The sequence below is a fragment of the Staurois parvus genome, unplaced genomic scaffold (assembly GCF_062004578.1).
Source record: "Staurois parvus isolate SC_StPar_1 unplaced genomic scaffold, SC_StPar_1.0 ptg000108l, whole genome shotgun sequence".
NCBI lineage: Eukaryota > Metazoa > Chordata > Amphibia > Anura > Ranidae > Staurois > Staurois parvus.
The window spans coordinates 1053789-1197967 of record NW_028317904.1 but is presented as its reverse complement, the minus strand read 5'-3'; the positions used below and the strand labels follow the sequence as shown (position 1 = coordinate 1197967).

At 46.4% G+C, this 144179-nt stretch overlaps 1 protein-coding gene across 1 annotated transcript in view; it reads left to right on the top strand.

Annotated features, from left to right (window-relative positions):
* Window positions 1-135599: 135599 nt before the first annotated feature.
* MED25 (mediator complex subunit 25) overlaps window positions 135600-144179 on the top strand; it is a 113915-nt gene continuing 105335 nt past the window's right edge. The window contains exons 1-2 of the mRNA XM_089671590.1: window positions 135600-135801; window positions 139496-139645. Coding sequence (XP_089527716.1) covers window positions 139521-139645 — 125 coding nt within the window. The 5' untranslated portion in view covers window positions 135600-135801; window positions 139496-139520. The remainder of the gene's footprint in view (window positions 135802-139495; window positions 139646-144179) is intronic.

The window sequence follows — 144179 nt, the reverse complement described above, 5'->3', positions numbered from 1 at the left end:
TCTCCTTCTGCCCTCCCATTCTGGTTAGTACTAGCTAGTGCTGTATCTTCAATGTTCCGTTTGTCAGTGTTAATACTTCACAGTGACAGAAAGTCATTGTTTTTTCATACTTTCAAGACTGGAAAAAAAACCCTCTGTACCACAGTTAGCTGAAGTAAAATTGCATTGGATTCAACTGCTGTGTCCCATTGAAGAGTTATGCTACCTGTGGAAGGTGCAAAGTCAGCAGGTGGCCATACTGTCACGACAGACTGGAGTCTAAGGAGGTATATTAATGCGTAAAGCAGCATTTGAAACAAAACAAGAAACACTTTCTGTCATTGGAGGTCCATACGGCTCTAGGAGTCCTTATGATGTAGAAAAATTTAAACATTCAGCTAAAGATACTGGAAGTCTAGAGTTTACACCCTTCAGTGGCTCACATGACATAAAGTAGAAGCTCATTTGCTTATTAGGGAACTCAATAACCAAAATTCAGTTGGCTCTGAAATATTTTAAAACAATAGGTATATTTGCATTTATTCATTGGAGGATCATGTGAATGTAATTTGCTTTTTGTAGCCAAATTTGAAACTGCTTACTATCAGTATGGCATCTGTAGGTTGTCTCTGAGTTTGTGTGGACTTCTGCATACTTCCATTTCCTTCCAAAAACAAGCTGGTAGCTTATATGGCTTTCACCAAATATCAACCAAAGGGTATTGAGTACAGCAATCTCCTAGTGTAGAGTAGGCTGCTTGGTAAATTTAGTTAGCGCCATTGTAATCACAGGAACAAGGGGTTGATTAGTTAGGGTTTCTCAGTGTTTGTCACAATCTGGAGTCAGGCTTGAAGGCCAGTAGCTATAGTAGCAGTAAGGCACCCACCAACCAGCAAGATAGGTATGCCAACAGGCCACCCTGGCATATGGCACAGGCTCACCCGAGGTGCAGAGTCTAAGTACTAACCAGTATTCACCAGAGCTCCTGATGGTGGAAATGGGTTTAGCTGTGTGTTAGTACCAGATCCAGATCTCGGTCTTTAGGATTGTCCCACCAGGAGGTGAGCAAGCCAGGGTCTGAAAGTAGATGTAGCGTGTAGGTATAAGCAGAAGCGTAGTCAGTAAACAAGCCAAAGGACAGTAATCAATGGTTGCAGGCTGGGATCAAGCAATAGTGTAGTTGAGGAACAAGCCAAGGGTCGGTAACGAGTAGAAGTAAAGATATGAATGGCAGCAGGAGAGACAAGAGCGAGATACTGGCTGGAGGGAGCACAATAATCAGACAAACAGGAACTGCAGAGATCAAGAAGTTCATAGAATAGCAAGGAGTGCAAGGTTCAAGACAAAAAAGGTTCAAGGCAGGGTTGTTCAAGAAATTGTCCAGGGAGCTGTCCAGCATTTCAGGTGGCTGAGCAAGAAGAGTTACTACCAGATACAGCAGACATCCTAAGTCCAAATCTAGGTCCTGACAGTGTTTTACAGACTACTGCTGTTACTTCCCCCTGTCTTCTACAATCAAAGTGGGCAGAAGGACAGGGCATGCAGCCTGAATGGAACTCCAGCCAATCTTTGGGAAGGAGTGCCCAGCAGGTAGTGGAAAGCAATAAATATACAAATATAAATAGTCTGAGGCCTGAGCATCAGGGTAGTGTTTCTGGATGTAGTCCTGCACAAGGAAGACACGGAGGTCCCAGCAAGGCTTAGTTTGAGATAGAGTTGGGTCTGGAGACACTCACTGGAGAAAACCAGGAGGAAGTGGGTGGGGAAGCTGTACTATGATGGTGTAAGTCTACATCTCCGTCACTAGGAAGACACTGGTGGATATGGACAGAAGGCAACCGATGATCCTGTGGCTGAGTGAGTAGATGACCCCAGTGCTGAAGAGCAGTGATAGTGTGTACCTTAACTCTAGAAGGAGTACAGGTTACCATCAGCATTGAGATCCTGTGGAACATTCCTTGGTTTGCACTGTGCAGGCAGAGGTGAAGAGTCCTCAAATTGTTCAGTTCACTACAGTGCAGTTTACCGGGGTATCCCATGCTCCCTAACCCTATCCAAGTTCATTGTTCTGAATAAAAACCCCAAAAGGAACCCTTAGACTGTTTTTTGGAGCCAGTGGAAGAGTGCAGAAAATGCTGTGTGCCTGGCTGTGTGTGCACTAAGGAGAAATAAGACCAAATTCACCAGCAGTTCTTTAGGGGTGCGCTACATACGTTTATTACATCGTGAGCTCCTTTGTTGAATAGTGATTAACATGTATTTTTGTGGCACCAGTGGCACAGTTCAAGCGGTGCAATGTATGGTTAGATCCAGGTATCTGGTGCTGCAGACCAGCTGGCCACCCATGAGCATGCGGTCAGTACCCAGAGAGTAAAGAATGCACACGGAGACTGAGGATTGCAATAAAGTGTATTCACGTAAAATTCCAGCAAGGTGGAAACGGAGTCTGTGTAACACAGCTGAACTGGATTGGCAGCATTTACTGAGAGTTTGCAGAGCCTATCCAGAAACAACGTATGATGGCGATAACATCTGTCAGAGGAGGCGGCTGGAAGGCAGTCTGCCAACAAGGCACTTGGATGCAGAAGGACTCCTGGCTGGCGACACTGTAGAGCAGTCCTTATCTGTCCCTCCTCCAATGGAACCTTTCCTTGCATTAGAAATAATGCAACCTGACCAGCAGGTTCCTGTCTCTGTCCGCGACCTAGCCACTTCGTAAATGCGCGGCAACTAAAGGGGCGCGGTATTATATATTAGCGTTGTCCGCAGTAAAAATGGCTGCATAAGCCATCTAGGGCAGCAGAGTCCAATCGGACATCTGTTCTCCTGATGACACCTACACAGGCCTCAGAGGAACATGAGTTCCCCCTGTCCTCTGCTTTCTCTGCATGGTAGCACCAAATAGTGCCACCTGTGCAAGGAGGCCGAACTCCACCTACTTACACACCCTAAATATTTTTTTTTACACCTTGCAACTGTCAGGCAGGCAGAAGTGGCGCTGTAATGCCAGTATCATAGATTCCAGTTGCAGAAGACGAATGGGGGCACCCACATTTGAAGGGGCGCATTTTGGCATCTTCAACCCTAGGCACTGGATGGCATTGTCCTGGCACCGGGTCTAATGAACAAACCTTTAGGCCTCATTCACACCATGCGTTCATAAAAACTGGTGGAAAAAATGCACAGATTGCACTTGCAGAGACACAAGTTTACGTCAGTGTTCAACACTGCTGTCACGTCAATTTTATTTCTGTGCATAAATTCACTATATTGCCAAAAGTATTGGTTGGCCTGCCTTTATACACAAAGGAACTTAAATGGCATCCTGGGCTTAGTAGGGTTCAATAATGCGTTGGCCCACCCTTTGCAGCTCTAACAGCTTCAACTCTTCTGGGAAGGTTGTTCACAAGGTTTAGGAGGGTGTCTATGGAAATGTTTGACCATTCTTCCAGAAGCACATTTGTGAGGTCAGGCACTGATGTCGAATGAGAAGGCCTGGCTGGAAGTCTCGGCTATAATTCATCCCAAAGGTGTTCTATCGGGTTGAAGTCAGGACTCTGTGCAGGCCAATCAAGTTCCTTCACCCCAAACTCACTCATCCATGTCTTTATGGACCTTGCTTTGTGCACTGGTGCGCAGTCATGTTGGAACAGGAAGGGGCCATCACCAAACTGTTCCCACAAAGTTGTGAGCATGAAATTGTCCAAAATGTCTTGGTATGCTGATGCCTTAAGAGTTCCCTTCACTGGAACTAAGGGGCCAAGCCCAACCACTGAAAAACAACCCCACATTATCCCCCCTCCACCAAACTTTACACTTGGCACAATGCAGTCAGGCAAGTACTGTTCTCCTGGCAACCACCAAGCCCAGAGACATCCATCAGATTGCCAGACAGAAAAGCGTCATTCATCACTCCAGAGAACACGTCTCCACTGCTCTAGAGTCCAGTGGCGGTGTGCTTTAAACCACTGCATCCGACGCTTTGCATTGCACTTGGTGATGTAGGGCTTGGATGCAGCTGCTCAGCAATGGAAATCCATTCCATGAAGCTCTCTACATACTTTTGTTGTGCTAATCTGAAGGCCACACCAAGTTTGGAGGTCTTTAGCTATTGACTCTGCAGACAATTGGTGACTTCTGCGCACTGTGCGCTTCAGCATGCACTGACCCTGCTCTGTCATTTTATGTGGCCTACCACCTTTTGGCTGAGTTGCTGTTGTTCCCAGTTGCTTCCACTTTGTTATAATCCACTAACAGTTGAGCGTGGAATATTTAGTAGCCAGGAAATGTCACGGATGGACTTATTGCACAGGTGGCAACCTGTCACGGTACCACTCTTCAATTCACTGAGCTCCTGAGAGAGACCCATTCTTTCACAAATGTTTGTAGAAGCAGTCTGCATGCCTACGTGCCTGTGGCCATGGAGGTGATAGGAACACCTGAATCCAATGATTTGGAGGGGTTTCCCAATACTTTTGGCAATATAGTATATGTAATATAATTTCTCTGCGAGATCACAAGGAAAACAATTGTTTTCTATATGCCCTGTTCACACCTCAACATTGATGTTGCATCAGGAGTTTTCCTTGCAAAAAACTGTATACACGTTGCACATTCCTGCGTATAAAAAAATGTGCACATGATACCAGTGTTGTGGTGTGAACAGGGTACATAGAGAACAATTGTTTTCTTTGTGCTCATGCAGAACGCATGCAGAAAAACTGCACATGGTGTGAATGAGGCTTCAGTCATACAGTGTATATTAGTGTCATATAAATATAAAAAAAAAAAATGTTAGCAGTAATTCTGAAACCCAAGTCTGTCCACAATTCTGTATTTGAAATGCTATCATGAAAACATAGCACAGTAAACATTAAAAAAAAGTCATAAATCTTTTTCCCATACATTTTGCAATAATAACTATAACTCAGAATTGAATTCACTAAAAATACCACTAAAAAGCCCCAGTGTGCATGAGGTCTTTTTGTCCTCTATGATATAAATAAAGTTTTGGCTAAAGAAAAAAAATGTTACACCCAAGTACTTAACACCCCTTCAAAAAAAACTTTGAGCCCCCCCGCCACCAAATCCGCGCACATAGGAATATAAACACACATGTTGGGAGCGTAAAAAAACATTGCTTCACATGTAAGATATTGCCGCACACAGCGCAGTGAGAGCAATCATTCACAATTATCTCTAAGCTGATGACCTGTAAGGTGCTTTTAAAGCATCATCTATGAAAAATAGAGCAAAGTTTGCTGCCATTTCACACACACAACATTTTTAGGTCTGACATGTTGGGTATCTATTTACTCAACACAACCTCATCTCTAATTATAAAAAAAATGGTAATGTATTTGTACAAAGATGAGAAATGGTCAACGAGAGTGAGAGCCGTCCTACAGATCTTCAAGGAATGAAAACCCATATTTATTCAGCTTTGGATAGATCGGTGAGGGATTAGAACCTCTGTTGGGTTTCATTGTCTGTGTTCTCACAAGGCAGAGTCACGCTCTAGAATAGCCCTGGGGGGGGGGACCATTCTCTATGGGACTGAAAATGAGAGAAAATCCAAAATTTTGAGCAGTAATCAGATTAGCAATAGAGGGTAGTAATGGTACCGCTTGTCACTTGAACCAAAGCCAAATATGTTTTTCTTTGGTGTCTCATTGGGACAATTTCCCTTCACTTTCTGTCCAAGAGACACAACAGGCAGTGAGAAGATCTCTCCAAAGGGTGTCATTTGTCACTTGAAAAGGTGTATTCATTGGTAGGGGGGACACCTGTTGAAGTGATAAATGTCACCATTACTTTGGAAGGATTGTTCTCACTTCCTGTTGTGTCTCTTGGACAGGAAGTGAAGGAAAATTGCCCCAATGAGACCCAAAAGAGAAAAAAATGGCTTTGGAAACACTTTATGAGTTGCAGGTGTACTCTGAGCTTGCAAACGGGTCAGCCATCGAATCTTTAGGACACGATTACTCTCAGCACAACTGAAGGGTTCCATGCAGAGTGAACAATACCGGCTCCACAGGTTCCTCCTCCTTAATCACTTCTTCATTGGTCACATTGGTGTCTTCTCCATCACCAGGCACCTCTATGGTGGTGACCATTCTTGGAGCTCTGCAAGGAAGAATATACCAATAATGTTATATGCGAGGCAAGCTGACCATAATTCAGTTATCATGGAATCTCAATGCTGCTCATCACCTGCAGCCTCTTTCAGCCGCTTCCTGTCTACATGCACTAAATTCAACGTTGTCAAATAGTTGCTGTGGACTGAACCATGCCTGAGCTATGTGTGTCAGTATAACCACCGTGTGGTGGGCGCACCAAGCGTGAGACACGCTTCTAACTCCGGGTGCTGCATTAATGCTGAATTCGCATGACCGCAGCCCCGCCCCGTCCCGAACATTAGTGGGTGTGCACACCGGAGAGGGAGGAGGTCTCCTGTGCACTGGTGGGGTGGTCCCGCCCACACGCCAATTTCACCTAAGTGACGTAGTGTCTCCTCCTACAGCCTGCTGGGAGATCCATGTCACATGACAAGAGGCTGCAGGAGCCGGGACTCACAGGGGCCAGAAGGGCCGCAAGTCATCTGGGGCCCAAAGCCAGAAACCCAGCAGAAAAGACCGGCTCTCAATACCAAGGCGAAGCAGAACTCGGACCCCATCAGAGACTCCCCCCTTTTATCAGTGTCCCATCAGAACCCCCCTCCTTATATCAGTGTCCCCATCAGAGTCCTCCTTACATCAGTATCCCCATCAGAGTTTTCCTTATATCAGTGTCTACATCAGAGCCCCCCCCCCCTTAAATCACTGTCCCCATCAGACTAAACCTTATATCACTTTATATTCCCCATTCCCGCACTTATATCCGTATCCCCATCAGAGTCCTCATTACATCAGTAACCCCATCAGAGTACTCCTTACATCAGTGTCCCCATCAGAGTCCTCATTAAATCAGTAACACCATCAGAGTCCTCCTTATATCAGTGTCCCCATCAGAGTCCCCCATTATAGCAGTGACCCCATCAGAGTCCTCATTACATCAGTGACCCCATCAGAATCCTCCTTACATTAGTGCCATCAGAGTCCTCCTTACATTAGCGCCCCCATCAGAGTCCTCCTTACATTAGCGCCCCCATCAGAGTCCCCCTTATATCAGTTTCCCCATCAGAGTCTCTCCTTTATATCAGTGACCCCATCAGAATCCTCCTTACATCAGTGTCCCCATCATAGTCCCCCATTATACAGTATTATTATGATCCCCTTATATCAGTGACCCCATCAGAATCCTCCTTACATTAGTGCCCCCATCAGAGTCCTCCTTACATTAATGCCCCCATCAGAGTCCTCCTTATATTAGTGACCCCATCAGAGTAACCCCCCTTATATCAATGTCCTCATCAGAGTCCCCCTTATATCAGTGTCCCCACCAGAGTCCCTCCTTTATATCAATGACCCCATCAGAGTCCTCATTAAATCAGTGATACCATCAGAGTCCCCCCTTACATCAGTGACCCCATCCGAGACCCACCCTTTTATCAGTGTCCCCATCAGAGTCCTCCTTATATTAGCGAACCCATCCCATTCCCCCACTTTTCAGTATCCCCATCAGAGTCCTCATTACATCAGTAACCCCATCAGAGTATTCCTTATATCAGTGTCCCCATCAGAGCCCCCCCCCCCCTTATATCAGTGACCCCATCCAAGACCTACTCTTATATCAGTGCCCCCATCAGAGTCCCCATTATATCAGTGTCCCCATCAGAGTCCCTCCCTTATATCAGTGACCCCATCAGAGTCCTCATTACATCAATAACCCCATCAGAGTCCCCCTATAAACCAGTGTCCCCATCAGAGTCCTCCTTAAATTAGTGATACTATCAGAGTCCCCCCTTACATCAGTGTTCCCATCAGAGTCCCCCTTATATCAGTGACCCCATCAGAGTCCTTGTATCTATCCTCATCAGAATCCCTTTCCTCCATGTCAGACCTCTTCACATCAATGTCGCCATCAGTGACCCCCTATACAGCAAACATCCGGTGTCCCTGTAGCTGGGCAAACAGGAGGCAGAGACGAGCTTGGCAGGGGGGCGGGGTACAATTGGTTGCTAGGAATGTACCTTCCATAGCAACTAGTGAAGCAGCCCACCATTTTGAAAAAAGCTTTCCATTCATGCCATTCATGAAATATTACATGATGCAGATATATATTATACAATGAAAATATACACACATGTATACAAGATGTGCCCTCCGGACACCCCTCCAGCACACACCTCCAATCCAGCCTCAGAGCGCTCCCATGATGGACTGGATCCCGGCCATATAGCCACCAATACAAAGCCCTGCAACCCACTCCCCGCCCACCACGCTCTCCTATTGGTCCTTGGAGGGCAGGGTGGCCATGTGTTGTCTGTAGAATGTAGGCGGAGGTGGGGTGGTGAAGGGGGCGTTACCCAAGGTCTCTTGGAGGCGGGGTGAAAGGTGTTCAGTGAAGGTATGGGTATAGGGATGTGGGCAGTATCGGGGAAGGGAGTAGGTGGAGCAGGGGGTCTGACCAGGTCTTCGGTCCTGGTGTCTGATCCAAAAACAATATGGCCTTTCCAGTGACCCCCCCACTCCAGAGAGCTGACCTGGAAATAAACATGGCAGCCAACCTCTCACCTCTACCAATCAGATGTCATCCTCTCCTGTCTTTGTGTTTTCGGATTTCCCTTTCCTGGATGTATACATCTCTAGTCATAACCTGTTTTTATTGTGATAGCAATAAAGTTGAATGTAAAAAGAACGTTTAAAAAGTGCAAAAAATACATTTAAATGAAATACATTCAAATAAAAAAAAAAAATGTTTCTCAGATGTGCACAATTTAAATTACTTCCCACCCTGGCCAATCCTGCCATTTCTCTCAGACATGTAAAAATCATCATTTATTTGCTATAAAATTACTCAGAGCCTTCAAACATTATATATATTTTTTAGCAAAGACTCTAGAAAATAAAATGGTGGCTGTTGTCATTTTTTACCTCACACAGTATTTGCTCAGCAATATGTCAAACACAATTTTTTGGGGGGAAAAAATACACTTTTATGAATTTTATTGCAAAAAAACCCAGTGATTTTTAGATCACTGATTTATTATATATATATATATATATATATATATATAGTATTTTCCGGCGTATAAGACGACTTTTTACCCCTTGAAAATCTTCCCAAAAGTCAGGGGTCGTCTTATACGCCGGTAACGGCATGCTGACATTCCCAACAGAAGGGAAACTAAGTACAGGGCTGGGCAGGGGCTCCTGTCTCTTACCTGGCTCCGGTCCCACGACGATCCGGTCCAGGAAGCGCGGCTGCTCCTTCCTTCGGTTCATCCACTGGATGTTCGCGTGGCTGCTCGGCTCCGCCTCCTCACCGTGATTGGCCGCCAGAACTGTAGCTCAGAAAAGGCACACAGGCGGCCAATCACCGGCGAGGAGGCGGAGCTGAGCGGCCCCGCAAAAATCGAGTGGAGATGCAGGTAAGTGTGCCGTGCTTAGGTGCTGCTGCAACCACATATGCTGGCTGCAGCAGCACCGTACTGGAACAGGGGTCAGCAAGTGTCAGTGGGAGGAATAGTGCCCCATCGTTGGTGTCACTGATACCAATGCTGGGGCACTATTCCTCCCACTGACACCAACGATGGGGCACTATTCCTCCCAGTGACACCAACGATGGGGCACTATTCCTCCCACTGACACCAACGATGGGGCACTATTCCTCCCACTGACACCAACGATGGGGCACTATTCCTCCCCCCCCCCACTGACACCAACGATTGGGCACTATTCCTCCCCCCCCACCCCCCCACTGACACCAATGATGGGGCACTATTCCACCCCCCACTGACACCAATGATGGGGCACTATTCCACCCCCCACTGACACAATGATGGGACACTATTCCTCCCCCCGACACCAACGATGGGGCACTATTCCTCCCCCCCACTGACACCAATGATGGGATACTATTCCTCCCACTGACACCAAAGATGGGGCACTATTCCACTGACACCAATGATGGGGTGCTATTCCCCCCAATGATACTAATGATGGGACACTATTCCTCCCACTGATACCAACGATGGGGCACTATTCCTCCCACTGATACCAATGATGGGGCACTATTCCTCCCACTGATACCAATGATGGGGCACTATTCCTCCCACTGACACCAACGATGGGGCACTATTCCTCCCAGTGACACCAACGATGGGGCACTATTCCTCCCACTGACACCAACGATGGGGCACTATTCCTCCCACTGACACCAACGATGGGGCACTATTCCTCTCCCCCCACTGACACCAACGATTGGGCACTATTCCTCCCCCCCACCCCCCCACTGACACCAATGATGGGGCACTATTCCACCCCCCACTGACACCAATGATTGGGCACTATTCCACCCCCCACTGACACAATGATGGGACACTATTCCTCCCCCCCCCACTGACACCAACGATGGGGCACTATTCCTCCCTCCCCCCACTGACACCAATGATGGGATACTATTCCTCCCACTGACACCAAAGATGGGGCACTATTCCACTGACACCAATGATGGGGTGCTATTCCCCCCAATGATACTAATGATGGGACACTATTCCTCCCACTGATACCAACGATGGGGCACTATTCCTGCCACTGATACCAACGATGGGGCACTATTCCTCCCACTGATACCAATGATGGGGCACTATTCCTCCCACTGACACCAATGATGGGGCACTATTCCTCCCACTGACACCAATGATGGGGCACTATTCCTCCCACTGACACCAATGATGGGGCACTATTCCTCCCACTGATACCAATGATGGGGCACTATTCCTCCCACTGACACCAATGATGGGACACTATTCCTCCCACTGACACCAATGATGGGGCACTATTCCTGCCACTGATACTAATGATGGGGCACTATTCCTGCCACTGATACCAATGATGGGGCACTATTCCTGCCACTGATACCAATGATGGGGCACTATTCCTCCCACTGATACCAATGATGGGGCACTATTCCTCCCACTGATACCAATGATGGGGCACTATGCCTCCCACTGACACCAACGATGGGGCACTATTCCTCCCAGTGACACCAACGATGGGGCACTATTCCTCCCACTGACACCAACGATGGGGCACTACTCCTCCCCCCCCACTGACACCAACGATTGGGCACTATTCCTCCCCCCCACCGACACCAATGATGGGGCACTATTCCACCCCCCACTGACACCAATGATGGGGCACTATTCCACCCCCCACTGACACAATGATGGGACACTATTCCTCCCCCCCCCCCACTGACACCAACGATGGGGCACTATTCCTCCCCCCCCACTGACACCAATGATGGGATACTATTCCTCCCACTGACACCAAAGATGGGGCACTATTCCACTGACACCAATGATGGGGTGCTATTCCCCCCAATGATACTAATGATGGGACACTATTCCTCCCACTGATACCAACGATGGGGCACTATTCCTGCCACTGATACCAATGATGGGGCACTATTCCTCCCACTGATACCAATGATGGGGCACTATTCCTCCCACTGACACCAATGATGGGATACTATTCCTCCCACTGACACCAAAGATGGGGCACTATTCCACTGACACCAATGATGGGGTGCTATTCCCCCCAATGATACTAACGATGGGACACTATTCCTCCCACTGATACCAACGATGGGGCACTATTCCTGCCACTGATACCAATGATGGGGCACTATTCCTGCCACTGATACCAACGATGGGGCACTATTCCTGCCACTGATACCAACGATGGGGCACTATTCCTCCCACTGATACCAATGATGGGGCACTATTCCTCCCACTGACACCAATGATGGGGCACTATTCCTCCCACTGACACCAATGATGGGGCACTATTCCTCCCACTGACACCAATGATGGGGCACCATTCCTCCCACTGATACCAATGATGGGGCACTATTCCTCCCACTGACACCAATGATGGGACACTATTCCTCCCACTGACACCAATGATGGGGCACTATTCCTGCCACTGATACTAATGATGGGGCACTATTCCTGCCACTGATACCAATGATGGGGCACAATTCTTCCCACTGGTGTGCACTGGAAGAGGGGTAGTCTTATACGGCGAGTATAGCCCAAACACTACATTTTAAACAGGAAAAGTAGGGGGTCGTCTTATACGCCGGAAAATACGGTGTGTATATATATATATATATATTTATTGTATTTTTATTTATGTATATATTTAGGGTTTAGTGCTGCACCTTTTATTATTGATAATCAGCTCCAGGTTTTTTATTTTTTGCTAAAAAAAACAAAAACCACAATTTTTTTTTTAACGTTTATTCTTAATTTTTGTTATAAAATTTTGTAAATAAGTAATTTTTCTCCTTCACTGATGTGCGCCAATTAGGCTGCACTGATGGACACTGATGAGGAGGAACTGGTAGGTGGCACTGATGGGCATTGGCAGGCATCACTGATGGGCACTGAAAGGCTGCACTCATATATGGCACTGATAGGCGCCACTGACTGGCACTGATAGGCGGCACTGATAGGTAGCACTGACTGGCACTGATAGGTGGCACTGATAGGTAACACTGAGAGGCAGCTCAGATGGGCACTGATATGTGGCATTGATGTGCACTGGTAGGCACTATGTGGCTTTGATGTGGCACTGATGAGCACTGCCAGCTGGCATTGATGGACACTGACAGGTGGCACTGCTGGGGCTACACTGATCATCAGGGCACACTCATCATCAATGCTCTGATGATCAGTGTACATGTCCCCTCTGAGTAAAGCCGATTACCGGCTCTCCTCTCCTCTGTCAGCGTGACAGCTCGTGAGGAGAGAAATGCTGATAACCGGCATTTCCCTATTTACATGTGATCAGCTGTGATTGGACACAGCTGATCACATGACCGAGCCGACATCTTTGGCTCTTTACGTTGATCGGTGATCTTCTGTGTCCGAGGGACACAGCACATCGATCGCTGCGCTGCGCGCTCCCTGAGCCGCGCATGCGCGGTTAGAATGGGAGGACATCACATGACGTCCTCCCAGAACAAGAGAACCGCCTTTTGCCCGTCATTACCTTATATGGTGGGCTGGAGGCGGTTAAAAAAAAAATATATAAGGTTACTGTGCCTTTAAATTTTAAAGAGAGTTTGGGCGGGAAAACAAGTAGCACGTGACCTGGGAGAAAATTCCAGAAGGTCACATGACTAGTGAAAAGTTGTAGAAAGTGGGGCTCATTATATAAAGGCGCTTCATCGGCAGGAGATTGCCAACTGGTCCGTGTCAGCGCATGAGCTCCAGGGAACCTGCACCTGACCATGAAGACACCGATGAGGAGAGTATTGGAGCGAGCGGGCACCAGAGGAGGAGAAGAATGGCTCAAAAAATACCTATAGATGGCTGAAGAGGATGAGGAGCGGCAGGAGCAAGTGGAGGAGACAGCGGAAGACAAGCCTGAAGACTCAGCAGGATGTCGTGCAGCACAGGGGCTAAATGGTTAGCACTTCCGCCTGGCAGTACTAGGGTTGCTGGTTCAAATCCCAACCACAGCACCACCTGCATGGAGTTTGCATGTTCTCCCTGTGTGGGTTTCCTCCGGGTACTCTGGTTTCCTCTCACACTCCAAAGCCATGCTGGTAGGTTAATTGGCTCTAGTATGTGAATGTATGAATGTAAACCCTTAGATTGTACACCCCTTGAGGGTTATGGACTGATGTGAATGTACAATATATATGTGAAGTGCTGTGTAAATTGATGGCGCTATATAAGTACCTGAAATAAATGACTGTTGTTGGGACAGAGGGAGACCAGCAGCTAGGAGTCCCCAGAATCTCCAACAGAACCAGCGCGGCCCGCTGCTGTGTTCAAATCCTTCCCCGGGTCACCAGGAGGCCAGTCTGGAGCAGCAGGAAGAGGCGGCATCAAGTGTGGGACACAGCAGAGTAAATCCCTGTGAGAAGAGGAGGGGCTGTCCCCATCACCGCCCAGAAGGTCAGGTAGGAGGGCCCAACAGTCAGCTTCACATGAGGTGGCTGTGGAGGCAGCGGCTGCTGAAGAGGTTGCTAGGCAACTGACTCTGCTTTCCTTGGGGTGGGAAGGTCAGGTGACTGACACAGTGGAAGAGCCTGTGTGTGTTATCCCGGCCATAACCAGCGGGGGGAGAAATGGTCAGCACAGGGCTCCTATGGAACAAGCCATTGAGACAGAGTCATCTAGTGATGAGTTAACAGATTTATTGCATTTTGGATTCTTTTAAAAAAATGTATTTATTTATTTCAGGTACTTATATAGCGCCGTCAATTTACACAGCACTTTACATATATATTGTACATTCACATCAGTCCCTAACCCTCAAGGGGAGTACAATCTAAGCTAACTCACATTCATACATACACATACTAGGGCCAATTTGGACAGGAACCAATTCACCTACCAGCATGTCTTTGGAGTGTGGGAGGAAACCAGAGTACCCAGAAGAAACCCACACAGGCACAGGGAGAATATGCAAACTCCAGGCAGGTGGTGTCATGGCTGGGATTCGAACCAACAACCCAAGTACTGCCAGGCGGACGTGCTAACCATTTAGCCACTGTGCTGATTTATTTATTTCTTTCAGGTACTTATATAGTGCCCAGGGGCGGACTGACAACTCATGGGGCCCCCAGGCATTAGGGGATCATGGGGCCCTGTGTCCTTGCCCAAACTCAAAAAAGCCTATGAAAAAAGCACCTGGGGCATCTTATGGGGCTCCCTACTGACCCTGTGCCCTCGGGCATTGCCCTAGTTTCCAAATGGTCAGTCCACCCCTGATAGTGCCGTCAATTTACACAGCGCTTTACATATACATTGTACATTCACATCAGTCCCTAACCCTCAAGGGGCGTACAATCTAAAGTCCCTCACTTACATTCATACATACACATACTAGGGACAATTTAGACAGGAGCCAGTTAACCTACCAGCATGTCTTTGGAGTGTGGGAGGAAACCGGAGTACCAAGAGGAAACCCACACAGGCACAGGGAGAACATGCAAACTCCAGGCAGGTGGTGCTGTGGCTGGGATTCGAACCAACGACCCCAGTATTGCCAGACAAAAGTGCTAACCACTTAGCCACCATGCTGCCCGTATAGTTAACAATATTCCTGCTTCTGTTAATACTGATACTAATTATGCGGCTGTTTGGTCAAGTGCGTTAGGTAATTCCAATTCAAGGGATATTTTTCCCATCAATAATTCTATAGGAAAGTTTGTGAGCAATACTTTGCCTTTGGTACAATCTACAACACCTAATTCGTCTATTAATAATTTAGCAGTTCCTGAAACGTGTCTAAAGGAGGCATTGCCTTGTAAAATATCACCGCTAGGTTATCACCTCTCAGCTCAGATAAAAGAAAACATTTGGAAAGGGGAATTTATTATTATTATTATTATTATTATTATACAGAATTTATATAGAACCAACAGTTTGCTCAGCACTTTACAATATAACGGGAGACAATACAGCAACAATACAGTTCAATACAAGAGGGTTAGGAGGGCCCTGCTCCTTGGAGCTTACAATCTAGGAGGGAGGGGCTAGTTGTACAAAAGGTAGTAACTGTGGGGGATGGACTGGTTGGAAGAGTAGAAGATTCCATTATTAGCTGAGGGCAAGATAGGCTTCCCTGAAGATATAGGTTTTCAGAGATCACCTAAAAGTGAGCAGAGTAGGCGATAGTCTGATAAATTGGGGTAGAGAGTTCCAGAGGATGGAGGAAGCTCTGGAGAAGTCCTGGAGATGAGCATGGGAGGAGGAGACAAGGGAGCTAGAGCGTAAGAGGTCTTGTGAGGAGCACAGAGTACGGTTTGGGTGATATTTAGAGACAAGATTGGTGATGTGATTTGGGGCAGAGTTATAAATGGCTTTATACGTTCTTGTTAATGTTTTGAATTTTATCCGTTGGGCAATGGGAAGCCAGTGGAGGGATTGGCAGAAAGGGATGGCTGATACAGAATGGTTAGTAAGGTGGATGAGTCTGGCAGCAGCATTCATGATAGACTAAAGAGGGAATAGCCTGCGATGAGGTAGGCCAATGAGGAGGGAGTTACAATAGTCAAGGTGAGATATAACAAGGGAGTAAATAAGTTGCTTAGTGGTTTCCGAGGTTAGGAACGAGCGTATCTTGGAGATGTTGCGGAGGTGAAGTCTACAAGATTTGGACAGTGATTGGAATTGGGACTGAAAGGACAGATGGGGGTCTAGGATTACACCTAGTACCCTGACATGAGGGGAGGGACTGATGATTGTGTTATTGATCTTGATGGAGAAGTCAGAGGAGGGGGCACGGGCTGGAGGGAATAGTATGAGCTCAGTTCTGGAAAGATTGAGTTTGAGGAAGTGGAGTGACATCCATGCCGATATGTCACTTAGTGGGTTAGTAATGCGAGAGGAGACTGAAGGGGTAAGGTGAGGAGTAGAAAGATAGATTTGTGTGTCATGTGCATAGAGATGGTACTTAAAGCCATGGGAGTTTATCAAGTGACCAAGGGAGAAGGTGTAGATGGAGAAGAGTAGGGGCCCAAGGACGGAACCTTGAGGGACCCCTACAGAAAGTGGAAGTGAAGAGGAGGAGCCAGAGTTAGAAGTAATGCTGAAGGAGAGCTGCGATCGGTAGGAGGAGAACCAGGAGGGAGCAGAGTCTCTGAGGCCAAGAGAGTGGAGATTTTTGAGGAGGAGGGGATGGTCAACAGTATCAAAAGCCGCAGAGAGGTCTAGTAGTAAGAGTACGGAGTAGTGACCATTGGTTTTAACTGTTAGTAGATCATTAGTGAGTTTTAGTAGGGCAGTTTCAGTGGAGTGGAGTGAGCGAAACCCAGACTGTAAAGGGTCAAGAAGGTTGTTGTCAGTGAGGTAGGAGCTCAGGCGATTGTAGACTAAGCATTCTAGGAGTTTCGAGGTAAACGGGAGCAGAGAGAAGGGTCTTAAGTTGTTCAGGTTGGTGGGGTCCAGGGAGGGCTTTTTAAGTATGGGAGTGATGTGTGCATGCTTTAGAGGGGAGGGGAAGGCACCGTTAGAGAGGGAGAGATTGAAGATGTACGACTATGTCGTTTAAGTTTTCTGGTGTTGTCAGTTTGCAAAGGTTGTAATGGTCGGGGCCTGATGCTTCGTGTTGTTAGAGGAGCAAGTGAGTCTAATGTGGATGAAAGTGAACTGTAGACAGCAGTGGCCAGGTCAGGGCAGGACAGGGGAGAGATTTTGTCATAGAGTTGGTCAGTTGCAGAGTGGAAAGAAGCAGGGTTCAAGTTGTGAAGGTTGCTGCGGGTAATTGTTTGCTGCTGGAGGGATAGGTGTTTGAAGACAAGGACACTGTGAAGGTGGTGAGATTGTGATCAGAGAGAGGAAAGGGGGTGTTTGTGAGGTTTTAGGGAGTGCAAAGATGGGAGAAAACAAGGTCTAATGTATTCCCATCAGAGTGAGTGGAGGACTGTATGCACTGTGCTATTGCAAAAGATGAGGTTGTCAGGAATGGACTCACCACTGGTGGTGCTGGGGTTCACTTGCCGTGTGGGCTGCAGTACCAATGCTTGCCGGCGGGTGCTTTCAGCAGCCAGGATCTCACTCCTGCAATCTAGCCATCACCTGAGGCTGATTGCAGGAGGTATATTTAAGCAGATCCAGGCCTGCAATCAGCGCCTTGGTGTTTGTTTCCCATGTGCCCTGTTGTCCGGATCCTGTTTCCTGTCTCCTGCCTGCTCAACTCTCCTGCTTGACTGTGACTCTGCTAGAACTCCGCCTGCACTGACCCCAGCTATTCCTGACCATTCTCCTGCCTGCTCCTGTTGTACCTTTCTGCCCGATTGTTCTTGACCCGGCCTGCCTGACCACTCCACCTCTCCAGCCCTGACTGCACTTTTACATATTAGTATTAGTTTAAGGTTTGTTTTGTTTTGCACTGCGTTTGTTTATTTTGTGCAGCTCATAATAAATATTATGATTATTTCATCATTTCTGAAGCCTGCTATTTCCTTGTGTCAGTCCACACATCTCTGGTCATACCTGGATCCCTGACAGAGGTTATGCTGAAGAGTTGGGATGTAGCCGGGTTGTTGACATTAATAGGGATGTTAAAATCTCCGAGAATGATAGTGGGTAGTTCATAGGAGAGAAAGTAGGGTAGCCAGGACGGAGAAATCATCAAGAAAGCGGGACACCGGTCCAGGATCACTGTAATCCTCAGAGAAATGGGAGAAAACAGCCGGATGCAGTGAGTCTCGAAAGAAGAGAAGGATAGAGAGGGAGGGTCAGGGAGGACTTGAAAGGTGCTCAGTGGGGATAGAAGCAAACCAGCTCCACCACCTTTCCGACCACTGGGTCTGGTCTGAGGAGGCCTCAATAGGAAAGTGCTGCGGGAGAAGAAGAATCTGCTGCTTGAAGCCATGTTTCAGTGCGGATTCCACCAGGTTCCACCTCAAACTGTCCATTAATCAGCATCTAAGGCAATTATCAAACTAGTTCCCTGTTTAGGATCACTGCAGTTTTTTGATGGTCCAATGTACATTTTGTTTGGCACTGCCAGGCTCTGATGAAGGAGGGCCTGTTAAATCCCCAAAATGTGTTGGATTTTTTTTACACAAGAGTCAGAATGAAATTGAATCTGGACTTAACGGGCAGGCACAGTCACATTTCTATATGTGACTGCCCTCTTCTGAGTGCTCCCTCTAGCAGCTGATTTCAGCCAATGATTTTGGCTGAAGTCAGATGATCGGCTGTGTCCAATCACACACAGAGTTCTGTTTACAAAACACAGAATGTTGTGTACAGGGAGCAAAAAACATCCATATACTATAGTAAAAGCAGCACATATTACACACACTACACAAGAATAGGCACGCAATTAACCCCTCGATTGCACCTGGATGGTAACCCTTTCCCAGTCAGTGTCTTTAGTACAATGACAGTGTACAGTTTTAGCACTGATATCTGTATTAGTGTCACTAATGATGTCGCTGTCAGTTACTGTCCCTCCCAGCCAGCATCAGCTAGTGTCAGATTGCCTGCCACACTATCACAGTCCCACTATAAGGCGCTGATCACCTCCATTACCAGTATAGCATCATAGTTGTTTCAATTCCAGTATATTTAATATACTTTATAGACGCTATACCGTTCACAAACTAATGAATATACACTTTTTGGGATTTTTTTTTTTTTCATAGACTGAAAATGTAGCTGAATACATTTGGCCTACATTTTTTTGAATAAATTAGATTTTTTTATTTTTTTTTAATTGGATATGTTTTATAACAGAAAGTAGAAAACAGTTTTTTTTCCAAAATGTTCAGTCTTTTTTCGTTTATATAATAAAACAATTAAAAACCCAGTGGTGATCAAATAACACCAAAAATTATATAAAATTCTTTTGGTGTTGCATGACCGACCAATTAGTGAATGAAGGGGAGAGGACAGGGTTCTTGCACAACTTGCCAGCCAGCTTGCCAACCACCGAATTAACCTGTCTAACAGTATGCGTTTATAACAGGGGTTTAGTTAGCACACATTTGCAAATACATACGTAAGCCACAGAGCCACGGCACGGCACCCTGATAATCTGTGGTCCTAACGCTACAATTTCTGAGAGCCCCCATAGTAGAGGCACATGTATTTAATGGATAGATCAAGGGCAGGTGGACCTGAGGGAGCCCACCCTTCTTAAAGGCAAAGGAGTGCACAGGACCCTAGCATATAGAACAATGGCAGCCAGGACATCCTAGTGCACCCACATACCTAAACTCCAACATGCAAATAAAAAGATGGCCACCGCCCAAGTCTATAACTGGGTTATATAGCAAGGACACATAAACAGGCATTTTTTTTAATTGAATATGTTTTACAACAGAAAGTAGAAAACAGTTGTTTTCCAAATTGTTCAGTCTTTTTTTCGTTTATATAATAAAACAATTAAAAACCCAGTGGTGATCAAATACCACCAAAAATTATAAAAAATTCTTTTGGGTACAGTGTTGCATGACCGACCAATTACCAGTTGATGTAGTGTAGTACTGAATAGCAAAAAACGCCTGGTTATGAAGGGGGTAAAACCATTACAGAGGTCACATTTTTGTATTGTTTGTAAACACTGTAGTATATAAAATCAGTGCCAGAACAAAGACTTACAGTGTCCTGGGTGAAGATTTCAAACTGCTCTCCCCTACCCTAGATGTCTTCTGCAGCTGTGATCTATGATACTGGCACTGCAGCATAGTTTCTGCCTGTCTGAAAGTTACAAGGTGCAAAAGAAAAAAAAAAATCGCCCTCAGTGCGCCACTACCCAGTACGGACCGCAGCCCCTAAGTATGTCACAGGTGCAGACAATGGATCGTCTCACCTGCTCGGGCTCCTCCTGTCAGGCAAGGCTGCTGCCTTGTGGCAACCCCCCAACACATAAAGACACTGCTCTGAGGGCAGCTGCCCCTTCTGCCCTCCCAGTCCTGACCCTGCTTGAAAAAAATATTTTTATTCTTAACATTCGTGTGAATATCTTTGCTAGTGAGTAAAAACTGCACATCACATAGTGACACCGATGTTCTGTCTTCATTGCAGTGCCCCTATAGACACAAGTGTGAATGGGTCGCAGTGCCATGCGTGTATTAAGAAGGGAAATATGTGCACACCAATGGAATCCGCCACTTGCCTAGAATCCCAAGATCGAATTTTTTGGAGGTGTCTAAGGGAAGTGAGGAAGGCTTTTCAATTATTCATTGACTGCTATTTACACTTTTACCCAACCACACATGTATTATTATTATTATTATTATAATACAGAATGTATATAGCGCCAACACTTTGCTCAGCGCTTTACAATATAACGGGAGACAATACAGCAACAATACAGTTCAATACAAGAGGGTTAGGAGGGCCCTGCTCCTTGGAGCTTACAATGTATCCAGTGTTACATTGTTACATCTCTGAATTGCATTGAAAGGTTTATTAGGGTGAAGAAAGTATATGATGCCAAGTTATCTGTAATTAGATAACTTAACAGGCACAAAGAAAAAAGGCCATAAATTTAAAAAAAAAAGGAAAAAGAAAAGAAAAAACAAAGAAGAAAGGTAAATCAGAAAAGAAAAAATAGTAATGAATCCAACTTAATATTTTCTGTTGTGTTTCATAATGTTCTCCATTAGATTCCAGCCTGAATATTATCCAAAGAAGGGTTTAGATTTGCAGCCTGGAAAGTTTGGAAATAAATAGAAATGTTCGATTTGTTTCATTACGAAACAAAATTTGGACAAAATGTTTGTTATTCGGATGTATCACAATAGTAATGAATTTCAATGAATCTAAATTAATTGAAAACAAAAAACAAATGAATTCATATTCATTTGTTTCATTCAGAAGACACAATGATAGTTTGGGCCTTTAGTTAATGCTTGCAGCATCTGAAATAACGTAACAACATATCAAATAATCCAAAATTATGGTAATTTCGTTCCATTCATTCTTTTGGATTAATTTCATTTTAATTTTGCATTAACATTTTTCATTATTATATAAAATGCAATACATATGAAATGGGAACATATTGCAATAAATACAGTAAGGTATAAAAGTGAAATAAGATGATTCCTACTTATTGTGTTTGGGTTGGATGGAGGTAGATTCATCAGAATCTTCCAATCATAACATAACCAATAAATCCAAAATTAATTTTGTCCCTTTCATTCTTTTGGATGCATGCGACTCCAGTCAATATTGTCCAACCAGCTCATTCCATTTCTTTTTGTGGGTTGGACTAGCAGGGATGACTCAGAGTGCATAATTAATCTTCTAAAATAACATGTTAAAACAATCATAGCCAATCTTTCGAAATAACTTCTGAAATTATGAATCAATTCAGTACAATGAATATATTAAACACATTTGAATATACAAAATGAATGTGAATATACAAAACAAATCCAAAAATGAATCATTCTGTATAGTTACATAGTTGCATAGTTAGTCTGGCTGAAAAAAGACAAAAGTCAATCCAGTTCAACCATTAAAAAAAAAAAAAGTTATAATCCTACACCCACCACAGTTGATCCAGAGGAAGGCAAAAAAAACCCAGCAATGCATGAACCAATTTGCTCCTGCAGGGAAAAAAATTCCTTCCTGATCCCCTGAGAGACAATTGGATATTCCCTGGATCAACTTTACCTATAAATGTTAGTATCCATTCTGACATAACGAATATGACAAAATGAAATGATTTACAAATAAATCAGAAATTTATTTTTTGTCATGCACATCTCTAGAAATAAACTGTGGGTATCAATGAGCAAAATTTCACTTAAATTTTAGAAAATTTGCCAAAAATTGCAAATTTTTTCACTTATCCCTAGTGGCAAAATTCTGGTATGGTGAAACTTTGTCTTTTGGATAAACACACTGGAGCTACTGGAGAAAGTGAAATGAAAGTGGAACCCCATTTATTTTTAATACATTTTTGTGTCCCTCCCCCCAGTGATAAAAAATATGCTCAAACTTTACTTACTTTCTATTTTCGAGTGCTGTCCCCAGCTCTCTCCTCCATTCAGCTCCTCCATTCCTCTTACGGCAGAATGACACTGAGGTCACCCTGCTCATATCCAGTTAGCTCAACCCAACCTTTCGTTCACACACCCCAGTGGGTTGCGCCATCACGCAAGCTAGGTTCACAATATTCTACACTGCCCTCGGCTTGCTAGGCCTCAGACGATTTATGGACTCTCTCTCCACCTTCTAAGCACACCTCCACATGGATTGGCTGGAGTCACATAAATATTCAGGCTGTGTGCCCTGTTCTTCCTCCACTATGGTTCTAGAATCCTCTAGAACATGGGTCTCCAAACTTTCTAAAGAAAGGGTCAGCTTACTGTCCTTCAGACTTTAGGGGGGCTTCTCATATGGAAGAAAAATATATTTGAAATATATTTTAAAAATATCCTTCCCAAATATATTGCCATATATTTGAAATGCTACAATTTTGGCCATATTTTATATATATATATATATATATATATATATATATATATATATATATATATATATATATATATACATACATATATATTTATTTGAAATGCATTTTTATTGCAAAATATATGACAAATATTTTTAAAAATACATTTCAAATATATTGTATGTCTTTTAAAATACAAATCGACATTTTTGGAATGCATTTACAAATATATGTAAAAATATATGTTAAAATGACTTTTTTATATGTTAAAAAAATCTGAAGAATATATTTTACCCTTTACAGAATTTATGTCTCCAAAAGATACATTTCTCTTTTCCGCAATACTTTGCATGTTCTCCTTTGCTTTATTGAGTAAGCCAAATAGGGTTGTAAAGGAGAACCGCCAGTTGCATATTTCACCAGCAGATGGTGCTGCATATTAAGTCACAATCAGCAATTCCCACCAAACCTAAAATTTTGAGATGAGAACGCTGGACATCAAGACAAAAGCTTATTCTCCACTAATTAATGGCCCTGCATTCTTTTTTTCATTAAATGTTTTTTTTTACTGTGTTTTTCTGCCTCCATGTAATGTCCTTCATGATCTTCTGACCCTTTCCTTTCTTTTTAAAGTCACTACAACTTGTTTACTTATGTGAATCGACATCTCCTTCTGCCCTCCCATCCTGTTTAGTACTAGCTAGTGCTGTATCTTCAATGTTCCCTTTGTCAGTGTTAATACTTCACAGTGAAAGAAAGTCATTGTTTTTTCACACTTTCAAACTGGAAAAAAAACCCTCTGTACCACAGTTAGCTGAAGTAAAATTGCATTGGATTCAACTTCTGTGTCCCATTGAAGAGTTATGCTACCTGTGGATGGTGCAAAGTCAGCAGGTGACCATACTGCCACGACAGACTGGAGTCTAAGGAGGTATATTAATTGGTAAAGCGGCATTTGAAACAGAACAAGAAACCCTTCCTGTCATTGGAGGTCCATACGGCTTTAGGCGTCCTTAAGATGTAAAAAGATTCAAACATTCAGCTAAAGATACTGGAAGTCTAGAGTTTACACCCTTCAGTGGCTCATTGGATGACAGCAAGTAGAAGCTCATTTGGTTATTAGGGAACTCAATAACCAAAATTCAGTCGGCTCTGAAATATTTTAAAACAATAGGTATATTTGCATTTATTCATTGGATGATCATGTGAATATAAGTTGCCTTTTGTAGCCAGATTTGAAATTGCTTACTATCAGTATGGCATCTGTATGTTGTCTCTGGGTTTGTGTGGACTTCTGCATACTTCCATTTCCTTCCAAAAACAAGCTGGTAGCTTATACGGCTTTCACCAAATATCAACCTAAGGGTATTAAGTACAGCAATTTCCTAGTGTAGAGTAGGCTGCTTGGTAAATTTAGTTAGCTCCACTGTAATCACAGGAATAAGGGGTTGATTAGTTAGGGCTTCTCAGTGTTTGTCACAATCTGGAGTCAGGCTTGGAGGCCAGTAGCTATAGTAGTAGCGAGGCACCCACCAACCAGCAAGATAGGTATGCCAACAGGCCACCCTGGTGGATAGCACAGGCTCACCCAAGTTGCGGAGTCTAAGTACTAACCAGTATTCACCAGAGCTCCTGCTGGTGGAAATGGGTTTAGCTGTGTGTTAGTACCAGATCCAGATCTCGGTCTTTAGGATTGTCCCACCAGGAGGTGAGCAAGTCAGGGTCTAAAAGCAGATGTGGCAGGTAGGGATAAGCAGATGCGTAGTCAGTAAACAAGCCAAAGGACACTAACGAATAGTTGGGATCAAGCAATAGTATATTTGAGGAACAAGCCAAGGGTCGGTAATGAGTAGAAGCAAAGATACAAATGGCAGCAGGAGAGACAAGAGCGAGGTACTGGCTGGAGGGAACACACTAATCTGACAAACAGGAAGTGCAGAGACATGGCTTCAATCAAGAAGTTCATGGAGGAGCAAGGAGTGCAAGGTTCAAGACAGGGTCGTTCAAGAAATTATCCAGGGAGCTGTCCAGCATTTCAAGTGGCTGAGCAAGAAGAGTTACTGCCAGATACAGTAGACATCCTAAGTCCAAATCTAGGTCCTGACAGTGTTTCACAGACTACTGCTCTTTTACTTCCCCGTCTTCTACGATCAAAGTGGGTGGAAGGACAGGGCATGCAGCCTGAATGGAACTCCAGCCAATCTTTGGGGAGGTGTGCCCAGCAGGTAGTGGAAAGCAATAAATATAAATTGTCTGAGGCCTGAGCAGCAGGGGGAAGACACGGAGGTCCCAGCAAGGCTTAGTTTGAGATAGAGTTGGGTCTGGAGACACTCACTGGAGAAAACCAGGAGGAAGTTGGTGGGGAAGCTGTACTATGATGGTGTAAGTCTACATCTCCCTCACTAGGAAGATACTGGTGGATATGGACAGAAGGCAACCGATGGCTGAGTGAGTAGATGACCCCAGTGCTGAAAAGCAGTGATAGTGTGTACCTTAACTCTAGAAGGAGTACAGGTTACCATCAGCATTGAGATCCTGTGGGACATTCCTTGGTTTGTACTGTGCAGGCAGAGGTGAGGAGTCCTCAAATTGTTCAGTTCACTACAAAGCAGTTTACTGGGGTATCCCATGCTCCCTAACCCTATCCAAGTTCATTGTTCTGAATAAAAACCACAAAAGGAACCCTTAGACAATTTTTTGGAGCCAGTGGAAGAGTGCAGAAATTGCCGTGTGCCTGGCTGTGTGTGCACTAAGGAGAAATAGGACCAAATTCACCAGCAGTTCTTTAGGGGTGCACTACATACGTTTATTACATCGTGAGCTCCTTTGTTGAATAGTGATTAACATGTATTTTTGTGGCACCAGTGGCACAGTTCAAGCGGTGCAATGTATGGTTAGATCCAGGTATCTGGTGCTGCAGACCAGCTGGCCACCCATGAGCATGCGGTCAGTACCCAGAGAGTAAAGAATGCACACGGAGACTGAGGACTGCAATAAAGTGTATTCACGTAAAATTCCAGCAAGGTGGAAACAGAGTCTGTGTAGCACAGCTGAACTGGATTGGCAGCATTTACAGAGTTTGCAGAGCCTATCCAGAAACAATGTATGATGGCGATAACATCTGTCAGAGGAGGCGGCTGGAAGGCAGTCTGCCAACAAGGCACTTGGATGCAGAAGGACTCCTGGCTGGCGACACTGTAGAGCAGTCCTTATCTGTCCCTCCTCCAGTGGAACCTTTCCATGCATTAGACATACTGTCCCTGACCAGCGGGTTCCTGTCTCTGTCCCCGACCTAGCTACTTCGCAAATGCGCAGCAACTGAAGGGGCGCGGTATTATATATTAGCGCTGTCCACAGTAAAAATGGCAGCTCAAGTCATCTAGGGCAGCAGGGTCCAATCGGACATCTGTTCTCCTGATGACACCTCAGAGGAACATGAGTTCCCCCTGTCCTCTGCATGGTAGCAGCCGAATAGTGCCACCTGTGCATGGAGGCCGAACTCCACCTACCTACACACCCTAAATATTTTTTTTACACCTTGTAACTGTCAGGCAGGCAAAAGTGGCGCTGTAATGCCAGTATCATAGATTCCAGTTGCAGAAGACGATTGGGGGCACCCACATTTGGAGGGGTGCATTTTGGCATCTTCAACCCTGGGCACTGGATGGCATTGTCCTGGCACCGGGTCTAATGAACAAACCTTTAGGCCTCATTCACACCATGCGTATATATAAAAACTGGTGGAAAAAAATGCACAGATTGCACTTGCAGAGACACAAGTTTACGTCAGTGTTCAACACTGCTGTCACGTCAATTTTATTTCTGTGCATAAATTCACTATATTGCCAAAAGTATTGGTCGGCCTGCCTTTATACACACAGGAACTATAATGGCATCCCAGTCTTAGTCTGTAATGTTCAATATTGAGTTGGCCCCGCCCTTTGCAGCTATAACAGCTTCAACTCTTCTGGGAAGGTTGTTCACAAGGTTTAGGAGGGTGTCTATGGGAAGGTTTGACCATCCTTCCAGAAGCGCATTTGTGAGGTCAGGCACTGATGTTGGAAGAGAAGGCCTGGCTGGCAGTCACAGCTCTAATTCATCCCAAAGGTGTTCTATCGGGTTGAGGTCAGGACTCTGTGCAGGCCAGTCAAGTTCCTCCAACCCAAACTCACTCATCCATGTCTTTATGGACCTTGCTTTGTGCACTGGTGCGCAGTCATGTTGGAACAGGTAGGGGCCATCCCCAGAAATTGTCCAAAATGTCTTGGTATGCTGACGCCATAAGAGGTCCCTTCACTGGAACTAAGGGGCCAAGTCCAACCCCTGAAAAACAACCCCACACCATAATCCCCCCTCCACCAAACTTTACACTGAGCACAATGCAGTCAGGCAAGTACTGTTCTCGTGACAACCACCAAACCCAGACACATCCATCATATTACCAGACAGAGGAGCGTCATTCGTCACTCCAGAGAACATGTTTCCACTGCTCTAGAGTCCAGTTGCGGCATGCTTTACATCACTGCATCCGATGCTTTGCATTGCACTTGGTGATATAAGGTTTGGATGCAGCTGCTCGGCCATGGAAACCCATTCCATGAAGCTCTCTACACACTGTTGTTGTGCTAATCTGAAGACCACATGAAGTTTGGAGGTCTTTAGCTATTGACTCTACAGTTGGCGACGTCTGCGCACTGTGTGCTTCAGCATGCGCTGATCCCGCTCTGTCATTTTACATGGCCTACCACTTCGTGGCTGAGTTGTTGTTGTTCCCAGTTGCTTCCACTTTGTCATAATACCACTAACAGTTGACCGTGGAATATTTAGTAGCCAGGAAATGTCACGGATGGACTTATTGCACAGGTGGCAACCTATCACGGTACCACGCTTGAATTCACTGAGCTTCTGCGAGCGACCCATTCTTTCACAAATGTTTGTAGAAGCAGTCTGCATGCCTAGGTGATGATTTTATACACCTGTGGCCATGGAGGTGATTGGAACACCTGAATCACATGATTTGGAGGGCTGGCCCAATACTTTTGGCAATGTAGTGTATGTAATATACATTCTCTGCAAGATCACAAAGAAAACAATTGTTCTCTATATGCCCTGTTCACACCCCAATGTTGATGTCACATCAGGTTTTTTCCATGCAGAAAACTTCATAAACATTGCAGATTCTTGCGTATAAAAAAATGTGCACATGATACCAGTGTTGTAGTGTGAACAGGGCACATAGAGAACAATTGTTTTCTTTGTGCTCATGCAGAACACATGCAGAAAAACTGCACATGGTGTGAATGAGGCCTCAGTCATACAGTGTATATTAGTGTCATATAAATATGAAAAAATAAATGTTAGCAGTGATTCTGAAACCCAAGTCTGTCCACAATTCTGTATTTGAAATGCTATCATGAAAACATAGCACAGTAAACATTAAAAAAAAGTCATAAATCTTTTTCCCATACATTTTGCAACTAAACTATAACTATAACTCAGAATTGAATTCACTAAAAATACCAATCTATATCCATTTAAAGAAAACCTGTGCTGAGAGAAAAATAGTTGTTATGACTGATCTATCATTCTGTAAATGCCAGTTGCCTGACTGGCATTCTAATTTAAAGCCTAACTGAGCCACCACAGCCTGAGTAGAAAAGCCTGTCCCCTGCCAGCATGTTGCAGAGAAGGACCTTTCTCACCAGGTGGAAATAGTAGCGCCTCTGCAGAGATCCAAGACAGCGAACCCTATTGAGCCAGGCCTATAGCTCTGCAGTCAACCAAACTCATGTGTCCTGCTGATTGGAGGGCTTCTTCAGAGAGAAGATTTTTTCACAACAAATCGATTTTCAGATGCAAATATGATTTTCAGAAATTCGGATGTATACAAATCTCCAAATGGACATAGTAATGAATGTCAAGGAATCCAAAAAAAGTTAGAACAAAATTACCAAATGCATTTGTTTCATTCAGATGTCACATGATGCAATAATAGTTTGGGCCTATGGGGAAATCAATAAAAATTTAGAATTTGTTCGATAATTCGCATTCAAGTACATTTTTTATTTAAATTGATTTAATTGTCACAGCCAGTTCAATTTCACAGTCTAATGCAGTGGCCACCAAATTTTGCATTATTTATTCCGTTGCGTCTGAAAAGATCGAATCCTTCTAAATAGTTATGATATAGGACTATTGATCGAATCCTTCTGAAATATACAGCAATCTTTCAAAAAAAAAAACTGCAACATTTTTCTAATCTACCCAGATCAATTAATATACAAGATGAATGCCAAATATATGAAACATATCCTGAATACAAATCCGTTCAACATAACAAAATATGATGAAACAAAATTCTTCGATGAACAAATGCATCCAAAATAAAAGAAAATGAAAATGTCCAGCGTGTACATGTCTAACCACTGCTTCCACACAGAACTCAAACATCTTCTGCAGCATGCTGGCAGAGATCAGGCTTTTCTACTCAGGCTGTGGCTGCCTTCTAAAAGTATGAACTATAAGACTTTGACCAACTTTTGTTTTGATATACCTTTGTAGCCCCCTCAAAGCATAGGATGCTAGGCAAAAACGCATTGACTCCTGCGGCTTTTCTCTGGGTAAACGCACCTGTCTCCACTCTTAACTAGGAAAACGCACTGACTCCTGCTGCTTTTCTCTGGGTAAACGCACCTGTCTCCACTCTTAACTAAGAAAACGCACTGACTCCTGCTGCTTTTCTCTGGGTAAACGCACCTGTCTCCACTCTTAACTAGGAAACCGCATTGAATCCTGCTGCTTTTCTCCGGGTAAACGCACCTGTCTCCAGTCTTAACTAGGAAAACGCAGTTACAGTATTTACCTGCTAACTATTTCCAGGAATCTTCTAGGACAGCTCACTTGAGAGATAGGCTCCTCCCAGGAAACACCCGCTCCACCTTTTTCCTCTATAAGTAGCCTCTCTCCCAGGGGACCGTCAGTATAGGAATATGACCGAAGGCCTAGGAGAAGCACAAAAAATGGTAGTAGAGACAATATCACGAGTTCATACATGACGGAACCCTAGTACATAATTACACAGTAATCGGGAGGGCGTTACGCTGTCCTAGAAGATTCCTGGAAATACAGTTAGCAGGTAAATAACTGCGTTTTCCCGAGTCATCTTCTAGGACAGCTCACTTGAGAGGATTTGAATAGAAATACGTACTCTCGGGTGGGCCCTTGGTTTGTAGGACCTTCCTGCCGAACGCCTGGTCCTTGCTGCCAATTAGGTCTAATCTGTAGTGCCTAGCGAAGGTGGCGAAGCTGGACCATGTTGCGGCTTCGCAGATCTGTCCAGGGGAGGCCCCCGCCTTTTCCACCCAGGAGGCTGCGGTGGCCCTGGTCGAATGCGCCTTTAGGCCGGCCGGTGGTGATAGACGCAGTTCTATAACCTTCAGAAATGGCCTCTCTTACCCATCTTGTGATAGTGCCTTTGGAGGCACTGTCCCCCATCTTTGGACCATCAATTCTGCTGTAGTCTCCCTACTCCGTGCTGCCTGAGTTGCCCTCCAGGGATGGTATTATTATTTCCTGTGACCTATGAAAATGTGACGCAACCTTAGGTAGAAACGCCGGATCTGTGCGGAGGATGATTCTGTCCAGCAGGATAGTGCAGTATGGTTCTATTACCGACAGAGCTTGCAAATTCGCTGGCTCTGCGGGCGGACATTATTGCTACAAGGAGGATGGTTTTAAGAGTCAAAAAGTCTTAAGGAGCATACCTCCAAAGGTTCGAAAGGTTCTTGCTGAAAACTCTTCAGTACTGTGCCATGTAGGGTGCTTCGGCTTGGACAGGACTCGGCGCCTAGAGATAGCTCTCAGGAACCCGATTACTAATGGGTCTGCCGCCAATCTTAATTCCAGAAAGTTTGACATCGCAGCTACCTGCACTTTAAGGGTATTTGCAGCCAGGTTCTTATCCACCCCGGCTTGGAGGAATTCCAGTACTGTATGTAAGATGGGAGCCCCTGGCAACCCATTCCTATCCTTCCAGGAGGAGAACTTCTTCCACATTTTATCATATATGGTGTTTGTCGATTTTTTCCCCCCCGTCTAAGATGGTGGCGACTACCTTTTCTGACAGGCCTTTCCTGGCTAGCCTGTCCCACTCAGAAGCCACGCTGCTAGGGAGAGCTTTTCTGGGTGAGGGTGTAGCACCTCCCCTTGTCCCAGTAAATCGTGTGAGGGCGGTATCATCCATGGGTCTGGTAAGCTTGGTTCCTTCAGCCGGGAAAACCATGACCTTTTGGGCCAAAATGGTACAATCAGGATGACTTTGGCTTGGGATGACTGAATCTTCTGTATCACTTTTGGCAACAGTCTGAACGGAGGAAAACCATAGAGGAGGTCTCCTTCCCAATGCTGTCCCTGCACTCCTGGGGTCCTTCTGCAGGCAGAAGTACCTCTCCAGTTTCCTATCTTGGCGAAAAGATCCATGGAGGGAGTGCCCCATCTGGCGCAGATTTGATTGAATGCTGTACGGCTGAGGCACCACTCTGTTAGGGTGACCTCTCTCTGGCTCAGTTGGTCCGCCAACTGATTGAGATCTCCTTTCAGATACACTGCTGTGATGGACTCTAGGTTTGTCTCTGCCCAGCTCAGGAGGGTTTCTGCCAGATCCATCGGGGACCTCGTGCCCCCTTGCCTGTTTTAAGTACGCGACAGCCGTGTTGTCGGATAAGATCTGAACTTCCTTTCCCTCTGTCTTTCCCTGGAAAGCCACAAGAGCTTTGAAGATTGCCAACAATTCCTTGTAGTTTGATGATCTGCCCGAGATTTCCGCGTCCCACTTGCCCTGGGCCAGGCGGTCTTCCATGTGAGCACCCCACCCTGACATACTCGCATCTGTGGTGATTCTCACCGGGCTGACTTGCTGCTATTTTCTCCCAACCTCTAAGGTGTGGATGTTCCCCCACCACCTTAGCGAATCCCTCACCTTGCGTGTGAGGCGGATCCTGGAATCTAAGGCTGCTTGGCTGCCATCCCAGTGGGAAAGGACATGGTTCTGCAGTATTCTGGAGTGAAACTGTGCCCATCGCCATCCGGGTATGGCTGCTGTCATGCGCCCAACTAACCTCATCGCGGCTCTGACCGTGCAGGTCGCCATCCCCCGGAAGGTCTTCGTATCTTGCTGCAGTTTCAGAGCTTTTTCCGCTGTTAGGTATAAGCAGGTATTTGTGGAATCCAGGGCATACCCCAGATACGTGATCCTTCTGGAAGGTACTGGCTGGGATTTTCACCTGTTGATTAACCATCCCAAGTTCTCTAGGAAGGATATTGTGCGCTGTACGTGGGATCTCACTTTCTGTATCTGCAAATAAAAGTAGGTCGTCCAAATAAGGGATGATGTTTATCCCCTCCAATCTTAGAACTTGTAACGGTTCCGCTAGGATCCTGGTGAATATCCTTGGAGCCGATGACAGACCAGAGGGGAGTGCGTTGAACTGAAATAGAATTGTTCTTCCTGCGCCCTCCAGCACAAACCTGAGAAACTTCCTTGATTCCTCCCTTATCGGGGCGTGCAGATATGCGTCTTTCAAATCTATCGAAGCCATAAATACGCCCGGTGGACGGAGTTCATTCCCCGTGTGTATGGTCTCCATGCGAAACTTTTTGGGTTTCACGAACTCGTTCACCTTTTTCAGGTTGAGCATCATCCTGCAGGTTCCCGGCGCCTTCCTTCTTAGGAAGAAATGGGAGTAGAAACCACTCCCCCTCTCTTCCTCCTCCAGCTGGCAGATTACATTCTACCTGAGCATCCCATCCAGGTGGTCTACTAATATGTCTGTTTTTCCCCTGTCCCTTGGCAGGGGTGTTGCGAAGAACCTTTGAGGGGGGGGTCTTGAGAACTCTATTCTGTAGCTGTTTGGATTGCATCTAAAATAAGTGTTCTGGGTGATTTGCAGCCATTGTGTGTGGAAGTGTCCCAGCCTTCCTCCCACTTGGCTCCTCCAGTCACTTGGGCTGGTTGGGGTTGAAGAGGAAGCCTTCCATTCCCCTTGACTCATTCCTGTCTCTCCTTGATCCCCAGCCTGTGCGCTGCCTCTGAAACCTAGTCTCCGTCGTATACTGCCTGTTGGGCCGAAACCCCTTCCGCCCTGTAGGCCTGCTTGGAACTGGAAAGCCTTTCCTTCTATCGGCCGACCTTTCCAGGACTGAATTTAGTTCTGGCCCGAAGAGGAGTTTTCCCTCGAAGGGCAGACCGCAGAGTTTGGATTTAGAGGCAGGATGCCCCTGTCAAGAACCAAATAGCTCTTCTGGCAGAATTTATAAGCGCAGTTGACTCAGCTGTAAATCTAATAGTTTCCGCCGATGCGTCTGCAATGAAAGCCACCGTTTTCCCTAAGACTGGCAGCGACTTCCGGATCTCTTCTGCCGAGGTGCCTTGTTCTAGATGAGAGCGGAGCTGCCCCAACCATACATCCAAAGGTTCTGGAGACACAAGTCGTCGCTACTGCAGGCTTGAAGTTCACCACGGATGCCTCCCACGCGCTCTTCAGGAATGTGTCTGCTCTTCGATCCATTGGATCTTTCAGGGGACCGCCGTCCTCAAAGGATAGGTCCGTCGCTTTTGAGATTCTAGAAAGAAGAGCATCTAGCTTTGGCCAAGTTTCCCACAGTGAAGCCTTTTCTTCCTTGAATGCAAATCTCCTCTTGAGGTTTTTGGGAAAGAAAGCCTTCTTTTCCGGCTCTTCCCATTCCCTTCTGAAAGTGGGCCATAAAGTAGAATGCACTGGGAATGTGCGGCCGCTCTCTTTTTTTTTTTTTGTAGACCTGCATACAGCTGGTCGTGGAGAGAGAGATCCAGTTGTTCCCCCTCCAGATCCAGAGTGTCGTAGACCACTTTCAGAAGGCCCTCCGTGTCCTCTCCTTCACCTTCCTCCGAGTCCGAAGTGCTGGATAGCTCGGTCTCTCTAACTGCGGCGGTGGCCAGGTCCCTGGTTCCTCTTTTTCCCCTGCTGGGCAATGCCTGAAGTGCCTGGTTGGGGCTCGTCCTGGGCGGGACCCGGACTCCTTTTTTATTAGCTTGTCGATGCACTCTTGGCAGAGTTGCTTCCGCCAGGTGCTTGCCAGCTTCATCCTTCCTATCCTCCTCCTGTGGGCCCACCTGGGGATGAGGAACATAAGGCGTCCATCCGCCGTGCAGCCCCCTCGGGGCCCCTACGTGCACCTCCTAGCACCCAGAAAGCCCCTAGGGTAGTGTAGGGAAGAGGGGGGATGAGAGGGCAGGGGGGGGGTCGTGGCGGCCAAAAGGCCCTTACCTTGCTGCAGGCCTCCCCCGGCCCTGACAGATCTGCCTCCATCCTCACCGCGAACTCCCCCTTGGTGCAGCTGCTTTTCAGGGTTAGCGGGCTCTGCCCTCTCCCTGGGGTCCTCATGCACCGGCCTCCCTCTCACGGCCGCCGGTGGAAGAAGCGGCCGTGGTGTGGGCGAGTTCTACGGCCCGCCGCCCATAACCCACATGGCGGCGGCGCCGCTTCCTGTTCCTGCACCGGAAGTGACGTCACTTCCCGGCACCTGGAAATGACGCAATTCCGGCGTCCTGGACCGAGCATTATCCATGCTGCAGAGATGCCAGAGAAGGTAGCTCACCTCAGCCCAGGGGAAAGGCAATCCTGCCCAGGTCGACGGAGCGGGCTCTGCCCCCCCTGGAGAGAACCGCTAGGACCATTCGGGGTCTGTCACCCCCACCCCAGAGGGGCTCACACAAAAGGGACCTGACTGAAGCCCCCTCACAAGGACCCTGCCTTGCTTAGAAAAGGAGGAAAGGGGGGCCTCAGCCAGGGGGCCTCTGTACCTCGCCAGGCGGCCCAAAAAAAACAACAAAATGGGCGTAGCTCATTCCTGGCCGGAGGAAACACTAATACTGAGGGTCCCCTGGGAGAGAGGCTACTTATAGAGGAAAAAGGTGGAGCCGGTGTTTCCTGGGAGGAGCCTATCTCTCAAGTGAGCTGTCCTAGAAGATGACTCGGGAAAACGCATTGACTCCTGCTGCTTTTCTCTGGGTAAACGCACTTATCTCCACTCTTAACTAGGAAAACGCATCAACTCCTGCTGCTTTTCTCTGGGTAAACGCACCTATCTCCACTCTTTACTAGATAAACGCATTGACTCCTGCTGCTTTTCTCTGGGTAAACGCACCTATCTCCACTCTTAACTAGATAAACGCATCAACTCCTGCTTTTCTCTAGGTAAACGCACCTATCTCCACTCTTTACTAGGAAAACGCATTAACTCCTGCTGCTTTTCTCTGGGTAAACGCACCTATCTCCACTCTTTACTAGGAAAACGCATTAACTCCTGCTGCTTTTCTCTGGGTAAACGCACCTATCTCCACTCTTTACTAGGAAAACGCATCGACTCCTGCTGCTTTTCTCTGGGTAAACGCACCTATCTCCACTCTTAACTAGATAAACGCATCAACTCCTGCTGCTTTTCTCTGGGTAAACGCACCTATCTCCACTCTTAACTAAGAAACTGCATTGACTCCTGCTGCTTTTCTCTGGGTAAACGCACCTGTCTCCACTCTTAACTAGGAAAACGCATTGACTCCTGCTGCTTTTCACTGGGTAAACGCACCTATCTCCACTCTTAACTAGATAAATGCATCAACTCCTGCTGCTTTTCTCTGGGTCAACGCACCTATCTCCACTCTTTACTAGGAAAACGCATTAACTCCTGCTGCTTTTCTCTGGGTAAACGCACCTATCTCCACTTTTAACTAAGAAAACAAATTTACTCCTGCTGCTTTTCTCTGGGTAAACGCACCTATCTCCACTCTTAACTAGGAAAACGCATCGACTCCTGCTGCTTTTTTTTTTGGGTAAAGGCACCTATCTCCACTCTTAACTAGATAAACGCATTGACTCCTGCTGATTTTCTCTGGGTAAACGCACCTGTCTCCACTCCTAACTAGGAAAACGCATCGACTCCTCCTGCTTATCTCTGGGTAAACACACCTATCTCCACTCTTAACAAGATAAACGCATCGACTCCTGCTGCTTTTCTCTGGGTAAACGCACCTATCTCCACTCTTAACTAGATAAACGCATCGACTCCTGCTGCTTTTCTCTGGGTAAACGCACCTATCTCCACTCTTAACTAGGAAAACGCATCGACTCCTGCTGCTCTTCTCTGGGTAAACGGACCTATTTCCACTCTTAACTAGGAAAACGCATTGACTCCTGCTGCTTTTTTCTGGGTAAACGCACCTATCTCCACTCTTAACTAGATAAACGCATTGACTCCTGCTGCTTTTCTCTGGGTCAACGCACCTGTCTCCACTCTTTACTAGGAAAACGCATTAACTCCTGCTGCTTTTCTCTGGGTAAACGCACCTATCTCCACTCTTAACTAAGAAACTGCATTGACTCCTGCTGCTTTTTTCTGGGTAAACGCACCTATTAGAGATGAGCGAATCGAACCAGGCGAAGTGGAATTCGTTTCGAATTTCAGGAAAAATTCGATTCGCGTTGAATCCGAATATTTGCATAATTCGGGTGCGCGAATCGGATTTTTCCCGATCAGCCGGCAAAAGTGTCCCTGCAGAGAGCTCCGCTATTTCTGACAGTTCTCTGACAGTTCCTTCACATGTACAGCGGTTGAAACATTGTATCTATTTGTTTCCATTTAGGATACAGATGTTTTTATTCGGAAATAAATAGATACAATGTTTCAACCGCTGTCAACCGCTGGAACTGTCAGAGAACTGTCAGAAATAGCGGAGCTCTCTGCAGATACACTTTTTGCTGTACTGGAATACTTCTTCTTCTCATTCTTCTTTTCATTCTTCTTCTTCTTCTTTTCATTCTTCTTTTCATTCTTCTTTTCATTCTTCTAATCTTCTTCATGAAAAGGAGAATGAGAAGAAGAAAGAAAAGAAGAATGAAAAGAAGAATGAGAAGAATGAAAAGAAGAATGAGAAGAAGAATGAAAAGAAGAATGAGAAGAAGAATGAGAAGAATGAAAAGAAGAATGAGAAGAATGAAAAGAAGAATGAAAAGAAGAATGAAAAGAAGAAGAAGAATGAAAAGAAGAAGAAGAAGAATCTTTTCATTCTTCTCATTCTTCTTTTCATTCTTCTTCTCATTCTCATTCTTCTTCTTCTTTTCATTCTTCTTCTTCTTCTTTTCATTCTTCTGCTTCTTTTCATTCTTCTCATTCTTCTTTTCATTCTTCTTCTTCTTTCCATTCTTCTTCTTCTTCTTCTTTTCATTCTTCTTCTTCTTCTTCTTTTCATTCTTCTTCTTCTTTTCATTCTTCTCATTCTTCTTTTCATTCTTCTTCTTTCCATTCTTCTTTTCATTCTTCTTCTTCTTTTCATTCTTCTTTTCATTCTTCTCATTCTTCTTTTCATTCTTTTCATTCTTCTTTTCATTCTTCTTCTTCTCATTCTTCTTCTTCTCATTCTTCTTCTTCTCATTCTTCTTCTTTTCATTCTTCTTTTCTTCTTCATGAAAAGAAGAATGAGAAGAAGAATGAAAAGAAGAAGAATGAAAAGAAGAATGAGAAGAAGAATGAAAAGAAGAATGAGAAGAAGAATGAGAAGAATGAAAAGAAGAATGAAAAGAAGAAGAAGAATGAAAAGAAGAATGAAAAGAAGAATGAAAAGAAGAAGAAGAAGAAGAAGAATCTTTTCATTTCTCTCATTCTTCTTTTCATTCTTCTTCTTCTTCTTTTCATTCTTCTTCTTTTCATTCTTCTTTTCAATCTTCTTCTTCTTCTTTTCATTCTTCTTCTTCTTTTCATTCTTCATTTCATTCTTCTTCTTCTTCTTCTTTTCATTCTTCTTTTCATTCTTCTTCTTCTTTTCATTCTTCTTCTTCTTCTTCTTTTCATTCTTCTTTTCATTCTTCTTCTCATTCTTCTTCTTCTTCTGTTCATTCTTCTCATTCTTCTTTTCTTCTTCATGAAAAGAAGAATGAGAAGAAGAATGAAAAGAAGAATGAAAAGAAGAAGAAGAATGAAAAAAAGAATGAAAAGAAGAATGAGAAGAATGAAAAGAAGAATGAAAAGAAGAAGAAGAATGAAAAGAAGAATGAGAAGAAGAATGAAAAGAAGAATGAGAAGAAGAATGAGAAGAATGAAAAGAAGAATGAAAAGAAGAATGAAAAGAAGAAGAAGAATGAAAAGAAGAATGAGAAGAATGAAAAGAAGAATGAGAAGAAGAATGAGAAGAATGAAAAGAAGAAGAAGAATGAAAAGAAGAAGAAGAAGAATGAAAAGAAGAAGAAGAATGAAAAGAAGAATGAAAAGAAGAATGAAAAGAAGAAGAAGAAGAATCTTTTCATTCTTCTCATTCTTCTTTTCATTCTTCTTCTTCTTTTCATTCTTCTTTTCATCCTACTTCTTCTTCTTCATCATCCTCATCCTCTTCTTCTAAGGATGAGGATGAGGAAGAAGAAGAAGAAGAAGTAGGATGAAAATAAGAAGAATTCCAAGCCGGCAAAAAGTGTATCTGCAGAGCTCCTCTATTCTGCAGATACACTTAGAGGAGCTCTGCAGATACACTTTTTGCCGGTTTGGAATTCTTCTTATTTTCATCCTACTTCTTCTTCATCCTCATCCTCGGAAGAAGAAGAAGAGGATGAGGATGAGGATGAAGAAGAAGAAGTAGGATGAAAATAAGAAGAATTCCAAGCCGGCAAAAAGTGTATCTGCAGAGCTCCTCTATTTCTGATAGTTCTCTGACATAGAACTGTCAGAAATAGAGGAGCTCTGCAGATACAGTTTTTGCCGGCTTGGAATTCTTCTTATTTTCATCCTACTTCTTCTTCTTCTTCTTCATCCTCATCCTCTTCTTCTGAGGATGAGGATGAAGAAGAAGAAGAAGAAGTAGGATGAAAATAAGAAGAATTCCAAGCCGGCAAAAAGTGTATCTGCAGAGCTCCTCTAAGTGTATCTGCAGAATAGAGGAGCTCTGCAGATACACTTTTTGCCGGCTTGGAATTCTTCTTATTTTCATCCTACTTCTTCTTCTTCTTCTTCATCCTCATCCTCTTCTTCTTCTTCTGAGGATGAGGATGAAGAAGAAGAAGAAGAAGAAGAAGAAGTAGGATGAAAAGAAGAATTCCAAGCCGGCAAAAAGTGTATCTGCAGAGCTCCGCTAAGTGTATCTGCAGAGCTCAGCGGTTGAAACATTGTATCTATTTGTTTCCATTTATGGAAACAAATAGATACAATGTTTCAACCGCTGTATGGAGTGAATGTCAGAGAACTGTCAGAAATAGGCTATTTCTGACAGTTCTCTGACATTCAATACTCCATACAGCGGTTGAGGAGTGAATGTCAGAGAACTGTCAGAAATAGCCTATTTCTGACAGTTCTCTGACATTCACTCCATACAGCGGTTGAAACATTGTATCTATTTGTTTCCATTTATGGAAACAAATAGATACAATGTTTCAACCGCTGTATGGAGTGAATGTCAGAGAACTGTCAGAAATAGCGGAGCTCTGCAGATACACTTAGCGGAGCTCTGCAGATACACTTTTTGCCGGCTTGGAATTCTTCTTATTTTCATCCTACTTCTTCTTCTTCTTCATCCTCATCCTCTTCTTCTTCTTCCGAGGATGAGGATGAGGATGAAGAAGAAGAAGAAGAAGTAGGATGAAAATAAGAAGAATTCCAAGCCGGCAAAAAGTGTATCTGCAGAGCTCCTCTAAGTGTATCTGCAGAATAGAGGAGCTCTGCAGATACACTTTTTGCCGGCTTGGAATTCTTCTTATTTTCATCCTACTTCTTCTTCTTCTTCTTCCTCTTCATCCTCATCCTCTTCTTCTTCTGAGGAAGAAGAAGAAGAAGTAGGATGAAAATAAGAAGAATTCCAAGCCGGCAAAAAGTGTATCTGCAGAGCTCCGCTAAGTGTATCTGCAGAGCTCCGCTAAGTGTATCTGCAGAGCTCAGCGGTTGAAACATTGTATCTATTTGTTTCCATTTATGGAAACAAATAGATACAATGTTTCAACCGCTGTAAATGTGAATGTCAGAGAACTGTCAGAAATAGAGGAGCTCTGCAGATACACTTAGCGGAGCTCTGCAGATACACTTTTTGCCGGTTTGGAATTCTTCTTATTTTCATCCTACTTCTTCTTCTTCTTCTTCTTCATCCTCAGAAGAAGAAGAAGAGGATGAGGATGAGGATGAAGAAAAAGAAGAAGAAGTAGGATGAAAATAAGAAGAATTCCAAGCCGGCAAAAAGTGTATCTGCAGAGCTCCACTAAGTGTATCTGCAGAGCTCCGCTAAGTGTATCTGCAGAGCTCCGCTAAGAAATAGCGGAGCTCTGCAGATACACTTTTTGCCGGCTTGGAATTCTCCTTCTCATCCTTCTCCTTCTTCTCATCCTTCTCCTTCTTCTCATCCTTCTCCTTCTTCTCATCCTTCTCCTTCTTCTCATCCTTCTCCTTCTTCTCATCCTTCTTCTTCTTCTCATCCTTCTGCTTCTTCTCATCCTTCTGCTTCTTCTTCTCATCCTTCTCCTTCTTCTCATCCTTCTTCTTCTTCTCATCCTTCTTCTCATCCTTCTCCTTCTCATCCTTCTCCTTCTTCTCATCCTTCTCCTTCTTCTCATCCTTCTCCTTCTTCTCATCCTTCTCCTTCTTCTCATCCTTCTCCTTCTTCTCATCCTTCTCCTTCTTCTCATCCTTCTCCTTCTTCTCATCCTTCTCCTTCTTCTCATCCTTCTCCTTCTTCTCATCCTTCTTCTTCTTCTCATCCTTCTCCTTCTTCTCATCCTTCTCCTTCTTCTCATCCTTCTCCTTCTCCTCATCCTTCTCCTTCTCCTCATCCTTCTCCTTCTCCTCATCCTTCTCCTTCTTCTCATCCTTCTCCTTCTTCTCATCCTTCTCCTTCTCCTTCCTCATCTCCAAGGGCATTTAAATTAAAGGTACAGTGTTCTGCACTAATTTAAAGGCTCTCTGAAGCCTAGAAACCCTTTTTATAAGTTAAATTCGTAGCGAATAAATTTGCATCGAATCGAATTTCTTCCTCAAATTCGGCGAATCAGCCGAATCGAATATTTGAATAATTCGCTCATCTCTAGCACCTATCTCCACTCTTAACTAGGAAAACGCATTGACTCCTGCTGCTTTTCTCTGGCTCAACGCACCTATCTCCACTCTTAACTAGGAAAACGCATCGACTCCTGCTGATTTTCATTGGGTAAACGCACCTGTCTCCACTCTTAACTAAATAAACGCATCGACTCCTTCTGCTTTTCTCTTGATAAACGCACCTATCTCCACTCTTAACTAGATAAATGCATCAACTCCTGCTGCTTTTCTCAGGGTCAACGCACCTATCTCCACTCTTAACTAGGAAAACGCATCGACTCCTGCTGCTTTTCTCTGGGTAAACGCACCTGTCTCCACTCTTAACTAGGAAAACGCATCGACTCCTGCTGCTTTTTTTCTGGGTAAACGCACCTATCTCCACTCTTAACTAGATAAACGCATCAACTCCTGCTGCTTTTCTCAGGGTAAACGCACCTATCTCCACTCTTAACTAGGAAACCGCATTGACTCCTGCTGCTTTTTTCTGGGTAAACGCACCTATCTCCTATCTCCACTCTTAACTAGGAAAACAAATTTACTCCTGCTGCTTTTCTCAGGGTAAACGCACCTATCTCCACTCTTAACTAGGAAACCGCATTGACTCCTGCTGCTTTTCTCTGGGTAAACGCACCTGTCTCCACTCTTAACTAGATAAACGTACTGACTCCTGCTGCTTTTCTCTGGGTAAACGCACCTATCTCCACTCTTAACTAAAAAACTGCATTGACTCCTGCTGCTTTTCTCTGGGTAAACGCACCTCTCTCCACTCTTAACTAGATAAACGCATCAACTCCTGCTGCTTTTCTCTGGGTAAACGCACCTCTCTCCACTCTTTACTAGGAAAACGCATCAACTCCTGCTGCTCTTCTCTGGGTAAACGCACCTATCTCCTATCTCCACTCTTAACTAGGAAAACGCATTGATTCCTGCTGCTTTTCTCTGGGTAAACGCACCTGTCTCCACTCTTAACTAGGAAAACGCATCAACTCCTGCTGCTCTTCTCTGGGTAAACGCACCTGTCTCCACTCTTAACTAGGAAAACGCATCAACTCCTGCTGCTCTTCTCTGGGTAAACGCACCTGTCTCCACTCTTAACTAGGAAAACGCATTGACTCCTGCTGCTTTTCTCTGGGTCAACGCACCTATCTCCACTCTTAACTAGATAAACGCATCAACTCCTGCTGCTTTTCTCTGGGTAAACGCACCTATCTCCACACTTAACTAGGAAAACGCATTGATTCCTGCTGCTTTTCTCTGGGTAAACGCACCTGTCTCCACTCTTAACTAGATAAACGTATTGACTCCTGCTGCTTTTCTCTGGGTAAACGCACCTGTCTCCACTCTTAACTAGGAAAACGCATCAACTCCTGCTGCTCTTCTCTGGGTAAACGCACCTGTCTCCACTCTTAACTAGGAAAACGCATCAACTCCTGCTGCTCTTCTCTGGGTAAACGCACCTGTCTCCACTCTTAACTAGGAAAACGCATTGACTCCTGCTGCTTTTCTCTGGGTCAACGCACCTATCTCCACTCTTAACTAGATAAACGCATCAACTCCTGCTGCTTTTCTCTGGGTAAACGCACCTATCTCCACTCTTAACTAGGAAACCGCATTGACTCCTGCTGCTTTTTTCTGGGTAAACGCACCTATCTCCACTCTTAACTAGGAAAACGCATCAACTCCTGCTGCTTTTCTCTGGGTAAATGCACCTATCTCCACTTTTAACTAGGAAAACGCATCAACTCCTGCTGCTTTTCTCTAGGTAAACGCACCTAACTCCTATCTCCACTCTTTACTAGATAAACGCATCGACTCCTGCTGCTTTTCTCTGGGTAAACGCACCTATCTCCACTCTTAATTAGGAAACCGCATTGACTCCTGCTGCTTTTCTCTGGGTAAACGCACCTGTCTCCACTCTTAACTAGTTAAACGCATTGACTCCTGCTGCTTTTCTCTGGGTAAACGCACCTATCTCCACTCTTAACTAGGAAAAAAAAATGGTAATGTATTTGTACAAAGATGAGAAATGGTCAACGAGAGTGAGAGCCGTCCTACAGATCTTCAAGGAATGAAAACCCATATTTATTCAGCTTTGGATAGATCGGTGAGGGATTAGAACCTCTGTTGGGTTTCATTGTCTGTGTTCTCACAAGGCAGAGTCACGCTCTAGAATAGCCCTGGGGGGGGGGAACCATTCTCTATGGGACTGAAAATGAGAGAAAATCCAAAATTCTGAGCAGTAATCAGATTAGCAATAGAGGGTAGTAATGGTGCCGCTTGTCACTTGAACCAAAGCCAAATATGTTTTTCTTTGGTGTCTCATTGGGACAATTTCCCTTCACTTCCTGTCCAAGAGACACAACAGGCAGTGAGAAGATCTCTCCAAAGTAAGGGTGTCGTTTGTCACTTGAACAGGTGTCCTCATTGGTAGGGGGGACACCTGTTGAAGTGAAAAATGTCACCATTACTTTGGAAAGATTGTTCTCACTTCCTGTTGTGTCTCTTGGACAGGAAGTGAAGGGATATTGCCCCAATGAGACCCCCAAAAATGGCTTTGGAAACACTTTATGAGAGGGAGAACCCAGCCAAGGTGGGGGATGGACACAAATGATGACCTCACATGTTACGGAATAACTCACTTCTCTTGAACGCATGTAGTTGCAGGTGTACTCTGAGCTTGCAAACGGGTCAGCCATCGAATCTTTAGGACACGATTACTCTCAGCACAACTGAAGGGTTCCATGCAGAGTGAACAATACCGGCTCCACAGGTTCCTCCTCCTCAATCACTTCTTCAGAGGTCACATTGGTATCTTCTCCATCACCAGGCACCTCTATGGTGGCGACCATTCTTGGAGCTCTGCAAGGAAGAATATACCAAAAATGTTATATGTGTAGCAGACTCCTTGTACAAGAGGATTCAGAAGGAATCACATGATCAGCAGTCAGTACTTTCTCTCTCTCTCCTATTTGTAAAACCTGGGCATTCTGCCAAGTTCATGACTCATCCACTACACAGCAAAGAATGCTGGGAGGGGGAGGAAGCAGGAAGTGAAGGGGAGAACAGAGAGACACGAGGCTGGAGAAAAGACAGGGACATGTGGAGCCCGTCCAAGCAGAGGAGGAGGCACTACAGCACCCAGCGCGGATAGAGGGACCCTGCTGTGTGTTCAGAGTCTGGTGAGCTGTCCCCCTGGAGAGAGTAAGACACACCATTTACACTTTGCATATAGACTGGGACATCCGCACCCCACTGCTGGGATCTCACCCATCCGGGGCCCTGTGCAAGCCACAGATCCCCCTGCCTGCTTTGTCCCTCACCACCAGTGTAATTGAGACTGTCTGCCCCGGGGACTGACACATACTGGGAGATTGCATCCTGCGACTGCCCCTGGTCTTGGGGTGCTTTGTGTTGCGTTTAGACACTGAGGTTGGACTCTCTCAGCCCAGAATCCTAGTGAAATCGGATGTAACCCACACCAGCTGAAACTCCAAAGAAGCCTTCAGCTGCTATTTACTTCATTGTAAGGACTAAACGTGCACCAACTAGAGCTCCACCGTTACCAGGACTGAAGTGGGGGAATCTGGCTTAGTAGCTTTATTAGAGGTACCTCTTTATTGCAATCTGTTCTGACTCTGAGGTGATTTTTGGCTAACGCCCCTCAGAAGCAGAATCATACACCGGTGTGGGTAATACATTTCATTGATAGAGTATAAGTAAGTTTATTTGTTTGATATCAGTTGTATTCTGCTTAAAGTGCAACTCTGCCATCCGGAGACTCTTGGCTGTGAAGCCCTCTAGTGGCAGACCAAATTTACTGCATTGCATAAAAGAAGAAAAGTAAGTTTTGAAGTTGAAAGGGGAACCCCACCCCTCTACACTGCATTTCATTCTCCATAAAATTGTTCTTGTTTCATTTAACCCTGTGTCAGCAAACTTCTTGGCGGGGTATTTGCTATTCATTACCAGTTGTGCCAGAGGGATTGGGTTTGCTTAGGGTTGGATCTATTGAGCGCAGGACCCATAATATATTCCAGCTTGTCCCAAGGGGCAGTGCTACATATGGGAGACAAGCTGACCATAATTCAGTTATCATGGAATCTCAATGCTGCTCATCACCTCCAGCCTCTTTCAGCCGCTTCCTGTCTACATGCACTAAATTCAACGTTGACAAATAGTTGCTGTGGACTGAATCATGCCTGAGCTATGTGTGTCAGTATAACCACCGTGTGGTGGGCGCACCGAGTGTGAGACTCGCTTCTAACTCCGGGTGCCGCATTAATGTTGAATTCGCATGACCGCAGCCCCGCCCTGTTCCGAACATTAGTGGGTGTGCACACAGGAGAGGGAGGAGGTCTCCTGTGCACTGGTGGGGTGGTCCCGCCCACACTCCATTCTAACCTAAGTGACGCAGTGTCTCCTCCCACAGCCTGCCGGGAGATCCATGTCACATGACAAGAGGCTGCAGGAGCCGGGACTCACAGGGGCCAGAGGGGCCGCAAGTCATCTGGGGCCCAAAGTCGGAACCCAGCAGAAAAGGCCGGATCCCAATAACATGGCGAAGCAGAACTCTGACCCCATTAGAGAACTCCCCCTTTTATCAGTGACCCCATCAGAGTCCTCCTTACATCAGTAACCTTATCAGAGTCCTCCTTACATCAGTGTCCCCATCAGAGTCCCCCATTATACAGTATCAATGTCCCCCCCCTTATATCAGTGACCCCATCAGTGTCCCCCCCTTACATTAGTGCCCCCATCAGATTCCTCCTTATATTAGTGACCCCATCAGAGTTCCCCTTATATCAGTGTCTCCATCAGAGTCCCCCTTATATCAGTGTCCCCACCAGAGTCCCTCATTTATATCAGTGACCCCATCAGAGTCCTCCTTACATCGGTAACCCCATCAGAGTCCTCCTTACATCAGTAACCCCATCAGAGTCCTCCTTACATCAGTGTCCCCATCAGAGTCTACCATTATACAGAATCAGTATGATCCCCTTACATCAGTGACCCCATCAAAGTCCTCCCTACATTAATGCCCCCATCAGAGTCCTCCTTATATTAGTGACCCCTTCAGAGTAACCCCCCTTATATCGGTGTCCCCGTCACAGTCCCCCTTATATCAGTGTCCCCATCAGAGTCCCTCCTTTATATCAGTGAACCCATCAGAGTCCTCCTTATCTGCCTTCGCATCTTTATGACACGATTACTCTCAGCACAACTGAAGGGTTCCATGCAGAGTGAACAATACCGGCTCCACAGGTTCCTCCTCCTCAATCACTTCTTCAGAGGTCACATTGGTATCTTCTCCATCACCAGGCACCTCTATGGTGGCGACCATTCTTGGAGCTCTGCAAGGAAGAATATACCAAAAATGTTATATGGGAGACAAGCTGACCATAATTCAGTTATCATGGAATCTCAATGCTGCTCATCACCTCCAGCCTCTTTCAGACGCTTCCTGTCTACATGCACTAAATTCAACGGTGTCAAATAGTTGCTGTGGACTGAACCATGCCTGAGCTATGTGTGTCAGTATAACCACCGTGTAACATGGCGAAGCAGAAGTCAGATCACAGCAGGAGGAAACGAGAATCTGGCAGAGTGGGTGTCCCCATCAGAGTCCCCCTTATATCAGTGTCCCCATCAGAATCCCCCACCCCACTTATATCAGTGACCCCCCATCCGAGTCCTCCTTACATCAGTGACCCCATCAGAGTCCCCCATTATACAGTATCAGAGTCCCCCCTTGTATCAGTGACGCCATCAGAGTCCTCCTTACATCAGTGACCCCATCAGAGTCCCCCATTATACAGTATCAGAGTCCCCCCTTGTATCAGTGACGCCATCAGAGTCCTCCTTACATCAGTGACCCAAAGGAGTCTTCCTAACATCAGTGTCCTCATCAGAGTCCTCCTTATATTAGTGACTCCATCAGAGTACCCCCCCCTTATATCAGTGCCCCCATCAGAGTCCCCCTTATATAAGTGACTCCATCAGGGTCCTCATTACATCAATAATCCCATCAGAGTCCTCCTTATATCAGTGTGCCCATCAGAGTCCCCCCTTATATTAGTGACCCCATCAGAGTTCTCTTTATATCAGTGACCCCATTAGAGTCCCCCTTACATCACTGACCCCATCAGAGTCCCCCTCTAAACCAGTGTCCCCATCAGAGTCCTCCTTAAATTAGTGATACTATCATAGTCCCCCCTTACATCAGTGTCCCCATCAGAGTCCTCCTTATATTAGCGACCCTATCCCATTTCCCCACTTATCGGTATCCCCATCAGAGTCCTCATTACATCAGTAACCCCATCAGAGTATTCCTTATATCAGTGACCCCATCCGAGACCCACCCTTATATCAGTGCCCCCATCAGAGTCCCCATTATATCAGTGTCCCCATCAGAGTCCCTCCCTTATATCAGTGACCCCATCAGAGTCCTCATTACATCAATAACCCCATCAGAGTCCCCCTATAAACCAGTGTCCCCATCAGAGTCCTCCTTAAATCAGTGATACTATCAGAGTCCCCCCTTACATCAGTGTTCCCATCAGAGTCCCCCTTATATCAGTGACCCCATCAGAGTCCTTATATCTATCCTCTTCAGAATCCCTTTCCTCCATGTCAGTCCTATTCACATCAATGTCCCCATCAGTGACCCCCTATACAGCACACGTCCGGTGTCCCTGTAGCTGGGCAAAAAGGAGGCAGAGACGAGATTGGCAGGGGGGCGGGCTACAATTGGTTGCTAGGAATGTGCCGTCCATAGCAACTAGTGAAGTAGCCCACCATTTTGAAAAAAGCTTTCCATTCATGCCATTCATGAAATATTACATGATGCAGATATATATTATACAATGAATATATATACACACATGTATACACGATGTGCCCTCCGGACACCCCTCCAGCACACACCTCCGATCCAGCCTCAGAGCGCTCACATGATGGACTGGATCCCGACCGTGTAGAAACCAATACAAAGCCCTGCAACCCACTCCCCGCCCACAACACTCTCCTATTGGTCCTTGGAGGGCAGGGCGGCCATGTGTTGTCTGTAGAATGTAGGCGGAGGTGGGGTGGTGAAGGGGGTGTTACCCAAGGTCTCTTGGAGGCGGGGTGAAAGGTGTTCAGTGAAGGTCTGGGTATAGGGATGTGGGCAGTATAGGGGAAGGGAGTAGGTGGAGCAGGGGGTGTCACCAGGTCTTTGGTCCTGGTGTCTGATCCAAAAACAATATGGCCTTTCCAGTGACCCCCCCACCCCAGACAGCTGACCTGGAAATAAACATGGCAGCCAACCTCTCACCTCTACCAATCAGATGTCACCCTCTCCTGTCTTTGTGTTTTCGGATTTCCCTTCCCTGGATGTATACATCTCTAGTCATAACCTGTTTTTATTGTGATAGCAATAAAGTTGAATGTAAAAAGAACGTTTAAAAAGGTGCAAAAAATACATTTAAATAAAATACATTCAAATATAAAAAATAAAACAATGTTTCTCAGATGTGCACAATTTAAACTACTTCCCACCCTGGCCAATCCTGCCATTTCTCTCAGACATGTAAAAATCATCATTTATTTGCTATAAAATTACTCAGAACCTTCAAACATTATATATATATTTTTTTAAGCAAAGACTCTAGAGATTATAACGGTGGTTCTTGTCATTTTTTACCTCACACAGTATTTACGCAGCAATATTTGAAACACAATTTTTTTTTTTCTGAAAAAATACACTTTAATGAATTTTATTGCAAAAAAACCCACATTCTATAATCCACTTTTTTTGTAAAATATAAAAGATGACGTTACGCTGAGTAAATAGATACCAAACATATCACGCTTGTGGAATGGCGACAAACTACGGTGCTCAGAATCTCCATAGGTGAAGATTTAAACATTTTTACAGGTTACCAGTTTAAAGTCACAGAGGAGATCTAGCGCTGGAATTATTGCTCTCACTATAATGTTCATGCCGATACCTCACATGAGTGGATCGAACATCCTCTACATACGCACTTGCTTTTGCATGTGAGCAGGAGGGGACAGGGGCGCTTTAAAAAAATGTATTTATTTAATTTCAATTTTAGTATTTTTACACTAATTCCTTAATTTTCTTTTATTCCTATTACAAGGAAGGTAAACATCCCTTATAATAGGAAAAAGGCATGACAGGTCCTCTTTATGGAGAGATCTAGGGTCACATCTCTCCTCTATGCTGGAAAAAAAGACAAAAAACAATAGAAATTGGTCTCAGGCTCTCCAGCAAAAAAAAGTCACGTCCGACCTCCCGGGGTCATAGCTCTGTGGTAACCCGGCACCACCGCAGGATCGGTTCTCAGGCGCCTTCATCGCACGAGAGAGCATGGAGAGATGACGATGGGCAGCGGGAGGGACGTCCCCACCTGTAAAAGCCATCCAGCTGCTAGGATGGCTTTTACATTGCAGGGAATCGCAGGCTGAAATAAAAGATATCTGCAAGATACCGATAGGTGCAAGCATCATCCCGATATCAACAATCAAAGTCCAGAACGTCATATGACGTCATGTGGACGGGAGGTGGTCATATATGACCATGTTGGGCATCTTAACTTCTCGGCTCATCATCATCATGTTTTATCAAAAAATTGGGAATCATATTGTATTTGTCTGCATGAAAATGCATTTAAGTGGATTTTTTCAATAAAATTTGCATTTAATAAACAACTGCACCAATATCATGCAACATATAAAAACAAAAGAAAAAAAACAGTGAAGCGCTTAAATGAAATGATATAGCAATAAAATGCTCTCAAAATTGTGCTGAAATATATACCATTTCCAAGTAAAATCAATGGAATATAATCCACATTAATACCGCCCCCCAGTGGAGGAAGGTGGAATAGTGCAACCAAATGTATTTAGAATTGGTGAATTAACACACACAGTAAAAAAACTGACTTACAGGGCATAGACTTGAAAACTCCACAGATGGGAGTAAATAATAAATAAAATAAACCAGTGAGTGAAAACCACTTATAATATATGAATTATTCACTTTCATTAGTGCCTTATACAAATAAACAATATAAACATCAGAAGTGAAAAAGTCCATGCATGTGACTCTGTGCTTCAAAAACACGCGTGTTCTCCACTTCTAGGTGCAAAATTGGATCCTCCGAATGGCAGCAATGCCTGCTCACCTCCCCTCCTTGACCCACACAGGGCCACACAGCTATTTCCACCTCAGTGGTAGATCCCTTCTGGCAAACTCCTGATTTATAATTGGACTTGTTGGTTTAAGTTGAGTGACAGCAGCTAAATAATAGGCATTAATTATCCCATTGAGCGCAGGAGGATTTCTTCATATTTAACATATAAAAACAGTAACAACCCCCATTTTAATCTCCGGGGTCTCTGCTTTCAGAAATGATATCATGTTTGGGCATTCTTAGTCATTTTCTAGCAGAAAAAAAAATGCTGTTTGTAATAAATGTGTGAGAATTGTTAAACATGTATTGGGCAGCGAGGAGATAACAACTTCAAAAATGTGAATTTTGTCAGGTTAAGGTCACATGACCTTGGCTTGGCTCTAACTGAAAAAATTCAAATTTTTGAATTTGTTAACCCCTGAGTATAAGCCCCGCCCCCAGCAGTTAGAGCCAAGCCAAGGTCATGTGACCCTACAGTCTGAGTAGAAGCCCCGCCCCCAGCAGTGGAGGCTCATTCGCTGAGTTTCCCTTGTGTGGAGAGGAAGCGAATCTTGTTGCTCTGACAGACGTTGCTGATTATTCTATAATGGCACGTTTTCATTGCCAGCAAACAGCCAGAAAACCAGCGGATCTTCTGAACACCATCAAAGGAGAACCAGTTATGTTTTCAAAAATGGTCCCCTTATCTGGGAACCAGAATCCCCCCGCCCAGTCCACAGGCCCTCGTAAGGGGGTATTGAAGGCCATCAGGCGGGGGCTCAGGGCGCTTCTACACACCACCTGCCCTTGTATTCGCCTAAGAACCCGACAGAACAACGCAAAAGGTACGTAAGATCTTGGTCTATGACTGCATTATAATACAACCAAGTATAGGGACATATATAGAGAGAGATAGATAGAACAGTGTCAGGGTCTATATATAGATACACTGTATATACACTATTTTCTGGCGTATAAGACTACTTTTTATACTTCAAAAAATTGGGGGTCGTCTTATCCGCGGGGTATAAAATGTGAACCTTGAGTTTGTTTGGGTCAAGCTGGCTGGATGTGCAGTAATGTACATACAGTATACCGTGCTGAGCCAAGCTGGCTCAAAACAAATGTCCCTATGACAGATGAATCTGTCAGCCTGCTGGATGTGCGGTATATACAGTATACTGCGCTGAGCCAAGCGCTTTCAAAACGTACCGGTACGTCCCTACTGTAATCAGCCCGCTGGATGCGTGTATGTACGGTAGCTGCGGCTACATACAGTATACACTGGGCCAATCATGGCGAGGGATGTATTCTACTAATGAATACAAAGCCTGCTCGGATTGGCTAAGTCAGAGAGGTGGGCTGATTATGTCACAACCTCAGCTGATCCGAGCAGGCTTTGTATTCATTAGTAGAATACATCGCTCGCCGTGATTGGCCCGGTGTATACTGTATGTAGCCTCAGCTACTGTGCATACACATATCCAGCAATCTGATTACAGTAAGGACGTACCGGTACATTTTGAAACGGCTTGGCTCAGTATACTGTATATACCGCACATCCAGCAGGCTGACAGATTCATCTGTCATAGGGACTTTTGTTTTGAGCCAGCTTGGCTCGGCACAGTATACTGTATGTACATTACTGCACATCCAGAGGGCTGTATATATACTGTATACTGTATGTAGCCGAAGCTACCGGATTACCGCACATCCAGCGGGAACCATCTGACTTGGAATTTGATCCATATGATGACTGTCTTACAAATGTATCACAAGATGTCATTCATGAACTTATGATGTCAGAGGATGAACATGAGGATTTTGAAGGATTTTAAGTACCGGTAAGTCATAACCATTTCAAATAAAAAATCTGATGTTTTTAAATGGTGTTGCCTCGGAAGGGGGGTAGTCTTATACGGCGAGTATAGCCCAAAACCTAGGTTTTAAAAGGAAAATTAGGGGGTCGTCTTATACACCCAGTCGCCTTATACACCGGAAAATACGGTAGATCCTGCCACTTTTTATTAAAATATATATACTGTATACACAACTGCCAGGCAACCGGCATTTTTATACGAAGGCCAACAATAGTCACGGCTGTGTGCCTGTCATCTTCGGGTTTATTGATTGCCCCAGGCACTGGAGTTTTGATGTTTTCTTTCTATAATTTTAGGTTTCATACAGACAAATATATAAAATGTAAATGAAGGTGCTAAATGCAATTCTTCTTTATTACAGATGTAAGCAGTATTTACTACAGACACAGCTCACACGGCAGGCCTGCCCTAATGAGCGAGAATGAGCTTGAAATCCACATGAAGAATCCGCCAGCGTGTGATGTTCGAATTGAGACTTCACCCGAATGTGACGTTCACATGGAGACTCCCCAAGAATGTGACGTTCGCATGGAGACTCCCCAAGAATGTGACATTCACATGGAGACTCCCCAAGAATGTGACCTTCGCATTGAGACTTCGCAAGAATGTGACGTTCGCATTGAGACTTCGCCAGAATGTGACGATCACATGGAGAATCCCCAAGAATGTGACGTTCGCATTGAGACTCCCCAAGAATGTCACGTTAGCATTGAGACTTCGCCAGAATGTGACGTTCACATGGAGACTCACCAAGAATGTGAGGTTCGCATTGAGACATCGCCAGAATGTGACGATCACATGGAGAATCCCCAAGAATGTGACGTTAGCATTGAGACTTCGCCAGAATGTGACGTTCGCATTGAGACTTCGCCAGAATGTGACATTCGCATTGAGACTTCGCCAGAATGTGACGTTCGCATTGAGACTTCGCCAGAATGTGACGTTCGCATTGAGACTTCGCCAGAATGTGACGTTCGCATTGAGACTTCGCCAGAATGTGACGTTCGCATTGAGACTTCGCCAGAATGTGACGTTCACATGGAGACTCTCCAAGAATGTGACGTTCACATTGAGACATCGCCAGAATGTGACGTTCACATGGAGACTCCCCAAGAATGTGACGTTCACATGGAGACTCCCCAAGAATGTGACGTTCGCATTGAGACTTCGCCAGAATGTGACGTTCACATGGAGACTCTCCAAGAATGTGACGTTCACATTGAGACATCGCCAGAATGTGACGTTCACATGGAGACTCCCCAAGAATGTGACGTTCACATGGAGACTCCCCAAGAATGTGACGTTCGCATTGAGACATCGCCAGAATGTGACGTTCACATGGAGACTCCCCAAGAATGTGACGTTCACATGGAGACTCCCCAAGAATGTGACGTTCACATGGAGACTCCCCAAGAATGTGACGTTCGCATTGAGACTTCGCCAGAATGTGACGTTCGCATTGAGACTTCGCCAGAATGTGACGTTCGCATTGAGACTTCGCCAGAATGTGACGTTCGCATTGAGACTTCGCCAGAATGTGACGTTCGCATTGAGACTTCGCCAGAATGTGACGTTCACATAGAGACTTCGCCAGAATGTGACGTTCGCATTGAAACTTCGCCAGAATGTGACGTTCGCATGGAGACTCCCCAAGAATGTGACGTTCGCATTGAGACTTCGCCAGAATGTGACGTTCGCATTGAGACTTCGCCAGAATGTGACGTTCGCATTGAGACTTCGCCAGAATGTGACGTTCGCATTGAGACTTCGCCAGAATGTGACGTTCACATAGAGACTTCGCCAGAATGTGACGTTCGCATTGAAACTTCGCCAGAATGTGACGTTCGCATGGAGACTCCCCAAGAATGTGACGTTCGCATTGAGACTTCGCCAGAATGTAACGTTCGCATTGAAACTTCGCCAGAATGTGACGTTCACATGGAGACTCCCCAAGAATGTGACGTTAGCATTGAGACTTCGCCAGAATGTAACGTTCGCATTGAAACTTCGCCAGAATGTGACGTTCGCATGGAGACTCCCCAAGAATGTGACGTTCGCATTGAGACTTCGCCAGAATGTGACGTTCGCATTGAGACTTCGCCAGAATGTGACGTTCGCATTGAGACTTCGCCAGAATGTGACGTTCGCATTGAGACTTCGCCAGAATGTGACGTTCGCATTGAGACTTCGCCAGAATGTGACGTTCGCATTGAGACTTCGCCAGAATGTGACGTTCACATAGAGACTTCGCCAGAATGTGACGTTCGCATTGAAACTTCGCCAGAATGTGACGTTCGCATGGAGACTCCCCAAGAATGTGACGTTCGCATTGAGACTTCGCCAGAATGTAACGTTCGCATTGAAACTTCGCCAGAATGTGACGTTCACATGGAGACTCCCCAAGAATGTGACGTTAGCATTGAGACTTCGCCAGAATGTGACGCTCGCATTGAGACTCCGCCAGAATGTGACGCTCACATTGAGACTCCCCAAGAATGTGACACTCGCATTGAGATTTCGCCAGAATGTGACGTTCACATGGAGACTCCCCAAGAATGTGACGTTCACATGGAGACTCCCCAAGAATGTGACGTTCACATGGAGACTCCCCAAGAATGTGACGTTCACATGGAGACTCCCCAAGAATGTGACGTTCACATGGAGACTCCCCAAGAATGTGACATTCACATGGATACTTCGCCAGAATGTGACGTTTGGATTGAGACGCCGCCAGCATGTAACGTTCACATGGAGGCTCTGCCAGAATGTGGTGTTCACCTGGATACTCTGCCACAATTTGACAGTCATCATATGACTCCACCAAAACGTTGTGTTGGCTTTCAGACTCCCCTAAGAAATGACGTTCCACAAAAACTTAAAGGCATTTTGCGTTCTGAGAAAAGTTGCGTTAACCTTAAGAATCCACTAGAATGTGGTGTTCAGGTTGAGGCTCCACCAAAACGTTGTGTTCACTTTCTGACTCCAGAAGTAAGTGACGTTCGCTATATCGTTCCATATCAACTTAAAGGCATTTTGCGTTCTCAGAAAAGTTGCGTCAACATTGGGACTCCGCCAGAATGTGACGTTCACATTCAGACGCCACCAAAACGTCGTGTTCACTTTCTGACTTCACTAGTAAGTGATACATTTATATTTCATGATGACAGTCCACAAAAATGTCGCAAAGGGAGTCCTCATTCTGAAAAAAGTCGCGATCACTTTGAGGCCATACGAAAACGTGCTAATCGCAGTACGCTTCCTCCGGAAAGTGACGTTATTAATAAGACTCCACAAAAAAATAGCGATCACTTTGAGGCCATACGAAAACGTGCTAATCGCAGTACGCTTCCTCCGGAAAGTGACGTTATTAATAAGACTCCACAAAAAAATAGCGATCACTTTGAGGCCATACCAAAACGTACTAATCGCAGTACGCTTCCTCCGGAAAGTGACGTTATTAATAAGACTCCACAAAAACATCACGATCACTGTGAGGCCGTACCAAAACGTGCTAATCGCATTACGCGTCCTCCAGAAAGTGACGTTATTAATAATACTCCACAAAAACATCACGATCACTGTGAGGCCGTACCAAAACGTGCTAATCGTGTTACGCGTCCTCCAGAAAGTGCTGTTAACAGAAAGATTCCACAAAAACGTACCGATCGCTCGCAGATTGCACCAACAGATGAAGATGACTGTAAAGTTCCACGAAGACTTCGCAAACACATTGAGCGTTCTACAAAAAAGTCGCAAAAGTCACGCCGCTAGAGTTTGACCTTCCCACTCAGGATCAGCTATGAGGGGAGGATGGAGGCGGTACTATTTTCAGGCGTGTGAAGGACCAGCTAAGAGGGGAGACTGGAGTCTGGTACTTCTTTCAGGCGTGTGTTGGGCCAGCTATGAGGGGAGGTTGGAGGCTGGTATTTTTTTGAGACGCCGCAGGAATATGACTTTCGCATTGAGACTTCGCCAGAATGTGACGTTCACATGGAGAATCCCCAAGAATGTGACGTTCGCATTGAGACTTCGCCAGAATGTGACGTTCACATGGAGAATCCCCAAGAATGTGACGTTCGCATTGAGACTTCGCCAGAATGTGACGTTCGCACGGAGGCTCCCCAAGAATGTGAGGATCGCATTCAGACTTCGCCAGAATGTGACATTCACATGGAGACTCCCCAAGAATGTGACATTCGCATTAAGACTTCGCAAGAATGTGACGTTCGCATTGAGACTTCGCAAGAATGTGACGTTCACATTGAGACTTCGCAAGAATGTGACGTTCACATTGAGACTTCGCCAGAATGTGAAGTTCGCATTGAGACTTTGCAAGAATGTAACGTTCACATTGAGACTTCGCCAGAATGTGAAGTTCGCACTGAGACTTCACCAGAATGTGACTTTCCCATGGAGACTCCCCAAGAATGTGACGTTCACATGGAGACTCCCCAAGAATGTGACATTCACATGGAGACTCCCCAAGAATGTGACGCTCGCATTGAGACTTAACAAGAATGTGACGTTCGCATTGAGACTTCGCCAATTTGTGACATTCATATTGAGACTCCGCCAGAATGTGACGTTCACATGGAGACTCCCCAAGAATGTGACGTTCACATGGAGACTCCCCAAGAATGTGACGTTCGCATGGAGACCATACCAAAACGTACTAATCGCAGTACGCTTCCTCCGGAAAGTGACGTTATTAATAAGACTCCACAAAAACATCACGATCACTGTGAGGCCGTACCAAAACGTGCTAATCGTGTTACGCGTCCTCCAGAAAGTGCTGTTAACAGAAAGATTCCACAAAAACGTCCCGATCGCTCGCAGATTCCACCAACAGATGAAGATGACTGTAAAGTTCCACGAAGACTTCGCAAACACAATGAGCGTTCTACAAAAAAGTCGCAAAAGTCACGCCGCTAGAGTTTGACCTTCCCACTCTGGATCAGCTATGAGGGGAGGATGGAGGCGGTAATATTTTCAGGCGTATTAAGGACCAGCTAAGAGGGGAGACTGGAGTCTGGTACTTCTATCAGGCGTGTGTTGGGCCAGCTATTAGGGGAGGTTGGAGGCTGGAATTTTTTTGAAACGCCGCAGGAATATGACTTTCGCATTGAGACTTCGCCAGAATGTGACGTTCACATGGAGACTCCCCAAGAATGTGACGTTCACATGGAGACTCCCCAAGAATGTGACGCTCGCATTGAGACTTCGCCAATATGTGACATTCATATTGAGACTCCGCCAGAATGTGACGTTCACATGGAGACTCCCCAAGAATGTGACGTTCACATGGAGACTCCCCAAGAATGTGACGTTTGCATGGAGACTTTGCAAGGATGTGACGTTCGCATGGAGACTTCGCAAGGATGTGACGTTCGTATGGAGACTTCACCAGAATGTGACGTTCACATGGCGAATCCCCAAGAATGTGACGTTCGCCTTGAGACTTCGCAAGAATATGACGTTCGCATGTAGACTTCGCAAGAATGTCATGTTTGCATGGAGAATCCCCAAGAATGTGACGTTCGCATTGACACTTCACAAGAATGTGACGTTTGCATTGAGACTTCGTCAGAATGTGATGTTCACATGGAGACTCCCCAAGAATGTGACGTTCGCATTGAGACTTCGCCAGAATGTGACGTTCACATGGAGACTCCCTAAGAATGTGACGTTCGCATTGAGACTTCGCCAGTATGTGACATTCAGATTGAGATGCTGCCAGAATGTGACGTTCACATGGAGACTCCCCAAGAATGTGACGTTCGCATTGAGACTTCGCCAGAATGTGACGTTCACATGGAGACTCCGCCAGAATGTGGCGTTCACATTGAGATTCCACCAATACGTTGTGCTCACTTTCTGACTTCACTAGTAAGTGATACATTTATATTTCATGATGACAGTCCACAAAAATGTCGCAAAGGCAGTTCTCATTCTGAAAAAAGTCGCGATCACTTTGAGGCCATACCAAAACGTGCTAATCGTAGTACGCTTCCTCCAGACAGTGATATTAATTGTAAGACTCCACAAAAACGTCCAGATCGCTCTCAGACTCCACCAACAGATGAAGAGGACTGTAAAGTTCCACGAAGACTTCACAAACACATTGAGTGTTCTACAAAAAAGTCGCAAAAGTCACATCGCAAGAGTCTGACCTTCCCACTCTGGATGAGCTATGAGGGGAGGATGGAGGCGGTAATATTTTCAGGCGTGTGAAGGACCAGCTAAGAGGGGAGACTGGAGTCTGGTACTTCTTTCAGGCGTGTGTTGGACCAGCTATAAGGGGAGGTTGGAGGCTGGTACTTTTTTTTTTCAATCATGTTTTGGAACAACTATAATGGAAGGTGATTTCACATATGATTGCAAATATATGCAACCAAAACCTCTGTTTTTGAATGATTTTTTGAAGAACTAGTTTAGACCCTGAATGTATTTCTTGTTACGTATGTCACAATTTGGAAATGACATTAGAGTAGAGTTAGGGACCGCACTTTGCAGAGGGGCCTTGACGTGGCAGTGCGGCTTCACATATATTTGCAAATGAATCCAACATAAACTGCAAGCAAATTGCTGAAACATTTGAGACTTTTTGTGATTTTGCTGGCTGCCGGGTAAGTACGCTGGATGTCTCTGTGCATTGTAATGTTCTGGGAACGACCCTGTCTGTGTGCACCTTACTTTAAGCATCCAATCACACTTTTGTGTTGCGGTAACATGTATTACTGCAACGTAGGGTGACGCATGTTTCATGTGTTAGTATGTTGCAATGCCAGCCATTGTCGATGGTAACCCAACACATTCACCCAACGCACCCCTGACACACATGCATTGTACCAGACTACACTGCACATCCAATGTGGTGCGCTGAGTCAGAAGAAACGGTGCGTGTCTGATATTTATTTTGTCTATTCTGGGGTGTTGGCAACATGTTCAGTTGAGCACAATGCAGCGGAATAAACAACTGGGATTCCAGTCTTGTAGCTAGCAATAAATTGATCAGAGGAGGTGCAGCTCTGACAACAGAAATCTTTAAGGGCCAGTTCACACTGCATGCGTTTCAGTTGCTTTTTTTCTGCATCCAAAATGCACAGAAAGTAGGTTATATGGTTGTCAGTGTCATCAGTGCTTGCAGTTCCAGTGCATTCCGGTTGCAGAAAAGAACGTAGACCAGGCTGCATTATTCCTGCACAGAGCTGTACTGGAATGCGGTAAAACGCATCAAATACGCACTGGAGCGCACATGTCCCTATTTGCATTGAAGAAAAAGAGAGGGGAAAAAAACGAAATGGAATGAATAAAAATCAGAATGCATCAAAAACACACAGGAACGCTAGTAGCATGAATACAGGGATCAGTGAAACATTCTATATACAAACACTGTACTAATGGCACTGGCTGGGTGATGGGGTCGATCAGAGGGTTAATAGGGGCGATCAAAGGGTTAAATGTGCTCATCTAACGTGTGCGTGTAAACTGTAGTGCTTTTACTCTGTGCCGTGTTCTCTTTCTCTACCTGGACAAACGAGGGGGAGGGGGGGGCACTCACGCCCTGAAATAGGAAGTGACATAAGATTACATCGCTTTGCCCAGAGCCGCTGCTTACCCACAAAATGCGGGTAAGCAGTTGGCACGTAGTTAAACAAAAAACAAACATTAAAAAAAATTTTTTTTAATTCTCAATAAGGTATTTTTTATTTTATTTTTTAAACTTTTTTTTATACTTTTATCAGAATAGTACAATGTTACCATCGTAATATTGTACTACTGTGGAGGGGATCAGGGATTTTTTTTATACACTTTGCTGTGCAGGGGAAATAAAGATAATTTCTCCTGGAATACAAAGCTTGCTGTCAGAACCTGTTGAACTGTCACGAATGAGTTAGGTTTTTGACAGCTCAAGATAGTGATCTGTGAATAGCTGGAACTGGTCACACGGTACAGGGTGCTGTGATTGGCCCCAGGTATTATGTGACAGCTGTGGGCCAATCACAACTCACTAGGAAGAGAAGCAGAGCTGTTATGAATGAGAATGATCCAGCTTTGCTTACATTGTGATCATGTGATTGTATTGTTATAGCAGAAATACTGCTACAGGGCGGCACGGGTGCGCAAAATCACGTATATATATATATATATATATATATATATACACGTGATTTTGCATTTTCTGGGTAAGGGGCCCGCGCAATGCGGGCGCCCTACCCGTGCCTCCGTTCACAGCTGTGGCTGTCAATCACCGGGTTCTGGCATGTTTGAAAGCAAAAAGTCAAAAATATTGTTTTTTTTCTCAAAATTGTTGGTCTTTTTCTTTTTTATAGCGCAAAAAATAAACTCACATGAGATCAAATACCATCGAAAGAAAGCTCAATTTGTGAAAAAAAGAGAGGACTTAAATTTCATTTTGGTGCAGCGTTGCATGATCGCGCAATTTTCAGTTAAAGTAACCGTAATGCAAAAAATGGCCTGGTCATGAAGGGGGGTAAATCCTCTGGAGGGCAAGGGGTTAAACTCGTTTGCAAAACACTGCTTTAGGCACATTATTTAAGTTACTTTTCCCCTGCCGGGAGACAAGCGTTTAGAAGAGCCCCAGTGTGCATGAGGCCTTTTTGTCCCCTATGATATAAATAAAGTTTTGGCTAAAGAAAAAAAAATGTTGCACCCAAGTACTTAACACCCCTTCAAAAAAAACTTTGAGCCCCCCCCGCCACCAAATCCGCGCACATAGGAATATAAACACACATGTTGGGAGCGTAAAAAAACATTGCTTCACATGTAAGATATTGCCGCACACAGCGCAGTGAGAGCAATCATTCACAATTATCTCTAAGCTGATGACCTGGAAGGTGCTTTTAAAGCATCATCTATGAAAAATAGAGCAAAGTTTGCTGCCATTTCACACACACAACATTTTTAGGTCTGACATGTTGGGTATCTATTTACTCAACACAACCTCATCTCTTATTATAAAAAAAATAGTCATGTATTTGTACAAAGATGAGAAATGGTCAACGAGAGTGAGAGCCGTCCTACAGATCTTCAAGGAATGCATTAAGAGGGCTCAGTCATTTGGGCCCGATAACATGGGTAGGCGGCCGCCCCTCCCTCTTTTCATTTAACCACTCACCTACAGGGCACTTATACCCCCTTCCTGCCCAGGCCAGCTTTCAGTGCTGTTGTACTTTGAATGACAATTGCGCGGTCATGCAACACTGTACCCATATTACATTCTGAATTTTTTATTTTTTGCTAAACAAACCAAAAACCACTGATTTTTTTTTTTAAAGTTTTTTCTTAGTTTTTGTTATAAAATTTTGTAAATAAGTAATTTTTCTCCTTCACTGATGTGCGCTAATGAGGCTGCAGTGATAGGCACTGATAGGCTGCACTGATGGACACTGATGAGGAGGAACTGGTAGGTGGCACTGATGGGCATTGACAGGCATCACTGATGGACACTGAAAGGCTGCACTTATATATGGCACTGACAGGCGGCACTGACTGGCACTGTTAGGCGGCAGTGATAGGCGGCATTGATGTGCACTGATAGGCGGCATTGATGTGCACTGATAGGCGGCACTGACTGGCACTGATAGGTAACACTGAGAGGCAGCTCAGATGGGCACTGATATGTGGCATTGATGTGCACTGGTAGGCACTGATATGTGGCTTTGATGTGGCACTGATGAGAACTGACAGCTGGCATTGATGGACACTGACAGGTGGCACTGCTGGGGCTACACTGATCATCAGTGCTCTGATGATCAGTGTACATGTCCCCTCTGAGTAAAGCCGATTACCGGCTCTTCTCTCCTCTGTCAGCGTGACAGCTCGTGAGGAGAGAAATGCCGATAACCGGCATTTCCCTATTTACATGTGATCAGCTGTGATTGGACACAGCTGATCACATGACCGAGCCGACATCTTCGGCTCTTTCCGTTGATCGGTGATCCTCTGTGTCCGAGGGACACAGCACATCGATCGCTGCGCTGCGCGCTCCCTGAGCCGCGCAAGCGCCATTAGAATGGGAGGACAGAATGGGAGGAATGGTTGAGCTATGTATATACATATATATAAGGTTACTGTGCCTTTAAATTTGAAAGAGAGTTTGGGCGGGAAAACAAGTAGCACGTGACCTGGGAGAAAATTCCAGGTCACATGACTAGTGAAAAGCTGTAGAAAGTGGGGCTCATTATATAAAGGCGCTTCATCGGCAGGAGATTGCCAACTGGTCCGTGTCAGCGCATGAGCTCCAGGGAACCTGCACCTGACCATGAAGACACCGATGAGGAGAGTATTGGAGCGAGCGGGCACCAGAGGAGGAGAAGAATGGCTCAGAAAATACCTATAGATGGCTGAAGAGGATGAGGAGCGGCAGGAGCAAGTGGAGGAGACAGCGGAAGACAAGCCTGAAGACTCAGCAGGATGTCGTGCAGCACAGGGGCTAAATGGTTAGCACTTCCGCCTGGCAGTACTAGGGTTGCTGGTTCAAATCCCAACCACAGCACCAACTGCATGGAGTTTGCATGTTCTCCCTGTGTGGGTTTCCTCTGGGTACTCCGGTTTCCTCCCACACTCCAAAGCCATGCTGGTAGGTTAATTGGCTCCTGTCTAAACTGGCTCCAGTATGTGAATGTATGAATGTAAACCCTTAGATTGTACACCCCTTGAGGGTTATGGACTGATGTGAATGTACAATATATATGTGAAGTGCTGTGTAAATTGATGGCGCTATATAAGTACCTGAAATAAATGACTGTTGTTGGGACAGAGGGAGACCAGCAGCTAGGAGTCCCCAGAATCTCCAACAGAACCAGCGCGGCCCGCTGCTGTGTTCAAATCCTTCCCCGGGTCACCAGGAGGCCAGTCTGGAGCAGCAGGAAGAGGCGGCATCAAGTGTGGGACAGCAGAGTAAATCCCTGTGAGAAGAGGAGGAGGAGGGGCTGTCCCCATCACCGCCCAGAAGGTCAGGTAGGAGGGCCCAACAGTCAGCTTCACATGAGGTGGCTGTGGAGGCAGTGGCTGCTGAAGAGGTTGCTAGGCAACTGACTCTGCTTTCCTTGGGGTGGGAAGGTCAGGTGACTGACACAGTGGAAGAGCCTGTGTGTGTTATCCCGGCCATAACCAGCGGGGGGAGAAATGGTCAGCACAGGGCTCCTATGGAACAAGCCACTGAGACAGAGTCATCTAGTGATGAGTTAACAGATTTATTGCATTTTGGATTCTTTTAAAAAAATGTATTTATTTATTACAGGTACTTATATAGCGCCGTCAATTTACACAGCGCTTTACATATATATTGTACATTCATATCAGTCCCTAACCCTCAAGGGGTGTACAATCTAAGGTCCCTAACTCACATTCATACATACACATACTAGGGCCAATTTGGACAGGAACCAATTCACCTACCAGCATGTCTTTGGAGTGTGGGAGGAAACCAGAGTACCCAGAAGAAACCCACACAGGCACAGGGAGAATATGCAAACTCCAGGCAGGTGGTGTCATGGCTGGGATTCGAACCAACAACCCAAGTACTGCTAGGTGGAAGTGCTAACCATTTAGCCACTGTGCTGATTTATTTATTTCTTTCAGGTACTTATATAGTGCCAAGGGGCGGAGTGACAACTCATGGGGTCCCCGGGCAATAGGGGATCATGGGGCCCCTGTGTCCTTGCCCAAACTCAAAAAAGCCTATGAAAAAGTACCTGGGGCATCTTATGGGGCTCCCTACTGACCCTGTGCCCTCGGGCATTGCCCTAGTTTCCAAATGGTCAGTCCACCCCTGATAGTGCCGTCAATTTACACAGCGCTTTACATATACATTGTACATTCACATCAGTCCCTAACCCTCAAGGGACGTACAATCTAAAGTCCCTCACTTACATTCATACATACACATACTAGGGACAATTTAGACAGGAGCCAGTTAACCTACCAGCATGTCTTTGGAGTGTGGGAGGAAACTGGAGTACCCAGAGGAAACCCATGCATTCACAGGGAGAACATGCAAACTCCAGGCAGGTGGTGCTGTGGCTGGGATTCGAACCAACGACCCCAGTATTGCCAGACGAAAGTGCTAACCACTTAGCCACTGTGCTACCCGTATAGTTAACAATATTCCTGCTTCTGTTAATACTGATACTAATTATGCGGCTGTTTGGTCAAGTGCGTTAGGTAATTCCAATTCAAGGGATATTTTTCCCATCAATAATTCTATAGGAAAGTTTGTGAGCAATACTTTGCCTTTGGTACAATCTACAACACCTAATTCATCTATTAATAATTTAGCAGTTCCTGAAACGTGTCTAAAGGAGGCATTGCCTTGTGAAATATCACCGCTAGGTTATCACCTCTCAGCTCAGATAAAAGAAAACATTTGGAAAGGGGAATTTATTATTATTATTATTATTATACAGGATTTATATAGCGCCAACAGTTTGCTCAGCACTTTACAATATAACGGGTGACAATACAGCAACAATACAGTTCAATACAAGAGGGTTAGGAGGGCCCTGCTCCTTGGAGCTTACAATCTAGGAAGGAGTGGCTAGTTGTACAAAAGGTAGTAACTGTGGGGGATGGACTGGTTGGAAGGTTAGAAGATTTTATTATTAGCTGAGGGCAGGATAGGCTTCCCTGAAGAGATAGGTTTTCAGATTTCACCTAAAAGTGAGCAGAGTAGGTGATAGTCTGATAAATTGGGGTAGAGAGTTCCAGAGGATGGAGGAAGCTCTGGAGAAGTCCTGGAGACGAGCATGGGAGGAGGAGACAAGGGAGCTAGAGAGTAGGAGGTCTTGCGAGGAGCGCAGAGTACGGTTTGGGTGATATTTAGAGACAAGATTGGTGATGTGATTTTGGGCAGAGTTATAAATGGCTTTATACGTTATTGTTTCGAATTTTATCCGTTGGGCAATGGGAAGCCAGTGGAGGGATTGGCAGAAAGGGATGGCTGATACAGAACGGTTAGTAAGGTGGATGAGTCTGGCAGCAGCATTCATGATAGACTAAAGAGGGAATAGCCTGCAATGAGGTAGGCCAATGAGGAGGGAGTTACAATAGTCAAGGCGAGATATAACAAGGGAGTGAATGAGTTGCTTAGTGGTTCCCGAGGTTAGGAACTGGCGTATCTTGGAGATGTTGCGGAGGTGAAGTCTAAAAGATTTGGACAGTGATTGGAATTGGGACTGAAAGGACAGATCGGAGTCTAGGATTACACCTAGTACAGTGGTCGGCAAGCCGCGGCTCGCGAGCCACATGCGGCTCTTTACACACTCTAATGCGGCTCTTCTGTGTGCCGGGCGCCCGCTCCCCTCCCTCCTCTCGGGCGGCCGCCCCAAAAGTCAGGACTCTGCAGCTAGCTCAGCAATGGGCAAACTACGGCCCGGCGGACATTTTAATCCGGCCCGTGGGGCGTGGCAAACATTGGCTGTCAGGATGTAGGCGGGGCAGCGTGACGAACTCCTCTCCTCTCACAGTCCGCCCTGAAGACCGGAACGGCGCGGGAACACGGCGAGAGGAACGCGCGGAGCAAAGGTAAGTGAATTGACACTATATGGGGAATTAATTACTATAGGGGGGATGAATTACTATAGGGGGGATGAATTACTATATGGGGGATTAATTACTATAGGGGGGATTAATTACTATGGGGGATGAATTACTATGGGGGATGAATTACTATATGGGGGATGAATTACTATGGGGGATGAATTACTATATGGGGGATTAATTACTATGGGGGATGAATTACTATATGGGGGATTAATTACTATGGGGGATGAATTACTATAGGGGGGATTAATTACTATGGGGGATGAATTGCTATATGGGGGATGAATTACTATGGGGGATGAATTACTATATGGGGGATTAATTACTATGGGGGATGAATTGCTATATGGGGGATGAATTACTATGGGGGATGAATTACTATATGGGGGATGTATTTTCAGTTTTAAAAATGTGGCTCTCAAAATAAATTTCAATCGTGGTTTTGGCGAGATTTGGCTCAGCTGAAAAAAAAGGTTGCCCACCACTGACCTAGTACCCTGGCATGAGGGGAGGGACTGATGCCACCCTAGGCAAATGCCTTGTTTGCCTTGTGGTAAATACACCCCTAGTTAGAGGAGCAAGTGAGTCTAATGTGGATGAAAGTGAACTGTTGTAGACAGCAGTGGCCAGGCCAGGGCAGGACAGGGGAGAGATCCTGTCGTTGGTCAGTTGCAGAGTGGAAAGGAGCAGGGTTCAAGTTGTGAAGGTTGCTGCGGGTAATTGTTTGCTGCTGGAGGGATAGGTGTTTGAAGACGAGGACACTCTGAAGGTGATGAGACTGTGATCAGAGAGCGGAAAGGGGGTGTTTGTGAGGTTGTAGGGAGTGCGAAGATGAGAGAAAACAAGGTCTAATGTATTCCCATCAGAGTGAGTGGAGGACTGTATGCACTGTGCTAATGCAAAAGATGAGGTTATGCTGAAGAGTTGGGATGTAGCCGGGTTGTTGACATTAATAGGGATGTTAAAATCTCCAAGAATGATAGTGGGTAGTTCAGAGGAGAGAAAGTAGGGTAGCCAGGCAGGGAAATCATCAAGAAAGCGGGACACCTGTCCAGGAACACTGCAATCCTCAGAGAAATGGGAGAAAACAGCCGGATGCAGTGAGTCTCGAAAGAAGAGAAGGATAGAGAGGGAAGGTTAGGGAGGACTTGAAAGGTGCTCAGTGGGGATAGAAGCAAACCAGCTCCACCACCTTTCTGACCACTGGGTCTGGTCTGAGGAGGCCTCCATAGGAAAGTGCTGCGGGAGAAGAAGAATCTGCTGCTTGAAGCCATGTTTCAGTGCGGATTCCACCAGGTTCCACCTCAAACTGTCCATTAATCAGCATCTAAGGCAATTATCAAACTAGTTCCCTGTTTAGGATCACTGCAGTTTTTTGATGGTCCAATGTACATTTTGTTTGGCACTGCCAGGCTCTGATGAAGGAGGCCCTGTTAAATCCCCAAAATGTGTTGGATTTTTTTTACACAAGAGTCAGAATGAAATTGAATCTGGACTTAATACAATCTACTGTTGGTGCTTTCCTTTTGGCATACTCAGTCCCTACTTGAGCAGAGGGCCAACCTTCAGCCCCATTTTTGAGGTTGTTAATTATGAGATCTAGAGATGAGCGAAGAAATGAAAAATTCGATTCGACTGATTCGGCGAATTCGTGGACAATATTCGATTCGAGTCGAATAAATTCGCTGTGAATTTAACTTAAAAAAGGGTGTTTCTAGGCTTCAGAGAGACTTAATATTAGTGCAGAACACTGTACCTTTAATTTAAATGCCCTTGGAGTCTGCTGGGGAAGAGAAATAATACTGTCTGTCAGTATGACATGCAGATGAGTGCCGTCGATCTTAGAATCACCGCACACTTCACTCATTTGGCCAGTCACGGGGCCAAAACCAGTGTTTGGAGCCACAGTGTGGCGGTGGAGGCAGCAGCAATGGGAGGCCATACAGCAACCTATGACAAAATGGAAACCAGCAGGAGCGTGAGGAGACCTGAAAGTGGCACATGGCAGAGTGGGAGCAATGGGAGGCGGTACAGGGACCCAGGTCACACTGTGGGCCCAGCAGCAGCGTGACCAGGCGGTACGGGGGCCCATGGCCGATATGGGGCTTGGTGGCACCTATGGAAGGCCTGTAATCTGCCAGCAACCTATGACAAAATGGACAACCGCAGGAGTGTGAGGAGATTTCAAAGTGGCACATGACAGAGTGGAAGCAATGGGAGGCCGTACAGGGACCCAGGTCACACTGTGGGACCAGCATCAGCGTGAACAGGCGGTACGGGGGCCCATGGCCGATTTGACCTCATTCATCCCATAGTCCTGCCGACTCACGAATAGCGTGGCCTCCTCAAAGGGCCTGAGCAAGCGCAGGTGTCACACATGAGCTGACAATGGCTGACATCTAAGTTACACAGGGAGTACCTTTATCCGCTTTTAACATCAGGAAATCTGTGATGGCCTTTAGCTGTTCGTAAAGGCGGTCTAACATATGTAGGGTTGAATTACACCTTGTTGCAACGTCACAGCATGAGGAGTCGGTACGGGGGCCCATGGCAGATTACATGTCTGGCAGCAGCAATGGGAGGCCCGTAATCTGCCAGCACCCTATGTCAAAAAATTTAACACACCAGCAGTGTGAAGAGACCTGAAAGTGGCACATGGCAGCAGAGTGTGGCGATGGAGACAGCAGCAATGGGAGGCCGTACAGGGACCCATGAGAGACTCTGGACTTGGCAGCAGCATGAGGAGGCGGTATATAGGGGCCCATGGCAGATTAGGGGCCTGGCAGCAGCTATGTGAGGCCCGTAATCTGCCTGCACCCTATGTCAAAAAATTAAACACACCAGCAGTGTGAAGAGACCTGAAAGTGGCACATGGCAGAGTGTGGCGATGGAGACAGCAGCAATGGGAGGCCGTACAGGGACCCATGACAGACTCTAGACTTGGCAGCAGCATGAGGAGGCGGTATATAGGGGCCCATGGCAGATTAGGGGCCTGGCAGCAGCTATGTGAGGCCCGTAATCTGCCTGCACCCTATGTCAAAAAATTTAACACACCAGCAGTGTGAAGAGACCTGAAAGTGGCACATGGCAGCAGAGTGTGGCGATGGAGACAGCAGCAATGGGAGGCCGTACAGGGACCCATGAGAGACTCTGGACTTGGCAGCAGCATGAGGAGGCGGTATATAGGGGCCCATGGCAGATTAGGGGCCTGGCAGCAGCTATGTGAGGCCCGTAATCTGCCTGCACCCTATGTCAAAAAATTTAACACACCAGCAGTGTGAAGAGACCTGAAAGTGGCACATGGCAGAGTGTGGCGATGGAGACAGCAGCAATGGGAGGCCGTACAGGGACCCATGACAGACTCTAGACTTGGCAGCAGCATGAGGAGGCGGTATATAGGGGCCCATGGCAGATTAGGGGCCTGGCAGCAGCTATGTGAGGCCCGTAATCTGCCTGCACCCTATGTCAAAAAATTAAACACACCAGCAGTGTGAAGAGACCTGAAAGTGGCACATGGCAGAGTGTGGCGATGGAGACAGCAGCAATGGGAGGCCGTACAGGGACCCATGACAGACTCTAGACTTGGCAGCAGCATGAGGAGGCGGTATATAGGGGCCCATGGCAGATTAGGGGCCTGGCAGCAGCTATGTGAGGCCCGTAATCTGCCTGCACCCTATGTCAAAAAATTTAACACACCAGCAGTGTGAAGAGACCTGAAAGTGGCACATGGCAGCAGAGTGTGGCGATGGAGACAGCAGCAATGGGAGGCCGTACAGGGACCCATGAGAGACTCTGGACTTGGCAGCAGCATGAGGAGGCGGTATATAGGGGCCCATGGCAGATTAGGGGCCTGGCAGCAGCTATGTGAGGCCCGTAATCTGCCTGCACCCTATGTCAAAAAATTTAACACACCAGCAGTGTGAAGAGACCTGAAAGTGGCACATGGCAGAGTGTGGCGATGGAGACAGCAGCAATGGGAGGCCGTACAGGGACCCATGACAGACTCTAGACTTGGCAGCAGCATGAGGAGGCGGTATATAGGGGCCCATGGCAGATTAGGGGCCTGGCAGCAGCTATGTGAGGCCCGTAATCTGCCTGCACCCTATGTCAAAAAATTAAACACACCAGCAGTGTGAAGAGACCTGAAAGTGGCACATGGCAGAGTGTGGCGATGGAGACAGCAGCAATGGGAGGCCGTACAGGGACCCATGACAGACTCTAGACTTGGCAGCAGCATGAGGAGGCGGTATATAGGGGCCCATGGCAGATTAGGGGCCTGGCAGCAGCTATGTGAGGCCCGTAATCTGCCTGCACCCTATGTCAAAAAATTTAACACACCAGCAGTGTGAAGAGACCTGAAAGTGGCACATGGCAGCAGAGTGTGGCGATGGAGACAGCAGCAATGGGAGGCCGTACAGGGACCCATGAGAGACTCTGGACTTGGCAGCAGCATGAGGAGGCGGTATATAGGGGCCCATGGCAGATTAGGGGCCTGGCAGCAGCTATGTGAGGCCCGTAATCTGCCTGCACCCTATGTCAAAAAATTAAACACACCAGCAGTGTGAAGAGACCTGAAAGTGGCACATGGCAGAGTGTGGCGATGGAGACAGCAGCAATGGGAGGCCGTACAGGGACCCATGAGAGACTCTAGACTTGGCAGCAGCATGAGGAGGCGGTATATAGGGGCCCATGGCAGATTAGGGGCCTGGCAGCAGCTATGTGAGGCCCGTAATCTGCCTGCACCCTATGTCAAAAAATTTAACACACCAGCAGTGTGAAGAGACCTGAAAGTGGCACATGGCAGCAGAGTGTGGCGATGGAGACAGCAGCAATGGGAGGCCGTACAGGGACCCATGAGAGACTCTGGACTTGGCAGCAGCATGAGGAGGCGGTATATAGGGGCCCATGGCAGATTAGGGGCCTGGCAGCAGCTATGTGAGGCCCGTAATCTGCCTGCACCCTATGTCAAAAAATTAAACACACCAGCAGTGTGAAGAGACCTGAAAGTGGCACATGGCAGCAGAGTGTGGCGATGGAGACAGCAGCAATGGGAGGCCGTACAGGGACCCATGAGAGACTCTAGACTTGGCAGCAGCATGAGGAGGCGGTATATAGGGGCCCATGGCAGATTAGGGGCCTGGCAGCAGCTATGTGAGGCCCGTAATCTGCCTGCACCCTATGTCAAAAAATTTAACACACCAGCAGTGTGAAGAGACCTGAAAGTGGCACATGGCAGAGTGTGGCGATGGAGACAGCAGCAATGGGAGGCCGTACAGGGACCCATGACAGACTCTAGACTTGGCAGCAGCATGAGGAGGCGGTATATAGGGGCCCATGGCAGATTAGGGGCCTGGCAGCAGCTATGTGAGGCCCGTAATCTGCCTGCACCCTATGTCAAAAAATTAAACACACCAGCAGTGTGAAGAGACCTGAAAGTGGCACATGGCAGAGTGTGGCGATGGAGACAGCAGCAATGGGAGGCCGTACAGGGACCCATGACAGACTCTAGACTTGGCAGCAGCATGAGGAGGCGGTATATAGGGGCCCATGGCAGATTAGGGGCCTGGCAGCAGCTATGTGAGGCCCGTAATCTGCCTGCACCCTATGTCAAAAAATTAAACACACCAGCAGTGTGAAGAGACCTGAAAGTGGCACATGGCAGAGTGTGGCGATGGAGACAGCAGCAATGGGAGGCCGTACAGGGACCCATGACAGACTCTAGACTTGGCAGCAGCATGAGGAGGCGGTATATAGGGGCCCATGGCAGATTAGGGGCCTGGCAGCAGCTATGTGAGGCCCGTAATCTGCCTGCACCCTATGTCAAAAAATTTAACACACCAGCAGTGTGAAGAGACCTGAAAGTGGCACATGGCAGCAGAGTGTGGCGATGGAGACAGCAGCAATGGGAGGCCGTACAGGGACCCATGAGAGACTCTGGACTTGGCAGCAGCATGAGGAGGCGGTATATAGGGGCCCATGGCAGATTAGGGGCCTGGCAGCAGCTATGTGAGGCCCGTAATCTGCCTGCACCCTATGTCAAAAAATTAAACACACCAGCAGTGTGAAGAGACCTGAAAGTGGCACATGGCAGAGTGTGGCGATGGAGACAGCAGCAATGGGAGGCCGTACAGGGACCCATGAGAGACTCTAGACTTGGCAGCAGCATGAGGAGGCGGTATATAGGGGCCCATGGCAGATTAGGGGCCTGGCAGCAGCTATGTGAGGCCCGTAATCTGCCTGCACCCTATGTCAAAAAATTTAACACACCAGCAGTGTGAAGAGACCTGAAAGTGGCACATGGCAGCAGAGTGTGGCGATGGAGACAGCAGCAATGGGAGGCCGTACAGGGACCCATGAGAGACTCTGGACTTGGCAGCAGCATGAGGAGGCGGTATATAGGGGCCCATGGCAGATTAGGGGCCTGGCAGCAGCTATGTGAGGCCCGTAATCTGCCTGCACCCTATGTCAAAAAATTAAACACACCAGCAGTGTGAAGAGACCTGAAAGTGGCACATGGCAGCAGAGTGTGGCGATGGAGACAGCAGCAATGGGAGGCCGTACAGGGACCCATGAGAGACTCTAGACTTGGCAGCAGCATGAGGAGGCGGTATATAGGGGCCCATGGCAGATTAGGGGCCTGGCAGCAGCTATGTGAGGCCCGTAATCTGCCTGCACCCTATGTCAAAAAATTTAACACACCAGCAGTGTGAAGAGACCTGAAAGTGGCACATGGCAGCAGAGTGTGGCGATGGAGACAGCAGCAATGGGAGGCTGTACAGGGACCCATGAGAGACTCTGGACTTGGCAGCAGCATGAGGAGGCGGTATATAGGGGCCCATGGCAGATTAGGGGCCTGGCAGCAGCTATGTGAGGCCCGTAATCTGCCTGCACCCTATGTCAAAAAATTTAACACACCAGCAGTGTGAAGAGACCTGAAAGTGGCACATGGCAGAGTGTGGCGATGGAGACAGCAGCAATGGGAGGCCGTACAGGGACCCATGACAGACTCTAGACTTGGCAGCAGCATGAGGAGGCGGTATATAGGGGCCCATGGCAGATTAGGGGCCTGGCAGCAGCTATGTGAGGCCCGTAATCTGCCTGCACCCTATGTCAAAAAATTAAACACACCAGCAGTGTGAAGAGACCTGAAAGTGGCACATGGCAGAGTGTGGCGATGGAGACAGCAGCAATGGGAGGCCGTACAGGGACCCATGACAGACTCTAGACTTGGCAGCAGCATGAGGAGGCGGTATATAGGGGCCCATGGCAGATTAGGGGCCTGGCAGCAGCTATGTGAGGCCCGTAATCTGCCTGCACCCTATGTCAAAAAATTAAACACACCAGCAGTGTGAAGAGACCTGAAAGTGGCACATGGCAGAGTGTGGCGATGGAGACAGCAGCAATGGGAGGCCGTACAGGGACCCATGACAGACTCTAGACTTGGCAGCAGCATGAGGAGGCGGTATATAGGGGCCCATGGCAGATTAGGGGCCTGGCAGCAGCTATGTGAGGCCCGTAATCTGCCTGCACCCTATGTCAAAAAATTTAACACACCAGCAGTGTGAAGAGACCTGAAAGTGGCACATGGCAGCAGAGTGTGGCGATGGAGACAGCAGCAATGGGAGGCCGTACAGGGACCCATGAGAGACTCTGGACTTGGCAGCAGCATGAGGAGGCGGTATATAGGGGCCCATGGCAGATTAGGGGCCTGGCAGCAGCTATGTGAGGCCCGTAATCTGCCTGCACCCTATGTCAAAAAATTAAACACACCAGCAGTGTGAAGAGACCTGAAAGTGGCACATGGCAGAGTGTGGCGATGGAGACAGCAGCAATGGGAGGCCGTACAGGGACCCATGAGAGACTCTAGACTTGGCAGCAGCATGAGGAGGCGGTATATAGGGGCCCATGGCAGATTAGGGGCCTGGCAGCAGCTATGTGAGGCCCGTAATCTGCCTGCACCCTATGTCAAAAAATTTAACACACCAGCAGTGTGAAGAGACCTGAAAGTGGCACATGGCAGCAGAGTGTGGCGATGGAGACAGCAGCAATGGGAGGCCGTACAGGGACCCATGAGAGACTCTGGACTTGGCAGCAGCATGAGGAGGCGGTATATAGGGGCCCATGGCAGATTAGGGGCCTGGCAGCAGCTATGTGAGGCCCGTAATCTGCCTGCACCCTATGTCAAAAAATTAAACACACCAGCAGTGTGAAGAGACCTGAAAGTGGCACATGGCAGCAGAGTGTGGCGATGGAGACAGCAGCAATGGGAGGCCGTACAGGGACCCATGAGAGACTCTAGACTTGGCAGCAGCATGAGGAGGCGGTATATAGGGGCCCATGGCAGATTAGGGGCCTGGCAGCAGCTATGTGAGGCCCGTAATCTGCCTGCACCCTATGTCAAAAAATTTAACACACCAGCAGTGTGAAGAGACCTGAAAGTGGCACATGGCAGCAGAGTGTGGCGATGGAGACAGCAGCAATGGGAGGCCGTACAGGGACCCATGAGAGACTCTGGACTTGGCAGCAGCATGAGGAGGCGGTATATAGGGGCCCATGGCAGATTAGGGGCCTGGCAGCAGCTATGTGAGGCCCGTAATCTGCCTGCACCCTATGTCAAAAAATTAAACACACCAGCAGTGTGAAGAGACCTGAAAGTGGCACATGGCAGAGTGTGGCGATGGAGACAGCAGCAATGGGAGGCCGTACAGGGACCCATGAGAGACTCTAGACTTGGCAGCAGCATGAGGAGGCGGTATATAGGGGCCCATGGCAGATTAGGGGCCTGGCAGCAGCTATGTGAGGCCCGTAATCTGCCTGCACCCTATGTCAAAAAATTTAACACACCAGCAGTGTGAAGAGACCTGAAAGTGGCACATGGCAGCAGAGTGTGGCGATGGAGACAGCAGCAATGGGAGGCCGTACAGGGACCCATGAGAGACTCTGGACTTGGCAGCAGCATGAGGAGGCGGTATATAGGGGCCCATGGCAGATTAGGGGCCTGGCAGCAGCTATGTGAGGCCCGTAATCTGCCTGCACCCTATGTCAAAAAATTAAACACACCAGCAGTGTGAAGAGACCTGAAAGTGGCACATGGCAGCAGAGTGTGGCGATGGAGACAGCAGCAATGGGAGGCCGTACAGGGACCCATGAGAGACTCTAGACTTGGCAGCAGCATGAGGAGGCGGTATATAGGGGCCCATGGCAGATTAGGGGCCTGGCAGCAGCTATGTGAGGCCCGTAATCTGCCTGCACCCTATGTCAAAAAATTTAACACACCAGCAGTGTGAAGAGACCTGAAAGTGGCACATGGCAGCAGAGTGTGGCGATGGAGACAGCAGCAATGGGAGGCCGTACAGGGACCCATGAGAGACTCTGGACTTGGCAGCAGCATGAGGAGGCGGTATATAGGGGCCCATGGCAGATTAGGGGCCTGGCAGCAGCTATGTGAGGCCCGTAATCTGCCTGCACCCTATGTCAAAAAATTTAACACACCAGCAGTGTGAAGAGACCTGAAAGTGGCACATGGCAGCAGAGTGTGGCGATGGAGACAGCAGCAATGGGAGGCCGTACAGGGACCCATGAGAGACTCTGGACTTGGCAGCAGCATGAGGAGGCGGTATATAGGGGCCCATGGCAGATTAGGGGCCTGGCAGCAGCTATGTGAGGCCCGTAATCTGCCTGCACCCTATGTCAAAAAATTTAACACACCAGCAGTGTGAAGAGACCTGAAAGTGGCACATGGCAGCAGAGTGTGGCGATGGAGACAGCAGCAATGGGAGGCCGTACAGGGACCCATGACAGACTCTAGACTTGGCAGCAGCATGAGGAGGCGGTATATAGGGGCCCATGGCAGATTAGGGGCCTGGCAGCAGCTATGTGAGGCCCGTAATCTGCCTGCACCCTATGTCAAAAAATTTAACACACCAGCAGTGTGAAGAGACCTGAAAGTGGCACATGGCAGAGTGTGGCGATGGAGACAGCAGCAATGGGAGGCCGTACAGGGACCCATGACAGACTCTAGACTTGGCAGCAGCATGAGGAGGCGGTATATAGGGGCCCATGGCAGATTAGGGGCCTGGCAGCAGCTATGTGAGGCCCGTAATCTGCCTGCACCCTATGTCAAAAAATTAAACACACCAGCAGTGTGAAGAGACCTGAAAGTGGCACATGGCAGAGTGTGGCGATGGAGACAGCAGCAATGGGAGGCCGTACAGGGACCCATGACAGACTCTAGACTTGGCAGCAGCATGAGGAGGCGGTATATAGGGGCCCATGGCAGATTAGGGGCCTGGCAGCAGCTATGTGAGGCCCGTAATCTGCCTGCACCCTATGTCAAAAAATTAAACACACCAGCAGTGTGAAGAGACCTGAAAGTGGCACATGGCAGAGTGTGGCGATGGAGACAGCAGCAATGGGAGGCCGTACAGGGACCCATGAGAGACTCTAGACTTGGCAGCAGCATGAGGAGGCGGTATATAGGGGCCCATGGCAGATTAGGGGCCTGGCAGCAGCTATGTGAGGCCCGTAATCTGCCTGCACCCTATGTCAAAAAATTTAACACACCAGCAGTGTGAAGAGACCTGAAAGTGGCACATGGCAGCAGAGTGTGGCGATGGAGACAGCAGCAATGGGAGGCCGTACAGGGACCCATGAGAGACTCTGGACTTGGCAGCAGCATGAGGAGGCGGTATATAGGGGCCCATGGCAGATTAGGGGCCTGGCAGCAGCTATGTGAGGCCCGTAATCTGCCTGCACCCTATGTCAAAAAATTTAACACACCAGCAGTGTGAAGAGACCTGAAAGTGGCACATGGCAGAGTGTGGCGATGGAGACAGCAGCAATGGGAGGCCGTACAGGGACCCATGACAGACTCTAGACTTGGCAGCAGCATGAGGAGGCGGTATATAGGGGCCCATGGCAGATTAGGGGCCTGGCAGCAGCTATGTGAGGCCCGTAATCTGCCTGCACCCTATGTCAAAAAATTAAACACACCAGCAGTGTGAAGAGACCTGAAAGTGGCACATGGCAGAGTGTGGCGATGGAGACAGCAGCAATGGGAGGCCGTACAGGGACCCATGACAGACTCTAGACTTGGCAGCAGCATGAGGAGGCGGTATATAGGGGCCCATGGCAGATTAGGGGCCTGGCAGCAGCTATGTGAGGCCCGTAATCTGCCTGCACCCTATGTCAAAAAATTTAACACACCAGCAGTGTGAAGAGACCTGAAAGTGGCACATGGCAGCAGAGTGTGGCGATGGAGACAGCAGCAATGGGAGGCCGTACAGGGACCCATGAGAGACTCTGGACTTGGCAGCAGCATGAGGAGGCGGTATATAGGGGCCCATGGCAGATTAGGGGCCTGGCAGCAGCTATGTGAGGCCCGTAATCTGCCTGCACCCTATGTCAAAAAATTAAACACACCAGCAGTGTGAAGAGACCTGAAAGTGGCACATGGCAGAGTGTGGCGATGGAGACAGCAGCAATGGGAGGCCGTACAGGGACCCATGAGAGACTCTAGACTTGGCAGCAGCATGAGGAGGCGGTATATAGGGGCCCATGGCAGATTAGGGGCCTGGCAGCAGCTATGTGAGGCCCGTAATCTGCCTGCACCCTATGTCAAAAAATTTAACACACCAGCAGTGTGAAGAGACCTGAAAGTGGCACATGGCAGCAGAGTGTGGCGATGGAGACAGCAGCAATGGGAGGCCGTACAGGGACCCATGAGAGACTCTGGACTTGGCAGCAGCATGAGGAGGCGGTATATAGGGGCCCATGGCAGATTAGGGGCCTGGCAGCAGCTATGTGAGGCCCGTAATCTGCCTGCACCCTATGTCAAAAAATTAAACACACCAGCAGTGTGAAGAGACCTGAAAGTGGCACATGGCAGCAGAGTGTGGCGATGGAGACAGCAGCAATGGGAGGCCGTACAGGGACCCATGAGAGACTCTAGACTTGGCAGCAGCATGAGGAGGCGGTATATAGGGGCCCATGGCAGATTAGGGGCCTGGCAGCAGCTATGTGAGGCCCGTAATCTGCCTGCACCCTATGTCAAAAAATTTAACACACCAGCAGTGTGAAGAGACCTGAAAGTGGCACATGGCAGCAGAGTGTGGCGATGGAGACAGCAGCAATGGGAGGCCGTACAGGGACCCATGAGAGACTCTGGACTTGGCAGCAGCATGAGGAGGCGGTATATAGGGGCCCATGGCAGATTAGGGGCCTGGCAGCAGCTATGTGAGGCCCGTAATCTGCCTGCACCCTATGTCAAAAAATTTAACACACCAGCAGTGTGAAGAGACCTGAAAGTGGCACATGGCAGCAGAGTGTGGCGATGGAGACAGCAGCAATGGGAGGCCGTACAGGGACCCATGAGAGACTCTGGACTTGGCAGCAGCATGAGGAGGCGGTATATAGGGGCCCATGGCAGATTAGGGGCCTGGCAGCAGCTATGTGAGGCCCGTAATCTGCCTGCACCCTATGTCAAAAAATTTAACACACCAGCAGTGTGAAGAGACCTGAAAGTGGCACATGGCAGCAGAGTGTGGCGATGGAGACAGCAGCAATGGGAGGCCGTACAGGGACCCATGACAGACTCTAGACTTGGCAGCAGCATGAGGAGGCGGTATATAGGGGCCCATGGCAGATTAGGGGCCTGGCAGCAGCTATGTGAGGCCCGTAATCTGCCTGCACCCTATGTCAAAAAATTAAACACACCAGCAGTGTGAAGAGACCTGAAAGTGGCACATGGCAGAGTGTGGCGATGGAGACAGCAGCAATGGGAGGCCGTACAGGGACCCATGACAGACTCTAGACTTGGCAGCAGCATGAGGAGGCGGTATATAGGGGCCCATGGCAGATTAGGGGCCTGGCAGCAGCTATGTGAGGCCCGTAATCTGCCTGCACCCTATGTCAAAAAATTAAACACACCAGCAGTGTGAAGAGACCTGAAAGTGGCACATGGCAGCAGAGTGTGGCGATGGAGACAGCAGCAATGGGAGGCCGTACAGGGACCCATGAGAGACTCTGGACCTAGCAGCAGCATGAGGAGGCGGTATATAGGGGCCTATGGCAGATTAGGGGCCTGGCAGCAGCTATAGGAGGCCCGTAATCTGCCAGCACCCTATGTCAAAAAATTAAACACACCAGCAGTGTGAGGAGACCTGAAAGTGGCACATGTTTGAGGCATGATTCATGGCGGATTTAGTCAGTTGTGTCAGGAACTGGTGGTTTGAAATCCAGACTAATCCACGCCTGATTCATTTTCACAAACGTGAGTCTCTCCACACTTTGGGTGGACAGTCGTGTCCTCCGCGGAGTTACAATACCTCCTGCCGCACTAAACACGCGCTCCGATGCCACGCTACTGGCCGGGCATGACAGCCTTTCAAGGGCAAATTCAGCTAGTTGGGGCCAAAGGTCAAGTTTCGTTGCCCAGTAGTCAAGGGGATTGTCTACCTCGGTTGGCAGGGTGCTGTCCAAGTAGGCCCAAGCCTGTTGTTTGAGCTCCTGCTCCAGGTCCACCTGATGCTGCTGCTGCTGCTGCGGCTGGTTAGTAGTTTCCTCACTGCGCTGGTGAAGAAAGCTACTCATCATCGACTGCAGACTGAGGCAGCCACTGCTGGTGGAGCTGCCACTGCTCCTACCACCCCACCCCTCCCCTGCTGCCATGCCAGCGGAACGCGAGCGCACAGGGCCCACAGTGTCTGAGGATGGACGTTGGCGCACAAAGGCAGAGACCAACTGACTACATAGGTGGTTTTTATAGTACGTAATTTTGGCCTCCCTCTCAGCAGGTGTGAAAAAGGCCACCATTTTGGACCGGTAGCGAGGGTCCAACAAGGTGGACAGCCAAAAGTCATCCCTCTGTCTGATGGTTATTATTCGGCTGTCGCTACGCAAGCAACCGAGCATGCTATGGGCCATTTGTGCCAAGGAATGCGAGGGACTCCCTGCCTCCATCTCCACAGCATACTGCCACGGTGCGTCTGGGTCCTCTGTCTCCTCCTCCTCCTCCTCTACCAGATGCTCCTGCTCCTCCACTCCTGTCCGCTGAGTGGAAAAACCACCCATTTCACTCAATAATTCCTGAGCACAAATGTCCTCCTCTACCTCCTCCTCTTCTTCCTGTCCTGCCCCCACAGGGGTCATGTGGCGTTGAGATCTGTGCGCCACGTCTACCGCACCCTGACCAGTCATTGTTAACAGCATTTGTTCCAGGACGTGCAACAGAGGAATGACGTCGTTCATCCCATAGTCCTGCCGACTCACGAATAGCGTGGCCTCCTCAAAGGGCCTGAGCAAGCGGCAGGTGTCACGCATGAGCTGCCAATGGCTGACATCTAAGTTACACAGGGGAGTACCTTTATCCGCTTGTAACATCAGGAAATCGGTGATGGCCTTTCGCTGCTCGTAAAGGCGGTCTAACATGTGTAGGGTTGAATTCCACCTTGTTGCAGTGTCGCAGATCAGGCGATGCTGTGGAATTCCGTTCTGCCGCTGCAGCTCAATGAGGGTGTTCTTTGCGGTGTAGGAATGGCTGAAATGCATGCACAGTTTACGTGACATTTTAAGGATGTCTTGCAGTGGGATGGTGGATTTTAGGAACCGCTTGACAACCAGATTGAACACGTGAGCCATGCATGGCGCATGGCACAACCTTCCTTGACGCAGAGCAGACACCATGTTCTTTCCGTTGTCAGTCAACATGGTTCCGATTTTTAGTTTGCGCGGAGACAGCCATCTGTCGATTTCTCTGTTCATTACACTCAGCAGTTCCTCCCCTGTGTGACTACGTTCGCCAAGGCATACCAGGTGCAGCACAGCGTGACACCGTTGCGCCCTGCACATGTGATATGCCGGTCGGGTAATGGGACTTGGCACGGGGGTGGCGGCTGAGGACACGGCGGAAAAAGAGGTGGTAGAGGCGGACATGCTTGCTGGACCAAGGACGTGCAAACGTGGAGGCAAAAGCGTCGTGACCTGTCCAAGTTGCTGGTGCGGCTGTGCCGGCACCACGTTCACCCAGTGGGCCGTAAATGACATGTACTGTCCCTGACCGTAGTTACAGCTCCACACGTCGGCGCTGCCGTGCACTTTGGCAGAGACCGACATGCTCAAAGACTGGCCCACCATCTCTTCTACATGTGAATGCAGGGCTGGCACTGCCTTTTGGGCAAAGAAATGACGGCTTGGCACTCTCCACCGCGGCGCGGCACAAGCCATCATTTCTCGGAAAGGTGCTGAGTCCACCAGTTGGAAAGGGAGGGACTGCAGCACCAGCAACTTGGACAGGAGGACGTTCAGCTTTTGCACCGTCGGGTGCGTGCTCGCAAACTGTTGTCTCTTGGATACGGATTCCAAGAAAGACTGTTGACGGAATCCGAGAAGAGGAGTAGCAGGAGAAGGAGCATCTGAACGAGCGGAAGATGCCAATGAGCGACAACTCCCCTCAGCAGAGGTGTTGGAGCCTTGACTGGCTGATAGAGGGCGATTGACGACGTCGGGTGACGGAGCAAGTAACGGAGCGGGTGATGGAGCGGGGGCTGGGGCAGGCAGAACCGCCGTATGTTTATCACGGTTTTCCCAGGCCACCGAATGGTGACGCTGCATATGCTGACGCAACGCTGTAGTCCCAACATGGGCCCCCTGGCCACGCTTGCATTTCTGGCCACATAGTCGACATACGGCTACGTTTACTTCCTCGGGCGGCTTGAGGAAAAATTGCCACACCACCGAGTAGGAAACTTTGCCCCCGCTACTCTTCACTGGCTGACTGCTACTTCCTCCGTGCGCACCGGCACCACTACTGGCCGTGGTGGTAGGCTGCAGTGGAGCTGGTGCTCTACTCCGTGGACGTTTGGCTCCACTGACACTGATGCGACCCTGCTGCTGTCTCCTGGGCAACCCACCGACTGTTTTGCTCGCTGCCAAGCTGCCACCCTCTTCTCCTGATGATGCGGAAGAAATTGCCTGATGACGACGAGGCTGCCAAGTGCGATCAACCTCCTCATCATCAAGTAGGGTCTCCGCCTCACTACTAGCCCCCTCGGCTGCGTCTGGGTCAGGAGACAGACCTGTCTCTAGACCGGCTACCGAGCCACTCTCCTCGCCAGTACTTGTTCGCTTGGCTGCTGAAAAGGCCGATGTCTCCCCCCGTTCCTGACCGCCCTCTGTTAGCTCTTCCTCACTGTACAGTGGGGCTGAGCCCACAGCATGCGATACTTCGCTTGGTGAGGGAACAGCAAAGGACAGGGGAAGGTAGAGGACACGTGATTTCAGTGGGCTTGGTCCCGGGCCATGCCAACTAACGGTTGTGTCTGACGTACCCACCGACCGTTGGCTGTAGGTGTCAGAGGTGACCTGGGAAGAGGAAGACGACCGAGCCAACCAATCAATGACGGCAGGGTTGTCGGTGGAGACACGACCGCTGGATGACACCGGGAGCACTGGCCTCTGGCTGCGAATACTGCTGCCTCGACCCCTTCCTCTGCTGCCACGTCTGCTCGCTCCTAAAACATTGCCTCCTCTGCCACTCCTCTGCATGTTGTCTGACATACTATTTAATTCAACGATTAGGTGTCCCTGAGTAACAATTCTCTGGCACTCAGTAACAATTCTGTCTGTCCCTGAGTATGAATTCTGTGGCCCTGAGTAACAATTCTGTGTCTGTGCGAGTAACAATTCTGTGTCTGTGCGAGTAACAATTCTGTGTCTGTGCAAGTAACAATTTTGTGTCTGTGCGAGTAACAATTCTCTGGCACTCAGTAACAATTCTGTCTGTCCCTGAGTAACAATTCTCTGGCACTCAGTAACAATTCTGTCTGTCCCTGAGTAACAATTCTCTGGCACTCAGTAACAATTCTGTCTGTCCCTGAGTATGAATTCTGTGGCCCTGAGTAACAATTCTGTGTCTGTGCGAGTAACAATTCTGTGTCTGTGCAAGTAACAATTTTGTGTCTGTGCGAGTAACAATTCTCTGGCACTCAGTAACAATTCTGTCTGTCCCTGAGTAACAATTCTCTGGCACTCAGTAACAATTCTGTCTGTCCCTGAGTATGAATTCTGTGGCCCTGAGTAACAATTCTGTGTCTGTGCGAGTAACAATTCTGTGTCTGTGCAAGTAACAATTTTGTGTCTGTGCGAGTAACAATTCTCTGGCACTCAGTAACAATTCTGTCTGTCCCTGAGTAACAATTCTCTGGCACTCAGTAACAATTCTGTCTGTCCCTGAGTATGAATTCTGTGGCCCTGAGTAACAATTCTGTGTCTGTGCGAGTAACAATTCTGTGTCTGTGCAAGTAACAATTTTGTGTCTGTGCGAGTAACAATTCTCTGGCACTCAGTAACAATTCTGTCTGTCCCTGAGTAACAATTCTCTGGCACTCAGTAACAATTCTGTCTGTCCCTGAGTATGAATTCTGTGGCCCTGAGTAACAATTCTGTGTCTGTGCGAGTAACAATTCTGTGTCTGTGCAAGTAACAATTTTGTGTCTGTGCGAGTAACAATTCTCTGGCACTCAGTAACAATTCTGTCTGTCCCTGAGTAACAATTCTCTGGCACTCAGTAACAATTCTGTCTGTCCCTGAGTAACAATTCTCTGGCACTCAGTAACAATTCTGTCTGTCCCTGAGTAACAATTCTCTGGCACTCAGTAACAATTCTGTGTCTGTGCGAGTAACAATTCTGTGTCTGTGCAAGTAACAATTTTGTGTCTGTGCGAGTAACAATTCTCTGGCACTCAGTAACAATTCTGTCTGTCCCTGAGTAACAATTCTCTGGCACTCAGTAACAATTCTGTCTGTCCCTGAGTAACAATTCTCTGGCACTCAGTAACAATTCTGTCTGTCCCTGAGTATGAATTCTGTGGCCCTGAGTAACAATTCTGTGTCTGTGCGAGTAACAATTCTGTGTCTGTGCAAGTAACAATTTTGTGTCTGTGCGAGTAACAATTCTCTGGCACTCAGTAACAATTCTGTCTGTCCCTGAGTAACAATTCTCTGGCACTCAGTAACAATTCTGTCTGTCCCTGAGTAACAATTCTCTGGCACTCAGTAACAATTCTGTCTGTCCCTGAGTAACAATTCTCTGGCACTCAGTAACAATTCTGTCTGTCCCTGAGTAACAATTCTCTGGCACTCAGTAACAATTCTGTCTGTCCCTGAGTATGAATTCTGTGGCCCTGAGTAACAATTCTGTGTCTGTGCGAGTAACAATTCTGTGTCTGTGCAAGTAACAATTTTGTGTCTGTGCGAGTAACAATTCTCTGGCACTCAGTAACAATTCTGTCTGTCCCTGAGTAACAATTCTCTGGCACTCAGTAACAATTCTGTCTGTCCCTAAGTAACAATTCTCTGGCACTCAGTAACAATTCTGTCTGTCCCTGAGTATGAATTCTGTGGCCCTGAGTAACAATTCTGTGTCTGTGCGAGTAACAATTCTGTGTCTGTGCAAGTAACAATTTTGTGTCTGTGCGAGTAACAATTCTCTGGCACTCAGTAACAATTCTGTCTGTCCCTGAGTAACAATTCTCTGGCACTCAGTAACAATTCTGTCTGTCCCTGAGTAACAATTCTCTGGCACTCAGTAACAATTCTGTCTATCCCTGAGTATGAATTCTGTGGCCCTGAGTAACAATTCTGTGTCTGTGCGAGTAACAATTCTGTGTCTGTGCAAGTAACAATTTTGTGTCTGTGCGAGTAACAATTCTCTGGCACTCAGTAACAATTCTGTCTGTCCCTGAGTAACAATTCTCTGGCACTCAGTAACAATTCTGTCTGTCCCTGAGTAACAATTCTCTGGCACTCAGTAACAATTCTGTCTGTCCCTGAGTAACAATTCTCTGGCACTCAGTAACAATTCTGTCTGTCCCTGAGTATGAATTCTGTGGCCCTGAGTAACAATTCTGTGTCTGTGCGAGTAACAATTCTGTGTCTGTGCAAGTAACAATTTTGTGTCTGTGCGAGTAACAATTCTCTGGCACTCAGTAACAATTCTGTCTGTCCCTGAGTAACAATTCTCTGGCACTCAGTAACAATTCTGTCTGTCCCTGAGTAACAATTCTCTGGCACTCAGTAACAATTCTGTCTGTCCCTGAGTATGAATTCTGTGGCCCTGAGTAACAATTCTGTGTCTGTGCGAGTAACAATTCTGTGTCTGTGCAAGTAACAATTTTGTGTCTGTGCGAGTAACAATTCTCTGGCACTCAGTAACAATTCTGTCTGTCCCTGAGTAACAATTCTCTGGCACTCAGTAACAATTCTGTCTGTCCCTGAGTAACAATTCTCTGGCACTCAGTAACAATTCTGTCTGTCCCTGAGTAACAATTCTCTGGCACTCAGTAACAATTCTGTCTGTCCCTGAGTAACAATTCTCTGGCACTCAGTAACAATTCTGTCTGTCCCTGAGTAACAATTCTGTCTGTCCCTGAGAATGAATTCTGTGGCCCTGAGTAAGAATTCTCTGGCACTCAGTAACAATTCTGTCTGTCCCTGAGTAACAATTCTCTGGCACTCAGTAACAATTCTGTCTGTCCCTGAGTAACAATTCTCTGGCACTCAGTAACAATTCTGTCTGTCCCTGAGTAACAATTCTGTCTGTCCCTGAGAATGAATTCTGTGGCCCTGAGTAAGAATTCTCTGGCACTCAGTAACAATTCTGTCTGTCCCTGAGTAACAATTCTCTGGCACTCAGTAACAATTCTGTCTGTCCCTGAGTAAAAATTCTGTGGCCCTAATAACGTTTCTGTGGCCCTAAGTAACAATTCTCTGGCACTGAGTGAAAATTCTGTCTGTCCCTGAGTATGAATTCTGTGGCCCTAACTAGCGTTTCTTTGTCCCTAAATAACGATTCTGTGGCCCTCATTAACAAGTCTGTGTCCCTGAGTAATGGTTCTCTGTCCCTAAGTAACTTCTCTCTGTCCCCAATTCTCGTTTCTGTGGCCCTAACTCTGTCCCTGTCCCTAGTACAGAGCGGTCTGCCTCTGTTCAATGACTGCAGGCAAATGAAGATTTCCAAAATGGCCGCTATATATACCTCGACCATTACACAGTGCTGGCTGGCTGGCTGCTGATTGGCTGATGCGATCACATGTCGTTGAGGAATGCATTATGGGGCAGCGCGCCTTGTCTGCGCGCCTTCCCCGACATCCCCGCTCCGTCGCCGCACATGTCAGCCGCCATTTTCGGAAAAATTTCGATTCGCGCGTCCGAATTAGGCTGTTTTTCGGATTCGGCACGAATCGAAATTTTTCCGATATTCGACTCGAATTCCACTTCGGATACTTCGATTCGCTCATCTCTAATGAGATCCCTAAATAGAACCATTTCCTTTTCACTTCTGAAGACCTGACGAAGAACATTTACTACTTTAAGAGATTCAGCGTCCCACACCTTTCTTCTGCTTCCAGCAATAAAAGCGTAACAGAGGTTCTAACTATTTTCAATCTATCCAAAATTAAAAAAAAAACTATTGGCTTCAGACAGACTTTAGTTTACTAAAACAAGATATAAATTATTTAACCACTGCCCGCCCTGCAGGTGTACATTTACTGTGGCGGGTCAGCACGGACAGGCACAGTCACATTTCTATATGTGACTGCCCTCTTCTGCGTGCTCCCTCTGGCAGCTGATTTCAGCCAATGATTTTGGCTGAAGTCAGATGATCGGCTGTGTCCAATCACACACAGAGTTCTGTTTACAAAACACAGAATGTTGTGTACAGGGAGCAAAAAACATCCATATAGTATAGTAAAAGCAGCACATATTACACACACTACACAAGAATAGGCACGCAATTAACCCCTTGATTGCACCTGGATGGTAAGCCTTTCCCAGTCAGTGTCTTTAGTACACTGACAGTGTACAGTTTTAGCACTGATATCTGTATTAGTGTCACTAATGATGTCGCTGTGAGTTACTGTCCCTCCCAGCCAGCATCAGCTAGTCCCAGATTGCCTGCCACACTATCACAGTCCCACTATAAGGCGCTGCGGATCCTTTACTCATTTAACCTCTACTTTCACAGGTAAACGCACCTACCTCCACTCTTAACTAGGAAAACGCATTGACTCCTGCTGCTTTTCTCTGGGTAAACGCACCTATCTCCACTCTTATCTAGTTAAATGCATTGACTCCTGCTGCTTTTCTCTGGGTAAAACGCACCTATCTCCACTCTTAACTAGGAAAAAAAAATGGTAATGTATTTGTACAAAGATGAGAAATGGTCAACGAGAGTGAGAGCCGTCCTACAGATCTTCAAGGAATGAAAAACCATATTTATTCAGCTTTGGATAGATTTCCCTCCACTTTCTGTCCAAGAGACACAACAGGCAGTGAGAAGATCTCTCCAAAGTAAGGGTGTCATTTGTCACTTGAACAGGTGTCCTCATTGGTAGGGGGGACACCTGTTGAAGTGAAAAATGTCACCATTAGTTTGGAAAGATTGTTCTCACTTCCTGTTGTGTCTCTTGGACAGGAAGTGAAGGGATATTGCCCCAATGAGACCCCCAAAAATGGCTTTGGAAACACTTTATGAGAGGGAGAACGCAGCCAAGGTGGGGGATGGACACAAATGATGACCTCACATGTTACGGAATAACTCACTTCTCTTGAAAGCATGTAGTTGCAGGTGTACTCTGAGCTTGCAAACGGGTCTGCCATCGAATCTTTAGGACACGATTACTCTCAGCACAACTGAAGGGTTCCATGCAGAGTGAACAATACCGGCTCCACAGGTTCCTCCTCCTCAATCACTTCTTCAGAGGTCACATTGGTATCTTCTCCATCACCAGGCACCTCTATGGTGGCGACCATTCTTGGAGCTCTGCAAGGAAGAATATACCAAAAATGTTATATGGGAGACAAGCTGACCATAATTCAGTTATCATGGAATCTCAATGCTGCTCATCACCTCCAGCCTCTTTCAGACGCTTCCTGTCTACATGCACTAAATTCAACGTTGGCAAATAGTTGCTGTGGACTGAACCATGCCTGAGCTATGTGTGTCAGTATAACCACCGTGTGGTGGGCGTACCGAGTGTGAGACACGCTTCTAACTCCGGGTGCCGCATTAATGCTGAATTCGCATGACCGCAGCCCCGCCCTGTTCCGAACATTAGTGGGTGTGCACACAGAAGAGGGAGGTGGTCTCGTGTGCACTGGTGGGGTGGTTCCGCCCACACTCCATTCTAACCTAAGTGACGAAGTGTCTCCTCCCACAGCCTGCTGGGAGATCCATGTCACATGACAAGAGGCTGCAGGAGCCGGGACTCACAGGGGCCAGAGGGGCCGCAAGTCATCTGGGGCCCAAAGCCGGAAGTCAGCAGAAAAGGCCAGCTCCCAATAACATGGCGAAGCAGAACTCGGATCACAGCAGGAGGAAACGCTGCACTGGCAGAGTGGGTGTCCCCATCAGAGTCCCCCTTATATCAGTGTCCCCATCAGAATCCCCCCCCCCACTTATATCAGTGACCCCCCATTCGACTCCTCCTTACATCAGTGACCCCATCAGAGTCCTCCATTATACAGTATCAGTGTCCCCCCTTATATCAGTGACCCCATCAGAGTCCTCCTTACATCAGTGACCCAAAGGAGTCCTCCTTACATCAGTGTCCCCGTCCCCATCAGAGTCCTCCTTATATTAGTGACTCCATCAGAGTACCCCCCCTTATATCAGTGCCCCCATCAGAGTCCCCCTTATATCAGTTTCCCCATCAGAGTCCCTCCCTTATATCAGTGACCCCATCAGGGTCCTCATTACATCAATAATCCCATCAGAGTCCTCCTTATATCAGTGTGCCCATAAGAGCCCCCCCTTATATTAGTGACCCCATCAGAGTTCTCTTTATATCAGTTATCCCATTAGAGTCCCCCTTACATCACTGGCCCATCAGAGTCCCCCTATAAACCAGTGTCCCCATCAGAGTCCTCCTTAAATTAATGATACCATCAGAGTCCCCCCTTACATCAGTATCCCCATCAGAGTCCTCATTACACCAGTAACCCCATCAGAGTATTCCTTATATCAGTGTCCCCATCAGAGCTCCCCCTTATATCAGTGTCCCCCATTATATCAGTGACCCCATCCGAGACCCACCCTTATTTCAGTGCCCCCATCAGAGTCCCCATTATATCAGTGCCCCCATCAGAGTCCCCATTATATCAGTGTCCCCATCAGAGTCCCTCCCTTATATCAGTGACCCCATCAGAGTCCTCATTACATCAATAACCCCATCAGAGTCCCCCTATAAACCAGTGTCCCCATCAGAGTCCTCCTTAAATCAGTCATACTATCAGAGTCCCCCCCTTACATCAGTGTTCCCATCAGAGTCCCCCTTATATCAGTGACCCCATCAGAGTCCTTATATCTATCCTCTTCAGAATCCCTTTCCTCCATGTCAGTCCTCTTCACATCAATGTCCCCATCAGTGACCCCCTATACAGCACACGTCCGGTGTCCCTGTAGCTGGGCAAACAGGAGGCAGAGACGAGATTGGCAGGGGGGCGGGGTACAATTGGTTGCTAGGAATGTGCCGTCCATAGCAACTAGTGAAGCAGCCCACCATATTGAAAAAATCTTTCCATTCATGAAATATTACATGATGCAGATATATATTATACAATGAATATATATACACACATGTATACACGATGTGCCCTCCGGACACCCCTCCAGCACACACCTCTGATCCAGCCTCAGAGCGCTACCATGATAGACTGGATCCCGGCCGTGTAGCCACCAATACAAAGCCCTGCAACCCACTCCCCGCCCACCACGCTCTCCTATTGGTCCTTGGAGGGCAGGGGGCAGGGTGGCCATGTGTTGTCTGTAGAATGTAGGCGGAGGTGGGGTGGTGAAGGGGGCGTTACCCAAGGTCTCTTGGAGGCGGGGTGAAAGGTGTTCAGTGAAGGTCTGGGTATAGGGATGTGGGCAGTATCGGGGAAGGGAGTGGGTGGAGCAGGGGGTGTGACCAGGTCTTCGGTCCTGGTGTCTGATCCAAAAACAATATGGCCTTTCCAGTGACCCCCCCCACCCCAGAGAGCTGACCTGGAAATAAACATGGCAGCCAACCTCTCACCTCTACCAATCAGATGTCACCCTCTCCTGTCTTTGTGTTTTCGGATTTCCCTTCCCTGGATGTATACATCTCTAGTCATAACCTGTTTTTATTGTGATAGCAATAAAGTTGAATGTAAAAAGAACGTTTAAAGGGTGCAAAAAATTAATTTAAATAAAATACATTCAAATAAAAAAAAATAAAACAATGTTTCTCAGGAGTGCACAATTTAAACTACCGTATTTTTCGCTCCATAAGACGCACCTGACCATAAGACGCACCTAGGTTTTAGAGGGGAAAAACAAGAAAAAAAAATATTTTGAACCAATGGACTGCAGACACAGTACAGGGGATGACCAGAGACTGCGGACATAGTACAGGCGATGACCAGAGACTGCGGACACAGTACAGGAGATGACCAGAGACTGCGGACACAGTACAGGGGATGACCAGAGACTGCGGACACAGTACAGGAGATGACCAGAGACTGCGGACACAGTGCAGGAGATGGCCAGAGACGACGGACACAGTGCAGGGGATGACCAGAGACTGTGGACACAGTACAGGGGATGACCAGAGACTGCAGACAGTGCAGGGAATGACCAGAGACTGCAGACAGTGCAGGGAATGACCAGAGACTGCAGACAGTGCAGGGAATGACCAGAGACTGCGGACAGTGCAGGGGATGACCAGAGACTGCGGACAGTGCAGGGAATGACCAGAGACTGCAGACAGTGCAGGGGATGACCAGAGACTGCGGACAGTGCAGGGAATGACCAGAGACTGCGGAAAGTGCAGGGGATGACCAGAGACTGCGGACAGTGCAGGGAATGACCAGAGACTGCAGACAGTGCAGGGGATGACCAGAGACTGTAGACAGTGCAGGGGATGACCAGAGGCTGCAGACAGTGCAGGGGATGACCAGAGGCTGCACACAGTGCAGGGGATGACCAGAGACTGCTGACCTTTGGGGAGGGAGGGGGAGCGGGTACCTGAATTTGACAGGTGCCCGCTCCCACGGAGTTGTCCTTCCTTCCTTCTTCCCGGGCCGGCTTCTGTGACAGCCGGGTGCCCACTGCGCATGCGCGAGAAGCGCTGCGCTTTGTGAATGGCCCGGCGCCTTCTGGGACCTGTCATGTGTCCCAGAAGACACCGGATCATTCACAAAGCGCAGCACATGCGCAGTGGGCACCCGGCTGTCACAGAAGCCAGCGCGGGAAGACTGTGCAGCGCTGGAGCGAGGAACAGGTAAGGCCCTGCAGGAGAGAACAGCTGAGCGGCCGGCCCGGTATTCTGACATGGTGGCAGCAGAAATACCGGACCAGCCACTTTATATTCGCTCCATTAGAGGCACTGACATTTTCCCCCCTTTTTTGGGGGGAAAAAAGTGCGTCTTATGGAGCAAAAAATACGGTACTTCCCACCCTGGCCAATCCTGACATTTCTCTCAGACATGTAAAAATCATCATTTATTTGCTATAAAATTACTCAGAACCTTCAAACATTATATATATATATTTTTTTAGCAAAGACTCTAGAGATTATAACGGTGGTTCTTGTCATTTTTTACCTCACACAGTATTTACGCAGCAATATTTGAAACACAATTTTTTTTTTTCTGAAAAAATACACTTTAATGAATTATATTGCAAAAAACCCACATTCTATAATCCACTTTTTTGGTAAAATATAAAAGATGACGTTACGCTGAGTAAATAGATACCAAACATATCACGCTTGTGGAATGGCGACAAACTACGGTGCTCAGAATCTCCATAGGTGTAGATTTAAACATTTTTACAGGTTACCAGTTTAAAGTCACAGAGGAGATCTAGCGCTGGAATTATTGCTCTCACTATAATGTTCATGCCGATACCTCACATGAGTGGGTCGAACATCCTCTACATACGCACTTGCTTTTGCATGTGAGCAGGAGGGGACAGGGGCGCTTTAAAAAAATGTATTTATTTAATTTCAATTTTAGCATTTTTACACTAATTCCTTAATTTTCTTTTATTCCTATTACAAGGAAGGTAAACATCCCTTATAATAGGAAAAAGGCATGACAGGTCCTCTTTATGGAGAGATCTAGGGTCACATCTCTCCTCTATGCTGGAAAAAAAGACAAAAAACAATAGAAATTGGTCTCAGGCTCTCCAGCAAAAAAAAGTCACGTCCGACCTCCCGGGGTCATAGCTCTGTGGTAACCCGGCACCACCGCAGGATCGGTTCTCAGGCGCCTTCATCGCACGAGAGAGCATGGAGAGATGACGATGGGCAGCGGGAGGGACGTCCCCACCTGTAAAAGCCATCCAGCTGCTAGGATGGCTTTTACATTGCAGGGAATCGCAGGCTGAAATAAAAGATATCTGCAAGATACCGATAGGTGCAAGCATCATCCCGATATCTCCAATCAAAGTCCAGAACGTCATATGACGTCATGTGGACGGGAGGTGGTCATATATGACCATGTTGGGTATCTTAACTTCTCGGCTCATCATCATCATGTTTTATCAAAAAATTGGGAATCATATTGTATTTGTCTGCATGAAAATGCATTTAAGTGGATTTTTTCAATAAAATTTGCATTTAATAAACAACTGCACCAATATCATGCAACATATAAAAACAAAAGAAAAAAAACAGTGAAGCGCTTAAATGAAATGATATAGCAATAAAATCCTCTCAAAATTGTGCTGAAATATATACCATTTCCAAGTAAAATCAATGGAATATAATCCACATTAATACCGCCCCCCAGTGGAGGAAGGTGGAATAGTGCAACCAAATGTATTTAGAATTGGTGAATTAACACACACAGTAAAAAAACTGACTTACAGGGCATAGACTTGAAAACTCCACAGATGGGAGTAAATAATAAATAAAATAAACCAGTGAGTGAAAACCACTTATAATATATGAATTATTCACTTTCATTAGTGCCTTATACAAATAAACAATATAAACATCAGAAGTGAAAAAGTCCATGCATGTGACTCTGTGCTTCAAAAACACGCGTGTTCTCCACTTCTAGGTGCAAAATTGGATCCTCCGAATGGCAGCAATGCCTGCTCACCTCCCCTCCTTGACCCACACAGGGCCACACAGCTATTTCCACCTCAGTGGTAGATCCCTTCTGGCAAACTCCTGATTTATAATTGGACTTGTTGGTTTAAGTTGAGTGACAGCAGCTAAATAATAGGCATTAATTATCCCATTGAGCGCAGGAGGATTTCTTCATATTTAACATATAAAAACAGTAACAACCCCCATTTTAATCTCCGGGGTCTCTGCTTTCAGAAATGATATCATGTTTGGGCATTCTTAGTCATTTTCTAGCAGAAAAAAAAATGCTGTTTGTAATAAATGTGTGAGAATTGTTAAACATGTATTGGGCAGCGAGGAGATAACAACTTCAAAAATGTGAATTTTGTCAGGTTAAGGTCACATGACCTTGGCTTGGCTCTAACTGAAAAAATTCAAATTTTTGAATTTGTTAACCCCTGAGTATAAGCCCCGCCCCCAGCAGTTAGAGCCAAGCCAAGGTCATGTGACCCTACAGTCTGAGCATAAGCCCCGCCCCCAGCAGTTAGAGCCAAGCCAAGGTCATGTGACCCTGCAGTCTGAGTAGAAGCCCCGCCCCCAGTAGTGGAGGCTCATTCGCTGAGTTTCCCTTGTGTGGAGAGGAAGCGAATCTTGTTGCTCTGACAGACGTTGCTGATTATTCTATAATGGCACGTTTTCATTGCCAGCAAACAGCCAGAAAACCAGCGGATCTTCTGAACACCATCAAAGGAGAACCAGTTATGTTTTCAAAAATGGTCCCCTTATCTGGGAACCAGAATCCCCCCGCCCAGTCCACAGGCCCTCGTAAGGGGGTATTGAAGGCCATCAGGCGGGGGCTCAGGGCGCTTCTACACACCACCTGCCCTTGTATTCGCCTAAGAACCCGACAGAACAACGCAAAAGGTACGTAAGATCTTGGTCTATGACTGCATTATAATACAACCAAGTATAGGGACATATATAGAGAGAGATAGATAGAACAGTGTCAGGGTCTATATATAGATACACTGTATATACACTATTTTCTGGCGTATAAGACTACTTTTTATACTTCAAAATATAGGGGGTCGTCTTATACGCGGGGTATAAAATGTGAACCTTGAGTTTGTTTGGGTCAAGCTGGCTGGATGTGCAGTAATGTACATACAGTATACCGTGCTGAGCCAAGCTGGCTCAAAACAAATGTCCCTATGACAGATGAATCTGCCAGCCTGCTGGATGTGCGGTATATACAGTATACTGCGCTGAGCCAAACGCTTTCAAAACGTACCGGTACGTCCCTACTGTAATCAGCCCACTGGATGCGTGTATGTACGGTAGCTGCGGCTACATACAGTATACACTGGGCCAATCATGGCGAGGGATGTATTCTACTAATGAATACAAAGCCTGCTCGGATTGGCTAAGTCAGAGAGGTGGGCTGATTATGTCACAACCTCAGCTGATCCGAGCAGGCTTTGTATTCATTAGTAGAATACATCGCTCGCCGTGATTGGCCCAGTGTATACTGTATGTAGCCTCAGCTACTGTGCATACACATATCCAGCAATCCGATTACCGTAGGGACGTACCGGTACATTTTGAAACGGCTTGGCTCAGTATACTGTATATACCGCACATCCAGCAGGCTGACAGATTCATCTGTCATAGGGACTTTTGTTTTGAGCCAGCTTAGCTCGGCACAGTATACTGTATGTACATTACTGCACATCCAGAGGGCTGTATATATACTGTATACTGTATGTAGCCGAAGCTACCGGATTACCGCACATCCAGCGGGAACCATCTGACTTGGAATTTGATCCATATGATGACTGTCTTACAAATGTATCACAAGATGTCATTCATGAACTTATGATGTCAGAGGATGAACATGAGGATTTTGAAGGATTTTAAGTACCGGTAAGTCATAACCATTTCAAATAAAAAATCTGATGTTTTTAAATGGTGTTGCCTCGGAAGGGGGGTAGTCTTATACGGCGAGTATAGCCCAAAACCTAGGTTTTAAAAGGAAAATTAGGGGGTCGTCTTATACACCCAGTCGCCTTATACGCCGGAAAATACGGTAGATCCTGCCACGTTTTATTAAAATATATATACTGTATACACAACTGCCAGGCAACCGGCATTTTTATACGAAGGCCAACAATAGTCACGGCTGTGTGCCTGTCATCTTCGGGTTTATTGATTGCCCCAGGCACTGGAGTTTTGATGTTTTCTTTCTATAATTTTAGGTTTCATACAGACAAATATATAAAATGTAAATGAAGGTGCTAAATGCAATTCTTCTTTATTACAGATGTAAGCAGTATTTACTACAGACACAGCTCACACGGCAGGCCTGCCCTAATGAGCGAGAATGAGCTTGAAATCCACATGAAGAATCCGCCAGCGTGTGATGTTCGAATTGAGACTTCACCCGAATGTGACGTTCACATGGAGACTCCCCAAGAATGTGACGTTCGCATGGAGACTCCCCAAGAATGTGACGTTCGCATGGAGACTCCCCAAGAATGTGACCTTCGCATTGAGACTTCGCAAGAATGTGACGTTCGCATTGAGACTTCGCCAGAATGTGACGATCACATGGAGAATCCCCAAGAATGTGACGTTCGCATTGAGACTCCCCAAGAATGTCACGTTAGCATTGAGACTTCGCCAGAATGTGACGTTCACATGGAGACTCACCAAGAATGTGAGGTTCGCATTGAGACTTCGCCAGAATGTGACAATCACATGGAGATTCCCCAAGAATGTGACGTTTGCATTGAGACATCGCCAGAATGTGACGATCACATGGAGAATCCCCAAGAATGTGACGTTCGCATTGAGACTCACCAAGAATGTGACGTTCGCATTGAGACTTCGCCAGAATGTGACGTTCGCATTGAGACTTTGCCAGAATGTGACGTTCGCATTGAGACTTCACCAGAATGTGATGTTAGCATTGAAACTTCGCCAGAATGTGACGTTAGCATTGAAACTTCGCCACAATGTGACGTTGGCATTGACACTTCGCCAGAATGTGACGTTAGCATTGAGACTTCGCCAGAATGTGACGTTAGCATTGAGACTTCGCAAGAATGTGACGTTAGCATTGAGACTTCGCAAGAATGTGACGTTAGCATTGAGACTTCGCCAGAATGTGACGTTCGCATGGAGACTCCCCAGGAATGTGACGTTCGCATTGAGACTTCGCCAGAATGTGACGTTCACATGGAGACTCCCCAAGAATGTGATGTTCACATGGAGACTCCCCAAGAATGTGACGTTCACATTGAGACTTCGCCAGAATGTGACGTTCACATGGAGACTCCCCAAGAATGTGACGTTCACATGGAGACTCCCCAAGAATGTGACGTTCGCATTGAGACTTCGCCAGAATGTGACGTTCGCATTGAGACTTTGCCAGAATGTGACGTTCGCATAGAGACTTCGCCAGAATGTGACGTTCGCATTGAGACTTCGCCAGAATGTGACGTTCGCATTGAGACTTTGCCAGAATGTGACGTTGGCATTGAAACTTCGCCAGAATGTGACGTTCACATGGAGACGCCCCAAGAATGTGACGTTTGCATTGAGATGCCGCAGGAATATGACGTTCACATTGAGACTTCGCCAGAATGTGATGTTGACATGGAGACTCCCCAAGAATGTGACGTTAGCATTGAGACTTCGCCAGAATGTGACGCTCGCATTGAGACTCCGCCAGAATGTGACGCTCGCATTGAGACTTCGCCAGAATGTGATGTTAGCATCGAGACTTCGCAAGAATGTGACGTTAGCATCGAGACTTCGCCAGAATGTGACGTTAGCATTGAGACTTCGCCAGAATGTGACGTTCGCATGGAGACTCCCCAGGAATGTGACGTTCGCATTGAGACTTCGCCAGAATGTGACGTTCACATGGAGACTCTCCAAGAATGTGACGTTCACATTGAGACATCGCCAGAATGTGACGTTCACATGGAGACTCCCCAAGAATGTGACGTTCACATGGAGACTCCCCAAGAATGTGACGTTCGCATTGAGACTTCGCCAGAAAGTGACGTTCGCATTGAGACTTCGCCAGAATGTGACGTTCACATAGAGACTTCGCCAGAATGTGACGTTCGCATTGAAACTTCGCCAGAATGTGACGTTCGCATGGAGACTCCCCAAGAATGTGACGTTCGCATTGAGACTTCGCCAGAATGTGACGTTCGCATTGAGACTTCGCCAGAATGTGACGTTCGCATTGAGACTTCGCCAGAATGTGACGTTCGCATTGAAACTTCGCCAGAATGTGACGTTCGCATGGAGACTCCCCAAGAATGTGACGTTCGCATTGAGACTTCGCCAGAATGTAACGTTCGCATTGAAACTTCGCCAGAATGTGACGTTCACATGGAGACTCCCCAAGAATGTGACGTTTGCATTGAGACGCCGCAGGAATATGACGTTCACATTGAGACTTCGCCAGAATGTGACGTTCACATGGAGACTCCCCAAGAATGTGACGTTAGCATTGAGACTTCGCCAGAATGTGACGCTCGCATTGAGACTCCGCCAGAATGTGACGCTCACATTGAGACTTCGCCAGAATGTGACGCTCGCATTGAGACTCCGCCAGAATGTGACGCTCGCATTGAGACTTCGCCAGAATGTGACGCTCGCATTGAGACTCCGCCAGAATGTGACGCTCGCATTGAGACTTCGCCAGAATGTGACGCTCGCATTGAGACTCCGCCAGAATGTGACGTTCACATGGAGACTCCCCAAGAATGTGACACTCGCATTGAGATTTCGCCAGAATGTGACGTTCACATGGAGACTCCCCAAGAATGTGACGTTCACATGGAGACTCCCCAAGAATGTGACGTTCACATGGAGACTCCCCAAGAATGTGACATTCACATGGATACTTCGCCAGAATGTGACGTTTGGATTGAGACGCCGCCAACATGTAACGTTCACATGGAGACTCTGCCAGAATGTGGTGTTCACCTGGATACTCTGCCACAATTTGACAGTCATCATATGACTCCACCAAAACGTTGTGTTGGCTTTCAGACTCCCCTAAGAAATGACGTTCCACAAAAACTTAAAGGCATTTTGCGTTCTGAGAAAAGTTGCGTTAACCTTAAGAATCCACTAGAATGTGGTGTTCAGGTTGAGGCTCCACCAAAACGCTGTGTTCACTTTCTGACTCCAGAAGTAAGTGACGTTCGCTATATCGTTCCATATCAACTTAAAGGCATTTTGCGTTCTCAGAAAAGTTGCGTCAACATTGGGACTCCGCCAGAATGTGACGTTCACATTCAGACGCCACCAAAACGTCGTGTTCACTTTCTGACTTCACTAGTAAGTGATACATTTATATTTCATGATGACAGTCCACAAAAATGTCGCAAAGGGAGTCCTCATTCTGAAAAAAGTCGCGATCACTTTGAGGCCATACGAAAACGTGCTAATCGCAGTACGCTTCCTCCGGAAAGTGACGTTATTAATAAGACTCCACAAAAAAATAGCGATCACTTTGAGGCCATACCAAAACGTACTAATCGCAGTACGCTTCCTCCGGAAAGTGACGTTATTAATAAGACTCCACAAAAACATCACGATCACTGTGAGACCGTACCAAAACGTGCTAATCGCATTACGCTTCCTCCGGAAAGTGACGTTATTAATAAGACTCCACAAAAACATCACGATCACTGTGAGGCCGTACCAAAACGTGCTAATCGTGTTACGCGTCCTCCAGAAAGTGCTGTTAACAGAAAGATTCCACAAAAACGTACCGATCGCTCGCAGATTCCACCAACAGATGAAGATGACTGTAAAGTTCCACGAAGACTTCGCAAACACATTGAGCGTTCTACAAAAAAGTCGCAAAAGTCACGCCGCTAGAGTTTGACCTTCCCACTCAGGATCAGCTATGAGGGGAGGATGGAGGCGGTACTATTTTCAGGCGTGTGAAGGACCAGCTAAGAGGGGAGACTGGAGTCTGGTACTTCTTTCAGGCGTGTGTTGGGCCAGCTATGAGGGGAGGTTGGAGGCTGGTATTTTTTTGAGACGCCGCAGGAATATGACTTTCGCATTGAGACTTCGCCAGAATGTGACGTTCACATGGAGAATCCCCAAGAATGTGACGTTTGCATTGAGACTTCGCCAGAATGTGACGTTCACATGGAGAATCCCCAAGAATGTGACGTTCGCATTGAGACTTCGCCAGAATGTGACGTTCGCACGGAGGCTCCCCAAGAATGTGAGGATCGCATTCAGACTTCGCCAGAATGTGACATTCACATGGAGACTCCCCAAGAATGTGACATTCGCATTAAGACTTCGCAAGAATGTGACGTTCGCATTGAGACTTCGCAAGAATGTGACGTTCACATTGAGACTTCGCAAGAATGTGACGTTCACATTGAGACTTCGCAAGAATGTGACGTTCACATTGAGACTTCGCCAGAATGTGAAGTTCGCATTGAGACTTTGCAAGAATGTAACGTTCACATTGAGACTTCGCCAGAATGTGAAGTTCGCACTGAGACTTCACCAGAATGTGACTTTCCCATGGAGACTCCCCAAGAATGTGACGTTCACATGGGGACTCCCAAAGAATGTGACATTCACATGGAGACTCCCCAAGAATGTGACGCTCGCATTGAGACTTCGCCAGAATGTGACGTTCACATGGAGACTCCCCAAGAATGTGAAATTCGCATTGAGACTTAACAAGAATGTGACGTTCGCATTGAGACTTCGCCAATTTGTGACATTCATATTGAGACTCCCCAAGAATGTGACGTTCGCATGGAGACCATACCAAAACGTACTAATCGCAGTACGCTTCCTCCGGAAAGTGACGTTATTAGTAAGACACCACAAAAAAATAGCGATCACTTTGAGGCCATACCAAAACGTACTAATCGCAGTACGCTTCCTCCGGAAAATGACGTTATTAATAAGACTCCACAAAAACATCACGATCACTGTGAGGCCGTACCAAAACGTGCTAATCGTGTTACGCGTCCTCCAGAAAGTGCTGTTAACAGAAAGATTCCACAAAAACGTCCCGATCGCTAGCAGATTCCACCAACAGATGAAGATGACTGTAAAGTTCCACGAAGACTTCGCAAACACATTGAGCGTTCTACAAAAAAGTCGCAAAAGTCACGCCGCTAGAGTTTGACCTTCCCACTCTGGATCAGCTATGAGGGGAGGATGGAGGCGGTAATATTTTCAGGCGTATGAAGGACCAGCTAAGAGGGGAGACTGGAGTCTGGTACTTCTTTCAGGCGTGTGTTGGGCCAGCTATGAGGGGAGGTTGGAGGCTGGTATTTTTTTGAGACGCCGCAGGAATATGACTTTCGCATTGAGACTTCGCCAGAATGTGACGTTCACATGGAGAATCCCCAAGAATGTGACGTTCGCATTGAGACTTCGCCAGAATGTGACGTTCACATTGAGAATCCCCAAGAATGTGACGTTCGCATTGAGACTTCGCCAGAATGTGACGTTCGCACGGAGGCTCCCCAAGAATGTGAGGATCGCATTCAGACTTCGCCAGAATGTGACATTCACATGGAGACTCCCCAAGAATGTGACATTCGCATGAAGACTTCGCAAGAATGTGACATTCGCATTAAGACTTCGCAAGAATGTGACGTTCACATTGAGACTTCGCAAGAATGAGACGTTCACATTGAGACTTCGCCAGAATGTGAAGTTCGCATTGAGACTTTGCAAGAATGTAACGTTCACATTGAGACTTCGCCAGAATGTGAAATTCGCACTGAGACTTCACCAGAATGTGACTTTCCCATGGAGACTCCCCAAGAATGTGACGTTCACATGGAGACTCCCCAAGAACGTGACGTTCACATGGAGACTCCCCAAGAATGTGACGCTCGCATTGAGACTTAGCCAGAATGTGACGTTCACATGGAGACTCCCCGAGAATGTGAAATTCGCATTGAGACTTAACAAGAATGTGACGTTCGCATTGAGACTTCGCCAATTTGTGACATTCATATTGAGACTCCGCCAGAATGTGACGTTCACATGGAGACTCCCCAAGAATGTGACGTTCACATGGAGACTCCCCAAGAATGTGACGTTCGCATGGAGACCATACCAAAACGTACTAATCGCAGTACACTTCCTCCGGAAAGTGACGTTATTAATAAGACTCCACAAAAACATCACGATCACTGTGAGGCCGTACCAAAACGTGCTAATCGTGTTACGCGTCCTCCAGAAAGTGCTGTTAACAGAAAGATTCCACAAAAACGTCCCGATCGCTCGCAGATTCCACCAACAGATGAAGATGACTGTAAAGTTCCACGAAGACTTCGCAAACACATTGAGCGTTCTACAAAAAAGTCGCAAAAGTCACCCCGCTAGAGTTTGACCTTCCCACTCTGGATCAGCTATGAGGGGAGGATGGAGGCGGTAATATTTTCAGGCGTATGAAGGACCAGCTAAGAGGGGAGACTGGAGTCTGGTACTTCTATCAGGCGTGTGTTGGGCCAGCTATTAGGGGAGGTTGGAGGCTGGAATTTTTTTGAGACGCCGCAGGAATATGACTTTCGCATTGAGACTTCGCCAGAATGTGACGTTCACATGGAGACTCCCCAAGAATGTGACGTTCACATGGAGACTCCCCAAGAATGTGACGCTCGCATTGAGACTTCGCCAGAATGTGACGTTCACATGGAGAATCCCCGAGAATGTGACGTTCGCATTGAGACTTCGCCAATATGTGACATTCATATTGAGACTCCGCCAGAATGTGACGTTCACATGGAGACTCCCCAAGAATGTGACGTTCACATGGAGACTCCCCAAGAATGTGACGTTTGCATGGAGACTTTGCAAGGATGTGACGTTCACATGGAGACTTTGCAAGGATGTGACGTTCGTATGGAGACTTCACCAGAATGTGACGTTCACATGGCGAATCCCCAAGAATGTGACGTTCGCCTTGAGACTTCGCAAGAATATGACGTTCGCATGTAGACTTCGCAAGAATGTCATGTTTGCATGGAAAATCCCCAAGAATGTGACGTTCGCATTGACACTTCACAAGAATGTGACGTTTGCATTGAGACTTCGTCAGAATGTGATGTTCACATGGAGACTCCCCAAGAATGTGACGTTCGCATTGAGACTTCGCCAGAATGTGACGTTCACATGGAGACTCCCTAAGAATGTGACGTTCGCATTGAGACTTCGCCAGTATGTGACATTCAGATTGAGATGCTGCCAGAATGTGACGTTCACATGGAGACTCCCCAAGAATGTGACGTTCGCATTGAGACTTCGCCAGAATGTGACGTTCACATGGAGACTCCGCCAGAATGTGGCGTTCACATTGAGATTCCACCAATACGTTGTGCTCACTTTCTGACTTCACTAGTAAGTGATACATTTATATTTCATGATGACAGTCCACAAAAATGTCGCAACGGCAGTTCTCATTCTGAAAAAAGTCGCGATCACTTTGAGGCCATACCAAAACGTGCTAATCGCAGTACGCTTCCTCCAGACAGTGATATTAATTGTAAGACTCCACAAAAACGTCCAGATCGCTCTCAGATTCCACCAACAGATGAAGATGACTGTAAAGTTCCACGAAGACTTCACAAACACATTGAGTGTTCTACAAAAAAGTCGCAAAAAATACATCGCAAGAGTCTGACCTTCCCACTCTGGATGAGCTATGAGGGGAGGATGGAGGCGGTAATATTTTCAGGCGTGTGAAGGACCAGCTAAGAGGGGAGACTGGAGTCTGGTACTTCTTTCAGGCGTGTGTTGGACCAGCTATAAGGGGAGGTTGGAGGCTGGTACTTTTTTTTTTCAATCATGTTTTGGAACAACTATAATGGAAGGTGATTTCACATATGATTGCAAATATATGCAACCAAAACCTCTGTTTTTGAATGATTTTTTGAAGAACTAGTTTAGACCCTGAATGTATTTCTTGTTATGTATGTCACAATTTGGAAATGACATTAGAGTAGAGTTAGGGACCGCACTTTGCAGAGGGGCCTTGACGTGGCAGTGCGGCTTCACATATATTTGCAAATGAATCCAACATAAACTGCAAGCAAATTGCTGAAACATTTGAGACTTTTTGTGATTTTGCTGGCTGCCGGGTAAGTACGCTGGATGTCTCTGTGCATTGTAATGTTCTGGGAACGACCCTGTCTGTGTGCACCTTACTTTAAGCATCCAATCACACTTTTGTGTTGCGGTAACATGTATTACTGCAACGTAGGGTGACGCATGTTTCATGTGTTAGTATGTTGCAATGCCAGCCATTGTCGATGGTAACCCAACACATTCACCCAACGCACCCCTGACACACATGCATTGTACCAGACTACACTGCACATCCAATGTGGTGCGCTGAGTCAGAAGAAACGGTGCGTGTCTGATATTTATTTTGTCTATTCTGGGGTGTTGGCAACATGTTCAGTTGAGCACAATGCAGCGGAATAAACAACTGGGATTCCAGTCTTGTAGCTAGCAATAAATTGATCAGAGGAGGTGCAGCTCTGACAACAGAAATCTTTAAGGGCCAGTTCACACTGCATGCATTTCAGTTGCTTTTTTTCTGCATCCAAAATGCACAGAAAGTAGGTTATATGGTTGTCAGTGTCATCAGTGCTTGCAGTTCCAGTGCATTCCGGTTGCAGAAAAGAACGTAGACCAGGCTGCATTATTCCTGCACAGAGCTGTACTGGAATGCGGTAAAACGCATCAAATACGCACTGGAGCGCACGTCCCTATTTGCATTGAAGAAAAAGAGAGGGGAAAAAAACGACATGGAATGAATAAAAATCAGAATGCGTCAAAAACACACAGGAACGCTAGTAGCATGAATACAGGGATCAGTGAAACATTCTATATACAAACACTGTACTAATGGCACTGGCTGGGTGATGGGGTCGATCAGAGGGTTAATAGGGGCGATCAAAGGGTTAAATGTGCTCATCTAACGTGTGCGTGTAAACTGTAGTGCTTTTACTCTGTGCCGTGTTCTCTTTCTCTACCTGGACAAACGAGGGGGAGGGGGGGGCACTCACGCCCTGAAATAGGAAGTGACATAAGATTACATCGCTTTGCCCAGAGCCGCTGCTTACCCACAAAATGCGGGTAAGCAGTTGGCACGTAGTTAAACAAAAAACAAACATTAAAAAAAAATTTTTTTAATTCTCAATATGGTATTTTTTATTTTATTTTTTAAACTTTTTTTTATACTTTTATCAGAATAGTACAATGTTACCATCGTAATATTGTACTACTGTGGAGGGGATCAGGGATTTTTTTTATACACTTTGCTGTGCAGGTGAAATAAAGATAATTTCTCCTGGAATACAAAGCTTGCTGTCAGAACCTGTTGAACTGTCACGAATGAGTTAGGTTTTTGACAGCTCAAGATAGTGATCTGTGAATGGCTGGAACTGGTCACACGGTACAGGGTGCTGTGATTGGCCCCAGGTATTATGTGACAGCTGTGGGCCAATCACAACTCACTAGGAAGAGAAGCAGAGCTGTTATGAATGAGAATGATCCAGCTTTGCTTACATTGTGATCATGTGATTGTATCGTTATAGCAGAAATACTGCTACAGGGCGGCACGGGTGCGCAAAATCACGTATATATATATATATATATATATATATATATATATATGCACGTGCTTTTGCATTTTCTGGGTAAGGGGCCCGCGCAATGCGGGCGCCCTACCCGTGCCTCCGTTCACAGCTGTGGCTGTCAATCACCGGGTTCTGGCATGTTTAATAGCAAAAAGTCAAAAATATTGTTTTTTTTCTCAAAATTGTTGGTCTTTTTCTTTTTTATAGCGCAAAAAATAAACTCACATGAGATCAAATACCATCGAAAGAAAGCTCAATTTGTGAAAAAAAGAGAGGACTTAAATTTCATTTTGGTGCAGCGTTGCATGATCGCGCAATTTTCAGTTAAAGTAACCGTAATGCAAAAAATGGCCTGGTCATGAAGGGGGGTAAATCCTCTGGAGGGCAAGGGGTTAAACTCGTTTGCAAAACACTGCTTTAGGCACATTATTTAAGTTGCTTTTCCCCTGCCGGGAGACAAGCGTTTAGAAGAGCCCCAGTGTGCATGAGGCCTTTTTGTCCCCTATGATATAAATAAAGTTTTGGCTAAAGAAAAAAAAATGTTGCACCCAAGTACTTAACACCCCTTCAAAAAAAACTTTGAGCCCCCCCGCCACCAAATCCGCGCACATAGGAATATAAACACACATGTTGGGAGCGTAAAAAAACATTGCTTCACATGTAAGATATTGCCGCACACAGCGCAGTGAGAGCAATCATTCACAATTATCTCTAAGCTGATGACCTGGAAGGTGCTTTTAAAGCATCATCTATGAAAAATAGAGCAAAGTTTGCTGCCATTTCACACACACAACATTTTTAGGTCTGACATGTTGGGTATCTATTTACTCAACACAACCTCATCTCTTATTATAAAAAAAATAGTCATGTATTTGTACAAAGATGAGAAATGGTCAACGAGAGTGAGAGCCGTCCTACAGATCTTCAAGGAATGCATTAAGAGGGCTCAGTCATTTGGGCCCGATAACATGGGTAGGCGGCCGCCCCTCCCTCTTTTCATTTAACCACTCACCTACAGGGCACTTATACCCCCTTCCTGCCCAGGCCAGCTTTCAGTGCTGTTGTACTTTGAATGACAATTGCGCGGTCATGCAACACTGTACCCATATTACATTCTGAATTTTTTATTTTTTGCTAAACAAACCAAAAACCACTGATTTTTTTTTTTAAAGTTTTTTCTTAGTTTTTGTTATAAAATTTTGTAAATAAGTAATTTTTCTCCTTCACTGATGTGCGCTAATGAGGCTGCAGTGATGGACACTGATAGGCTGCACTGATGGACACTGATGAGGAGGAACTGGTAGGTGGCACTGATGGGCATTGACAGGCATCACTGATGGACACTGAAAGGCTGCACTTATATATGGCACTGACAGGCGGCACTGACTGGCACTGACTGGCACTGTTAGGCGGCAGTGATAGGCGGCATTGATGTGCACTGATAGGCGGCATTGATGTGCACTGATAGGCGGCACTGACTGGCACTGATAGGTAACACTGAGAGGCAGCTCAGATGGGCACTGATATGTGGCATTGATGTGCACTGGTAGGCACTGATATGTGGCTTTGATGTGGCACTGATGAGAACTGACAGCTGGCATTGATGGACACTGACAGGTGGCACTGTTGGGGCTACACTGATCATCAGTGCTCTGATGATCAGTGTACATGTCCCCTCTGAGTAAAGCCGATTACCGGCTCTTCTCTCCTCTGTCAGCGTGACAGCTCGTCAGGAGAGAAATGCCGATAACCGGCATTTCCCTATTTACATGTGATCAGCTGTGATTGGACACAGCTGATCACATGACCGAGCCGACATCTTCGGCTCTTTCCGTTGATCCTCTGTGTCCGAGGGACACAGCACATCGATCGCTGCGCTGCGCGCTCCCTGAGCCGCGCATGCGCCATTAGAATGGGAGGACAGAATGGGAGGAATGGTTGAGCTATGTATATACATATATATAAGGTTACTGTGCCTTTAAATTTGAAAGAGAGTTTGGGCGGGAAAACAAGTAGCACGTGACCTGGGAGAAAATTCCAGGTCACATGACTAGTGAAAAGCTGTAGAAAGTGGGGCTCATTATATAAAGGCGCTTCATCGGCAGCAGATTGCCAACTGGTCCGTGTCAGCGCATGAGCTCCAGGGAACCTGCACCTGACCATGAACACACCGATGAGGAGAGTATTGGAGCGAGCGGGCACCAGAGGAGGAGAAGAATGGCTCAGAAAATACCTATAGATGGCTGAAGAGGATGAGGAGCGGCAGGAGCAAGTGGAGGAGACAGCGGAAGACAAGCCTGAAGACTCAGCAGGATGTCGTGCAGCACAGGGGCTAAATGGTTAGCACTTCCGCCTGGCAGTACTAGGGTTGCTGGTTCAAATCCCAACCACAGCACCACCTGCATGGAGTTTGCATGTTCTCCCTGTGTGGGTTTCCTCCGGGTACTCCGGTTTCCTCCCACACTTCAAAGCCATGCTGGTAGGTTAATTGGCTCCTGTCTAAACTGGCTCTAGTATGTGAATGTATGAATGTAAACCCTTAGATTGTACACCCCTTGAGGGTTATGGACTGATGTGAATGTACAATATATATGTGAAGTGCTGTGTAAATTGATGGCGCTATATAAGTACCTGAAATAAATGACTGTTGTTGGGACAGAGGGAGACCAGCAGCTAGGAGTCCCCAGAATCTCCAACAGAACCAGCGTGGCCCGCTGCTGTGTTCAAATCCTTCCCCGGGTCACCAGGAGGCCAGTCTGGAGCAGCAGGAAGAGGCGGCATCAAGTGTGGGACACAGCAGAGTAAATCCCTGTGAGAAGAGGAGGAGGAGGGGCTGTCCCCATCACCACCCAGAAGGTCAGGTAGGAGGGCCCAACAGTCAGCTTCACATGAGGTGGCTGTGGAGGCAGTGGCTGCTGAAGAGGTTGCTAGGCAACTGACTCTGCTTTCCTTGGGGTGGGAAGGTCAGGTGACTGACACAGTGGAAGAGCCTGTGTGTGTTATCCCGGCCATAACCAGCGGGGGGAGAAATGGTCAGCACAGGGCTCCTATGGAACAAGCCATTGAGACAGAGTCATCTAGTGATGAGTTAACAGATTTATTGCATTTTGGATTCTTTTAAAAAATGTATTTATTTATTACAGGTACTTATATAGCGCCGTCAATTTACACAGCGCTTTACATATATATTGTACATTCACATCAGTCCCTAACCCTCAAGGGGCGTACAATCTAAGGTCCCTAACTCACATTCATACATACACATACTAGGGCCAATTTGGACAGGAACCAATTCACCTACCAGCATGTCTTTGGAGTGTGGGAGGAAACCAGAGTACCCAGAAGAAACCCACACAGGCACAGGGAGAATATGCAAACTCTAGGCAGGTGGTGTCATGGCTGGGATTCGAACCAACGACCCAAGTACTGCTAGGTGGAAGTGCTAACCATTTAGCCACTGTGCTGATTTATTTCTTCCTTTCAGGTACTTATATAGTGCCAAGGGGCGGAGTGACAACTCATGGGGTCCCCGGGCAATAGGGGATTATGGGGCCCCTGTGTCCTTGCCCAAACTCAAAAAAGCCTATGAAAAAGTACCTGGGGCATCTTATGGGGCTCCCTACTGACCCTGTGCCCTCGGGCATTGCCCTAGTTTCCAAATGGTCAGTCCACCCCTGATAGTGCCGTCAATTTACACAGCGCTTTACATATACATTGTACATTCACATCAGTCCCTAACCCTCAAGGGGCGTACAATCTAAAGTCCCTCACTTACATTCATACATACACATACTAGGGACAATTTAGACAGGAGCCAGTTAACCTACCAGCATGTCTTTGGAGTGTGGGAGGAAACCGGAGTAACAAGAGGAAACACATGCAGTCACAGGGAGAACATGCAAACTCCAGGCAGGTGGTGCTGTGGCTGGGATTCGAACCAACGACCCCAGTATTGCCAGACGAAAGTGCTAACCACTTAGCCACTGTGCTACCCGTATAGTTAACAATATTCCTGCTTCTGTTAATACTGATACTAATTATGCGGCTGTTTGGTCAAGTGCGTTAGGTAATCCCAATTCAAGGGATATTTTTCCCATCAATAATTCTATAGGAAAGTTTGTGAGCAATACTTTGCCTTTGGTACAATCTACAACACCTAATTCATCTATTAATAATTTAGCAGTTCCTGAAACGTGTCTAAAGGAGGCATTGCCTTGTGAAATATCACCGCTAGGTTATCACCTCTCAGCTCAGATAAAAGAAAACATTTGGAAAGGGGAATTTATTATTATTATTATTATTATTATACAGGATTTATATAGCGCCAACAGTTTGCTCAGCACTTTACAATATAACGGGAGACAATACAGCAACAATACAGTTCAATACAAGAGGGTTAGGAGGGCCCTGCTCCTTGGAGCTTACAATCTAGGAAGGAGTGGCTAGTTGTACAAAAGGTAGTAACTGTGGGGGATGGACTGGTTGGAAGGTTAGAAGATTTTATTATTAGCTGAGGGCAGGATAGGCTTCCCTGAAGAGATAGGTTTTCAGATTTCACCTAAAAGTGAGCAGAGTAGGCGATAGTCTGATAAATTGGGGTAGAGAGTTCCAGAGGATGGAGGAAGCTCTGGAGAAGTCCTGGAGACGAGCATGGGAGGAGGAGACAAGGGAGCTAGAGAGTAGGAGGTCTTGCGAGGAGCGCAGAGTACGGTTTGGGTGATATTTAGAGACAAGATTGGTGATGTGATTTGGGGCAGAGTTATAAATGACTTTATACGTTATTGTTTCGAATTTTATCCGTTGGGCAATGGGAAGCCAGTGGAGGGATTGGCAGAAAGAGATGGCTGATACAGAACGGTTAGTAAGGTGGATGAGTCTGGCAGCAGCATTCATGATAGACTAAAGAGGGAATAGCCTGCAATGAGGTAGGCCAATGAGGAGGGAGTTACAATAGTCAAGGCGAGATATAACAAGGGAGTGAATGAGTTGCTTAGTGGTTCCCGAGGTTAGGAACGGGCGTATCTTGGAGATGTTGCGGAGGTGAAGTCTAAAAGATTTGGACAGTGATTGGAATTGGGACTGAAAGGACAGATGGGAGTCTAGGATTACACCTAGTACAGTGGTCGGCAAGCCGCGGCTCGCGAGCCACATGCGGCTCTTTACACACTCTAATGCGGCTCTTCTGTGTGCCGGGCGCCCGCTCCCCTCCCTCCTCTCGGGCGGCCGCCCCAAAAGTCAGGACTCTGCAGCTAGCCCAGCAATGGGCAAACTACGGCCCGGCGGACATTTTAATCCGGCCCGCGGAGCGTGGCAAACATTGGCTGTCAGGATGTAGGCGGGGCAGCGTGACAAACTCCTCTCCTCTCACAGTCCGCCCTGAAGACCGGAACGGCGCGGGAACACGGCGAGAGGAACGCGCGGAGCAAAGGTAAGTGAATTGACACTATATGGGGAATTAATTACTATAGGGGGGATGAATTACTATAGGGGGGATGAATTACTATATGGGGGATTAATTACTATAGGGGGGATTAATTACTATGGGGGATGAATTACTATATGGGGGATGAATTACTATATGGGGGATGAATTACTATGGGGGATGAATTACTATATGGGTTATGAATTACTATGGGGGATGAATTACTATGGGGGATGAATTACTATATGGGTTATGAATTACTATGGGGGATGAATTACTATATGGGGGATGAATTACTATGGGGGATGAATTACTATATGGGGGATTAATTACTATGGGGGATAAATTACTATATGGGGGATGAATTACTATGGGGGATGAATTACTATATGGGGGATGAATTACTATGGGGGATGAATTACTATATGGGTTATGAATTACTATGGGGGATGAATTACTATATGGGGGATTAATTACTATGGGGGATAAATTACTATATGGGGGATGAATTACTATGGGGGATGAATTACTATATGGGGGATGAATTACTATGGGGGATGAATTACTATATGGGGGATTAATTACTATGGGGGATGAATTACTATATGGGGGATTAATTACTATGGGGGATGAATTGCTATATGGGGGATGAATTACTATGGGGGATGAATTACTATATGGGGGATTAATTACTATGGGGGATGAATTGCTATATGGGGGATGAATTACTATGGGGGATGAATTACTATATGGGGGATGTATTTTCAGTTTTAAAAATGTGGCTCTCAAAATAAATTTCAATCGTGGTTTTGGCGAGATTTGGCTCAGCTGAAAAAAAAGGTTGCCCACCACTGACCTAGTACCCTGGCATGAGGGGAGGGACTGATGATTGTGTTATTGATCTTGATGGCGAAGTCAGAGGAGGGGGCACGGGCTGGAGGGAATAGTATGAGCTCAGTTCTGGAAAGATTGAGTTTGAGGAAGTGGAGTGACATCCATGCCGATATGTCACTTAGTGGGTTAGTAATGCGAGAGGAGACTGAAGGGGTAAGGCGAGGAGTAGAAAGATAGCTTTGTGTGTCATCTGCATAGAGATGGTACTTAAAGCCATGGGAGTTTATCAAGTGACCAAGGGAGGAGGTGTAGATGGCGAAGAGTAGGGGCCCAAGGACGGAACCTTGAAAGACCCCTACAGAAAGAGGGAGTGAAGAGGAGGAGCCAGAGTTAGAAGTAACGCTGAAGGAGAGCTGCGATCGGTAGGAGGAGAACCAGGAGAGAGCAGAGTCTCTGAGGCCAAGAGAGTGGAGATTTTTGAGGAGGAGGGGATGGTCAACAGTATCAAAAGCCGCAGAGAGGTCTAGTAGTAAGAGTACGGAGTAGTGACCATTGGTTTTAACTGTTAGTAGATCATTAGTGAGTTTTAGTACGGCAGTTTCAGTGGAGTGGAGTGAGCGAAACCCAGACTGTAAAGGGTCAAGAAGGTTGTTGTCAGTGAGGTGGGAGCTCAGGCGATTGTACACTTAGCATTCTAGGAGTTTCGAGGTAAATGGGAGCAGAGAGAAGGGTCTTAAGTTGTTCAGGTTGGTGGGATCCAGGGAGGGCTTTTTAAGTATGGCAGTGATGTGTGCATGCTTTAGAGGGGAGGGAAGGCACCGTTAGAGAGGGAGAGATTGAAGATGTAAGACTATGTCGTTTAAGTTTTCTGGTGTCGTCAGTCTGCCAAGGTTGTAATGGTCAGGGCCTGATGCTTCGTGTTGTTAGAGGCAGTGGTGTATTTAGGTTTTGTGCTGCCCTAGGCAACACAAAAATTGGCGCCCCCCCCGCAGAAGGAGCCTGACATTGACCAAGAGCACCTCTGCCCTTCAACAAACCTTCCGCTACCACTGCCCCCCATACACCAGCCACCATCCCCCATGGCCAAAGAGACAAAGACACTCACCTTCACAGCTCCAGACATCCCCAGGAACAAGAGTCAGGCTGTGCATACACCGTCATGAAATGAAACCCACAGCATCTCGCGGAACCCACCAGGTCCCCATGCCGCGTATGTCTCTTCTTCCAAGGGGCAGTGCTGCCCCCCCTGAAAAATGCCACCCTAGGCAAATGCCTTGTTTGCCTTGTGGTAAATACACCCCTAGTTAGAGGAGCAAGTGAGTCTAATGTGGATGAAAGTGAACTGTTGTAGACAGCAGTGGCCAGGCCAGGGCAGGACAGGGGAGAGATCCTGTCGTTGGTCAGTTGCAGAGTGGAAAGGAGCAGGGTTCAAGTTGTGAAGGTTGCTGCGGGTAATTGTTTGCTGCTGGAGGGATAGGTGTTTGAAGACGAGGACACTCTGAAGGTGATGAGACTGTGATCAGAGAGCGGAAAGGGGGTGTTTGTGAGGTTGTAGGGAGTGCGAAGATGGGAGTAAACAAGGTCTAATGTATTCCCATCAGAGTGAGTGGAGGACTGTATGCACTGTGCTAATGCAAAAGATGAGGTTATGCTGAAGAGTTGGGATGTAGCCGGGTTGTTGACATTAATAGGGATGTTAAAATCTCCAAGAATGATAGTGGGTAGTTCAGAGGAGAGAAAGTAGGGTAGCCAGGCAGGGAAATCATCAAGAAAGCGGGACACCGGTCCAGGAACACTGCAATCCTCAGAGAAATGGGAGAAAACAGCCGGATGCAGTGAGTCTCGAAAGAAGAGAAGGATAGAGAGGGAGGGTTAGGGAGGACTTGAAAGGTGCTCAGTGGGGATAGAAGCAAACCAGCTCCACCACCTTTCTGACCACTGGGTCTGGTCTGAGGAGGCCTCCATAGGAAAGTGCTGCGGGAGAAGAAGAATCTGCTGCTTGAAGCCATGTTTCAGTGCGGATTCCACCAGGTTCCACCTCAAACTGTCCATTAATCAGCATCTAAGGCAATTATCAAACTAGTTCCCTGTTTAGGATCACTGCAGTTTTTTGATGGTCCAATGTACATTTTGTTTGGCACTGCCAGGCTCTGATGAAGGAGGGCCTGTTAAATCCCCAAAATGTGTTGGATTTTTTTTACACAAGAGTCAGAATGAAATTGAATCTGGACTTAATACAATCTACTGTTGGTGCTTTCCTTTTGGCATACTCAGTCCCTACTTGAGCAGAGGGCCAACCTTCAGCCCCATTTTTGAGGTTGTTAATTATGAGATCCCTAAATAGAACCATTTCCTTTTCACTTCTGAAGACCTGACGAAGAACATTTACTACTTTAAGAGATTCAGCGTCCCACACCTTTCTTCTGCTTCCAGCAATAAAAGCGTAACAGAGGTTCTAACTATTTTCAATCTATCCAAAATTAAAAAAAAAACTATTGGCTTCAGACAGACTTTAGTTTACTAAAACAAGATATAAATTATTTAACCACTGCCCGCCCTGCAGGTGTACATTTACTGTGGCGGGTCAGCACGGACAGGCACAGTCACATTTCTATATGTGACTGCCCTCTTCTGCGTGCTCCCTCTGGCAGCTGATTTCAGCCAATGATTTTGGCTGAAGTCAGATGATCGGCTGTGTCCAATCACACACAGAGTTCTGTTTACAAAACACAGAATGTTGTGTACAGGGAGCAAAAAACATCCATATAGTATAGTAAAAGCAGCACATATTACACACACTACACAAGAATAGGCACGCAATTAACCCCTTGATTGCACCTGGATGGTAAGCCTTTCCCAGTCAGTGTCTTTAGTACACTGACAGTGTACAGTTTTAGCACTGATATCTGTATTAGTGTCACTAATGATGTCGCTGTGAGTTACTGTCCCTCCCAGCCATCATCAGCTAGTGCCAGATTGCCTGCCACACTATCACAGTCCCACTATAAGGCGCTGCGGATCCTTTACTCATTTAACCTCTACTTTCACAGGTAAACGCACCTATCTCCACTCTTATCTAGTTAAACGCATTGACTCCTGCTGCTTTTCTCTGGGTAAAACGCACCTATCTCCACTCTTAACTAGGAAAAAAAAATGGAAATGTATTTGTACAAAGATGAGAAATGGTCAACGAGAGTGAGAGCCGTCCTACAGATCTTCAAGGAATGAAAACCCATATTTATTCAGCTTTGGATAGATCGGTGAGGGATTAGAACCTCTGTTGGGTTTCATTGTCTGTGTTCTCACAAGGCAGAGTCACGCTCTAGAATAGCCCTGGGGGGGGGGGGAGGGGAACCATTCTCTATGGGACTGAAAATGAGAGAAAATCCAAAATTCTGAGCAGTAATCAGATTAGCAATAGAGGGTAGTAATGGTGCCGCTTGTCACTTGAACCAAAGCCAAATATGTTTTTCTTTGGTGTCTCATTGGGACAATTTCCCTTCACTTTCTGTCCAAGAGACACAACAGGCAGTGAGAAGATCTCTCCAAAGTAAGGGTGTCATTTGTCACTTGAACAGGTGTTCTCATTGGTAGGGGGGACACCTGTTGAAGTGAAAAATGTCACCATTAGTTTGGAAAGATTGTTCTCACTTCCTGTTGTGTCTCTTGGACAGGAAGTGAAGGGATATTGCCCCAATGAGACCCCCAAAAATGGCTTTGGAAACACTTTATGAGAGGGAGAACCCAGCCAAGGTGGGGGATGGACACAAATGATGACCTCACATGTTACGGAATAACTCACTTCTCTTGAACGCATGTAGTTGCAGGTGTACTCTGAGCTTGCAAACGGGTCAGCCATCGAATCTTTAGGACACGATTACTCTCAGCACAACTGAAGGGTTCCATGCAGAGTGAACAATACCGGCTCCACAGGTTCCTCCTCCTCAATCACTTCTTCAGAGGTCACATTGGTATCTTCTCCATCACCAGGCACCTCTATGGTGGCGACCATTCTTGGAGCTCTGCAAGGAAGAATATACCAATAATGTTATATGCGAGGCAAGCTGACCATAATTCAGTTATCATGGAATCTCAATGCTGCTCATCACCTCCAGCCTCTTTCAGACGCTTCCTGTCTACATGCACTAAATTCAACGTTGGCAAATAGTTGCTGTGGACTGAACCATGCCTGAGCTATGTGTGTCAGTATAACCACCGTGTGGTGGGCGTACCGAGTGTGAGACACGCTTCTAACTCCGGGTGCCGTATTAATGCTGAATTCGCATGACAGCAGCCCTGCCCTGTTCCGAACATTAGTGGGTGTGCACACAGGAGAGGGAGGAGGTCTCCTGTGCACTGGTGGGGTGGTCCCGCCCACACTCCATTCTAACCTAAGTGACGAAGTGTCTCTTCCCACAGCCTGCCGGGAGATCCATGTCACATGACAAGAGACTGCAGGAGCCGGGACTCACAGGGGCCAGAGGGGCCGCAAGTCATCTGGGGCCCAAAGCCGGAAGTCAGCAGAAAAGGCCAGCTCCCAATAACATGGCGAAGCAGAACTCGGATCACAGCAGGAGGAAACGCTGCACTGGCAGAGTGGGTGTCCCCATCAGAGTCCCCCTTATATCAGTGTCCCCATCAGAATCCCCCCCCTACTTATATCAGTGACCCCCCATTCGAGTCCTCCTTACATCAGTGACCCCATCAGAGTCCTCCATTATACAGTATCAGTCTCCCCCCTTATATCAGTGACCCCATCAGAGTCCTCCTTACATCAGTGACCCAAAGGAGTCCTCCTTACATCAGTGTCCCCGTCCCCGTCCCCATCAGAGTCCTCCTTATATTAGTGACTCCATCAGAGTACCCCCCCTTATATCAGTGCCCCCATCAGAGTCCCCCTTATATCAGTTTCCCCATCAGAGTCCCTCCCTTATATCAGTGACCCCATCAGGGTCCTCATTACATCAATAATCCCATCAGAGTCCTCCTTATATCAGTGTGCCCATAAGAGCCCCCCCTTATATTAGTGACCCCATCAGAGTTCTCTTTATATCAGTTATCCCATTAGAGTCCCCCTTACATCACTGGCCTATCAGAGTCCCCCTATAAACCAGTGTCCCCATCAGAGTCCTCCTTAAATTAGTGATACCATCAGAGTCCCCCCTTACATCAGTATCCCCATCAGAGTCCTCATTACACCAGTAACCCCATCAGAGTATTCCTTATATCAGTGTCCCCATCAGAGCTCCCCCTTATATCAGTGCCCCCCATTATATCAGTGACCCCATCCGAGACCCACCCTTATTTCAGTGCCCCCATCAGAGTCCCCATTATATCAGTGCCCCCATCAGAGTCCCCATTATATCAGTGTCCCCATCAGAGTCCCTCCCTTATATCAGTGACCCCATCAGAGTCCTCATTACATCAATAACCCCATCAGAGTCCCCCTATAAACCAGTGTCCCCATCAGAGTCCTCCTTAAATCAGTCATACTATCAGAGTCCCCCCCTTACATCAGTGTTCCCATCAGAGTCCCCCTTATATCAGTGACCCCATCAGAGTCCTTATATCTATCCTCTTCAGAATCCCTTTCCTCCATGTCAGTCCTCTTCACATCAATGTCCCCATCAGTGACCCCCTATACAGCACACGTCCGGTGTCCCTGTAGCTGGGCAAACAGGAGGCAGAGACGAGATTGGCAGGGGGGCGGGGTACAATTGGTTGCTAGGAATGTGCCGTCCATAGCAACTAGTGAAGCAGCCCACCATATTGAAAAAATCTTTCCATTCATGAAATATTACATGATGCAGATATATATTATACAATGAATATATATACACACATGTATACACGATGTGCCCTCCGGACACCCCTGCAGCACACACCTCCGATCCAGCCTCAGAGCGCTACCATGATAGACTGGATCCCGGCCGTGTAGCCACCAATACAAAGCCCTGCAACCCACTCCCCGCCCACCACGCTCTCCTATTGGTCCTTGGAGGGCAGGGGGCAGGGTGGCCATGTGTTGTCTGTAGAATGTAGGCGGAGGTGGGGTGGTGAAGGGGGCGTTACCCAAGGTCTCTTGGAGGCGGGGTGAAAGGTGTTCAGTGAAGGTCTGGGTATAGGGATGTGGGCAGTATCGGGGAAGGGAGTAGGTGGAGCAGGGGGTGTCACCAGGTCTTCGGTCCTGGTGTCTGATCCAAAAACAATATGGCCTTTCCAGTGACCCCCCCACCCCAGAGAGCTGACCTGGAAATAAACATGGCAGCCAACCTCTCACCTCTACCAATCAGATGTCACCCTCTCCTGTCTTTGTGTTTTCGGATTTCCCTTCCCTGGATGTATACATCTCTAGTCATAACCTGTTTTTATTGTGATAGCAATAAAGTTGAATGTAAAAAGAACGTTTAAAAGGTGCAAAAAATTAATTTAAATAAAATACATTCAAATAAAAAAAAATAAAACAATGTTTCTCAGGAGTGCACAATTTAAACTACCGTATTTTTCGCTCCATAAGACGCACCTGAGCATAAGACGCACCTAGGTTTTAGAGGGGAAAAACAAGAAAAAAAAATATTCTGAACCAATGGACTGCAGACACAGTACAGGGGATGACCAGAGACTGCGGACATAGTACAGGAGATGACCAGAGACTGCGGACACAGTACAGGAGATGACCAGAGACGGCGGACACAGTACAGGAGATGACCAGAGACTGCGGACACAGTACAGGGGATGACCAGAGACTGCGGACACAGTACAGGAGATGACCAGAGACTGCGGACATAGTACAGGAGATGACCAGAGACGGCGGACACAGTACAGGGGGTGACCAGAGACTGCGGACACAGTACAGGAGATGACCAGAGACTGCGGACACAGTACAGGAGATGACCAGAGACTGCGGACACAGTACAGGAGATGACCAGAGACTGCGGACACAGTACAGGAGATGACCAGAGACGGCGGACACAGTACAGGAGATGACCAGAGACTGCGGACACAGTACAGGGGATGACCAGAGACTGCGGACACAGTACAGGAGATGACCAGAGACTGCGGACATAGTACAGGAGATGACCAGAGACGGCGGACACAGTACAGGGGATGACCAGAGACTGCGGACACAGTACAGGAGATGACCAGAGACTGCGGACACAGTACAGGAGATGACCAGAGACTGCGGACACAGTGCAGGGGATGACCAGAGACTGCGGACACAGTACAGGAGATGACCAGAGACTGCGGACACAGTACAGGGGATGACCAGAGACTGCGGACACAGTACAGGAGATGACCAGAGACTGCGGACACAGTACAGGAGATGACCAGAGACGGCGGACACAGTACAGGAGATGACCAGAGACTGCGGACACAGTACAGGAGATGACCAGAGACTGCGGACACAGTGCAGGAGATGACCAGAGACGACGGACACAGTGCAGGGGATGACCAGAGACTGCGGACACAGTACAGGGGATGACCAGAGACTGCAGACAGTACAGGGGATGAACAGAGACTGCAGACAGTGCAGGGAATGACCAGAGACTGCAGACAGTGCAGGGAATGACCAGAGACTGCAGACAGTGCAGGGAATGACCAGAGACTGCGGACAGTGCAGGGGATGACCAGAGACTGCAGACAGTGCAGGAGATGACCAGAGACTGCGGACAGTGCAGGGAATGACCAGAGACTGCAGACAGTGCAGGGGATGACCAGAGACTGCGGACAGTGCAGGGAACGACCAGAGACTGCAGACAGTGCAGGGGATGACCAGAGACTGCGGACAGTGCAGGGAATGACCAGAGACTGCAGACAGTGCAGGGGATGACCAGAGACTGTAGACAGTGCAGGGGATGACCAGAGACTGCTGACCTTTGGGGAGGGAGGGGGAGCGGGTACCTGAATTTGACAGGTACCCGCTCCCACTTCCGCGGAGTTGTCCTTCCTTCCTTCTTCCCGGGCCGGCTTCTGTGACAGCCGGGTGCCCACTGCGCATGCGCGAGAAGCGCTGCGCTTTGTGAATGGCCCGGCGCCTTCTGGGACCTGTCATGTGTCCCAGAAGACACCGGATCATTCACAAAGCGCAGCACATGCGCAGTGGGCACCCGGCTGTCACAGAAGCCAGCGCGGGAAGACTGTGCAGCGCTGGAGCGAGGAACAGGTAAGGCCCTGCAGGAGAGAACAGCTGAGCGGCCGGCCCGGTATTCTGACATGGTGGCAGCAGAAATACCGGAATGGCCGCTTTATATTCGCTCCATAAGACGCACTGACATTTTCCCCCCTTTTTTGGGGGGAAAAAAGTGCGTCTTATGGAGTGAAAAATACGGTACTTCCCACCCTGGCCAATTCTGACATTTCTCTCAGACATGTAAAAATCATCATTTATTTGCTATAAAATTACTCAGAACCTTCAAACATTATATATATATATTTTTTAGCAAAGACTCTAGAGATTATAACGGTGGTTCTTGTCATTTTTTACCTCACACAGTATTTACGCAGCAATATTTGAAACACAATTTTTTTTTTCTGAAAAAATACACTTTAATGAATTATATTGCAAAAAACCCACATTCTATAATCCACTTTTTTGGTAAAATATAAAAGATGACGTTACGCTGAGTAAATAGATACCAAACATATCACGCTTGTGGAATGGCGACAAACTACGGTGCTCAGAATCTCCATAGGTGAAGATTTAAACATTTTTACAGGTTACCAGTTTAAAGTCACAGAGGAGATCTAGCGCTGGAATTATTGCTCTCACTATAATGTTCATGCCGATACCTCACATGAGTGGATCGAACATCCTCTACATACGCACTTGCTTTTGCATGTGAGCAGGAGGGGACAGGGGCGCTTTAAAAAAATGTATTTATTTAATTTCAATTTTAGTATTTTTACACTAATTCCTTAATTTTCTTTTATTCCTATTACAAGGAAGGTAAACATCCCTTATAATAGGAAAAAGGCATGACAGGTCCTCTTTATGGAGAGATCTAGGGTCACATCTCTCCTCTATGCTGGAAAAAAAGACAAAAAAACAATAGAAATTGGTCTCAGGCTCTCCAGCAAAAAAAAGTCACGTCCGACCTCCCGGGGTCATAGCTCTGTGGTAACCCGGCACCACCGCAGGATCGGTTCTCAGGCGCCTTCATCGCACGAGAGAGCATGGAGAGATGACGATGGGCAGCGGGAGGGACGTCCCCACCTGTAAAAGCCATCCAGCTGCTAGGATGGCTTTTACATTGCAGGGAATCGCAGGCTGAAATAAAAGATATCTGCAAGATACCGATAGGTGCAAGCATCATCCCGATATCTCCAATCAAAGTCCGGAACGTCATATGACGTCATGTGGACGGGAGGTGGTCATATATGACCATGTTGGGTATCTTAACTTCTCGGCTCATCATCATCATGTTTTATCAAAAAATTGGGAATCATATTGTATTTGTCTGCATGAAAATGCATTTAAGTGGATTTTTTCAATAAAATTTGCATTTAATAAACAACTGCACCAATATCATGCAACATATAAAAACAAAAGAAAAAAAATAGTGAAGCGCTTAAATGAAATGATATAGCAATAAAATCCTCTCAAAATTGTGCTGAAATATATACAATTTCCAAGTAAAATCAATGGAATATAATCCACATTAATACCGCCCCCCAGTGGAGGAAGGTGGAATAGTGCAACCAAATGTATTTAGAATTGGTGAATTAACACACACAGTAAAAAAACTGACTTACAGGGCATAGACTTGAAAACTCCACAGATGGGAGTAAATAATAAATAAAATAAACCAGTGAGTGAAAACCACTTATAATATATGAATTATTCACTTTCATTAGTGCCTTATACAAATAAACAATATAAACATCAGAAGTAAAAAAGTCCATGCATGTGACTCTGTGCTTCAAAAACACACGTGTTCTCCACTTCTAGGTGCAAAATTGGATCCTCCGAATGGCAGCAATGCCTGCTCGCCTCCCCTCCTTGACCCACACAGGGCCACACAGCTATTTCCACCTCAGTGGTAGATCCCTTCTGGCAAACTCCTGATTTATAATTGGACTTGTTGGTTTAAGTTGAGTGACAGCAGCTAAATAATAGGCATTAATTATCCCATTGAGCGCAGGAGGATTTCTTCATATTTAACATATAAAAACAGTAACAACCCCCATTTTAATCTCCGGGGTCTCTGCTTTCAGAAATGATATCATGTTTGGGCATTCTTAGTCATTTTCTAGCAGAAAAAAAAATGCTGTTTGTAATAAATGTGTGAGAATTGTTAAACATGTATTGGGCAGCGAGGAGATAACAACTTCAAAAATGTGAATTTTGTCAGGTTAAGGTCACATGACCTTGGCTTGGCTCTAACTGAAAAAATTCAAATTTTTGAATTTGTTAACCCCTGAGTATAAGCCCCACCCCCAGCAGTTAGAGCCAAGCCAAGGTCATGTGACCCTGCAGTCTGAGTAGAAGCCCCGCCCCCAGCAGTGGAGGCTCATTCGCTGAGTTTCCCTTGTGTGGAGAGGAAGCGAATCTTGTTGCTCTGACAGACGTTGCTGATTATTCTATAATGGCACGTTTTCATTGCCAGCAAACAGCCAGAAAACCAGCGGATCTTCTGAACACCATCAAAGGAGAACCAGTTATGTTTTCAAAAATGGTCCCCTTATCTGGGAACCAGAATCCCCCCGCCCAGTCCACAGGCCCTCGTAAGGGGGTATTGAAGGCCATCAGGCGGGGGCTCAGGGCGCTTCTACACACCACCTGCCCTTGTATTCGCCTAAGAACCCGACAGAACAACGCAAAAGGTACGTAGGATCTTGGTCTATGACTGCATTATAATACAACCAAGTATAGGGACATATATAGAGAGAGATAGATAGAACAGTGTCAGGGTCTATATATAGATATACTGTATATACACTATTTTCTGGCGTATAAGACTACTTTTTATACTTCAAAATATTGGGGGTCGTCTTATACGCGGGGTATAAAATGTGAACCTTGAGTTTGTTTGGGTCAAGCTGGCTGGATGTGCAGTAATGTACATACAGTATACCGTGCTGAGCCAAGCTGGCTCAAAACAAATGTCCCTATGACAGATGAATCTGTCAGCCTGCTGGATGTGCGGTATATCCAGTATACTGCGCTGAGCCAAGCGCTTTCAAAACGTACCGGTATGTCCCTACTGTAATCAGCCCGCTGGATGCGTGTATGTACGGTAGCTGCGGCTACATACAGTATACACTGGGCCAGTCATGGCGAGGGATGTATTCTACTAATGAATACAAAGCCTGCTCGGATTGGCTAAGTCAGAGAGGTGGGCTGATTATGTCACAACCTCAGCTGATCCGAGCAGGCTTTGTATTCATTAGTAGAATACATCGCTCACCGTGATTGGCCCGGTGTATACTGTATGTAGCCTCAGCTACTGTGCATACACATATCCAGCAATCCGATTACCGTAGGGACGTACCGGTACATTTTGAAACGGCTTGGCTCAGTATACTGTATATACCGCACATCCAGCAGGCTGACAGATTCATCTGTCATAGGGACTTTTGTTTTGAGCCAGCTTGGCTCGGCACGGTATACTGTATGTACATTACTGCACATCCAGAGGGCTGTATATATACTGTATACTGTATGTAGCCGAAGCTACCGGATTACCGCACATCCAGCGGGAACCATCTGACTTGGAATTTGATCCATATGATGACTGTCTTACAAATGTATCACAAGATGTCATTCATGAACTTATGATGTCAGAGGATGAACATGAGGATTTTGAAGGATTTTAAGTACCGGTAAGTCATAACCATTTCAATTAAAAAATCTGATGTTTTTAAATGGTGTTGCCTCGGAAGGGGGGTAGTCTTATACGGCGAGTATAGCCCAAAACCTAGGTTTTAAAAGGAAAATTAGGGGGTCGTCTTATACACCCAGTCGCCTTATACGCCGGAAAATACGGTAGATCCTGCCACTTTTTATTAAAATATATATACTGTATACACAACTGCCAGGCAACCGGCATTTTTATACGAAGGCCAACAATAGTCACGGCTGTGTGCCTGTCATCTTCGGGTTTATTGATTGCTCCAGGCACTGGAGTTTTGATGTTTTCTTTCTATAATTTTAGGTTTCATACAGACAAATATATAAAATGTAAATGAAGGTGCTAAATGCAATTCTTCTTTATTACAGATGTAAGCAGTATTTACTACAGACACAGCTCACACGGCAGGCCTGCCCTAATGAGCGAGAATGAGCTTGAAATCCACATGAAGAATCCGCCAGCGTGTGATGTTCGAATTGAGACTTCACCCGAATGTGACGTTCACATGGAGACTCCCCAAGAATGTGACGTTCGCATGGAGACTCCCCAAGAATGTGACGTTCACATGGAGACTCCCCAAGAATGTGACCTTCGCATTGAGACTTCGCAAGAATGTGACGTTCGCATTGAGACTTCGCCAGAATGTGACGATCACATGGAGAATCCCCAAGAATGTGACGTTCGCATTGAGACTTCGCCAGAATGTGACGATCACATGGAGAATCCCCAAGAATGTGACGTTCGCATTGAGACTCCCCAAGAATGTCACGTTAGCATTGAGACTTCGCCAGAATGTGACGTTCACATGGAGACTCACCAAGAATGTGAGGTTCGCATTGAGACTTCGCCAGAATGTGACAATCACATGGAGATTCCCCAAGAATGTGACGTTTGCATTGAGACATCGCCAGAATGTGACGATCACATGGAGAATCCCCAAGAATGTGACGTTCGCATTGAGACTCACCAAGAATGTGACGTTCGCATTGAGACTTCGCCAGAATGTGACGTTCGCATTGAGACTTCGCCAGAATGTGACGTTAGCATTGAGACTTTGCCAGAATGTGACGTTCACATTGAGACTTCGCCAGAATGTGACGTTCGCATTGAGACTTCGCCAGAATGTGACGTTCGCATTGAGACTTCGCCAGAATGTGACGTTCGCATTGAGACTTCGCCAGAATGTGACGTTCGCATTGAGACTTCGCCAGAATGTGATGTTAGCATTGAAACTTCGCCAGAATGTGATGTTAGCATTGAAACTTCGCCAGAATGTGACGTTGGCATTGACACTTCGCCAGAATGTGACGTTAGCATTGAGACTTCGCCAGAATGTGATGTTCGCATTGAGACTTCGCCAGAATGTGACGTTAGCATTGAGACTTCGCAAGAATGTGACGTTAGCATTGAGACTTCGCCAGAATGTGACGTTCGCATGGAGACTCCCCAGGAATGTGACGTTCGCATTGAGACTTCGCCAGAATGTGACGTTCACATGGAGACTCCCCAAGAATGTGATGTTCACATGGAGACTCCCCAAGAATGTGACGTTCACATTGAGACTTCGCCAGAATGTGACGTTCACATGGAGACTCCCCAAGAATGTGACGTTCACATGGAGACTCCCCAAGAATGTGACGTTCGCATTGAGACTTTGCCAGAATGTGACGTTCGCATTGAGACTTCGCCAGAATGTGACGTTCGCATTGAGACTTTGCCAGAATGTGACGTTCGCATAGAGACTTCGCCAGAATGTGACGTTCGCATTGAGACTTCGCCAGAATGTGACGTTCGCATTGAGACTTCGCCAGAATGTGACGTTCACATTGAAACTTCGCCAGAATGTGACGTTCACATGGAGACTCCCCAAGAATGTGACGTTTGCATTGAGATGCCGCAGGAATATGACGTTCACATTGAGACTTCACCAGAATGTGATGTTCACATGGAGACTCCCCAAGAATGTGACGTTAGCATTGAGACTTCGCCAGAATGTGACGCTCGCATTGAGACTCCGCCAGAATGTGACGCTCGCATTGAGACTTCGCCAGAATGTGACGTTAGCATTGAGACTTCGCCAGAATGTGACGTTAGCATTGAGACTTCGCCAGAATGTGACGTTCGCATGGAGACTCCCCAGGAATGTGACGTTCGCATTGAGACTTCGCCAGAATGTGACGTTCACATGGAGACTCCCCAAGAATGTGATGTTCACATGGAGACTCTCCAAGAATGTGACGTTCACATTGAGACATCGCCAGAATGTGACGTTCACATGGAGACTCCCCAAGAATGTGACGTTCACATGGAGACTCCCCAAGAATGTGACGTTCGCATTGAGACTTCGCCAGAATGGGACGTTCGCATTGAGACTTCGCCAGAATGTGACGTTCGCATTGAGACTTCGCCAGAATGTGACGTTCGCATAGAGACTTCGCCAGAATGTGACGTTCACATAGAGACTTCGCCAGAATGTGACGTTCGCATTGAAACTTCGCCAGAATGTGACGTTCGCATGGAGACTCCCCAAGAATGTGACGTTCGCATTGAGACTTCGCCAGAATGTGACGTTCGCATTGAAACTTCGCCAGAATGTGACGTTCACATGGAGACTCCCCAAGAATGTGACGTTTGCATTGAGACGCCGCAGGAATATGACGTTCACATTGAGACTTCGCCAGAATGTGACGTTCACATGGAGACTCCCCAAGAATGTGACGCTCGCATTGAGACTCCACCAGAATGTGACGCTCACATTGAGACTTCGCCAGAATGTGACGCTCGCATTGAGACTCCGCAAGAATGTGACGTTCACATGGAGACTCCCCAAGAATGTGACGTTCACATGGAGACTCCCCAAGAATGTGACGTTCACATGGAGACTCCCCAAGAATGTGACGTTCACATGGAGACTCCCCAAGAATGTGACATTCACATGGATACTTCGCCAGAATGTGACGTTTGGATTGAGACGCCGCCAGCATGTAACGTTCACATGGAGACTCTGCCAGAATGTGGTGTTCCCCTGGATACTCTGCCACAATTTGACAGTCATCATATGACTCCACCAAAACGTTGTGTTGGCTTTCAGACTCCCCTAAGAAATGACGTTCCACAAAAACTTAAAGGCATTTTGCGTTCTGAGAAAAGTTGCGTTAACCTTAAGAATCCACTAGAATGTGGTGTTCAGGTTGAGGCTCCACCAAAACGTTGTGTTCACTTTCTGACTCCAGAAGTAAGTGACGTTCGCTATATCGTTCCATATCAACTTAAAGGCATTTTGCGTTCTCAGAAAAGTTGCGTCAACATTGAGACTCCGCCAGAATGTGACGTTCACATTCAGACGCCACCAAAACGTCGTGTTCACTTTCTGACTTCACTAGTAAGTGATACATTTATATTTCATGATGACAGTCCACGAAAATGTCGCAAAGGGAGTCCTCATTCTGAAAAAAGTCTCGATCACTTTGAGGCCATACGAAAACGTGCTAATCGCAGTACGTTTCCTCCGGAAAGTGACGTTATTAGTAAGACTCCACAAAAAAATAGCGATCACTTTGAGGCCATACCAAAACGTACTAATCGCAGTACGCTTCCTCCGGAAAGTGACGTTATTAATAAGACTCCACAAAAACATCACGATCACTGTGAGGCCGTACCAAAACGTGCTAATCGCATTACGCGTCCTCCAGAAAGTGACGTTATTAATAAGACTCCACAAAAACATCACGATCACTGTGAGGCCGTACCAAAACGTGCTAATCGTGTTACGCGTCCTCCAGAAAGTGCTGTTAACAGAAAGATTCCACAAAAACGTACCGATCGCTCGCAGATTCCACCAACAGATGAAGATGACTGTAAAGTTCCACGAAGACTTCGCAAACACATTGAGCGTTCTACAAAAAAGTCGCAAAAGTCACGCCGCTAGAGTTTGACCTTCCCACTCAGGATCAGCTATGAGGGGAGGATGGAGGCGGTACTATTTTCAGGCGTGTGAAGGACCAGCTAAGAGGGGAGACTGGAGTCTGGTACTTCTTTCAGGCGTGTGTTGGGCCAGCTATGAGGGGAGGTTGGAGGCTGGTATTTTTTTGAGACGCCGCAGGAATATGACTTTCGCATTGAGACTTCGCCAGAATGTGACGTTCACATGGAGAATCCCCAAGAATGTGACGTTCGCATTGAGACTTCGCCAGAATGTGACGTTCACATGGAGAATCCCCAAGAATGTGACGTTCGCATTGAGACTTCGCCAGAATGTGACGTTCGCACGGAGGCTCCCCAAGAATGTGAGGATCGCATTCAGACTTCGCCAGAATGTGACATTCACATGGAGACTCCCCAAGAATGTGACATTCGCATTAAGACTTCGCAAGAATGTGACGTTCGCATTGAGACTTCGCAAGAATGTGACGTTCACATTGAGACTTCGCCAGAATGTGAAGTTCGCACTGAGACTTCACCAGAATGTGACTTTCCCATGGAGACTCCCCAAGAATGTGACGTTCACATGGAGACTCCCCAAGAATGTGACGTTCACATGGAGACTCCCCAAGAATGTGACGCTCGCTTTGAGACTTCGCCAGAATGTGACGTTTACATGGAGACTCCCCAAGAATGTGACGTTCACATGGAGACTCCCCAAGAATGTGACGCTCGCATTGAGACTTCGCCAGAATGTGACGTTCACATGGAGACTCCCCAAGAATGTGACGTTCACATGGAGACTCCCCAAGAATGTGACGTTCACATGGAGACTCCCCAAGAATGTGACGCTCGCATTGAGACTTCGCCAGAATGTGACGTTCACATGGAGACTCCCCGAGAATGTGACGTTCGCATTGAGACTTCGCCAATATGTGACATTCATATTGAGACCCCGCCAGAATGTGACGTTCACATGGAGACTCCTCAAGAATGTGACGTTCACATGGAGACTCCCCAAGAATGTGACGTTCACATGGAGACTCCCCAAGAATGTGACGTTCGTATGGAGACTTCACCAGAATGTGACGTTCACATGGCGAATCCCCAAGAATGTGACGTTCGCCTTGAGACTTCGCAAGAATATGACGTTCGCATTTAGACTTCGCAAGAATGTCATGTTTGCATGGAGAATCCCCAAGAATGTGACGTTCGCATTGAGACTTCGTCAGAATGTGATGTTCACATGGAGACTCCCCAAGAATGTGACGTTCGCATTGAGACTTCGCCAGAATGTGACGTTCACATGGAGACTCCCTAAGAATGTGACGTTCGCATTGAGACTTCGCCAGTATGTGACATTCAGATTGAGATGCTGCCAGAATGTGACGTTCACATGGAGACTCCCCAAGAATGTGACGTTCGCATTGAGACTTCGCCAGAATGTGACGTTCACATGGAGACTCCGCCAGAATGTGGCGTTCACATTGAGATTCCACCAATACGTTGTGCTCACTTTCTGACTTCACTAGTAAGTGATACATTTATATTTCATGATGACAGTCCACAAAAATGTCGCAAAGGCAGTTCTCATTCTGAAAAAAGTCGCGATCACTTTGAGGCCATACCAAAACGTGCTAATTGTAGTACGCTTCCTCCAGACAGTGATATTAATTGTAAGACTCCACAAAAACGTCCAGATCGCTCTCAGATTCCACCAACAGATGAAGATGACTGTAAAGTTCCACGAAGACTTCACAAACACATTGAGTGTTCTACAAAAAAGTCGCAAAAGTCACATCGCAAGAGTCTGACCTTCCCACTCTGGATGAGCTATGAGGGGAGGATGGAGGCGGTACTATTTTCAGGCGTGTGAAGGACCAGCTAAGAGGGGAGACTGGAGTCTGGTACTTCTTTCAGGCGTGTGTTGGACCAGCTATAAGGGGAGGTTGGAGGCTGGTACTTTTTTTTTTCAATCATGTTTTGGACAACTATAATGGAAGGTGATTTCACATATGATTGCAAATATATGCAACCAAAACCTCTGTTTTTGAATGATTTTTTGAAGAACTAGTTTAAACCCTGAATGTATTTCTTGGTATGTATGTCACAATTTGGAAATGACATTAGAGTAGAGTTAGGGACCGCACTTTGCAGAGGGGCCTTGACGTGGCAGTGCGGCTTCACATATATTTGCAAATGTATCCAACATAAACTGCAAGCAAATTGCTGAAACATTTTAGACTTTTTGTGATTTTGCTGGCTGCCGGGTAAGTACGCTGGATGTCTCTGTGCATTGTAATATTCTGGGAACGACCCTGTCTGTGTGCACCTTACTTTAAGCATCCAATCACACTTTTGTGTTGCGGTAACATGTATTACTGCAACGTAGGGTGACGCATGTTTCATGCGTTAGTATGTTGCAATGCCAGCCATTGTCGATGGTAACCCAACACATTCACCCAACGCACCCCTGACACACATGCATTGTACCAGACTACACTGCACATCCAATGTGGTGCGCTGAGTCAGAAGAAATGGTGCGTGTCTGATATTTATTTTGTCTATTCTGGGGTGTTGGCAACATGTTCAGTTGAGCACAATGCAGCGGAATAAACAACTGGGATTCCAGTCTTGTAGCTAGCAATAAATTGATCAGAGGAGGAGCAGCTCTGACAACAGAAAAACATTAAGGGCCAGTTCACACTGCATGCATTTCAGTTGCTTTTTTTCTGCATCCAAAATGCACAGAAAGTAGGTTATATGGTTGTCAGTGTCATCAGTGATTGCAGTTCCAGTGCGTTCCGGTTGCAGTAAAGAACGTAGACCAGGCTGCATTATTCCTGCACAGAGCTGTACTGGAATGCGGTAAAATGCATCAAATATGCACTGGAGCGCACATGTCCCTATTTGCATTGAAGAAAAGAGAGGGGAAAAAAACGAAATGGAATGAGTAAAAATCAGAATGCGTCAAAAACACACAGGAACGCTAGTAGCATGAATACAGGGATCAGTGAAACATTCTATATACAAACACTGTACTAATGGCACTGGCTGGGTGATGGGGTCGATCAGAGGGTTAATAGGGGCGATCAAAGGGTTAAATGTGCTCATCTAACGTGTGCATGTAAACTGTAGTGCTTTTACTCTGTGCCGTGTTCCCTTTCTCTACCTGGACAAACGGGGGAGGGGGGGGGGTGGCACAGCGGGGGCACAGGTGCGCTCACGCCCTGAAATAGGAAGTGACATAAGATTACATAAGATTCTGCTTTGCCCAGAGCCGCTGCAAAAAACAAAACATTACAACTTTTTTTTTTTATTCTCAATATGGTATTTTTTTTTTTTTTTTTACACTTTTAATACTTTTATCAGAATAGTACAATGTTACCATCGTAATAATGTACTACTGTGGGGGGGGGAATCAGGGATTTTTTTTTTTATACACTTTGCAGGGGAAATAAAGATAATTTCTCCTGGAATACAAAGCTTGCTGTCAGAACCTGTTGAACTGTCACAAATTAGTTAGGTTTTTGACAGCTCAAGACAGTGATCTGTGAATGGCTGGAACTGGTCACATGTTACAGGGTGCTGTGATTGGCCCCAGTTATTTTGTGACAGCTGTAGGCCAATCGCAACTCACTAGGAAGTGAGATTGATTCATAACAGCTTTGCTTACATTGTGATCATGTGATTGCATCGCTATAGCAGAAATACTGCTACAGGGCGGCACGGGTGCGCAAAATCACGTATATATATATGTGATCTTGCATTTTCTGGATAGGGGGCTCGCGCAATGCGGGCTTCCTACCCGCGGCACCGTTCACAGCTGTGGCTGTCAATCATTGGGTTCTGGCTGGTGATTGCTCTCCGGAGCCTGGTGATTGCCGAGCATCTCCGACGGGGAGGAGAACTGTTTGTAAGCAAAACAGTTCTCCCTCCTGTCAGCTCGTGCACACTGATTTAAATAGCACAGCACAGCAATCCAAAGCAGTGTGCTTACAGTGAAGCACACAGACACAGCCCCCTAGTAAAACACACTGAGCACACAGTTAACCCTTTGATCGTCCCTCATGATAACCCCCTCCTGCCCAGTGCCATTAGTACAGTGTCAGTGCTTTTTTTTTTTAGCACTGATCACTGTATTAGTGTCACTGGGGATGTCAGTGACACAAAGTCATTTCCCCCTAGTGTCAGAATGCCCGCCGCAGTCCCGCTATAAGTTGCTGATCGCCGCCATTACTAGTAAAAAATAAAATAAAAAAATGTATATATACCGTTTGTAAATGCTATAACTTTCACGTAAACCAATTAATTTACACGTATTGGGATTTTTTTTTTTTCAAAGACAAGTAGCAGAATATATTTTGGCCTAAATTTATGATGAAATTTGATTTTTTAAATATTTTTACTGGACATGTTTAATAGCAAAAAGTCAAAAATATTGTTTTTTTTCTCAAAATTTTTGGTCTTTTTTTTTATAGCGCAAAAAAAAACCTCACAGGAGATCAAATACCATTAAAAGAAAGCTCAATTCGTGAGAAAAAAACAATTTTTAAGTTGCTTTTCTCCTGCCGGGAGACAAGCGTTCAGAAGAGACCCAGTGTGCATGATGCCTTTTTGTCCTCTATGATATAAATAAAGTTTTGGCTAAAGAAAAAAATGTTGCACCCAAGCACTTAACACACCTTCAAAAAAAACTTAGGGCCCCCCCGCCACCAAATCCACGCACATCCGTATTCTCAGCAGCCAGTGTCTCACTCCTGCAATCAGGCCATCACCTGAGGCTGATTGCAGGAGGTGTATTTAAGCAGGACAAGGCCTGCAGTCAGGGCCTTGGTGTATTGCTCCCTTGTGCCCTGTATCCTGATCCTGCCTGCTTGACTCTCTGCTTTGATTCTGACTCTGCATGAACTCTGCCTGTACCGACCTCAGCTACTCCTGACCACTCTCCTGCCTGCTCCTTGTACCTTGTCTACCAATTAGCTACCGACCCGGCCTGCCCAACTGCGTTTGGTGTTGTACATATTGTTATCTGTTGGAGGTTTGGTTTTGTTTGCACTGTGTTTATGTTTAGCCTTGCACTGCGTTTATATATTGTTTAGCCTTTAATAAATTGTATTGTTTTATACTATACCTGAAGTCTGCGTTTCCCTGTGTCGGTCCACACATCTCTGGTCATACCCGGATCCCTGACACCGGGAATGACCAGAAATGTGTGGGTACACAGGCGTCGTCAGTGCTGGAGAGGTGGAATGGTCAGGCAGGCCATATGGGTCTGTAATGCACCGTCTGGCGGTACCTCTAGCAACCCACGGAATAGGATTCCCTAGAGTGCGGAGTCTAAGTCCCAGTCTGCTTGTTCACCAGGGCTCCTGATGGTGGGCATGGACATGGAGCAGACAGAGACCAGGTCACGGCCCCTGAGTACACCCACCGGTGGTAGAGGGATCCGCCAGAGGTATATTCTGGAGGAGAGCCTGACGTGAAGAGGCGGATGGGTCCGTGCAGGCCGGATGGATGGATGGCTGTGCAGAAGCGTAGTCAGACAGGCCGGGTCGGTAATGGTGGGGACAGCACGGTACAAGGCAGCAGGCACAGAATAGTCGGGTCACTCGCCGGGTCAGTAACAGGAGATCAGATCCAATGAGGTTATCCAAGAGAAGTCAGACAGGCCAGGGATCAGGGCAGGAGAAGTCAGCAGAGGTCAGGATCAAAGCAGGGTCAGCAACAAATCAGATAGGCAGGATACCAGGTACAGGGGCTCATGGGAAACAAACACCAAGGCACTGACTGCAGGTCTGGCCATTGCTTAAATACACCTCCTGCAATCAGCCTCAGGTGATGGCTTGATTGCAGGAGTGAGATTCTGGCTGCTGAGAGCACCCGCTGGCCAGCACTGGTACTGCAGCCCACAAGGCAGGTGAGCCCCAGCACCACCTGTGCTGAGCCCATTCCTGACACACACAAAGCAATCAATATACACTTATTGGGATTTTTTTTACCAAAAACATGTAGCAGAATACATTTTGGCCTAAATTTATGAAGAAATTTGAGTTTTTTAGATATTTTTTATGACAGAAATGAGAAAATATTGTTTGTTTTTTAAAAATTTGGTTTTTTTTTTTATAGCTCAAAAAATAAAAAGCACACAGGTGATCAAATACCACCAAAAGAAAGCTCTATTTGTGTGAAAAAAAGGACATACATTTAATTTATGTGCAGCTTTGCATGACCGTGCACTTGTCAGTTAAACTAGTGCAGCGCTGTATAGCAAAAAATGGCATAAATTGCAGTATCTATACCATACACCCTGTTCCAAATTATTATGCAAATTCTATTTAAGTGTCACAAAGATTAAATATTTTGTTTTTCAGTTTAACTCATGGATGGCATTGTGTCTCAGGGCCCTTTTGATCACTGAAAACAAGCTCGGACACTTGTGATAATTAGATTGCCGGTGAGCCCAATTTAAGGTAAAACTACTAAAGGAGGGTGTTCCACATTATTAAGCAGAGCACCGTTTTCAAGCAATATGGGGAAGAAAAAGGATCTCTCTGCTGCCGAAAAGAGTGAAATAGTTCAATGCCTTGGATGAGGTATGAAAACATTAGAGATTTCACGAAAACGTAAGCGCGATCATCGCACTATTAAGAGATTTGTGGCTGATTCAGAGCACAGACGGGTTTGTGCAGATAAAGGCACATTGAAGAAGATTTCTGCCAGATCCATGCATTGGCTCAAGAGAGCAGCTGCTAAAATACCATTACATAGCAGCAAACAGATATTTGAAGCTGCTGGTGCCTCTGGAGTCCAGCGGACATCAAGGTGTAGAGTTCTCCAGAGTCTTGCAACTGTGCATAAACCTTCTATTCGGCCACCACTAACCAATGCTCACAAGCAGAAACGGCTGCATTGAGCAGAAAAATACATGAAGACTAATTTTCAAACAGTCCTGTTCACTGGCAGTGGTGGAGTCATGTTTTGGGCCAGAATCATGGGAACAGAGCTGGTCAGCCCCTTTAGTGGCCCCGAAGGTGTAAAGATGACCTCTGCAAAGTATGTGGAGTTTATGACTGATCGCTTTCTTCCCTGGTACAGAAGGAAGAACTATGCTTTCCATAATAAAATCATCTTCATGCATGACAATGCACCATCTCATGCTGCAAAGAACACCTCTGCATCAATGGCTGCTATGGGGATAAAAGGAGAGAAAGTCATGGTGTAGCCTCCATCCTCCCCTGACCTCAATCCTATTGAGAACCTTTGGAGCATCCTCAAGCAAAAGATCAATGAGAGTGGGAGGCAGTTTACATCCAAACAGCAGCTCTGAGGCTATTCTGACATCTGGCAAACAAATTCAAGCAGAAACTGTCCAAAGACTCACAAGTTCAATGGATGCAAGACTTGTGAAGCTGCTATCAAATAAGGGGTCCTATGTTAAAATGTAACGTGACCTGGTAAAATGTTTAAAAAGTTAAAAATGTTGTTAATAGTTGATAACATGAGAATAATGCTGACTGTTATTTACATCAGTTATTTAGGTAAATGAGAAAAATATCGTTTGCATAATAATTTGGAACAGGGTGTAGTTTGTAGACATTATAACTTTCACACAAAGCAATCAACATACACTTATTGGGATTTTTTTTACCAAAGACATGTAGCTGAATACATTTTGGCTTAAATTTATGACTAACTTTGAGTTTACTATATATTTTTTATAGCCAAAAGTATAAAATACTGTTTTTTTTTCAAAATATTTGTGTTTTTTTTGTTTATAGCGCAAAAAAAAGTGCACAGGTGATCAAATACCACCAAAAGAAAGCTCTATTTGTGTGAAAAAAAGGACATACATTTCATTTATGTACAGCATTGCATGACCACGCAATTGTCAGTTAAACTAGTGCAGCATTGTATATCAAAAAATGGCATAAATTACATTATCTATACCATAGTTTGTAGACACTATAACTTTCACACAAAGCAATCAATATACACGTATTGGTATTATTTTTTTCCAAAAACATGTAGTAGAATACATTTTGGCTTAAATTTATGACTAACTTTGAGTTTACAATATATTTTTCATAGCCAAAAGTAGAAAATATTGTTTGTTTTTTTTAATTTTCAGTTTATAGCGCAAAAAATAAAACGCGCACAGGTAATGAAATACCACCAAAAGAAAGCTCTATTTGTGTGAAAAAAAGGACGTAAATTTTGTTTGGGTATAGCATTGCATGACCGCGCAGTTATCAGTTGAAGTAGTGCAGTGCCAAACAGCAAAAAAAGGCCTGGTAAGGAAGGGGGGTAAATCCTCAGGATGGTAAGTGGTTAAGAGCACTAAGTGTCATTTCTCTATTCTGCTTCCTTCCTCTGCTATCAGCATGAAGGGCACTCGCTCTCGGCACGGCTGTTTACATTCTGCTACACACATTGGGCCCCCGGGCAATAGGGGATCATGGGGCCCCTGTGTCCTTGCCCAAACTCAAAAAAGCCTATGAAAAAGGTACCAGGGGCATCTCATGGGGCCCCCTACTGACCCCAGGCCCTCGGACAGTGCCCGAGTTTCCAAATGGTCAGTCCGCCCCTGATTACACATATATGCGACCTCTTGGCGTTAAGGCCCATATATGCGTACCGCCGGCATCAAGTGGTTAGGAAAAGAACAGTACAAAAGATGTACGTTGTAAAGCGCTGAGCAAACTGTTGGCACTATATAAATCCTGTATTATATTAATAATACAAAATAATAAAGTATACAATTTGTTTATTGTGCATGTATGTAATATTTCAGGGTTGTTATATCCAATTGTTCTAATTCCTATATCCATCATTTGGACTATTTTCTACAGTTTGGAAGACTGTTGTGATAAAAAAAAAAATCAAAGAGTTCGGGTAGACAAAACCCATTCTGTGAAAAAATACCCAGCTTCCCACGTCTGACTCAGAGCTGAAATCTCCAGCTGGTGTCATATCCTTTCCCACCAGCATGAGCGCTGTTATCCAAGATGACGACAACGGGAGCCAGCCATCACTAGTCGATCACGGAAGTTTGCACTGTTCTCTGCTCTGTTTTTAAGAGGGCGCTCAGCTAATCGTCCTACGCCGCTGTGTTGGTGCTTTGGAGACAGCGTGAGCGGAGACGGAGGAGGCGTGTACGGGAAACGTTCAGGTACCGGTTAGGAATAAAGGAATATTCCACGAAGAAGTGTCTGTGTAGCTGCAGGGGGACTACAAGTCTCAGCGCGTCTTCCCAGGTAGAGTATTCTGCTTGTAATGTAACTGGAGCTGATAAGGCCGCAGAGCTCTCTGCTTGCTGCTGGACCCTACCTAGTCCTGAGTCTTGACACCTAGTATATAGCTTGGCTGCTGTACACTCCACATGCTGTGTTCCCTCTGGGTACATTAGCACCATATGTGACACAGCGCAGTGTTTTGTATGCTTACATCTTGCTTGGTCATACAATAAAATCCATATTTTACATAGATTGTGTTTACACCGCCATCTCTGCGCTCGCTTGTAGTGCCACTATTGTGCGTTTTTGTTTTTTTTTTGAATATTTATAACTAAAGGCAATATTTTTAGCTTTGGATAGATTGCAGAGGGATTAGAACGCTTGTCAGGTTTTATTGCTGTCAGTGTCCCCATTAGGGAGATTCACTCTCTTTTTGTCCTGTATATCATGAAAGCAAAATAAAATTCCAAACTTTGGGTTGTCCCCATAAAAGTAATAGAAGGGAAATCTTCCAATGGGGAGACTAGTTCTGGTGACCTGGGGGTCCCCAAGGAATTCCCTAAAGTGGAGCCCCCCACTTCCAAAAAAAAAAAAAGTTAGCAGCTACAAATACTGTAGCTGCTGAGTTTTAATATTAGGGCACTTACCTGTCTAAGTGTCCTCACCCCGAGCTGATCCATCAGTCGGCTGCTGGCACCATCATCTTGACTAATGGAAACCGACAGTGAAGCCTTGCAGAATTACAGCTGGTTTCCTACTGCACATGCGCGAAGTTCGCCTTTCAAAACAAGGTACCCACCTTCCCATCCCCCCCAAAAGCCACAAAATGTGGCAGATTAGTGGAGCTTCCACTTCTGGGTGGAGTTCCGCTTTAATTTCCAAGTATTGCCTCTCACTTCCTGTTTTGGCAATGAGAAAGGAAGTGAAGGCAAATGTCCTCCGTGGGACAGAGATGGCAAGAAAATAAACTGATGGGTCTCCCTCCCTTGCTCTATCCAAAAAGAAAAAAAAATTGGCTGAAAAAAAAATGTTCTACTTTAAAGTTGGATTTACATGGGTTTGTGGTGTTTGTGCATTTGCACTGTGTGAGAGTTCTGGTGTAGAAAAATGCAGCATGCTATATTTTTTTTTTTTTAACAAATGATAGCAATGCAGTGGTGAAAACTAGGCTGATTGAAGTGCATTCATTTTTCATGCATGTGTGTTTGTACTGTGTTTATATGCACCTGACTGCATCCTGTGCAAATGAGTTCTAGGGCTGGTTCACACAGGGATCACAGAGGAACACGTTTACAAGGTTATGGGGCAGCACAGTGGCTAAATGGCTAGCACTTTCGTCTGGCAATACTGGGGTCGTTGGTTCGAATCCCAGCCACGGCACCACCTACCTGGAGTTTGCATGTTCTCCCTGTGCCTACGTGGGTTTCTTCCTGGTACTTCGGTTTCCTCCCACACTCCAAAGACATGCTGGTAGGTGAATTGTATCCTGTCTAAATTGGCCCTTGTATGTGTATGTATGAATGTGAGTTAGGGACCTTAGATTGTACACCCCTTGAGGGTTATGGACTGATGTGAATGTACAATGTAAAGCGCTGCGCAAATTGATGGTGCTATGTAAGTACCTGAAATAAATAAAATAGCCTTGCTAAGTGGGGGAGGATAGTGGCTAAATCAGGGGTGGGCAAACTTTTTGACTTGAGGGCCGCAATGGGTTCATATATTGGACCCGGGGGCCGGACTAAGAGTAGATGAATGATGTGTATGTGTCATCCATAGTAAGTATAGTAATATTCCCCCATAGTAAGCATAGTAATTTATCCCCCATAGTAATTAATCCCCCATATAGTAATTCATCCCCCACATAGTAATTCATCCCCCACATAGTAATTCACCCCCCCCTATAGTAATTCACCCCCCCTATAGTAATTCACCCCCCCCTATAGTAATTCACCCCCCCTATAGTAATTCACCCCCCCTATAGTAATTCACCCCCCCTATAGTAATTCATCCCCCATATAGTAATTCATCCCCCATATAGTAATTCATCCCCCATATAGTAATTCATCCCCCATATTAAGTCCCCCTGTGTCAATTCACTTACCTTTGCTCCGTGCGTTCCTCTTGCCGTCTTCCCGCGCCGTTCCGGTGTAGCATGAAAATCTGTCTCCTATGAGGAGCTGTCCCCCTCGACGTATCTGCGCATGTGCCAGTTTCAGGCATTAGCAGCCGATCGGCGATCTCCGGCACATGCGCAGATACGTCGAGGGGGACAGATACTCGTAGGAGATTTTCATGCTACACCGGTCTTCAGGGCGGACTGTGAGAGGAGCCTAGCTCCGCGGGCCAGATTAAAAGGTCCGCCGGGCCGTAGTTTGCCCATTGCTGGGCTAAATAGTACTTCCGCCTGGCAGCACCAGGGTCGTTGGTTCGAATCCCAGCTATGGCACTACCTGCCTGGAGTCTGCATGTACTCCCTGTGCCTGTGTGGGTTTCCTCCGGGTACTCAGTTTCCTCCCACACTCCAAAGACATGCTGGTATCTTAAATGGCTCCTATCTAAATTGGCCCTAGTATGTGTATTTAGGGACTGATGCAAATGTACAATATAAAGTGCTGTGTAAATTGACGTCGCTATAGAAGTAACTGTGATAAATCAAATATTAAAGGCAGTAAAAAAAATAATAAAAGCAAACGTTATACTTACCTGCTCTGTGCAGTGGTTTTTTACACAGCAGCTCTGATTCTCGGGTCCCCCGCCGATGCTCCTGGCCTCTCCCTCCTACCGAGTGCCTGCAGAGCAAGCAGCTTGCTATGGGGGCACCCAAGCAGGCTTGCTCCTGCACCACTGCTCTGCATATCCATTCACACACAGAGTTTAGGCTTGGCTTCACCCCCTCTCGTCATTGGTTCTCTGGCTGTGATTGACTGTTCCCACTGCTGTCTCAGCCAATGAGGAGGGAGAGTCCATGGAGAGCCAAGGCTCTTGTGCACATTGCTGAATCGAGATGGGGCTGAATGTATGAAAGTAAAAAACCTTGAGCCTTTACAACCACTGTAAACTATGGGGCCCTGTGGGACACAGAATATTTTCACAAAAATGGGTATTAAAGTGATAGACTGGAAAGATTTTGAGGGCTAATTCACAGCACAATTCATGTGTTCAGTGTGTGTTTTCACACAATTGTAATGTGTTCTAGTGAGTTTTTTTTTTTTTACTTAAAAAATCAGAGTGCTAACGATTCCACTCACTCCCCCCCTATTTATGTGCATTTTTGCCCGTTAACACGTGTTCTAGTGCAAGCAAATGCATACTGCTGTACTTTGAAAGCGTTGGAACTGAAAGCAGTCATTTTAAGTAGGGTTATTGGGAAACATTGATTTTACTGTGCATGCATTCAGGATGCCTGAAAAGCATCTGGTGTGAGCAATCCCTGAGGTTGAGAGGTCAAGCACTATGGATGGCCAAATCCTAAACTACAAGGAAAAAGGATCATTGCTTATATTAGATGAATCCTGTTTTTCCTTTAAATCAGAAGTGCTCTTTTGGCAAAAGTTGTTTTTTATTTTTATCCAGCAGAACTTTGCCTTGATAAATTTTGTTAGAATCAGAAAAACTGTATATACAAAGAACTATAAAAACCTCAATCAAGTACCACTGTATTCAACACCCTTATAGTTCCCTTTTTAGTGTCTAATTATTTGTTTGGTTTTGGCAGGTTGTGGAGTTGAACAGTGACAGCGATGGATGCAGCCACTCAGGGAAATGGGGGCATAGTATCAGATGTGGTCTTTGTCATTGAAGGAACTGCTAATTTAGGACCCTACTTTGAGTCCTTGAGGAAACATTATTTGCTGCCTGCAATAGAGTAAGTTATTTTTCTTTACTGCTTTTGACTTTTGTGAGGAATATCACAGCTTTATAGTGTATATTTGTTATATATGTAATAGTTTTTTTGTTTTTTTTAAGTGGACCTAAACTCAAGGCTTAGAATATTTCAGAAAAACGCTGAACTATTCCAGAATCTGATAAGGGGAGTGGGTTAATCCTCTGGTGTAAAATCATACCTGTCATTTAAAGCATTCCACAGTTTTCCAGTTTTGGATCACATGACCCAAAGTTGTGAAAGCGGTGGTCTAGTGTTGAAGTAAGCCCACACAATGCTTCAGGTCATGTGACGTAAACTGTGCCGCAGCCCTGCACTTTCTATCCGTTGGCAAAGTTTTTATCCCCCCCCGTATTGTCTTGCTGTGTCCGACTTGGAGGTACCAAACTCTGGAAGCTGTTCCAAAAAAGGCAAGCAAATGTATAGTCACCAGTATTGCCTGTATTGTCCTGGCAGCTAATCTTTTCCCCTTTACTGACCTAGAGATATACACTATATTGCCAAAAGTATTGGGACACCCCTCTAAATCATTGAATTCAGGTGTATAAAATCAAGCACCTAGGCATGCAGACTGCTTCTACAAACATTTGTGAAAGAATGGGTCGCTCTCAGGAGCTCAGTGAATTCAAACGTGGTACTGTGATAGGTTGCCACTTGTGCAATAAGTCCATCCGTGAGATTTCCTTGCTACTAAATATTCCACGGTCAACTGTTAGTGGTATTATAACAAAGTGGAAGCAACTGGGAACAACAGCAACTCAGCCACAAAGTGGTAGGCCATGTAAAATGAAAGAGCGGGGTCAGTGCATGCTGAAGCGCACAGTGTGCAGAAGTCACCAACTGTCTGCAGAGTCAATAGCTAAAGACCGCCAAACTCCATGTGACCTTCAGATTAGCACAAGAACAGTGTGTAGAGAGCTTCATGGAATGGGTTTCCATGGCCGAGCAGCTGCATCCAAACCTTACATCACCAAGTGCAATGCAAAGCATTGGATGCAGTGGTGTAAAGCATGCCGCCACTGGATTCTAGAGCAGTGGAGACGTGTTCTCTGGAGTGGCAAATCATTCTTCTGGGTGTCTGGGTTTGGTGGTTGCCAGGAGAACAGTACTTGCCTGACTACATTGTACCAAGTGTAAAGTTTGGTGAGGTGGGATTATGGTGTGGGGTTGTTTTTCAGGGGTTGGGCTTGGCCCTTTAGTTCCAGCAAAGGGAGCTCTTAAGGTTTCAGACAATTTCATGCTCCCAAATTTGTGGGAAGAGTTTGGGGATGGCCCCTTCCTGTTCCAACATGACTGTGCACAAAGCAAGATCCATAAAGACCAATCCATGGATGAGAGAGTTTGGGGTAAAGGAACTTGACTGGCCTGCACAGAGTCCTGACTTCAACCCCATAGAACACCTTTGGGATAAATTAGCGCAAAGACTGCGAGCCAGGCCTTCTCGTCTGACATCAGTGCCTGACCTCATAAATGCGCTTCTGGAAGAATGATCAAACATTCCCATATACACATGGAGGAAGAAAAAAGGAATCCACATAGTGTAAAACCATCCAGGCGTTGCTGAATGGAAAAACTTGTTAAATCTACTCACATTAATCTGTGTCAGAGCCGATATTAGCATCACAAGCATAAGAAATCACTATAATAGGTATTGCTCAGGTCTAAGCAGACAATGGCAGCTCACCCATACATATGAGTAGTTTTGACACGTTTTTGCATTCAGCAAAGCCTGGATGGTTTTACATTATGTGGATTCCTTTTTTCTTCCTCCATGTCCCGTTCTGATTATATGAGGACCCAATTGCTATTTGAAGGAGTTTCTATCAGCTGGTGTGTGCTGCTGCAGATCGTTGCTCCCAGACCACAAGCGGTTATAGCTGGTTTATAATCTTACTACCATGGAGCCCTGGTGAGTGGATCCAATTCATTTGGTGGTGGATTTTTTTGACTCCCATTGTATGAGAAATTTAAAAAGGGGGAAAATGTCAGTGCGTCTTACGTCCGGTATTTCCACTGCCGCTGTGTCAGAATACCAGGCCGGCCGCCCAGCTCTTCTCTGCAGTAGAACCTTACCTGTTCCTCGGTCCAGCGCTGCGCAGTCTTCCAGCGCCGGTTTCTGTAGTGTGGGCTCTCGGCTGTGACACCCGGGTGCCCAGTGCGCATGCGTGAGGAGCACTGCGCTTTGTGAATGGTACGGCGTCTTCTGGGACACATGACAGGTCCCAGAAGATTCTGGACCAATCACAAAGCGCAGCGCTTCTCACGCATGCACACTGGGCACTAAAGGGAGGATAACTCTGCGCAAGTGAGAGCAGGTACCTGTCAAATTCAGGTACCCACTCCCCCTCCCTCCCCAAAGGTCAGCAGTCTCTTAGTCATCCCCTGCACTGTCTGCAGTCTCTGGTGATCTGTACTGTGTCCGCAGTCTCTGGTTATCTCCTGTACTATGTCCGCAGTCTCTGGTTATCTCCTGTACTATGTCCGCAGTCTCTGGTTATCTCCTGTACTATGTCCGCAGTCTCTGGTTATCTCCTGTACTATGTCCGCAGTCTCTGGTTATCTCCTGTACTATGTCCGCAGTCTCTGGTTATCTCCTGTACTATGTCCGCAGTCTCTGGTTATCTCCTGTACTATGTCCGCAGTCTCTGGTTATCTCCTGTACTATGTCCGCAGTCTCTGGTTATCTCCTGTACTATGTCCGCAGTCTCTGGTTATCTCCTGTACTATGTCCGCAGTCTCTGGTCATCTCCTGTACTGTCCGCAGTCTCTGGTCATCTCCTGTACTGTCCGCAGTCTCTGGTCATCTCCTGTACTGTCCGCAGTCTCTGGTCATCTCCTGTACTGTCCGCAGTCTCTGGTCATCTCCTGTACTGTCCGCAGTCTCTGGTCATCTCCTGTACTGTCCGCAGTCTCTGGTCATCTCCTGTACTGTCCGCAGTCTCTGGTCATCTCCTGTACTGTCCGCAGTCTCTGGTCATCCCCTGTACTGTGTCCGCAGTCTCTTGGTCATCCCCTGTACTGTGTCCGCAGTCTCTTGGTCATCCCCTGTACTGTGTCCGCAGTCTCTTGGTCATCCCCTGTACTGTGTCCGCAGTCTCTTGGTCATCCCCTGTACTGTGTCCGCAGTCTCTTGGTCATCCCCTGTACTGTGTCCGCAGTCTCTTGGTCATCCCCTGTACTGTGTCCGCAGTCTCTTGGTCATCCCCTGTACTGTGTCCGCAGTCTCTTGGTCATCCCCTGTACTGTGTCCGCAGTCTCTTGGTCATCCCCTGTACTGTGTCCGCAGTCTCTTGGTCATCCCCTGTACTGTGTCCGCAGTCTCTTGGTCATCCCCTGTACTGTGTCCGCAGTCTCTTGGTTCAGAATATTTTTTTTCTTGTTTTCCGCCTCTAAAATCTAGGTGCGTCTTATGGTCAGGTGCGTCTTATGGAGTGAAAAATACGGTATTTATATGTTTTCACTGATTTGAAAAATATTTTTGATTGGTCTGTCACATTCATCTGATATAATTTGATCTATGATTTATTCATAATATTATACTTTTTGAGCTCACTCATTTAGAAAAATATTATTTTGAAGAGCGCTGCCTTTTTTTTTTGTAGACTGATTACCCTGCTACAGGGATGAGATAGCCGCTCGTGTGTGTGTGTGTGTGTGTTATGCAAATTATATTTTTCTCATTTACCTGAATAATTGATGTAAATAACAGTCAGCATAATTCTTATGTTATCAACTATTAAGAGTACAATTCAAATTTTATTGAACAAACCTCCTAATGATAACAGTATTTTTTTTAAACATAAACTTACAATGCACTGTTCCAACTTATTACGCACAGTAAATTTCAAAACACTTTATAGATTGTAAAGAACTGAAAATTGTCATTTGTTGTGTTTGCAGCATATTTACTGAAATCAAAAGCTATTTCAATCAAACTTTTAACAACATTTTAACTTTTTAAATATTTTTAACATAGGACCCCTTATTTGATAGCAGCTTCATAAGTCTTGCATCCATTGAACTTGTGAGTTTTTGGATAGTTTCTGCTTGAATTTATTTGCAAGATGTCAGAATAGCCTCCCAGAGCTGCTGTTTGGATGTAAACTGCCTCCCACCCTCATAGTTCTTTTGCTTGAGGATGCTCCAAAGGTTCTCAATAGGATTGAGGTCAGGGGAGGATGGAGGCTACACCATGACTTTCTCTACTTTTATCCCCATAACAGCCATTGATGCAGAGGTATTATTTGCAGCATGAGATGGTGCATTGTCATGCATGAAGATGATTTTATTAAGGAAAGCATAGTTCTTCCTTCTGTACCAGGGAAGAAAGTGGTCAGTCATAAACTCCACATATTTTGCAGAGGTCATCTTTACACCTTCGGGGCCCCTAAAGGGGCTGACAAGCTCTGTTCCCATGATTCCGGCCCAAAACATAACTCCACCGCCTTGCTGACGTCGCAGCCTTGTTGGAACAGGGTGGCCGTCCAACAACCATCCACTACTCTATCCATCTGGA